Source organism: Prionailurus bengalensis, chromosome A3 (genome assembly GCF_016509475.1).
Source record: "Prionailurus bengalensis isolate Pbe53 chromosome A3, Fcat_Pben_1.1_paternal_pri, whole genome shotgun sequence".
Taxonomy (NCBI): Eukaryota; Metazoa; Chordata; class Mammalia; order Carnivora; family Felidae; genus Prionailurus; species Prionailurus bengalensis.
Window position 1 is genome coordinate 101383442 of NC_057354.1, and position 144179 is coordinate 101527620.

A 144179-nucleotide genomic window follows, 5' to 3' on the forward strand; every position below is an offset into this window, starting at 1 on the left:
GAGGGTTTATGGGGGGTGGGAAGGAGGGGTGGGTGAGTGATGGGTATTGAGGAGGGCACGTGTTAGGATGAGCACTGGGTGTTGTATGGAAACCAATTTGACGATAAATTTCATATTTAAAAAAATAATAATAAAATAAAACCAAAAAAACCCACCAAAGACTAACAAGAGACAGCGAAGAACTCCATATAATTATAAAGAGAACAATCTAACAAACAGATATAACAATTGAAAGTATTTATGCATCCAACATTGGAGCACCCAAATACATAAACAGCTAATAACAAACATAAAAGAACAAATTGATAGTAATACAATAATAGTAGGGGACTCTACCAGTCCACTTACATCAATGGATAGATCATCCAAACAGAAAATAAACAAGAAAACAGTGGCTTTGAATGACACAGTGGATCAGATGGATCTAACAGATATATTCTGAAAATTCCATCCTAAAACAACAGAATACACGTTCTTTTCAAGTGCACATGGAACTTTCTCCAGAATACATCACATATTAGGCCACAAAACACGTCTCAACAAATTCAAAAAGATTGAAAAACCCACAGGTAACCTCACACTCATTGGGGAAAAACTGAGAGTTTTCCCACTAAGATCAGGAACAAGACAAAGATGTTCACTCTCACAAATTTTATTCAACATAGTACTGGAGGTCCTAGCCACAACAAGACAACAAAAAGAAATAGAAGGCATCCAAATTGGTAAGGAAGAAGTCAAACTTTCACTATTTGCAGATGACATGATACTATATTCAGGAAATTCTAAAGACTCCACTAAAAAAATGCTAGAACTGATAAATGAATTCAGTAAGGTCCCAGGGTACAAAATCAAAATACAGAATCTGTTGCGTTTCTATACACAAATAATAAAGTAGCATAAAGAGAAATTAAGAAAATTATCCCATTTCCAGGGGCGCCTGGGTGGCTCAATTGGTTAAGTGTCTGACTACTGATTTCTGCTCAGGTCAGGCATGATCTCATGGTTCAGGGGATTGAGCCCCACATTGGGCTCTGTGCTGACAGTGTGGAGCCTGCTTGGGATTTTCTCTCTCCCTGTCCCTGCCCCAATTATACTCTCTCTCTCCTTCTCAAAATAAATAAATAAACATTTAGAAAGAGAGAGAGAACTATCCCATTTCCAACTGGTACCAAAGATAATAAAATACCTAGAAGACAAACTTAACCAAGGAGATGAAAGGCCTGTACTCTGAGAGCTATAAAACACTGATGAAAGAAATTGAAGACAATGAAAACAAATGGAAAGACATTCCATGCTCATGGATTGGAAGAAAAAATATTGTTAAAATGTCAATACTACCCAAAACAACTTACAAATTTAGTGCAATCCCTATCAAAATACATACATAGCATTTTTCACAGATCTAGACCAAATACTACTAAAATTTGTAGGGAATTACAAAAGACCCTGAATAGCCAAAGCAGTACTGAAAAAACAAAAAACAAACAAAAAAACCAACTGGAGGTGTTACAATCCCAAATTTCAAGATATACTACAGAGCTATAGTAATCATAACAGTTTGGTACTGGCACAAAAATAGACACATACATCAACAGAACAGAATAGAAAGCCCAAAAATAAACCCATGATTATATGGTCAATTAATCTTCAACAAAGTAGGCAAAAAAAAGCAATAGGGAAAAGTCAGTCTCTTCAACAAATGGTGTTGGGAAAACAGGACAGCTATATGCAAGAGAATGAAATGGGACAACTTTCTTACAGTATACACAAAAATAAACTCAAAATGGATTAAAGACCTAAATGTGAGGTCTGAAATTATAAAAATTCTAGAAGAGAGCACAGGCAGTGTTCTTTCTTTGACATTGACCATAGTAACTTTTTTCTAGATATGTTTTGAGGCAAGGGAAACAAAACCAAAAATACACTGCTGGGATTACATCCAAATAAAAACTTCTGCACAGCAAAGGAAACAATCAACAAAACTAAAAGATGATGTACTGAGTGAGAGATGGTATCTGCAAATGATGTATCTAATAAAGGGTTAGTATCCAAATACATAAAGAACTTCTAATACTCAATACCAAAAAACCCCCCAAATAAGCCAAAATTAAAAATGGGTAGAAGAAATTTTTCAAATAAGACATACAGATGGCCAACAGACACATGAAAAGATGCTCAATATCACTAATATGTCATAGAAATGTTAATCAAAAGCACAATGAGATAGTACCTCATACCTGTCAGAATGGCTAAAATAAAAAAACACAAGAAACAAATGTTGGCAAGGATGAGGAGAAAAAGGAACCCTCATGAAATGTTAGTGAGGATGCAAACTGGTGCAGCCAGCATGGAAAATGGTATGGAGGTTTCTCAAAAAATTAAAAATAGAGATACTACATAATCCAGTAATTACACTACTGGGTATTTACCCAAAGAAAATGAAAACACTAATTCAAAAAGACATATGCAGCCCTATATATATTGCAGCATTATTTACAATAGTCAAGATACGGAAGCAGCCCAAGTATCCATCGATAGATGAATGGATTATATATATGTAGTGGAATATTAATCAGTCATAAAAAACGAATGAAATTTTGCCATTTGCAACAGCATGAATGGATCTAGAAGGTATAATGCTAAGTGAAATAAGGGAGAAGAAGACAAACACCATGTGATTTCATTCATATGTGCAATTTCAGAAACAAAACAAAGACAAAAAAAGACAAACCGAAAAACAGACTCTTAATTATAGAGAACAAACTTATGGTTACCAAAGGGGAGGATGGGGGGGGGGGGATTGGGGAAATAGGTAAAGGGTATTAAGAGTACACTTATCATGATAAGCACTGAGTAACATATAGAATTGCTGAATCACTATATTGTACACCTGAAACTAATATAACAATGTAGGTTAACTATACTAGAATTAAAATTTAAAAAAGAAAAGAAAGAGTAAAGAGCATCAGTAAGCTGTGGGACAACTTCAGATATACATATCTGAACTTCAATACATATATCATTGGAGTCCTCAGGCAAGGTGGAAGGGGAACTAGGTGAATTGAAAAATATCTGAAGAAATAATGACCAAATTTTTTTCAAACTTGATGAAAACCATAAGCCCACAGATCCAAGGTACTCAATGGACCTCCAAAACAAGAAATATGAAGAAAATGATACCAGGAGACATAATCAAATTGATAAAAAACAACAACAACAACAACAACAACAACAACAACAACAAACAGTGATAAAGAGGAAATCTGAAAAGCAGCCAGAGTGGAAAACTACATCTCAGAGGAAAACATAAGAGGAAAATAATAGTTTTCTTGTCAAAAGTAATATGAGACAACAACAGAAAAATATATTTAAAGAACTATAAACACACACACACATACACACACACACACACACACACACACACACAACTCTCAACTTAGTATAGTTTATGTAGTAAAAAATATCTTTCAAAAATGAAGGACATGGAGACAGAAAGTAGATTAGTAGGTTTGTGTTTACCAGGGTCTGGGAGGAAGGAAGAATGAAGAGTGACTACTAATGGGTATGGGTATGGTTGGGGGCAGGGGTGTTAGTGATTAAATGTTCTGGAGTTAGATAGAGGTAATAATTTTTAAAAAGTGGTAATAATTTTGTGAACTTTGTTAATATATAACTTTGTGAATATACTAAAAGCCACTGATATACAAGAGATGAAAGAATTTATCATAAGCCAACATGAATTTTAAGAAATATTAAAGAGGGGGAGGAGCTAAGATGGAGGAGTAGGTGGAGGACCCTGGGCTTGCTTCCTTCCTCAAACACAGGTAAATAAATATCAAATAATTCTGAAGTGCCAGGCCCTGGACAGTATGTGACCCCTTCTTCATAAAGCCATTACTCCCAGGAGCAGGAAAGATAACAGGCTTTCCTAACATGGAGAAGACAGAGACCTAGACAAAATGCCAAGATGGAGGAATTCATCCCAAAGGAAAGAATAAGAAAATGCCATAGCCAGTAATCTAATCAAAAAAGATATTAGCAATATGCCTGATCCAAAATTTAAAGCAACAATAATAAGAATACTAGCTGGGTTTGAGAATAGCATAGAAGACACCAGTTTTTAGGTCTTTTATCTCTGAAGTTAGGGACTACAGAGATAAAAGACCTAAAAACTAGTTGGGCTGAAATGAAAATATAACTGAGACTTGAAACTGACTGTATGAAATGACCACAAGGATGGAAGAAGCAGAGGAATGAATAAGTGATATAGAAGATGAAATTATGGAAAATAATGAAGCTGAAAAGAAGAGGGAAAGAAAGATATTAGATCATGAATGTAGACATAGGAACTTAGTGATTCCATAAAGCATAATACCATTCACATCATAGGAGTCCCAGAAGGAGAGTGGGAAAAGGGAGCAGAAGGTTTTTTTGTGGAAATTATAGCTGAAAACATCCCTAATCTGGGGAAAGAAACAGACATCCACATCCAGGAGGTACAAAGAACTCCCATCAAAATCAACAAAAGCCAACACCAAGATATATAGTAGTTAAATTAGCAAACTGTAGAGATAAAGAAAAAAATCCTAAAAGCACCAAGACAAAAATAGTCCCTAACTTATAAGGGAAGACAAATAAAATTAGCCACAGATTTCTCCACAGAAACTAGGCAGGCATGAAGGGAGCAGCATGATATATTCAATGTGCTGAATGGGAAAATATGCAACCAAGAATACTCTATCCAGCAAGGCTATAGTTCAGAATAGAAGGAGAAATAGATTTTCCTGAACAAACAAAAACTAAAGGAGTTCATGACTTCTAAACCAGTCCTGCAAGAATTATTAATGGGGACTGTTTGAGGGAGAAAGAAAAACCAAAAGCAACAAAGACTAGAAAGGAACAGAGAAATTTCTCAGAAATAATGACAAAACACGTGATTAAATGGCACTAAATTCGTATCTATCAATAATTACTCTGAATGTAAATGGACTAAATGCTCCAATCAAAAGACATAGGGTGTCAATGGATAAAAAAAACAATACCCATCTATATGCTATAAGAGATTCATTTTAGATCTAAAGTCACCGGCAGATTGCAAGTGATGGGATGGAGAACCACTTATCATGCAAATTGATGGCAAAATAAAGACAGACTACCAATACTTAGATCAGACAAACTAGATTTTAAATCAAAGACTGTAACAAGAGATGAAGAAGGGCACTATATCATAATAAAGGGGTCTATCCGACAAGAAGATCTAACAATTGTAAATATTTATGTCCCCAACTTGAAAGAACCCAAATATACAAAACAATAACAAACAAAGAAACCCACTGAGGGGGTGGCTGGGTGGCTCAGTTGGTTAAGCATCTGACTTCAGCTCAGGTCATGATCTCATGGCTCATGAGTTCAAGCCCCACATCGGGCTCTGTGCTGACAGCTCAGAGCCTGGAGCCTACTTCAGATTCTGTGTCTCCCTCTTTCTCTGCCCCTCCCCTGCTCTAACTCTGTCTGTCTCCCTCTCTGTAAAAAATAAATAAACACTAAGAAGAAAATTAAAGAAAAGAAACCCACTGATAATAATACAGTAAAAGTAGGGGACTTTAACATCCCACTTAGATGAATGGACAGGTCATCTAAGCAGAAAATCAATAAGAAAACAATGGCTTTGAATGACAAACTGGACCAGATGAATTTAACAGATATTCAGAACATTCCATCCTAAAGCAGGAGAATATACATTCTTTTCTAGTGCATGTAGGACATTCTCCAGAATAGATTATATACTAGGTCACAAATCAGGCCTCAGCAAGTACAAAAAGACTGAGATCATACCATGCATATTTTCCAACCATAACACTATGAAACTTGGAGTCAACCACATGAAAAGATTTGGAAAGACCACAAATACATGGAGGTCAAAGAACATCCTACTAAAGAATGGGTCAACTGGGATATTAAAGAAGAAATTTAAAAAACACATGGAAACAAAAGAAAATGACACACTACCATCCAAAACTTTTGGGATGTAGCAAAAGCAGTCACAAGAGGGAAGTATATAGTAATACAGGCCTACCTCAAAAAGTAAGAAAAATCTCAAATATACAAGCTAACCTTACACCTAAAGGAGCTAGAAAAAGAACAACAAATGAAACCTAAGCCAGCAGAAGAAGGGAAATAATAAAGATTAGGGCAGAAATAAATGATACAGAAACTAAAACAAACAAACAAACAAACAAACAAACAAAAAAAACAGCAATAACAACAAAAAACCAGTAGAACTGATCAACGAAACCAGGAGCTAGTTCTTTGAAAAACTTAAAAAATTGATAAACCCTTAGCCAGACATCAGAAAGAGAAAAGGCCCAAATTAAAACATTGCCAGGGGCAGCTGGGTGGCTCAGTCAGTTGAGTGTCCAACTTTGGCTCAGGTCATGATCTCACAATTTGTGAATTCGAGCCCTGCATCAGGCTCTCTGCTTTCAGTGCAGAGCCTGCTTCGGATCCTCTGCCCCCTCTCTCTGCCCCTCCCCACTTGCTCTCTCTCTCAAAAATAAATATTTAAAAAATTGCTAGAATTGCTGCACAATTTCAGTAAAGTGGCAGGATACAAAATCAATGTACAGAGAAATCTGTGGCATTTCTATACATCAATAATGAAGCAGCAGAAAGAAATCAAGGAAATGATCTGATTTATAATTGCACCAAAACCCATAGATACCTAGGAATAAACCTAACCAAAGATGTAATAGATCTATACTCTGAAAACTTTAGAACACTTAGGAAAGAAATTGAAGAAGACACAAAGAGATAGAAAAACATTCCATGCCCATGGATTGGAAGAAAAATATTGTTAAAATAACTATACTACCAAAAGAAATCTACAGAGTTAATGCAATCCAGCACTTTTCACCAAGCTAGAACAAATAATCCTAAAATTTGTATGGAACCACAAAAGATCCCAAATAGCCAAAGCAATCTGGAAGAAGAAAAGCAAAGCTGGAGGCATCACAATTCCAGACTACAAGTTCTATTGCAAAGCTGTAGTGATGAAGACAGTGTGGTACTGGCACAAAAACAGACATATAGATAAATGGAACAGAATATAAAACTCAGCAATGGACCAGCAACTCATCTTCGACAAAGCAGGAAAGAATATCCAATGGAAAAAAGACAGTCTCTTCAACAAATGGGGCTGGGAAAACTGGAAAGCAACATGCAAAAGAATGAAACTGGACCACATTCTTATACTGTACACAAAAGAAATTCAAACTGAATGAAAGACCTGAATGTGAGACAGGATACCATTAAAATCCTGGAGGAGAACACAGGCAGTAACTTCTTTGACATTGACCATACCACCTTCTTATTAGACTTATTAGACTTATTATGTCTCCTGAGGCAAGGGAAACAAAAGCAAACATGAACTATTGGGATTTCATCAAGATAAGTCTTCTGCACAGCAAAGGAATCAATCAACAAAACTAGAAGTCAACCTTCAGAATGGGAGAAGATATTTGCAAATGACATATCTGATAAAGGGTTAGTATCCAAAATGTAAAAAGAACTTATTAAACTCAGCACCCCTAAAAAACAAAGAGTTTAGTTAAAAAATAGGCCAAACACATGAATAGACATTTTCCCCAAGAAGACATTCAGATAGCTAACAAACACATGAAAAGATGCTCAACATCACTCATCGGGGAAATACAAATAAAAACTACAATGTGATATCACTTCATACCTGTCAGATTGGCTAAAATTAACAACACAGGAAACAATAGATTTTGGCGAGGATGCAGAGAAAGGGGAACACTCCTCCACTATTGGTTGGAAAGCAAACTGGAGCAGGAAACCTGGCAAACAGTATGGAGGTTCTTCAAAAAGTTAAAAATAGAACTGCTCTACAATCCAGCAATGGCACCACTAAGTATTTACCCAAAGGATACCAAAATATTGATCCAAAGGGATATATGTAGCCCAATGTTTATAGCAGCCTAATCAACAATAGTCAAACTATGGAAAAAGCCTAAATGTTCACTGACTGATGAATGGATAAAGAAGTGCATATATATAATGGCATATTACTCAGCCATCAAAAAGAATGAAATCTTGCCATTTGCAATGTGGTGGGTGGAGCAAGAGTGTATTATGCTAAGTGAAAAAAGTCAGTCAGAGAAAGACAAATACCATATGATTTCATTCATATGTAGAACTTAAAAAGTTAATCCGATGAACATAGGGGAAAAAAGAAGAGAGAGGTAAACCATAAAACAGACTTTTAACAAGAGAGAACAAATTGAGGGTTGCTGGAAGGGAGGTGGGCAGGGAGATGGGTTAAATGGATGATGGGTATTAAGGAACACACTTGTTGTGATGAGCACTGGGTGTTCTATGTGAGTGATGAGTCACTAAATTCTACTCCTAAAACCAATTTTATTACACTATATGTTAACTAACTGGAATTTAAAGAAAAACTTGAAACTACAAAAAAAAAGAAAAGAAAAAGAAGAAAAAATAAAGTACATTGTGGATAAACTGAAAAAAAAAAAAAAAGAAAGTTAAAGAAAATCCTAAAAGCAGAAGGAAAATGATACCAGATGGAAATACAGATCTACACAAAGGAATGAAAAGCACTGGAAATGTCAACTATATGATAAATATATGACTTTTTTAAACTTAGATCTCTTTAAAAAAGAACTTACTTTTTAAATGCAAATAATGATGAAATAATAAAGATGTATTATAAGGTTTATACTACATGTATTAGTAAATGTAAAACAACAATAGCATAGGGGCGCCTGGGTGGCTCGGTTGGTTGAGTGGCTGGCCTCAGCTCAGGTTGTGATCTCACAGTTCATGAGTTTGGGCCCTGCGTCAGGTTCTCTGCTGTCAGTGCAGAGCCAGCTTTGGATCCTCCATCTCATTCTCTCTCTGCTCCCACTCTGATCATGCATGTGCACTTTCTCTCTCTCAGAAATAAATAAACTAAAATAGAGATAATAATAGCATAAAGAGGAGAAGGTGACATCACAACATATTTTGCAGATAATAAAAGGATAAGAAGGGATTATTATAAACATCTTTATGCGTGTAAATTCAACAACTTAGAGGAAATGGCCAAATTCCTTGAATGATACAAACTGCTAAAATTTATTCAGGAAGAAATAGATGGCCTGAGTAACCCTGTATCTGTCAAAGAAATTGAATCTATAGTTAAATACTTTCCCACAAAGAAAATTCTAGGTCCAAATTACTTCACTGGTGAATTCTACCAAATACTTAAGAAAGAAATTGTATTATATAAACTCTTCTCTAATATCAAAACCAAGCAAAATCTTTACAGCAGAAAACTATATAATAATAGCCCTTATAAACATGCATGCAAAATTCTAAACAAAATCTTAGTGATTCAAACCAACAAAGAATAAAAAAAGATAATACATCATGAGCAAGTGTGGTTTACCCCAGGAATGCCAGGTTGCTTAATATTTGAAAATCAGTCAATATAATTTTCCTTAATAAACTAAAAAAGAAAGTCATATAATTACCTAAATAGATGCAGGAGAAGCATTTGACAAAATCTAACGTTAATTCCTGATAAAAACTCTCAGAAAATGAGAAGTAGAAGTGAGCTTCCTCACCATGATGAAGAGCATCTACAAAAAACCCTATAATAGCATCACACTTAATGGTAAAAGACAAATGCTTTTCCACTCTATTTAACATCATGCTGGAGATTCTAGCCAGTGCAATAAGGCAAGAAAAAGAAAAAGGCATTCAGATTGGATAGGAAGAAGTAAAACTGTTTTTATTTGAAATAGCATGAGAGGCTATGTAGGAAATTCAATAGAATCTCCCAATTCCATTGTGGGTTTAGAATAAATGAGTTTTTCAAGGTTGTAGAACACAGGATCAATAGACAAAATCAATTGTTTTCTATATACTAGCAATAAACAAATAAAAATGAAATAAAAATTACCATTTATAATAACATAAAAAATATTGAATAGAGATAGCTCTGACAATGATATGAAAGACTTGTACACTGAAAATGACAGTATACTGCAGAGAAAAACTAAAGAAATCAATAAAATAGATATACTGTGTTCATAGGTCAGAAGACTTAATATTATGATGTCATTTCTTCCCAAATTGGTCTATGGATTTAATGAAATATTAATCAAAATCTTATCAGACTTTTTTATGGTAGAAATTGACAAACTGATTCTAAAATTCATATGAAAATGCAAAGGACCTGAAAAAAGTGAAAACATCATTGAAAAAGTAGAAGATTCAAAACTAACACTATCTGATTTCAAAAATTATAAGGGGTGCCTGAGTGGCTCAGTCAGTTGAGGGTCCAATCTTGATTTCAGCTCAGGTCACGATCCTAGAGTCATGGGATTGAGACCTGCATTAGGCTCTGCACTGAGTGTGGAGTCTGCTTGGGATTCTCTCCCTCTGCCCCCTTCTCCACTCATGTTCTCTCTCTCGCTCTCTCTCTCAAATAAGTAAAATAAATAAATAAATTAATTATTATAAAACTACAGTAATCAAGACAATGCAGTATTGGTACAAAATTAGAAATATATCCATGAAACAGAAAAAAGTTTAGCAATAAAACCTATACATATATAGACAACTGATTTTTCACAAAGGTGAAAAACAATTTAGTGGAGAAAGGATAGGTTTGTCATTAAATGGTGCTGGAAAAATTGGATATCCATCTGCAAAAAAACCCAAATAAACTATACTTCCATCCATTCCTGTGCCATATACAAAAATTTACTCAAAATAGATCTTAGATCTAAAATTATAAAAATTTTAAGAAAAAATATGATATAATCTTTGTGTTCTTGGGTTAAAGATTTCTTAGATATGCTACCAAAAGTACAATTAATTAAAAGAAATGAATAGATTTGGGGTGCCTGAGTAGCTCAGTCAGTTAAGCCTCCGAGTCTTGATTTCAGCTCAGGTCATGATCTCACAGTTCCTGAGTTCAAGCTCTGCATTGGGTTTCACACTGACAGCACAGAGCCTGCTTGGTATTTCTGTGTCCCTCTCTCTGCCCCTCCCCTGCGTGTGTATGCACTTTGTCTTTCTCAAAATAAATAAACTTAAAAAAAATTAAGGCCTCGGGGCGCCTGGGTGGCTCAGTCGGTTAAGCGTCCGACTTCAGCTCAGGTCATGATCTCGCCGTCTGTGATTTCAAGCCCCGCATGGGGCTCTGTGCTGACAGCTCAGAGTCTGGAGCCTGTTTCGGATTCTGTTTCTCCCTCTCTCTCTGACCCTCCTCCGTTCGTGCTCTGTCTCTCTCTGTCTCAAAAATAAATAAATGTGAAAAAAAAATTACTTAAAAAAAAATTAAGGCCTCTTATGCTCAGATTAAAAAATTCATTAAAAATTAATATATTTCTCTTAATCAAAATTAAGCATTTTGATTCTTCAAAAGACACTGCTAAGAGAATAAAAGGAGAACCCACAGACAGAGAAAATATTCTCAAATCATATATCTGATAGAAATCTTAGATCCAAAATATACAAAAATTTTAAAAATTCAATTATAAGCAAGCCCATAACTCATGAAAAGTTGGCAAAAGATTTGAATACACATTTAATTAAAAAAGATTTATACCTGGCAAATAAAACAAATAAAATGGTGCACAACATCATTAGCTACTAGGAAAATATAAATTAAAACCACAATGAGATATTACTACACACTTACTAGAATGGCTAAAATTTAAAACTCACTATTCCAAGTGTTGACAATGACATAAAGGAACTAGAACTCACGCATTGTTGATGAGAATGTAAAATGGTATGCCAACTTTGGAAAAATCACTTTTTTTAGTGATCAGATTTTTTTTTTAAGTTAAACATATGTTATATGAACCAGCTATTGTCCTCATTTATTTTCCCAAGAGAAAATCTGTATCCATACAAAGCCTTGAAAATGAACATGTATAGCAGCTTTATTTGTAATAGTTGTGTATTAACTTATCTAAAGCTCACAACCATCCTATGAATAGATACTCTTATCATCCCCTTTTTCCAGGGTATTGTGAGGAAATGGGGAAGAGAAATGCCTGGTTGTCCATTTATACTTGTCTACCACAAGGGCTAATAATAACCTGACTCAAATTACACACATATATACTGTTATATATATTACATACGGTAATAAAAGCATATGCTTTAAAGTGAGTTGGGAAGTTCAAATTAAATAGTACATATAATGTACATAGTGTGGTGCCTAGCATGTTGTATGTACTCAATAATGTGATTGATGACAATGATAATTGTATAGCAGGGCAATGTTATGTATAGCAGGGCATGTAAGCAGAGGCTATAATTGAGAGAATCTAGAATGTATAGAATGATTTGCCATATTTTGCTATGTATCTTAGAGAAGTTAAATATAAAAAGCTCTTTTTTGGGGCGCCTGGGTGGCGCAGTCGGTTAAGCGTCCGACTTCAGCCAGGTCACGATCTCGCGGTCTGGGAGTTCGAGCCCCGCGTCAGGCTCTGGGCTGATGGCTCAGAGCCTGGAGCCTGTTTCGGATTCTGTGTCTCCCTCTCTCTCTGCCCCTCCCCCATTCATGCTCTGTCTCTCTCTGTCCCAAAAATAAATAAACGTTGAAAAAAAAAATTTAAAAAGCTCTTTTTTTAAGGAAACAGTATCAGATTTTGATAAAATACTTAATTCTGGACATAGTGAGTGAGGTTTGAAGACTTCACTCATTTAGCAAGTAGGCAAGTCTGTTGAAATTTGGGCCAAATTGTCTGGGTCAGAGCCTCGATATGTGAAACCTGTAATTCCTGATAGTTCTGCAATTGCTTGAACAGAGATGATCAGGATGTGAAATTAGATGACTTTGTTTTGAAGACATCTTCCAGAGCAGGTGACAGCTTATTAGAAGAGGCAGGGTCATTAACTTTTCACATAACTTTTCTAGCAATCAAAACATTATTTATTGTTATCATTGATTACACAAGTAATTCCTGATCTTCAGAGAAAAAATAGAAAAACATGAGCAAGTAAGCAGAGAATATCATTACCATAGTCTCATAATTTCACCTATTTATTAATACCTTAGTGGAAATCTTCCCAGAACTTTTTCTATACATTCTTAAAAAAAACAAAAAAGGGACAATAGAACTACACATAATTTTTTATAAGTTGTTTTCTTCCCTTAGCAATATATTCTGAAATTTTTTTCATTTCATTTCATGCATTTCTACAACATCGTTCATCTTTGTATGGATATACAATTACCTATATAATCAATCCCCTAATTGTAGACATTTTTTTAATGTTTTATTTATTTACTTTGAGAGAGAGAGAGAGAGTGAGCAGGGGAGGGGCAGAGAGAGAGGGAGACAGAGAACTCCAAGCAGGCTCTGTGCTGTCAGCACAGAGTGGGATGTAGGGCTCAAACTCATGAACCATAAGCCCATGACCTGAGACAAAATCAAGACTTGGGCACTTAACTGACTGAGCCACCCAAGCACTCTTAGACATTTCTAACTATTTGAGATTCCAAGTAAGACTTTGATTCTAACACATGATGCTACAAATCAGCAGAAATTCCCTAAAAGAAGAATTGTCTTTTCAAAGGACATGAACATTTAAAAGATGCTTTGATATATTTTCTAAATTGCCTTTTAACAAAATTGTACCAATTTACAAATCTCACTCTTAGTGCGCATACTATCACTTTAAGACAGGCTCCATAAGAGAAGATTGTGATAAACTCATGTATTTTCTTTGGGTAGAAAAGGAAAACAATTCAAGCTGAGAAAAGTCTTAAATATTCACTTTTAGTATGTCCTTTTTTTTTTTTTTTAATCTGTGAACAACTAAATACAATGCAAATTGAGTTGCTTTCATTGGGATTAGAGTAGGCAGCTCACAGTAATCAGGGCCAGGCAGGCAGATGGATTTCTTCAGGGTTGGGGATCTTGAAACATTAAACGATGGATAAAAATAGAAGAAATAGGAAAAAGGAAAATCCTACTCAAGGAGAGTCAAAGCAATCAATACATATTTTTGCTGTTGATCTTAGAAAACTGCTTTTATCAATATATTTTTTACAAAAGAACAAAGGGGCTTCAGGGAGGTCTGCCTCCACCTTAATCTTGGACTTCTCAGCTTCCAAAACTGTGAGAAATAAATGCTTGTTATTTAAGATACCCAGTCTATGGTATTTTTGGACTGGACTAAGCAGCCTGAATGGACTAAGACACCAGCTATCTTTTACATGGAGGCAAATACAATTCTAACTTATATAAATGATGAAATATAAAATTCCTAAGGGTGGGTGTTGCAAGATTTTAAACGAAACTTAGGCAAACCCTGTTAGATAGAGTCAGAAAGAATCCAAGAGCACAGGAAATGCTGGTTTGGTGTGCTAATGATAGAGCAGTGGGCAATGCTAATTAACCCAGGGAGAATGTGCATAGTGAAGAAAAGGGCCAACATCTTGAAGGGGGTAAGGGCCAGGGAAGAAAGGCCAGAGGAGGAGAAAAGGAAGGAATGGCTAGATACCCAGGGGGAAACCAGCAGTGGGGTCACTGGCCTGAGAAGGGAAGAAACAAGGAGAACACACGTACTGTTAACATATTTGAAGGTTTTATGAAAAAGAGCTTAAACTTACTTTATGTAACAAGTATATAACACAAGAGGGTAGGTGGGGAAATCTTCTAATTCAACATGGAGCAGTATTTAGTGTTCTTATCTATTCAGGATGTCTTTGCCTTCTCACTTTCTTCTGTTAATAACCCGGTGCTTGGTTACAGCAGTGGGCAATAATATTATTCCATCCCTGTGGACACAATGACTAGTTCAGGGATAGGCATATGACCCCAGCCAGAACAATCAGAATCCTTGTCCAAACATATTCTAACTGGACTGGTCTTCTTTTCTTCTCGTTTGGTCACGGAATTCTTTGGCTGTGGGCCCAGAGATGTTTGAGGGCATACTCCCTGCTGGGGATGGAGAGTCTATCTGCAAGAACAGACCTTCAGCACAAGCTTTTCTAACATGAATTAGTTATGAGGTGATTGATTAATCAGAGAACATGATCTTTGACTACTGTTGTTATAACCTCTTTTAGAACTAGCAAGCAGAGCAGGAAAAACATTGTTGGAAACAATACCAGCTGCAATGTCTGAGTGATTTCATATTTGGCTTATCAAAGCAGTAGGATGTAAAGTTGATAAGAATGTGTACAGATTGTGCTAATGATACAACGGTGGAGGTAGTAAAATAAAATAAAGGTCACTTCTGTTGAGTAAAAGAGCCATGTGTAATATGGAAATAAAAGATAATTATAAACCTAGAAAGACTTAGATTCATACAGGATTAATATTGTTGATGGAAAGTATTGGAATAAAAGAATATAGGTCACTAAATGCTATGTTTGTCAGTAGGAAAAGAAAGAATCCTATAGGAAACTGAAGAGGTAGGGAAAAGTTTTATTTAAATTCAAATCTATCAGATTACCCATATGAAATGCCATTTTTAAGTCAAACATGTCACATAACAGCCATTCCAAATGATTTTTCCCTAATATATAGACTCTTTTGCTTTGTCAAATAAGACATCTTTTGTCTTTTGCTATGTCAGATAAGAACAAAGTACTTTCTGACATGTTAAACAGCTAATTACAGTTTAATTTTAAAGCGCCTGTTTAATTTCCCAGGAACATTATCTTTCATTGCAATTAGTGAGATTTCAGAAAGCTTCGGGGAGAGGTGTTTACAATGGGTGTCAAAGACTGCCTGACTTGGTGATGGAGATGGTATAGAAATATATCCCAGACCAGAGACAGTAGCATAAGTAAAAGAATGGATAGAACTTTGAGTCCACTATGTTTGCAACTTCTGTGTAAGAAAGGAAACAACGTACATATTATTTACTTGTATATATATTTAAGGTTTCTGCATACTCACAAGAAACTAGTATCAGTGGTTGACCATTTGGAGTCGGGTATGGAATCTGAGTGGAGCGGGAACAGGAGTGGGGGGAAGACTTGGTACTGGGGACTGGAGAGAGAATTTGGTGGACAGCAGGACTAGGGTAATGTTAGATCGCACAAAGCTTAAATTCTTTATGACAGGGTTTGTATTTGTATTTTAGCTTCCAGATAATGGAAAACCGCTACAGAATTTTAAACATAAGACTGATAAGATAAAATCTTCACAAAAGGGGTAAGAATTTGCTCTGTAACACCTGAAGGGCAAGAAATGTTGTTGGGCTCCAAAATAAAATCAAAGTTGCTTCATCCCCTATTTGCCAGAATTGGCAAAAACCCAGTTTCATTGGAGATGGAGAACTCTTCCCCACCAACTCTCATCATGTTAGTTCTGGGAGCTTGTGGATATCCTAAAGAGAAATCTATCAGCCTGTACTTGAATTTTGCTGTTTCTTCCCTCCCTGGAACAAGATCAGTTACATAATTTGCAAGACCCAGTGCAAAATGAAAATGCAGAGCCCCTTGTTTTCACATATTAATTATTCTATCATTTTATGTTTTATTAGGGTTTGTGTTTTTAAACATATGTGTTTTGTCCAACATGGTGACTTTTTTTTAAAGACAAGAGATGAGATAGAAGAGAACAGTTCTGTGCCTGGATCTGTGGACCCTTCTGATAAAGTTAATGATGAAGTGTTTCAATCTTTTGAGACACCTCATTGCACTCAGAGACAAGGGGGTCTGGTCTTCCAAGCTGCTCTATTCTTTTGTGCATTGTCTGTGCTAAACAACTTACACATTAAGCAATGTCTCCCCTCCAAACTGCAAAGACACTTAACTCCAAATTACAGTCATTTGACAAGTGTTTTAAATGGTACTGAAATCTCAAAACAGAGTAAAGCTCTTGTTTAAAAAAAAAAAACAGTCATAATCAGTGAAAAGTTTCGGGAAGCAAATTATTTAGTAGCATTTATTTAGTGTCCAGAAAGGAAAAGGCACCCAGTTGGTGAGAACCTAATAATATCAGTGTGTAAAAGTAGAGTGAGTAAAATATTAGGATAAGCTGCTGGTTCCTCTTCAGCATCCCAGTGAGTCAACATACTGATTACATACATACATACATACATACATACATACATACATACATATATACATGACATGTAACATTATGTCAAAGAAGTTTTGTGCAATAAGTTGAACAAATATTGCTTTTGTATCGAGGTTAATGAGTCAGCAGATTTTACCGTTAGACGTCTTATCATAACATTTGTTAAGATTTGTAAAAATAGTGAATACTGACAACTTTTCTTTTTCTTTTCTGCTGCAGAAAGACCAGTCCAAACAAGTTAAGACCAAGATAACATTTAGTGCTTAGTCTTCATATTTGGAATCAAAAGATCTGACCTGGAGGAGCTGTGTAGGCATCTGGACTGACAGGGCTCACCAGTGGTTGGTTCCAGGAAAGGCGAAAATCTGATTTTGATCACAACACACAGTTTTCTTCACGGAGAGGTGCTGGTATTGAAGCCTGTTAATGAAGAAATTTTGAAAGTCTGCATGATGTGACAAAAATGGTCAACTTTATTAAAGAAAGAACAATTCACCTGAGAAAAATTTTTTATACTGTGTGAACACCTAGATAAAGGGCACATAAATCTGCTACAGGCAGAAATCTGCTGGCTTAGTGGAGGAAGAATTCTCAACAGGAGTTTTGGGCGAAAAAAATGAATCACAAAGGCTCAGAGGAAATATTTTGACTACAACTGACCAGATTCTTGGATTTAAAAGAAATGGAATCTTTTGTCAATTATGCTGCAAAAGGAAATCTTGACATGTTTCCCCTATTGATTGGATTTGGAAGTGAGAAGGGCCTCTGCATCTTTCACATCTTCTTGAACACCACCTGGGAGAACCACAGAACCACAGCCTGGGTATGTTCCCTCCCTTGTCAACACAAGGGAGTGACTTAAATTACACTCACTGAATCTTCTGCCTGAAAATGTGACTTTGAGAAAAGGACTTTGTGAGCTGCAGGCTGATAAGTATACTCAAGATGAGATTTACTGATCTACCTCTAGACAAGTTCTGGATTTCTGTGCAAAAGTGGGATCCTGCTATTCAGGGGAAAACAACGGGCATTTTGTTGAAGCATTAAACTTTTTGAAATATGTAAATAAGCTTTTTTCTTATTTAACAAGTATCAGAAATTGTCTATTTCAGTTAAAAATGAAATCTTTGTGTTGAACCAACGAAAGAACAAACACAGGTTTCAACAGAAAGGTAAATTTCATTCTTCAGTGTTAGTTTCAAAAAGAATACTTTCAATGCGTTTATGTAGTCTGATAAAAGAGATAAAGAAGTAATACATGTCTATAATTTTGCAATTTTGCAATGGGAGCCTGATCATATCAGTGAGTAAGGAAATGCTTTTTTATACTGTTTTGAATAAAACTGTCTTAGGCCATACTTTTATTCATATTGCTTGGTTTATAGTTTTATCTATAACTTTTCTGTAGCGTTTCTTTTCAACCTTGTCAGTAAATTTCACATTGTAAATAACGTTAATTAAAATCAATTTACAGCCTTTATGTAAATTAAATCTACTCCCCTTACCTTTAAAAAAATTAAATTTCATTTTGTCTTAAGCCAGTTATTTAACAAAAATGTATTATATTTGTTTTGTGAGTTTCAAATACTTATGACACAGCAATAAGATAAATGTCAAGAAAGATAAGCTAATCTTAACTATCTGATTCTTTTTCAAGAACAGATGATTTAAAAATATGTTAATTTTAAATAAAGAAAATAACTACTCTTACATATATCATATGCCACATTCCAACCTCATTAGAATCTCATTTAGTTAGAATTTGCGTTAAGAATTTCAGATCTACAAAGACAAGGTAAAAAAGAAATCAAGTAGGTATTACGAGTCAATACCTTTTATCAGGAGGAAGAGTCACACAAAAATGGAAGGCTAATTAGTTAGCCAAAATAAACAGATCCACAAAAATACATATATTTGCTCAGAACATTGGATATTATTATTGTTATATCTATAATTTACTAGCCACGCTAATGTACTATGACCTGTAGGTAAAATAATTAACAAAATTTTTTTTGAATGTTTATTTATTTTTGAGAGAGAGAGAGACAGAGTGTGAGCAGGGGAGGGGCAGAGAGAGAGGGAGACACAGAATCCAAAGCAGGCTCCAGGCTCCGAGCTGTCAGCACAGAGCCCAACTCAGGACTATGAGATCTATGAGATCTATGATCTATTTCAGATCCTCTATCTCCATCTCTCTGCGCACCTCCCCCCCCCCCCACTTGCTCTCTCTGTCTCAAAAATAAATGAGTAAAAATATATAAAAAATAAAGAAGATGTGGTATACACACACACACAAACACACATATACACACACACCACACACAAGCACACAATGGAGTACTACTTGGTGATCAAAAAGAATGAAATCTTGACATTTGCAACATGTAAGGAACGAGAGGTATTCTGCTAAGTGAAACAAGTCAGTCAGAGAAAGACAAATATTGTATGATTTCACTCGTATGTGGAATTTAAGAAACAAAACTGATGAACACAAGGGAAGGGAAGTAAAAATAAGATACAAACAGAGAGGGAGGCAAACCATAAAAGATCCTTAAAGACAGAGAACAAACTGAGGGTTGTTCAAGGGGAGATGGGTAGGGGGATGGGCTACATGGATGATGAGCAATAAGGAGTGCACTGTATGTTAACTAACTTGAAATTAAATAAATGAATTTTAAAAATATAGGGGCGCCTGGGTGGCTTGGTCGGTTAAGCGTCCGATTTCGGCTCAGGTCACGATCTCACGGTCCGTGAGTTCGAGCCCCGCGTCGGGCTCTGTGCTGACAGCTCAGAGCCTGGAGCCCGTTTCCGATTCTGTGTCTCCCTCTCTCTCTGCTCCTCCCCTGTTCATGCTCTGTCTCTCTCTGTCTCAAAAATAAATAACCGTTAAAAAAAAAATTTTTTTTTTAAATAAAAAAAATAAAATAAAAATATATATTCCATTATCATTTCTGGACTTTCTCCTGAAGAGAATTCTTTTCAAGATAATTTTTACTATCTACTATTTCCTATTTTTACTGTTTCCTCACGTAAATTGGTACTCTAAAATAATGTAATTTTAAAATTACATAGAATTTTTGGTAAAATTTAGCTTCTTTAAGGTAATTGGGTAGTTTTTATAAAAGATTAATGGACTTGAGTTTTTGGCCAACATGGAGCAATGCGAAGTGGATTTATCCTCCCACCTGAAACAACACCAGAATCAGACAAAATATTTGAAACAATAGTTTTCAACACTGCACCTAGGGCAGTGAAGGAAGGTGATCCCTGGGAGGTAAGAAACAAATGAGATAGGCACTATAATTGCTAGTGACTTGGATCTAGGATACATAAATATTCTCAAAACTGTTAAAAATTTTAAAAATCTGACAATCTGTCATAGAAATGGGCAAAACAAGATGGTTCGTCACTAAAGATCCACAGATGGCAAATAAGCATATGAAGAGATGTTTAAAATCATTAGCTATTAGGGAAATGCAAATTAAAAACCAAAGTGAGACACTGCTATACCCCAATTGGAATGTCTTAAATTTAGAAGACTGTCCATATCAAGCATTGGCAAGGATATGAATAGAAGGATGTGCAGATAGGAATAAAAAGTGGTACAACCATTTTGAAAAACAGTTTGACACTTTCTTAAAATTTAAGCATAACCTTACCATATTCACCATAAACTTACCATCCGTTTTATTTCTAGATATTTACCTAAGAGAAATTAAAGTATATGTCCATACAGTAACTTGTGCACAAATATTCATATTGGCTTTATTCATAAAAGTGTCAAACTAGAAATGACCCAAATGTGCACCAGTGGGTGAATGAATAAACAAACTGTGGTATATCCATGTAATGCAATACTACTGAGAAAAAAAAAAAAAGGATGACTATTCATATATGCTATAACATAGATGAACCTTAAAATAATTATGCTGAGTAAGAGGCCAGGCACAAAAGAGTACATACTATGTAATTTTATCTACATAAAACTCTAGAATATGCAAAGAAATTTAGAATTACAAAAAGTAGATCATGTAGATGGGTAGAAGACAGGGCAGTACAGGAAAGAGATTATCAAGGGGCACAAGGAAGCTGGGGGTGATGACTGTGCTCATTGTGGATTGTGGCAACGGTTTCATGGGTATATACCTATGTCAAAACTTATCAAGGTGTACACTTTACATATGTGTAGTTTATTATATTTTAACTATACGTCAAAGCTAATTAAAAATTTCATTTTTATATTCTGTATTTCCTCTCTGAAGAGAATCTTTTTAAAAATAATGTTTTACCAGTTTCTTTATGGTTGGGTACTTAAAAAATTTATTTGAAATTATATGAAGTCATTTATACATTGAGGCTCTTTATGCTTATGTGTAGTTTTTATAAAAGATTCATTTGCATCTTTTCATTTGAAAAAATTTACAGATTTTATATCAGTTACATGTTATTCATTATATTGTTCAAATCTACTCTATCTTTATTAACTTCATTATCATAATCTTTTGAAAATGCAGATTTCATATATTTAATTACAATTATGTTTATTGTTTCATTTATGATGGATTATTCTCTCATATTTGCTTGACTAGTGATGGAGAGTGGTGGGAATCTCTCTTTGAGGATTATTCTTGGAGACAACTTAAATTTTACCTTTAAATTTTGTTTTTGCTTCAGAAAATTTTCTTCAATTTCCTTAAATTGTGAATTTTGCTGACTTTCCATTACTTTATTGTATACCACTATGTCTTGCCAACTAGAGCTTAGATGCATAGAACCACATCATTAAAAATTTTTTTTTTAATTCAGAACCACATCATATCAGAAAGAGATCTCAGATACCATGATTTTCCAACCTCCTTAATTTATAGATGAGGGAACAAAGTCACAGAGAAGTAAATGTCTTACCTAAAGCCAAACAATTGAGAGAACTGGGCTGGAACCCCAAACTTTTGATTCCCTGTTCTTTGCCCTTTGAAATCATCATCTTCTTCATTTTTCTACAATGGATTATCCATTTCTTTTTAATGGCTCTCTGCTTAATCTTTCCATGATTTGTGACTGATGTTTTAATTTTTTTCCCTTTATTATTTGCTATGTTGCTGCAGTATAAAATTAAGGAAACCTCATTTAGGTATACATGGGTGAAAGTTCCCCCTTCAGGGCTTCCTGACTCCATTATAAATGAAGTTTCCTTACACAAAACAAAAAGACAATCTAGTTAATGGATTAACCTAGTTAAGATATTTGTAAATGATATATCCAACAAGGGGTTAATATCAAAAAAATATAAAGAAGTTATAGGGGCGCCTGGGTGGCTCAGTTGGTTAAGCATCCAACTTCGGCTCAGGTCATGATCCTGCAGTTTGTGAGTTCAAGCCCCGCGTCAGGTTCTGTGCTGACAGCTCAGAGCCTGGAGCCTGTTTCAGATTGTGTCTCTCTCTCTCTCTGATCCTTCCCCATTCATGCTCTGTCTCTCTCTCTGCCTCAAAAATAAATAAACATTAAAAAAAAAGGAAGTTATATAACTCAACACCAACACCAAAACCCCCCAAACAATCTGATTAAAAAATGGACAAAGGACCTGAATAGACATTACTTCAAAGAAGACATACAGATGACTATATACAAAACAACATACACATGACACAATAAAAGATGCTCAACATCACTAATCATTATGGAAATGCAAATCAAAACCACAATGAGATATCACTTCACATCTGTCAGAATGACTAGTATCAAAAAGACAAGAAATAACAAGTGTTGATGAGGATGTGGAGAATAAGGAACTCTTGTGCACCATTGGTGGGAATGTAAATTGGTGTGACCATTGTGGAAAACAGTAGGTAGGATCCTCAAAAAATTAAAAATACAAATACTATATGATCCAGTAATTCTACCATTTGGGTATCTACCCCCTAAAATGAAAACACTAATTCAAGGGGTGCCCACTGGCTCAATTGGAAGAGCATACAACTCTTGATCTCAGGGTAATGAGTTCATGCCCCACATTGGGTGTAGAGATGACTTAAATAAGTAAAACTTAAAAAAATTTTTTTAAACCTACTAATTCAAAAGAATGCATGCACCCATATGATTATTGCAGCATTATTTACAACAGCCAAGGTATGGAAGCAGCCCAAGTGTCCATTGAGAGATGAACAGATAAAGAAGATATGGAATATATATACAATGTAATATTACTCAGCCATAAAAATTAATGAGATTTTGCCACTTGTGACAACATGGATAGATCTAGAGTGTATTATGCTAAGTGAAATAAGTCAGAGAAAGTCAAATTACATATGATTTCACTTATATGTGGATCTAAAAAACAAAACAGATGAACAAACAAACAGAAACACTCATTTAAATGCAGAGAACAAACTGATGGTTGCCAGAAGGAAAGTAGGCAGAGGGGTGGGTGAGATAGATAAAGGGGATTAAGAGGTACAATTTATAATTTATAAAATAAATAAGTCACAGAGATGAAAAGTACTGTATAGGGAGAATAGTTAATAATATTGTAATAATGTATAGTGACAGATGGTAACTACACTTGTCATGGTGAGCACTGAGTAATGTATAGAACTGGTGAATCAATGTTACATACCTGAAACTAATATAACATTGTATGCTAATTATACCTCAATTTAAAAAAAGATGAGAAATCAATTGACATGATAATGAAACACAGGATACATTCTGATTAAGTATAATTAACATTCATGTAAAATAAAATGTGCTCACTTGTTTGCACATTTGTATGTATATATTTAAAAGAATCCTCTGTTTTTCAGATGCTGAGCCAGAACCACCCAGGTAAGCCACTCTTGGATTTCTGAACCTCAGAAACTATGTGAGATAATTAATGTTTGCTGTTTTAAGCTGCTAAATTTGGGGATAATTTGCTATGTAGCGATAGAAAACTAATACAGCAACGCTATCATGACATTTCCTCTCAACTCATTCTGGGTCCAGAGAGCTGGATATTGAGACAGGAAGACCAGCCCAGGAAGAGTTTTTATTCTTGGGAGTTGTTGAATAAATGCTTTATCACTATAGTTTGTTGAGTCATGGATTTTAGGCACTCCATTAATTCTTTATTTTTAATTTATTATTATGACTTTTATTTTTAGGCACTTCATTAATTCTAAAGGGAAAACTAGGACTCAGATCACAGTAAGAACATGGGGTGTCTGAGAGAGAGCCCTTTTCTCGTGTGAGTGAAGGGCAATGTGTTAAGAAATTAAGCAGTTGCACTGTCTTAAACTCTCATCAGATATTTAAAATGTAATTTGTCAAATTGCTGATTATGCATTAGTCATAAAATTAAAAATTTCATTTCCAACAAATGAAATTTATAAGATTATGGTTAATATTAATGGTAATTAATATAAAAGGAAACACCTATAACTTTTTTGGGAAAGATTTTATTCTTTAAGTAATCTCTACACCCAATGTGGGGCTCGAACTTACAACCCTGAGATCGAGAGTCACATGCTCCACTGACTGAGGTAGTCAGGCACTCCTAGAACTTTTTGTAATAGTCAATACCTTAAATATTATAATTTTTGTATTATAAAGAGAATTTTAATTCAGTAGTACTATACTATTTAAACACTTATGCTAAGTTGGGAGAGGTGCAGGAAAGAGAAAATTAAAGAGAAACCTACAATTTAGACATGGAGTATGATGAAACCAGCTATTTTTCTCCTCTCCCCCCTCCCCTCCCTCCACCAACGAGTACTGTCACTTTAAATTTAATAAGAAGTCAAGTACTGAAACAAGACACACACACACACACACACACACACACACACACACTATAATTTGGCAGGGGAAACTGGTAAGAGTTGTTAAATTGGTAACTTAGGTCAGCAAATAAAAATTGCCAAACTGGCTCCCTCCCTGAGATGGTCATGAGAGTGGGTAAAATCAAGATAGATTTTCCTAAGTGGCTTAGTATTATCTTCTGTTTGGAGGAAAATATACAAGCAGTTTTGGCTGCTGACTATAAAATAGTGTTTCGTGTATTTTGTGTGGAGAAATGGCCAGAGAGCAAAGTAAGAGAGAGAATAGAAAATTATGTGAGTAGCTGCCCAGGGAGGGGTGAAAAAACCTGTGACTCTTAGTGCAATTTAGTTCAAAAGCACATAGATGTTTTACTTCTGAGCCTCAGGAGTAGCTGCACAAAACTCTTGCCAGAATAAGTAGCAAACTTGACAAACTGCCTGCAAAGTGACTTAGTTTAAGTAAATATTCAGGGAAATTTGAAAATTAAAGGGATTTAGAAATAATTAAGAAATCATGAGGGGGGAGCCTGGGTGACTCAGTTGGTTAAGTTTCTGACTTCAACTCAGGTCATCATCTTGCAGTCCGTGAGTTTGAGCCCCACATTGGGCTCTGTGCTGACAGCTCAGAGCCTGGACCTGCTTCAGATTCTGTGTCTCCTTCTCTCTCTGTTCCCTTCCCCGCTGGCACTCTGTCTTTCTGTCTCTCTCTCTCAAAGATGAATAAACGTTAAAAAGAAAACCACGAGGAAAGAAATCCACATATATCATAGAATACAAACACACAGGTGTACAGGCAAATGCACACACACATATTTTTTAGTAGGATGTGCTAAAGGTATATACACCTTTTACTGTAATTGCAAGTTGTTTTAGTTTACTTAGGTACTATGATTTGAAATTCTAAGTTTAATATAAAGTCATGCAGAAACCCACCATTTAATTCATGAAAAACACATTCTTCTGCTCCTGTACCCTTCAATCTCAAGAATATGCAGCACTATTTACCACCACTTGGTAGCATTGTACAGCATCTGTAGGAATATCTGGCACTTCATAATCCATTAATCTCTAAAATTACAAAACAAATATCCTGAGGCTATAGCTTTATGATAGAACTCACTCATTAAAATGTTATATGATAACTAAAAAGAGAGTATTAGGTTAGGGAAAAAAATTAAGCACTGAAAATTCTATCTATAAGAGAAATCCACAGAAGGGAGATCCAGGACAGCTCTCGTGATGTAGGGAGGCTTTGAGGAAAAATCAGCTGGGGTCTGAAGCATAGGATCAGACTTCAGGGGATTGGGAGAATTGTATTAGATTGGCAGACAGGTGGGGACAAGAGCAAGAACGGTGTGAGAAGAGAAAATGAGACTGATTTAGACCAGAACTGAAAGTTCATGCTAGGAAGTAGTTTAAAAACATTTTTTTAATGTTTATTTATTTTTGAGAGAGAGAGAGACAGAGTGTGAGCAGGAGAGGGGCAGAGGAGAGGGAGACACAGAATCTGAGGCAGGCTCTAGGCTCTGAGCTGTCAGCACAGAGCCCGAGGCAGGGCTCGAACTCATGAACCATGAGATCATGATTTGAGCTGATGTTGGACACTTAACTGACTGAGCCAACCAGGCACCCTTAAAATCCCAGAGTTTTTAAAGAGAAAAATATGTTTTTTGGCCCACTGGGCTGGTAAAATAAAAAAAAAACAAGAAAAATAGATTTTAATTATTTTGCCATTTAAATATACACCTCGTCCACCAGGTTCAATTCCTCTGGTTTTCCTCACGGGCATTGAACTCAGCTCTTTAAAAGGAAAAATACCCTCCCCCTGTCCCTTCTCCAAATGTCCTGCTTCAACAGACTGTTGAAGATCTAAGGAGAGGCTCCAGGGCAAAGCAGTTGGTTTTGTGGTTTTGCTTATGCCTCAGAAACATGTGCATGATGAGAAGAGAGATAGAGACAGAGTCACCTGGTATGGCATATACCTACTATGTTCCTTCCACTTCACAGATGAATGCACCTATAGTTAGAGATTGGAGGAATGCCCTAGATATGGCTGGATGAGAAAAGTTCTATCTCAATGCAATGATGCGTTTTAGTTAGTTGTACCTTATTGGACATCCATGATCAGGAGTTTATTTGGAAAAAAGAGTTTAAAATACCTACATCCCTTGCTATCATGAATCCAACTGTAAACAGAGAAGATAAGGAATATATGAATGAGCTCACATAAATTTAAGATGCAAGATTAGGTTTTACCTTCTGATCTCTTGAAATATCTTCACATTCAAACCAAACATGGAAATGAAATAAAATGATGAATCCTTAAAATATCTGTAGTTATTAAATTCTCCAAAAATTTCAGGGCATTCAAAATATCAGCTAAGAAAAATCTTGTTCTTTATTACATTTTTAATAGAATTTTATTTATTATTTTAAAAAATGTTTGCTTATTTATTTATTTATTTTATTTTGGCAGAAAGAGGGAGAGACAATCCTAAGCAGTCTCTGCACTGTAAGCAAAGAGCCTGATGTGGGGCTCAGTCTCACAGTTCTTGAGATCTGTGACCTAAGCCAAAACCAAGAGTTAAATGCTTAACTGACTGAGCCACCCATGCACCCCTATTTATAGAATTTTATTCATATAGCTTAAGTTCTAGTGACATGAGGTTCTCCACTTTTCTTTCATTCCCCAAAAGAATACCCTTTTTCTTTTGCTCAAATCAGTAAAAAAAAGGTGGCTGTAGTTACAAATATGAATAAAATATAGTCCCTGCCTATATTGGGATGAGACTTTTGGGAACATTGGGAGGCAATGAGTATATTTTGCACGTGGGAGGAATGGGAATAATTGGGAGGCAGCCTCTAAGTTGGATCCTAATGATTCCTGCCTCCTCTTAGCCTTGCTCTTGTGTAATCCCCTCACCTTGAATGTGGGCTAGACCTAGTGACTCACTTCTAAAAACAATGCAGGAAAGGTGAGGGATGTCACTTCTGAGGTCAGGTTATAAAAATAGGGTGACTTCTGTCTTGCTCACCTTCTCCAACTTGTTCATTTGATGGAAGCCACTGCCATGTTGTGAGCAGCCCCTATGGAGAGGCCCAGTGGCAAGAAACCAAAGGTGGCCTCTGAGGAACTGAGGCCTCAGTCCAACAATCTATGAGGAATTTAATCATGCTAGCAACCATGTGAGCCTTCCAATAACTACATTGCCAGCATAGCTGAGCCTTCAGATAACTACACTACCAGCATAGCTAACATCTTGATTACAGCCTTATAAGAAACCTTGAACCAGAGGACTCAACTAGCTGCTGCTGAATTCCTGACCCACAAAAACCATGAGATCATGTTTGTTGTTTTAGCCATTAACTTTTGGAATAATTTGAATATAGCAATAGATAACTTACACTGCCCTCAAGTAGATTATGGTCTAATTAAGTAAAATAAACATGAAAATGAAGACAACAGTTAACATTTATGTAGTGCTTATTATATGCCAGGTACTTTAGTAAGCATTTTACATATATTAATTTAATCCTTACAATAACTCTATGAGGTAAACTCCCATGCCGCTTTATAGATGAGGAAATTAAAGCAACAAGAGGTTAAATACCTTGCTCACCGTCACACAGCTAGTGGGGCTGGGATTCAAACCTGGTTTGGTTTGAGTGTTTTGTTTTTGCTTCAGAGTTCAAGTTCTTAATCACTGTACTGTACCTCTTTCCATCTTATATACATACTTATATAGAAGTAGGTACTCTTTATAGAAGAAGTACTGCATAAGGAATGATTGTATCTATAGGATAAAGGGGTCAGAAAGATTCACAGACACTTAAGCAAAATGCCTTCTGGAAAGAAGGCATTCCAGACAGATTGGAATGGCATAGGCTAAGGTAGGGGGGCAAAAACAACACTGTACTTGCCAAGGATATATGTTACTATTCCTTTCAAATGTTTGTAATCAGTTATGTGGTCTTCTTCATATTCTGACCTTTATTTCTATTGGTAAACACTACACTCTGAATTCTAGTAAGCCTTTACTCTTTTTAGAAAGAATAATGCCTGATTCTCAACCAAGGGCAAAGGCAGGAGCTCAGAATGAGTTGAGCAGAAAAATATCCCCATTGGTTTCAACATTCAAAGTGATTTAGAGAATTACTAATGGAGGCATTTGTCTTTTGTAGCAACAAAAGCACGCTTTTTACACACCTCCCATGTGCTATTGAAGAGTACCCAACAACCATAATGCTCTCCCTGCCTTTGGGATGATGAGGAAGATCAGTCATAGGTTTGAGAACCACAAGTCTTTATATTGAAATGTAACTCTAAATAATCTTGCATCAGATCCAAATGATGTATTAATTATTTGACAGGATAATGGACAGGAGAGAAAAAGGGGGATTAAACATAACTCATTACAAAAAATAAAAAATAAAAAATAATTAAAAAAATTAAAAAAAACATAACTCAGAATTAATCATTGGAAAAAATAAACCAAAGTAAAAGTAAAAACAAAGAGAAGTGGCTGTAGATATAATAATTACGGACACAGGGGATGCCTGGGTGGCTCAGTCGGTTGAGTGTCTGACTTCGGCTCAGGTCATGATCTTGTGGTTCTTGGGTTTGGGCCCCGACTCGGGCTCTGTGATGACAGCTCAGAGCCTGGAGCCTACTTCAGAATCTGTGTCTACCTCTCTCTCTCTAACCCTCCCTTGTTCACTCTGTCTCTCTCTGTCTCAAAAATAAATAATAAACATAAAAAAATTATGGACATAAAAGGAGTGGTGCCTTTCCCCCTTCATCATCATAATTACCTCAAAAGGCCAATTAAAAATTTTTTTGAGATACTGTAGATTCATATGCAGTTATAAGAAATAATGCAGAAAGATACTGCATAGTGCAATATCGCAACCAAAAATTAACACTGGTACAATCGATAGAATTATTCAGTTTTCACCAGTTTTTTTTTTTAAATATGAAATTTATTGTCAAATTGGTTTCCATACAACACCCAGTGCTCATCCCAACAGGTGCCCTCCTCAAGGCCCATCACCCACTTTCCCCTCCCCGCCGCCCCCCATGAACCCTCAGTTTATTCTCAGTATTTAAGAGTCTCTTATGGTTTGCCTCCTTCCCTCTCTGTAACTTTTTTTTCCCCTTCCCCTCCCCCATGGTCTTCTGTCAAGTTTCTCAGGATCCATATAAGAGTGAAAACATATGGAATCTGTCTTTCTCTGCCTGACTTATTTCAGAGAGTGCATAACTCTTCAGTTCCATTCATGTTGCTACAAAAGGCCATATTTCATTCTTTCTCATTGCTAAGTAGTGTTCCATTGTATATATAAACCACAACTTCTTTATTCGTCAGCTGATGGACATTTAGGCTCTTTCCATAATTTGGCTATTGTTGAGACTGCTGCTATAAATATTGGGGTACAAGTGCCCCTATGCATCAGCACTCCTGTATCCCTTGGATAAATTCCTAGCAGTGCTATTGCTGGGTCATAGGGTAGATCTATTTTTAATTTTTTGAGGAACCTCCACACTGTTTTCCAGAGTGGCCGCACCAGTTTGCATTCCCACCAACAGAACAAGAGGGTTTCTGTTTCTCCACATCCTCTCCAGCATCTATAGTCTCCTGATTTGTTCATTTTAGCCACTCTGACCAGGGTAAGGTGATATCTCAGTGTGGTCTTGATTTGTATTTCCCTGATGGGGAGTGATGTTGAGCATCTTTTCATGTGCCTATTGGCCATCTGGATGTCTTCTTTAGAAAAGTGTCTATTCATGTCTCCTGCCCATTTCTTCACTGGATTATTTGTTTTTCAAGTGTGGAGTTTGGTGAGTTCTTTATAGATTTTGATACTAGTCCTTTGTCTGATATGTCATTTGCAAATATCTTTTCCCATTCCGTTGGTTGCCTTTTAGTTTTGTTGATTGTTTCCTTTGCAGTGCAGAAGCTTTTTATCTTGATGAGGTCCCAATAGTTCATTTTTGCTTTTAATTCCCTTGCGTTTGGAGATGTGTCAAGTAAGAAATTGCTGCGGCTAAGGCCAGAGAGGTTTTTTTCCTGCTTTCTCCTCTAGTTTTCACCAGTTTTATATGCACTTGTGTGTGTGTGCACAGGCAACCTTCTATGCAGTTTTATTACATATGTAGAATTGTGTGGCTACCACAATCAAGAGACAGAAGAGTTCCACTGCAAAGATCCCTCATATTACTCTTTTGTAGCCACAGCCAGCCTGTCCCTCCTACTATCCCTAATCCCTGGCAACATTCAAAATCTGTTCTCCATCTCTAGAATTTCATTATTCAAGAATGTGATATAAAAGGAAACTTTGAGACTGGCTTCCCCACACTCCAGCATAATTCCCTTGAGATTCATTCAGGATGTTGCATGTTTAATAGTTCATTCCTTTTCATTGCTGAGGAGTATGCTATGGTATGACTGTACCACATTTTTTGTTTTTGTTTTTGTTTTTTAACCAGCCACCTGTTGAAGGACATTGGTGTTGTTTCCTGTTTGGGGCTAACACAAATAAAACTTCTGTGAGCATTTGTGTACAGGTTTTTGTGTGAACATAAGTTCACATTTCTCTGGGATAAATGCCCCAAAAGTGCAATTTCTGGGTTACGTGGCAAGTGCAGGTTTAGTTTTGTATGAAACTGCCAAACTCTGCTTCAGAAGAATGGTTGTATCTTTTTACATTCCCATCAGCAATGTATGAGTGATCCAGTTTCTCTGCATCTCTACTTGCATTTGGTATATCACTATATTTTATTTTAGCCATCCTAACAGGTGTGTAGTGGTATTATTGTTTAAATTCTTATTTTGCTAATTGTTAATGATTGTTGGACAGCTTTTTATGTGCTTATTTGTTGTCTGTATACCCTCTTCAGTGATAATTATGCTCATGTCCTTTGCTTTTTTCTGATTAGATTGTTTGGTTTTTTACTGTTGAGTTTTGAGAGTTCTTTATATACTCAGATACAAGTTCTTTGGCAGATAAGTGGTCTGCAAATATATTCTCTCAGTCTATAGTTGTCTTTTTCATTCTCTTTACAGGACGTTTCACAGAGCAAAAGTTATTAATTTTGATGAGATTCAACTTAATCAGTTTTTCATTTTATGTTTTGTGCTTTTGGTGTCAAATCTAAAAATTCTTTGCTTAGCCGTAAGTCCCGATGATTTTTGCCTATTTTTTTTAAGTTTTAAATTTTGTATTGTCTGACATTTAAGTCAGTGATCTGTTTTGGGATTTTTTTTTTTCCAACGTTTATTTATTTATTTATTTATTTATTTTTCTGAAATTTATTGACAAATTGGTTTCCATACAACACCCAGTGCTCATCCCAAAAGGTGCCCTCCTCAATACCCATCACCCACCCTCTCCTCCCTCCCACCCCCCATCAACCCTCAGTTTGTTCTCAGTTTTTAACAGTCTCTTATGCTTTGGCTCTCTCCCATTCTAACCTCTTTTTTTTTTTTTTTTCCTTCCCCTCCCCCATGGGTTCCTGTTAAGTTTCTCAAGATCCACATAAGAGTGAGACCATATGGTATCTGTCTTTCTCTGTATGGCTTATTTCACTTAGCATCACACTCTCCAGTTCCATCCACGTTGCTACAAAAGGCCATATTTCATTTTTTCTCATTGCCATGTAATATTCCATTGTGTATATAAACCACAATTTCTTTATCCATTCATCAGTTGATGGACGTTTAGACTCTTTCCATAATTTGGCTATTGTTGAGAGTGCTGCTATGAACATTGGGGTACAAGTGGCCCTATGCATCAGTACTCCTGTATCCCTTGGATAAATTCCTAGCAGTGCTATTGCTGGGTCATAGGGTAGGTCTATTTTTAATTTTCTGAGGAACCTCCACACTGCTTTCCAGAGCGGCTGCACCAATTTGCATTCCCACCAACAGTGCAAGAGGGTTCCCGTTTCTCCACATCCTCTCCAGCATCTATAGTCTCCTGATTTGTTCATTTTGGCCACTCTGACTGGCGTGAGGTGATACCTGAGTGTGGTTTTGATTTGTATTTCCCTGATAAGGAGCGACGCTGAACATCTTTTCATGTGCCTGTTGGCCATCCGGATGTCTTCTTTAGAGAAGTGTCTATTCATGTTTTCTGCCCATTTCTTCACTGGGTTATTTGTTTTTTGGGTGTGGAGTTTGGTGAGCTCTTTATAGATTTTGGATACTAGCCCTTTGTCCGATATGTCATTTGCGAATATCTTTTCCCATTCCGTTGGTTGCCTTTTAGTTTTGTTGGTTGTTTCCTTTGCTGTGCAGAAGCTTTTTATCTTCATAAGGTCCCAGGAATTCACTTTTGCTTTTAATTCCCTTGCCTTTGGGGATGTGTCGAGTAAGAGATTGCTACGGCTGAGGTCAGAGAGGTCCTTTCCTGCTTTCTCCTCTAAGGTTTTGATGGTTTCCTGTCTCACATTTAGGTCCTTTATCCATTTTGAGTTTATTTTTGTGAATGGTGTGAGAAAGTGGTCTAGTTTCAACCTTCTGCATGTTGCTGTCCAGTTCTCCCAGCACCATTTGTTAAAGAGGCTGTCTTTTTTCCATTGGATGTTCTTTCCTGCTTTGTCAAAGATGAGTTGGCCATACGTTTGTGGGTCTAGTTCTGGGGTTTCTATTCTATTCCATTGGTCTATGTGTCTGTTTTGGTGCCAATACCATGCTGTCTTGATGATGACAGCTTTGTAGTAGAGGCTAAAGTCTGGGATTGTGATGCCTCCTGCTTTGGTCTTCTTCTTCAAAATTCCTTTGGCTATTCGGGGCCTTTTGTGGTTCCATATGAATTTTAGGATTGCTTGTTCTAGTTTCGAGAAGAATGCTGGCGCAATTTTGATTGGGATTGCATTGAATGTGTAGATAGCTTTGGGTAGTATTGACATTTTGACAATATTTATTTTTCCAATCCATGAGCAGGGAATGTCTTTCCATTTCTTTAAATCTTCTTCAATTTCCTTCAGAAGCTTTCTATAGTTTTCAGCATACAGATCCTTTACATCTTTGGTTAGATTTATTCCTAGGTATTTTATGCTTCTTGGTGCAATTGTGAATGGGATCAGTTTCTTTATTTGTCTTTCTGTTGCTTCATTGTTAGTGTATAAGAATGCAACTGATTTCTGTACATTGATTTTGTATCCTGCAACTTTGCTGAATTCCTGTATCAGTTCTAGCAGACTTTTGGTGGAGTCTATCGGATTTTCCATGTATAATATCATGTCATCTGCAAAAAGCGAAAGCTTGACTTCATCTTTGCCAATTTTGATGCCTTTGATTTCCTTTTGTTGTCTGATTGCTGATGCTAGAACTTCCAGCACTATGTTAAACAGCAGCGGTGAGAGTGGGCATCCTTGTCGTGTTCCTGATCTCAGGGAAAAAGCTTTCAGTTTTTCCCCGTTGAGGATGATGTTAGCTGTGGGCTTTTCATAAATGGCTTTTATGATCTTTAAGTATGTTCCTTCTATCCCGACTTTCTCAAGGGTTTTTATTAAGAAAGGGTGCTGGATTTTGTCGAAGGCCTTTTCTGCATCGATTGACAGGATCATATGGTTCTTCTCTCTTTTTTTGTTAATGTGATGTATCACGTTGATTGATTTGCGAATGTTGAACCAGCCCTGCATCCCAGGAATGAATCCCACTTGATCATGGTGAATAATTCTTTTTATATGCCGTTGAATTCGATTTGCTAGTATCTTATTGAGAATTTTTGCATCCATATTCATCAGGGATATTGGCCTGTAGTTCTCTTTTTTTACTGGGTCTCTGTCTGGTTTAGGAATCAAAGTAATACTGGCTTCATAGAATGAGTCTGGAAGTTTTCCTTCCCTTTCTATTTCTTGGAATAGCTTGAGAAGGATAGGTATTATCTCTGCTTTAAACGTCTGGTAGAACTCCCCTGGGAAGCCATCTGGTCCTGGACTCTTATTTGTTGGGAGGTTTTTGATAACCGATTCAATTTCTTCGCTGGTTATGGGTCTGTTCAAGCTTTCTATTTCCTCCTGATTGAGTTTTGGAAGCGTGTGGGTGTTCAGGAATTTGTCCATTTCTTCCAGGTTGTCCAATTTGTTGGCATATAAGTTTTCATAGTATTCCCTGATAATTGTTTGTATCTCTGAGGGATTGGTTGTAATCATTCCATTTTCATTCATGATTTTATCTATTTGGGTCATCTCCCTTTTCTTTTTGAGAAGCCTGGCTAGAGGTTTGTCAATTTTGTTTATTTTTTCAAAAAACCAACTCTTGGTTTCGTTGATCTGCTCTACAGTTTTTTTAGTTTCTATATTGTTTATTTCTGCTCTGATCTTTATGATTTCTCTTCTTCTGCTGGGCTTAGGCTGCCTTTGCTGTTCTGCTTCTAGTTCCTTTAGGTGTGCTGTTAGATTTTGTATTTGGGATTTTTCTTGTTTCTTGAGATAGGCCTGGATTGCAATGTATTTTCCTCTCAGGACTGCCTTTGCTGCGTCCCAAAGCATTTGGATTGTTGTATTTTCATTTTCGTTTGTTTCCATATATTTTTTAATTTCTTCTCTAATTGCCTGGTTGACCCACTCATTCGTTAGTAGGGTGTTCTTTAACCTCCATGCTTTTGGAGGTTTTCCAGACTTTTTCCTGTGGTTGATTTCAAGCTTCATGGCATTGTGGTCTGAAAGTAAGCATGGTATAATTTCAATTCTTGTAAACTTATGAAGGGCTGTTTTGTGACCCAGTATATGATCTATCTTGGAGAATGTTCCATGTGCACTCGAGAAGAAAGTATATTCTGTTGCTTTGGGATGCAGAGTTCTAAATATATCTGTCAAGTCCATCTGGTCCAATGTCTCATTCAGGGCCCTTGTTTCTTTATTGACCGTGTGTCTAGATGATCTATCCATTTCTGTAAGTGGTGTATTAAAGTCCCCTGCAATTACCACATTCTTATCAATAAGGTTGCTTATGTTTATGAGTAATTGTTTTATATATTTGGGGGCTCCGGTATTCGGTGCATAGACATTGATAATTGTTAGCTCTTCCTGATGGATAGACCCTGTAACTATTATATAATGTCCTTCTTCATCTCTTGTTACAGCCTTTAATTTAAAGTCTAGTTTGTCTGATATAAGTATGGCTACTCCAGCTTTCTTTTGGCTTCCAGTCGCATGATAAATAGTTCTCCATCCCCTCACTCTCAATCTAAAGGTGTCCTCAGGTCTAAAATGAGTCTCTTGTAGACAGCAAATAGATGGGTCTTGTTTTTTTATCCATTCTGATACCCTATGTCTTTTGGTTGGCGCATTTAATCCATTTACATTCAGTGTTATTATAGAAAGATACGGGTTTAGAGTCATTGTGATGTCTGTATGTTTTATGCTTATAGTGATGTCTCTGGGACTTTGTCTCACAGGGTCCCCCTTAGGATCTCTTGTAGGGCTGGTTTAGTGGTGACAAATTCCTTCAGTTTTTGTTTGTTTGGGAAGACCTTTATCTCTCCTTCTATTCTAAATGACAGACTTGCTGGATAAAGGATTCTTGGCTGCATATTTTTTCTGTCTAGCACCCTGAAAATCTCTTGCCAATTCTTTCTGGCCTGCCAAGTTTCAAAAGAGAGATCAGTCACGAGTCTTATAGGTCTCCCTTTATATGTGAGGGCACGTTTACCCCTTGCTGCTTTCAGAATTTTCTCTTTATCCTTGTATTTTGCCAGTTTCACTATGATATGTCGTGCAGAAGATCGATTCAAGTTACGTCTGAAGGGAGTTCTCTGTGCCTCTTGGATTTCAATGCCTTTTTCCTTCCCCAGTTCAGGGAAGTTCTCAGCTATGATTTCTTCAAGTACCCCTTCAGCACCTTTCCCTCTCTCTTCCTCCTCTGGGATACCAATTATGCGTATATTATTTCTTTTTAGTGTATCACTTAATTCTCTAATTTTCCCCTCATACTCCTGGATTTTTTTATCTCTCTTTTTCTCAGCTTCCTCTTTTTCCATAACTTTATCTTCTAGTTCACCTATTCTCTCCTCTGCCTCTTCAAGCCGAGCTGTGGTGGTTTCCATTTTGTTATGCATTTCGTTTAAAGCGTTTTTCAGCTCCTCGTGACTGTTCCTTAGTCCCTTGATCTCTGTAGCAAGAGATTCTCTGCTGTCCTGTATACTGTTTTCAAGCCCAGCAATTAATTTTATGACTATTATTCTAAATTCACTTTCTGTTATATTATTTAAATCCTTTTTGATCAGCTCATTAGCTGTTGTTATTTCCTGGAGATTCTTCTGAGGGGAGTTCTTCCGCTTGGTCATTTTGGATAGTCCCTGGCGTGGTGAGGACCTGCAGGGCACTTCCCCTGTGCTGTGGTGTATACCTGGAGTTGGTGGGCGGGGCCGCAGTCAGACCTGATGTCTGCCCCCAGCCCACCGCTGGGGCCACAGTCAGACTGGTGTGTGCCTTCTCTTCCCCTCTCCTAGGGGCGGGATTCACTGTGGGGTGGTGTGGCTCGTCTGGGCTACTTGCACCCTGCCAGGCTTGTGATGCTGGGGATCTGGCGTATTAGCTGGGGTGGGTAGGCAAGGTGCTCGGGGGCAGGAGGGGCAGGCTTAGATCGCTTCTCCTTAGGTGATCCACTTCAGGAGGGGCCCTGTGGCAGCGGGAGGGAGTCAGATCCGCTGCCGGAGGTTTGGCTCCGCAGAAGCACAGAGTTGGGTGTTTGCGCGGAGCGAGCAAGTTCCCTGGCAGGAACTGGTTCCCTTTGGGATTTTGGCTGGGGGATGGGTGGGGGAAATGGCGCTGGCGAGCGCCTTTGTTCCCCACCAAACTGAGCTCTGTTGTCAGGGGGCTCAGCAGCTCTCCCTCCCTTTGTCCTCCAGCCTTCCCGCTTTCTGAGCAGAGCTGTTAACTTATGACCTCCCAGACGCTAAGTCGCGCTTGTTGTGGGAACACAGTCCGTCAGGCCCCTCCGCTTTTGCCAGCCAGACTCGGGGGCTCTGCTTGGCCGGCGAGCCGCCCCTCCGCCCCGGCTCCCTCCCGCCAGTCCGTGGAGCGCGCACCGCCTCGCCGCCCTTCCTACCCTCTTCCGTGGGCCTCTCGTCTGCGTTTGGCTCCGGCGACTCTGTTCTGCTAATCCTCTGGCGGTTTTCTGGGTTATTTAGGCAGGTGTAGATGAAATCTAAGTGATCAGCAGGACGTGCGGTGAGCCCAGCGTCCTCCTAAGCCGCCATCTTGCCGCAACTCCTCCTTTGGGATTTTTTTAAATGTTTATTTATTTTGAGAGAGAGAGAGAGAGAGAGAGAGAGAGAGGAGGGGCAAAGAGAAAGGGAGAGAGAATCCCAAGTAGGGTCTACACTGTCAGCGCAGAACCCAACAGAGGGTTGGATCATGAGATCATGACCTGAGCCAAAACCAGGAGTCAGATGCTCAACTGACTGAACCACCCAGGTGCCCTGATAACATTTTTGTAAAAACTGTGAGACTTATATCAAGGTTATTGGGGGGGAGGGGGTGGGGAGGCTATGAATGCTCAAAATACTTTACGACTCTATTTGCTGAAAGGCTATTCTTCCTCTATTGATTTCTTTTGCACCTTTGTTAAAAATCACTTGGGCATATTCGTGTCAGCCTATTTCTGGGTTCTTTATTCTATTCCATTGATCTTTGTGTCTATCCCTGTGCCAATACCATACAGTCTTGATTGCTGTCACTGTACACTGAGATTTAACATTGCACAGAGTGATTCCTGCCATTTTATTCTTCTTTTTCAAAGTTGTTTTAGCTATTACAGTTCCTACACCTTTACATATAAATTTTACAGCAAAATTGCCTGTTACAAAATACCTTGCTGAGATTTAAAAAAAAATTTTTTTTTTTCAACGTTTATTTATTTTTTGGGACAGAGAGAGACAGAGCATGAACGGGGGAGGGGCAGAGAGAGAGGGAGACACAGAATCGGAAACAGGCTCCAGGCTCTGAGCCGTCAGCCCAGAGCCTGACGCGGGGCTCGAACTCACGGACCTCGAGATCATGACCTGGCTGAAGTCGGACGCTTAACCGACTGCGCCACCCAGGTGCCCCTACCTTGCTGAGATTTTAATCAGAATTGCATTAAATCTATAGTAATCAATTTGGGAGTTGACATCTTTACTCTTTCAATTTATGAATACGGTATATTTATCCATTTATTTAGGTATTTTTCTTTCATCAGTATTTTATAATTTTCAGAATATAGACCCTGTATATGTTTCATAAGATTTACACCTAAGCATTTTTCTTTGGAAGCAATTATAAATGTCATTGTTTTTAATTTGTTTCCTCAACTAATGTTGTTAGTATATTGAAATATAATTGGGTTTTGTGTGTTAATCTTGCATCTTGTGACCTTGCTGAACTTAGTTATTAAGTTTTGGGACTGTGTATGTGTGTGTGTAGATTCCTTGGAATTTTCTACATAGACACTAATGTTATTGGCAAATAGGGACAGTATTATTTCCTCCTTTCCAATCTCTCTTTCTTGCTTTACTGAACTGGCTAGTGCCTCCTGTCGCTTCACTAGGTGGTGACAGTGGACATTCTAGGACATCTTAGGGAGAAGTATTCAGTCTTTTTAACCTTTCACCAGTAGTTTTGACATTAGCTGTAGGTTTTTATAGTCTTTCTTTAACAAGATGAGGAATTCCCCCGTTATGCTTAGCTTACTAAGGCTTTTAATCATGAATGGATGTTGGATGTTACCAAATGCCTTTTCTGCATCAATTGATATGATCATATGATTTTTCTTTTTTAACCTGTTGATATGGTTGATTACATTAGTTGATTTTTGAACATTCAACCCACCTTGTATTCCTAAAATAAACCCCTCTACATTATGATATATAAATCTTTTTATGTATTGCAGGAATCAATTTACTATTCTGTGAGCATTTTTGCAACTAAGCTCATGAGAGATATTGGTCTACAGTTTTCTTTTGGCTTACTATCTTTATCTGGTTTTGGTGTCCGGGTAATACTAGCTTCACAGAATGAATTGTGAAGTATTCATCATGTCATATTTTAAACTGGAAGGGATTGTATAGAATTGGCATTAGGGGCGCCTGGGTGGCGCAGTCAGTTAAGCGTCCGACTTCAGCCAGGTCACGATCTCGCGGTCCCTGAGCTCGAGCCCCGCGTCGGGCTCTGGGCTTATGGCTCAGAGCCTGGAGTCTGTTTCTGATTCTGTGTCTCCCTCTCTCTCTGCCCCTCCCCCATTCATGCTCTGTCTCTCTCTGTCCCAAAAATAAAATAAACGTTGAAAAAAAAAAAAGAATTGGCATTACTCTTTAAAGATTTGGCAGAATTCTCCAGTGAAACCACGTGAGTCTAGAGATTTCTTTTTTGAGAGTTTCAAAATTATGAATTCAATTTCCTTAATAGCCTTAGGACTACTCAAATAATATATTTCATATAGAGTGAGTTGCAGTAGTTGAGTGTTTTTTTGAGGAACTGTTTATATGTATACAGTTGTAGTAGTATTTCCTTGTTATCTTTTTAATGTCTACAGGGTCTGTAGTGATATTCTCTGTTTCATTCCTGGTATTTATAATTAGTGTCATGCCTCTTTTATTCTTTATCAATCTTGCTAGAGGTTAATTTTCTTTTATAGATTTTCTCTATTGTTCTCCTATTTTCACTTTTATTGCTGCCGGCTTTTATAGCTATTATTTCCTTCCTGTGCTTGCTTTAAGTTTGTTTTGCACTTCTTTTCCTAGTTCTTTGAGATGAGACTTTTTCTTTGACCCATGCATTATTTAGAAGTGTGCTTAGTTCCAAGTGTTTGGAGATTTTCCTGTTATCTTTCTGTTACTTATTTCTAGTTTGATTCCATTATGGTTGGACAACATAGTCGGTATGATTTCATCTTTTTGTTTTTAATTTCATTTCTTTTAAGTTGAGTGAGGATTGTTTCATGGCCCAGGAAATGATCTATTACGGTATGTGTTCCATGAGCACTTGATAAGAATATGTATGTAGCTATTATCGGGTGAAGTATTCTATAAATGTTGACCAGATCCTACTGGTTGTTGGTGTTGAGTTCTGTTATATCCCTGCTGATTTTGTCTAGTTGTTCTACCAGCTGTTGAGAGAAGGGTGTTGAAGTCTCCAACTATTATTGTGAATTTACCTATTTTAGTTCTATCAGTTTTTGTTTTACATTTTGTTTGCGGCTCTGTTGTCTGGTGCATGCATATTTTGAATTGCCATGTCTTCTTGGTGAACTGACCCTTTTATCACAATATGGCCATTTCTATCTCTGATAATTTTCTTTGTTCTTGAGTCTTCTATATGTGATATTAATATAGTCACTCATGTTTTCCTTTAACATTTGTATGAGGTATCTTTTTAAATCCTTTTCATTTAACTTGCCTCTATCATTGTACTTGAAATGACCTTATTGTAGACATCATATAGTTAGGCCATGTTCTTAAATCATTCTTCCAATTTTATCCTTTAATTGGTATACTAGACTATTAATATTTAATGTAATTATTGATATGATACAACTTAATTGTGCCATTTTATTTGTTTTCTGTGTGTACTGTTTTCCATTTCTGTAGTTTCTTTTTTCCTGCCATCATGTTAGTTACTTGAACATTTTTGAAAATTCTAATTTATCTATAGTCTTTTTCCCCAACTTTATTGAGATATAATTGACAAATAACATTGTGTAAGTTTAAGGTGTACAATGTGTGGATTTGATACACTGACATATTGCAAAATTGATTGCCACTTCTATAGTGTTTTTTAAATTTACCTATTTTTTTCCTTGTTGGTAAAATATGCATAACATAAAAATTACCATTTTTAAACATTTCTAGGTGTGTAATTCAGGAGCATTAAGTACATTCACAATGTTGTGCAACCATCACCACTACCCATTTATAGAATCTTTCATCTCATACAGAAACTCTGTACCATTTAAACAGTAACTCCCCACTTCCCCTTTGTCTATAGTATTTTTTATTTTATTTTTTTTAGTATTTTAAAAAATATTTATTTATTTATTTATTTATTTATTTATTTAGACAGAGATACAGAGAGAGCAGGGGAGGGCCAGAGAGAGAGGGAGACAGAGAATTCCAAGCAGGCTCCATGCTGTCAGTACAGATCCTGATGCAGGGCTCTAAATCACAAACTGTGAGATCATGACCTGAGCTGAAACCAAGAACCAAATGTTTAATCAACCGATCCACCCAAGTGCTCCTAAATGTATGTAGAGTAAATACTTAACACAATTATAAACAGGGAGGGCAGAGACATAAAGGGAGTTAAGGCTTCTATACTTGAGCTGGTAAAATGATGACACCAGTAGACTGTGATATGTATATATACTGTAATACCTAGAGCAATCACCAAAAAAACTATACAACAGGTAAAAAATACCCTCCCTGTTTATTATTGTGTTAAACATTTACTTTACATACATTTAAATAAATAAATATATATATGTATAGTTTGCTGTTTATTCATTTTTTGATAGAGACAGAGAGTGAGTGGGGGAGGGACAGAGAGAGAGGGAGACAGAATCTGAAGCAAGCTCCAGGCTCTGAACTAACAGCACAGAGCCTGACACGGGGCTTGAAGCCACCGACCATGAGATCATGACCTGAGGTGAAGTCGGACGCTTAACTGACTGAGCCACCCAAGCGCCCCTACTTTACATACATTTAGAACCACATAAAATAGTGTTATAATTTTTGCAACTGTCAACTTAGAAATTTATAAAATTCAAGCAGAGTCTATTGTATACAGCAATATTTTTGCTTATTGTGTTCTTTTTTTTTTTTTTTTTTTTTTTTTTTTTTAAATTTTTTTTCTCAACGTTTATTTATTTTGGGGACAGAGAGAGACAGAGCATGAACAGGGGAGGGGCAGAGAGAGAGGGAGACACAGAATGGGAAACAGGCTCCAGGCTCCGAGCCATCAGCCCAGAGCCTGACGCGGGGCTCGAACTCACAGACCGCGAGATCGTGACCTGGCTGAAGTTGGACGCTTAACCGACTGCGCCACCCAGGCGCCCCTTATTGTGTTCTTTCTTCCTGATGTTCTAAGTTTCCTTCTTTTATCATTGTCTTTCTGTTTAGAAAATATTCTTTTTGGGGTGCCTGGGTGGCTCAGTTGGTTAAGCCTCTGACTTCTGCTCAGGTCATGATTTCATGGTTATTGGGCTCACTGCTGTCAGTGCAGAGCCTGCTTGGGATCCTCTGTCCCTCTCTGTCTCTGCCCCTCCCCAGCTTGTGCTCTGTCTCTCAAAATAAATAAACTTTAAAAATAAAAATAAACTAAAAATTAATAAAATTGATTTCCCTTTCACTATTGAAGAATATTTCACTGGATATAGGATTCTGGGTTGACAGTCCTTTTAATATTTGAAAAATATTGTGCCACTTCCTTCTGGCCTCCACAGAACCTCAGGTAAGAAATCTGCTGTGTTTCATATTGGTCTTCCTCTATAAGTAAAGTTATTTCTTGCTGGCTGTTTTCAAAATATTTTCTCTGTGTTTAGTTTTCAGAAGTTTAATTGTATGTTTTGGAGTGGATTTCTTTGGGTTTGTCTTTTTTTGTGAAATAACTTCTTAAATTTGTAGGTTTATGTATTTTGCCAAGTTAGGAAAATTTTCAACTATTATTTCTTTGAATATTTTTTTAGTTCTTCTCTTTCTCCTCTGGTGCTAATGGTATGATTGCTACTTTTTTTTTTAATTATATATCTCAAAGTCCCTAAGATTCCATTAATTTTATTCCAGACTATTTTCTCCAATAGTTCAGCTTGAGTAAGTCCCACTGGTCTGTTCCTCAAGTTCACTGATTCTAAACTCTGTTATCCTCACTTTATTATTGAGCTCTTATGGTTTTGGTTTTTTTAATTTTACTCATGTATCTTTCAGTTCTATAATTTCTAATTAGTTTTTGCTGGTTTGTTTTGTTTTGTTTTTTGTTTTTAAGTAGGCTTCATGCCGTGTAGCCCAATGTGGACCTTGAATTCACAACCCTGAGATCAAGACCTGAGCTGAGATCAAGAGTCAAGGGATGCCTGGGTGGCTCAGTCAGTTAAGTGTCCAACTCCAGCTCAGGTCATGATCTCACAGTTTGGGAGTTTGAGCCCATGTCTGGCTCAGTGCTGACAGCTCAACGCCTGGAGCCTGCTTTGGATTCTGTGTCTCCCCCTCTCTCTGCCCCTCCCCCATTTTTGCTCTATTTCTCTCAAAAATAAATAAACAAACAGGGGCGCCTGGGTGGCTCCGTCGGTTAAGCGTCCGACTTTGTCTCAGGTCATGATCTCACGGTCGGTGGGTTCGAGCCCCGCATCGGGCTCTGTGCTGACCGCTCAGAGCCTGGAAGCCTGTTTTAGATTCTGTGTCGCCCTCTCTCTGTGACCCTCCCCTGTTCATGCTCTGCCTCTCTCTGTCTCAAAAATAAATAAACGTTAAAAAAAATTAAAAAAAATAAACAAAAGAATCAGATACTCAACTGACTGAGCCACCCAGGTGTCCCTCATTTAGTTTTTTTATACTTTCTATTTCTTTGCTGTAATATTTATTTTCAATTTGTTTCAAGAGTATTTGTAAATGATTGATGAAGCATTTTTATGATAGCTGCTTTAACATAATTATCAGACAATTCCAACATTTGATTTATCTCATTATTAGCATCTATTGATTGTCTTTTCTCATTCATTCATGTTGTGATTTTCTTCATTCTTGGATGAGTGATTTTTTTTCTTTTTTTTTAATCTTGGACATTTTGGATATAGTAAAACCTTGGTTTGCAAGCATAATTCGTTCTAGAAACATGCTTGTAATCCAAAGCACTTGTATATCAAAGCTAATTTCCCCATAAGAAATGGAAACTCAGATGATTCATTCTACAACCCAAAAATATTCATATAAAAATTATATGATTCAATATAATATAAAATAATAGCAAAAATATAAAATATAAAGAAAAATAAACAAATTAATCTGCACTTACCTTTGAAAACCTTTGTGGCTGGTGTGAGGGAGACAAGAGAGAGGAGGGTTATTGTGTAGAACAACTTTCACTATCACTAAAGGAATTATTGCTATCTATTGGCTGAATACAATTTTTTCTTTTTGTGTAAATTTAACAATGAATGTATCCAATGAGGATTTTTGCCTCTTCTTGAGGATTTCGCAGAAATGTGACATTTCATTAGCAATCACCCACAATCCCACAGTGAGAGAGAGAGAGAGAGAGAGAGAGAGAGAGAGAGAAAGAGGAAACCTGCTCAGTTGTGATCATGTGATGTTTGGCATCACGTACTACTCGTATTGCAAGACATTGCTCGTTTATCAAGTTAAAAATTATTAGAAATATTTGTTTATCTTGCGGGAACACTTGCAGAACAAGTTACTTTCAATCTAAGATTTTACTGTATTACATTATAAAGCTCTAGATCCTTTTTAATCAATTATTTATGAATTTATTTTTAAAGCAGGAAGTCCCCTGTTGAGATTTAGCACATGGGCTGCTGGGTGTGTATGTTTAGCTTCTCTCTGAGCCCTGCCAACCCCACTTTGGCAAAAGTGGAGCACTGACTCACACTGCCTTGTTGCAAATGGGAGGGGTAGGAGTTCAGCTCTCCCCTTACTCCATTGACAACTTCCCAGTGAAAGTGGGGCACCAACCCCCACTGTCTTGTTGCATCTGAGTGGGGGCATAAACTCAGCTCCCCTATCAATCTGCTGATACCACCTGCTGGGGAAAATGGAGCACCACCTGCATTTGCCAGGCAGGAGGTGGAAGGTCAGCTCCCCACTCCAGCTATGCCAAAACCATCCTGCAGGGGAACTGGAATGCTGCCTCTCATGTCCATGTATTATGAAAGGTCGAATGGAAAATTAACTCCTTGTTTGCTCAGCTCTGCTGAAAACCATGTAGCTTTTCTGTCTTTGGCTTAAGTAGGACAAAATTGCCAATAAGGCTTTCCTTTGTTAGGCCACTCTTTTTTCTATCCTTTGGCTAGGGAGAACAGGCTGAGCTTTTATTGCCTGTGCTCATTCATAGTGTTGGGTTGGAGGATTTTATAGTGCTCTGAGATATGAGAGGAAATAAGGAAACTGGGAAACTTACCATTGTGTCATTCCTCAAGTCTCCAGATTCCTATGCAGCCCAACTTCTCCTTACCTTCTTACCTTCCTAAATATTACTGTGCTTAGTTTTTGTGCCATGTCTAGGGTTTTTTAGGGAAACCCAGAGGAATGGGATTACTTCATGTCAGTTGAACTGGAAGTCTCCTTAAAAGGACATTTTTATTTTTATTTTTTTTAAATATTTCTTTATTTCTGAGAGAGAGAGAGAGAGAGACAGAGCATGAGTGGGGGGGGGGGGAGAGAGAGAGAGAGAGAGACAGAATCCAAAGCAGGCTCCAGGCTCCGAGCTGTCAGCACAGAGCCCGACGTGGGGCTTGAACTTGTGAACTGCAAGATCATGACCTGAGCCGGAGTTGGACGCTTAACCAACTGAGCCACCCAGGTGCCCCAAAGGCCATTTTTAAATATTTGCTTAGTTTACTACCTAGAATCTCCCCAGGTTGTCAAAAGTCATGAATCTTGTATTGTAGCATTTTACAGCCTAGACTCTGCACTGAACAGATGCACAGGAAGATACCTAAATAGATGAATCAAATGCATACATAAAACGAAGAAATAACAATACTCTTGGCACAAAAACAGACACATAGACCAATGGAATAGAATAGAAACCCCAGAACTAGACCCACAAACATATGGCCAACTCATCTTTGACAAAGCAGGAAAGAACATCCAATGGAAAAAAGACAGCCTCTTTAACAAATGGTGCTGGGAGAACTGGACAGCAACATGCAGAAGGTTGAAACTAGACCACTTTCTCACACCATTCACAAAAATAAACTCAAAATGGATAAAGGACCTAAATGTGAGACAGGAAACCATCAAAACCTTAGAGGAGAAAGCAGGAAAAGACCTCTCGACCTCAGCCGTAGCAATCTCTTACTCGACACATCCCCAAAGGCAAGGGAATTAAAAGCAAAAGTGAATTCCTGGGACCTTATGAAGATAAAAAGCTTCTGCACAGCAAAGGAAACAACCAACAAAACTAAAAGGCAACCAACGGAATGGGAAAAGATATTCGCAAATGACATATCGGACAAAGGGCTAGTATCCAAAATCTATAAAGAGCTCACCAAACTCCACACCCGAAAAACAAATAACCCAGTGAAGAAATGGGCAGAAAACATGAATAGACACTTCTCTAAAGAAGACATCCGGATGGCCAACAGGCACATGAAAAGATGTTCAGCGTCGCTCCTTATCAGGGAAATACAAATCAAAACCACACTCAGGTATCACCTCACGCCAGTCAGAGTGGCCAAAATGAACAAATCAGGAGACTATAGATGCTGGAGAGGATGTAGAGAAACGGGAACCCTCTTGCACTGTTGGTGGGAATGCAAATTGGTGCAGCCACTCTGGAAAGCAGTGTGGAGGTTCCTCAGAAAATTAAAAATAGACCTACCCTATGACCCAGCAATAGCACTGCTAGGAATTTATCCAAGGGATACAGGAGTACTGATGCATAGGGGCACTTGTACCCCAATATTTATAGCAGCAGTCTCAACAATAGCCAAATTATGGAAAGAGCCTAAATGTCCATCAACTGATGAATGGATAAAGAAATTGTGGTTTATATACACAATGGAATATTACGTGGTAATGAGAAAAAATGAAATATGGCTTTTTGTAGCAACATGGATGGAACTGGAGAGTGTGACGCTAAGTGAAATAAGCCATACAGAGAAAGATAGATACCATATGGTTTCACTCTTATGTGGATCCTGAGAAACTTAACAGGAACCCATGGGGGAGGGGAAGGAAAAAAAAAAAAAGAGGTTAGAACGGGAGAGAGCCAAAGCATAAGAGACTGTTAAAAACTGAGAACAAACTGAGGGTTGATGGGGGGTGGGAGGGAGGAGAGGGTGGGTGATGGGTATTGAGGAGGGCACCTTTTGGGATGAGCACTGGGTGTTGTATGGAAACCAATTTGTCAATAAATTTCATAAAAAAAAAAAAGTCAATGTTTAAAATACCTCAAAAAAAAAAAAAAGAAATAACAATACCTTAAGTTTTTATGGGGCTTAATAGTTTACAGAATGCTTTGTATACATATATATTGTATACATATATACATATGTATACAATATGTATACATATATATATATATAGTATACATATATACATATATACTTAACCAGTAAATATGAGTGTGTGTATACATATATATGTATATACACGTATATATGTATACACACTCATATTTACTGGTTAAGTGTATATTTACTACATATTCATATCACTTCATAAATATAAATATTACTCTCAACAATATTACAAGGTAGGTAGAGCAGATATTGGTATTAAAAAAAATAAAGGCTGTTTGGTTAAGGTTCTTGCCTAAGGTTGGTAAGTAGAAGTGTTACAATTTTTGTGACTCTTAGTCCTGAGCTCCTGATACCAAACCACACTACCTAGGGTAAATGACCCTTTGTTGTAGTAGAAATCCTGTGCTTAACAAATAATCACAAAGCATAACTTTGCTTTTTGGGGGCATGGTGGCTTGTGGGCTATGGAGTCAGACAGATTTGAATTCAAATTCCAGTTCCACCATGTCTTATTTGTGTAATCTCGGAGAAATTACTTAACCCCTCTATACCTCAGTTTCTTCATCTGTAAAATGGGGATAACTGTAATAATATTTACTTCAAAAGGTTGCTTTGGATAATCACATATTTAAAGCAAAGTGCCTGGCATATGGTAAGTACTCAATAAATGGTAGCTATTATTATAATTAGGGCTAAATAAAGCAAAAAAAAAAAAACCCACTGCATTTCCATAATGAGGAAATAATGATTCAGACTCAACGCTTTCAAAAGCAGAGAGGGTGCATCTGTTCATTCCTGTTTGGTTGTGTCACACACCTCACATGTTGCTTAATAAACATCGGCATCTCTGTAATTTTAAAGCTGGAAGGACCTAAAAGGTCATCTATTTCAAGCTTCTCATTTTATAGATAAGGAAACTTAGGTTGGGAGGGGTTGAATGAATTACTTCAGAGTTACAGTGTTAGCACCCTTCCTGCTACACCTGGTAAAGCATACAAAAGAGCAAGCAGGAAATAAAGTACAGAAAGACACCCCAGATTCCAGAAAGAAAAAGATTTGGGCCAATAACATCTGGGGAGGTGGGGACAGGTACAGAAGGTATAAATACTTCCCTAAAGGTTGGTCCCCATGAATGAGGGCAATGCCTGCACACCATCCTCACAGAGATCTATAAGGGGGGTAGCTTACTTGGTGGACAACAAATTACAAGTGTCCTGGCTCCCGGAAGCAATGAAGGCTACACTGGAGAAGTTTTGCTGGTGAGAGAGGCAGTCTGTTACAAACATTAGTGGGGTTGAAAGAAGGGGGCGGTGGATACAGAAGACAAGTCATTGTCAACACTGCCCATCCAATTCCTAACAGTAGGTCATAATGGCAGGCAAGTATCATCTAACCAGCCAGCAGACAGGCATTTAAGTGGCAATGTGCCCCAAACCACAAAGGAGACCTAAAAGAAGTGGAAAACATTCACAAGGATATTTTTTGCTTGTCGTGGTACTTTTACCTACTTATTAAAGTGGTCTTAGTAACAATTTCCAGCAATGTGTGGAGAGTTTTTTTAGCTTGAAAATGATGAACATTGACTTTTTTTAAGTGATGAGAAGGAATATTTTTTGTAATTCAGTATTTCATTATCCATTTTGTCAGTTTACTCTTACTTTTATATTAACCATGAGCTACAACAGTCAGTAAATTAGCAAGATCTTTTCTACAAGGTCTTTATGATTATGATTAGAAACAATCTTTCTTAAGTGTATTTTTCATGAAAGCACATTTTTAAAGCAGTTTTTAAAAATAGTCTCAAATCTGAAAGATGAAATTTTGACTTTTTCTCATATTGTTTTAAGTTTATTTATTTATTTTGAGAGACAGAGCCTGAGCAGGGGAGGGGCAGAGAGAGGAGAGAGAGAATCCCTAGCAGGTTCCGCGCTGTCAGCGCAGAGCCCAATGTGTGGCTTGATCCCATGACTGTGAGATCATGCCTTGAGCCAAAATCAAGAGTCAGATGCTTATCTAACTGAGCCACCCATGTGCCCCTTGACTTTCTCTATCTTGCCTTTGTGTAATTTCAGGTTTTTAAGTATAAATGAGAATGAAAAAAATATATATGAGATATATTGAGTAAGGGTGAGTGCTAAGCTCTAGTTATGTGCAACAGCTATTAAACATTTCAAAGGATGTCAAAAGCAGTTCTGGGGCACCTGGCTGGGTCAGTCAGAAGAGTGTATGACTCTTGATCTTGGGGTCATGAGTTCAAGCCCTATGTTGGGTGTAGAGATTACTCAAAAAACCAAAAGCAGTTCTAAGAACTTTTTTTTTCTTAGAGAAATGTTAAGTGTACAACAAAAGCAGTTTACAAAATATATATAAAAAGAGCTATCTTTTATGAGAATGCACATATGGGTATATGTACACACACAGGAAAAATTCTGGAAATTCACCCCAAATGTTAAAACATTTTTTTCTGGCTTCTGTGATTTCATGAGATCACAAAATATTTATGTATTTTTTTTCTTATTTCTTTACAATGAATATGTGTTTTGGTCAGAAGACAAAGGGTATACATTTTCCCTTTCTTTTCACTCATGTTTACTTAAATGTTACAGAGAATCCAATTTAAAGTGAAGGGAAAGACCAAAGTCCAGAATGATTGTAAATGAGAGGTTCTCCAGATTGAACAGAATAAGTGGGGCAGGAGTCCATTTGATACTAGAGTGGGGTTTTTGTCTGTGTTTGTATGTGAATTTTTTTTTAATGTTTCTTTATCTTTGAGAGAGAGTGTACACAAGTGGGGGAGGGACAGAAAGAGAGGGAGGCAGAGAATCCAAAGCAGGCTCTGTGCTGTCAGTGCAAAGCCTGACATGGGGCTCAAACTCACGAACCCTGAGATCATGACCTGAGCTGAAGTCGGATGCTCAATGGACTAAGCCACCCAGGTGCCTTGTGTGTGAATTCTTTTTTGTTGTGTGGTAAAAATGCAACCATAGATAAATAATTTGCAGTTGTTCTGAAAACTGATTTTTTTCCCCTCTTGCTTCTAGAGATCCTACTCTGAGAAATCAAGGTATAGGCTTAAAGCAATTATGCACTGGGTAGGAAGGGCCAATACAAACTAAAGAGGGAACATAAAGATCTCTGCCCTTACAAGTACTATTTTTCTCTCCTTGGTTAAATTTGAAGCCTCTTCTCTTATTTATGCTCTTTCCTTTAACACCTAAAACACCTTTTCTATTCTGATTAAATAAAAAAGAAACATCAGCCCCGACCTAGGAGCTAACAATCTAATTGAGTAAACAAGGAACATATTGGAAAAGCTAACCAAGAAAAGAGCACTATGCACTTAGGAATTAAATGACTTAACACAGAGAAGTCCTATAGCAGTCCTGAAGCAGGCTGGTAACTCCACTGTGGTCATGGTCTAGATCAGCACTGTTCAATATAACTTTCTACAGTGATGATAGTGTTCACTCTATACTGATTAGAACAGAAGCCCTTAGCCACATGTAGTTACTGAGTACTTGAAATGCTGCCTGTACAACCGAGGAACTGAATTTTCAGTTTTATTTAATTTAAAAAGTTTACATAGAGTTGGTGACTTACCATATTGAAGAGTGCAAGCCAAGATCTAGAAGGTACCAATAAAGTAGGGCTTGTCTTGTTACTTGAAGAAAGGGGGAAGATTTGAATGGCTGAGGACAAAGAAAGGCATTCCGGGAGAAGAAAAAAACATGAACTGTGCTTACTTCACATTGAAAATGTGAAAACGTCCAGTGTTTGGATGGGGGGATTGTGATGGGTTACTACACCAGGCAGACCAGTGTAGATGCAGCTTAGAGTTAGGACTTGGAGCTGCAGGAAATGGGGAGCAATTGGTTATTTCTTTTTAAATTGAGGTATAATTGATATGTAACATTATATTAGTTTCAGGTGTACAACATGATTTGGTATTTGCATGATTATATCTGATCAGTGTATAATAATAGCTCTTACTGTGGGTCAGGCATTATGTTGAGTGCGATAGATGGATTGTATCTCACTTACTTATTATAACAACCTTTTTAGGGGAATGAAGATTTATTTGATGTCACCGTAGGGGTAAAAGAAGCAATTATAATCTTGGAAATATCTCTGAGGTACTGATGATGAGAATGTGGAAGTTAAAAAGCCTCATTAGGACATTAGGAAGTTAGATTCAATAGAACGTGACATCTGACTACATGTAGAGGGTGAATTGAAAAAGGGAGGAGACAATCTGTATCCCTAGAGATACTGATGAGGACAAAATCCTGGGGAACACCAAGGATTCTGGGGTGAATGAAGGCAGTTGACTTAGCAAAGCGATCTTGGCAAGATAGGTGGCAATGGAAACACATTAGTGGAGTTGAGGAATCTGATAAAGAAAAGATTTTTGGGGCGCCTGGGTGGCGCAGTCGGTTAAGCGTCCGACTTCAGCCAGGTCATGATCTCGAGGTCCGTGAGTTCGAGCCCCGCGTCAGGCTCTGGGCTGATGGCTCAGAGCCTGGAGCCTGTTTCCGATTCTGTGTCTCCCTCTCTCTCTGCCCCTCCCCCGTTCATGCTCTGTCTCTCTCTGTCCCAAAAATGAATAAACGTTGAAAAAGAAAAATTTAAAAAAAAAAAAAAAGAAAGAAAAGATTTTTGAGAGTCCTATAGGTGAATTAAAGATGAGGATGGAAAAGTGGCAGTCGTACCTGGGAGGCAAGGTAATGCGGACAAAAACTGAGTAAAAGGGAGACAAGTTGATTTTGAAGGGAAGTATCAATATTTTTTGACATGCTGACTAGAGGTAATGAGTCCTCTGGACGATGATGTCTTACTGGTTGGAGGGAATGTGAAGTTAGAGTTTATGAAGCAGATCAAGGCTGGAGATGGGCAATTGTAATATGTTGTCCCAGGACAACAGGTAAAGAGAAACAAGAAGGTTGAGAATAGAACCTGGGGCAAATGCCCACCCACCCAGAGGGCTAAATGAGAAACAAGAGCCAGCAAGGAAGAAAGGGTAACTGAACCACACTAGGGCAATGTCAAGGGAGAATTTTACAAGTGGAAGTGAGTCATAATTTTCTTGCATTGCAGTGAGGTCAAGGGGAAAAAAAAACACTGTGAAAAAGGTGACTGAGCTTATCAAGGAGATCCTTGGAGAAAAGGGAGGAACAAGTGTGAAGGATTTGTCTGGGCATTTTGGCTGTGAAAGGAATGAGAGAAAAAGGGAAACAGCTTGGAAAGGGATAAATAAAGATTACCTCCACCCTCACCGCTCCCCCCACCCCCACCCCAACTCCCTAGATAGGCGAGTTCCATTCAGTCTGAAAGCAGAAAGGAGGAACCCAGTGCAAAGCAGGGGAAGAATATCTGAACGGAGGTGAGATGAAGCCAGCAGGCCAAGGGCTGGCAACTTAGAAGGGAAAAGAGGCTCCTGTTCCTCCAGGTACTTGACAACAGTTCACAAAATTGATGGTGCAAACAGAAATACTTTGAGAAGAGTGGCAGAGGATGCTGGAGCTGAATGTTTTTTTATCTTCTCAGTGATACTGCAATCAGGGCCATCTGTCAAGAAAGAGAAAGTTAAATGGCTTAGGTGGGGAGGAGAAAGGAGATATATAACAGCAGTCTGGGGCTGCCCTTGAGAATCACCAAGAAATGAATGGAAGGATTGGGGACTACACCAACCTGATTGCATTTTAGGTTGCCATCCCAGATTTACACCTGGGAACTGACAATAGTAACAACCACCACGAGCATTTATCATGTGGCTATTGCGTGCTTACTACAAGTGTTTTGATCTATTATCTCAATTTCCCAAGAATCCAATTAAGTATTAATTCCAATTATTTGCAAGTTATAAAAAAAGGAAATTGAAACACAAAAATATTTCACCTTAATTAAAAAAAAAAAAATCCCTACTACGTTGCCAGGCACTGTTCCTGGGCCAGGAAAAAGACAGGCAAGCCTTGCCTTTATAGAGATTTACTGGAGAGGTGCAGGAGAAAAGTAAACGGATAAATGAACCAGATCATTTAAACTTTTAATAAATGGGGTGCAAATACGAAAACTGGGGATACACTTGATAGCATAATAAATATGATTAAGATGATACAGCCACGGAGGAGTGTGGGAAGGTAGAGGCTTTATTAGTGGTCAGGGAGAGGGCCCTCCTCAGGGGACAAGTGAGCTGAGAACTTCAGGATGAGAAAGGTGTATGGTCAAAGTAAAGGGTAAATGCAGAGGCTCTGAAGCAATTTACTAACATGGCTTTTGGAGGAAAGGTAACGTTCGCGCCACTGAAGCTTAGTGAACAAGGGGATACAGGCCAAGGTTGGAGGCACCACGGCAAGTCCGGGGAAGAATGTACGCAGAGGAGGTAACTCAATTTGTATCGAAGGAATAAGGCGCCCGACAGCGGGAGCCAGGCTGTGGAGCCACTCTCCCACGAGAGTTTCCACCGCGGGAAGCTGCCTGTCCGCGCGGTGGGGAGGTTACCGGTCCGGAGAGGTCCCAGGCCTTGGGGCCATGGGGTTGAGGCCCGCGGGGGGTGGGGAGTGTGACCTCCCCGCGGCGCCAGCGTCCGGGCTTCACCGTTGGTCGCGCCGGGCCCTTCCCGGCGCCTGCCCGCGCGGCTAGCAAGCAGCTCTCCTCCCCCGCCCTCCAGCATCACCTCCGCCTGGAATTGTCGTCAGTGACTCCCGCCCGCAGCACCACCCGCCCCGCCCGGCTCGGTTTTTCGTCCGGGGCGGCGAGTCCAGCCTTCAAAACTTCAGAATGACAGTGCTCCCAGGAGTAATGGGGAGATGACATAAATTATGACCTGGGCGAACTCCTACAGGAAACAGACCTTTTCATCTCTGTCTTATTTTCCCTCATGGCTTTCCAGAAACAACTTGGTTCCAGTATGTACTCCAAAGTCACCCCCTCCAACAGCGAGACTATTGGTTTGGCCCCTAGACCCGGATTGGCTGAAGATTTACGCCTCGGTCAGGGATTGGAGGACGTTTGTTCCTTAGGTATACTCCGCGCCCATTGGTTCTTTTTCCCCGTTTCTGGGCGGAGTGGTTAGGGACGGTTTCCACCCTCTTGTTTACGGAGAGCGTAGTTGTAGCGCTCTGCAAGCTCCGGGGCTGTCTCCAAAGTTCCTTATTTAGCTCCTTGGACCAATTGGGTTCTTGCTCCACCCTCGCCCTCTCCCTTGCACGCTTACCCGCGTGGTACTGCCCACACCTTTAGAGCGGCGGCGCGAGCGGACGCCCGTCGCGTTCCTCCGCCCGCGCTCTCCAGGCTGCCCCCTCTCTAGTGTGCGCTTGGTACGGCCCGCGCCGCCTCTCTCCCTTGCTGGGGTGGCTGCCCCCCCCCCCGGGTCGGCGGCGCTTGGTGCCGCCCGGGAGAACCAGGTCATCGGTCGGTTTCCGTGAAAACAAAAACAATCGGCGGTGCCGTTGCGGGCAGCCGAACGCGGCGAGTGAGGACCAGGGTCGCGGGGCCGGGTGGGGAGAGCAAGCGGGAGCGGCGGCGACGCTCCCGGGGGCCGTGGGGGGGGGGGCATGGGGCAGGCGGGCACTGGCTGCGCGGGGCTCCCCCGGCGCCGCGGCTAGCGCGCCCGCTGCCTCGGCCGCTTCAGCCGCCCGCGCCGCCCGCCTGGGGGACGAGGAGCAGGACGCGGCCTCGGCCGGGCCCGGGCCGAACGGCTGCGGATACCCGGGCGCCGGGGAGCCTGGCGCCGCCGCCGCCTCCGGGATGGATCAGTGCGTGACGGTGGAGCGCGAGCTGGAGAAGGTGCTGCACAAGTTCTCGGGCTATGGGCAGCTGTGCGAGCGCGGCCTGGAGGAGCTCATCGACTACACCGGCGGCCTCAAGCACGAGATCCTGCAGAGCCACGGTAGGGCGGCCCGGGTGGGCGCGCGGGGCAGGGCCCGGCCCCTCGGGCCCCGGCGGGCCAGCAGGGGTGCCCTCTGGAGGGCCGGGTCCCCGCCTCCCCCCGAAGCGCGGAGACCCCCTCCTCCTCAGCCCTCTTGTGACTTTTCCTCCTGTTTCCCTCGAACCTGCCCCGACCTCGTTGTCAATTGAGAGTGAGCGCGATCCACCCGGAAACCCATCCCCGAACCGCGAGTTCCAGCCGGGTTAAACGCGTGGGTGGCCAGTCCGTGGCACCTGCAAACTGCCGCCCTCTCGAGGTGGGCGCCCCTCACCCCGCCCGGCGCTCTCGGGTTGTCCCCGCGGGCTGAAGGTACGCTAATTGCGTTGGACCCAAGGGTCTGGGTGATAAGAGGGTCAGTGCAGGAAGCCCCTTCTTCCTCTTCCCGTGCCCCAGATCCTTGACCCAGGGACTTACTTTGCAAGTCTTTTTTTTTTTTTTTTGTCTTTCTTTTCTTTCTTTCTTTTAAAATTAGAAAGTCGAGTGTTATTCTTAGCTGCGGGTTAACAGAACAGCCGCTGCTGCAACTTCATGATTTGACTGCTGTGTGGAAGGAAGCAGCTCTTCAACTCCGCAGCAGCACAGACCTGATTCCTAGGAAGCTAGCTGAATCGAGCTGTTCAGCTCTCCTAGTGTAGCATGAGGAAGAACAGGCAACTTTGCTGAAGAAAATTGTGGCACGCGTTGTTAGTTACTTGCCTTACCTGGTCAGATTTTTACTTGTTTTCCCTTTAGAAAACAGATTTTCTATAGAAGGTGTTTTACCTAGATTATTTTGTTATTGCTCTAGGACCTGGGGGCAGATACTTGGCCGAAGTTAGCTTTGGCAGCTGATTGGGAAGGGTTTTTGGTTTTGTTTTTTTTTAATAACATTGAAGGTCTGGTACCTTTAATTGCAGTATTCATAGAGGTGATTTCTTCTGATCAAAAAAGTATTTTATTTAATGGACTTATTCAAGAGTTTGGGGCAGTGTTCTCAGCTAGGTTGAACAGAAATTTATGGAACGGAAAGTTTGGTATTTGGGGTGAAATGCAGGACTTTGGCAGGTGACGTGAAGGCAGGGGCACCACCTGAGCTGCTTCTTCCTTCTGTGCCCTTCTTTCATGACTCCTTTCAGTTGAGAGCAAGTGCTAGCCCATGGGAAGGGAGTCGATAACATCCCATTCTGGACATGGCAGTCACTTTGGAACTCTGGGGAAGGAGCAAGCCTGCAACCATAGTGGGAATAGCAGTTAAAATATTAATACGGAAACATAAGCAGACCTAGATGGCTGCCTGTAAAGGGGGAAGTGGAGGTGGGAGTTGAGTGCGAATCCTGGGAAGGCTCTGGTGAATTTGGTTGTGGGACAAAGCGGAAGGGCTAAGGAGGATGGAGGCAAGGGCTTAATGTTTACTGGTGGCTAAAGATGCATAGTTAGAATCTGAGGGGAAAGTGAGGTCCAATATAGATCCCTGGTGTAACATTGCTACAGAGGAGAGTGAAGGAAGTCATGTAGACTGGAGGGAGGAAAGACTCCAGGGTCTAGCCACACCTTGAACTCTTGGAGAGTGGAGGGCCATGGAGGAGCCAGCAGAAACAGAAAAGGGTAGGAGCTTGGAAAAAGAGAAGTTGGTCAGCTGGTATTGGGCTGTTGGGAGTCAGTGACCCTCTGTGCTTGGAGCTTCATAGAGTTAAAATAAACTAGATTAGTGGGAGTTAAGAAAACTGTGTAAACTGAAGTGTAGGGAAGCCTAAAGCTGTTTAAGTAAAGCGGTGGGAGGTGTGTGTGTGTGTGTGTGTGTGTGTGTGTGTGTGTGTGTGCGCGCGCGCGCGAGCCCTTGTGTGTCCACCTGCTTGTCCATCCGTTCCAGGGAATCTATGTCTTGTTAAAGGCTGAAAGGAAGAGAAGGAGTCAAGGGTCTAGACTTGAAGAGGTGGAAGGAGCATTTCCTTTTTAGGGACCAGGTCAGGATTGAGGGGATGGATAGGCAGAATTTGAGAGAGAAGATGAAAAGTGAAATACTTTCCTGTAAGAGAGGGGAGGATATTAATTGAAGGGGATGTGGTCGCAAGCCTCATTTTAGGGAATTTGGGACCCATCCTGGACGGATAAGATAATTGCCAGAAATTGCTGGAGCAGGAGTTTGTTTTAGACAAATTGTTTTTGCTTGGTATCAGCTAACTTTGCAAGGAATATATGTGGTCTGAGGGTATTAGCCACAGATTGTGCCATACTATTCAAACAGTCTGACTTGGTGAATTGCCTGTGTTCCACTTTCAACCTATTTTTTACTGTCTTGTCTACCAAATTGCAGTTTGATAGTGCAATTCTTTAATTTTCTTGAATTCTTTATTAATAGGAACAAGTGACTAAAGGCAGTTATGAAACATAAAAGAAAAAATAAATACTGCAAGTGCCAGGTCTAGTTTCCAAAACAGAATGGTTTTTCTTATGGTGTTCTTAGGTGTGAAGGCAAACATCATGCTTTGGTATCTGGGTTATGGTAATTTTCAAAGCAGATAATTTCTAATGTTCTTTGCTCAGGATGTGGGTATTACATTTGTATCCTAAATATACCCTTTCTAAAGTTAGGTCTACTGAAATCTGAATTTAGAACTGCATTTTCAAGTGAATGTGCTTGTCTAGGGAATTGATCTTGTGGGCTCCTGTGACATGAGAGAGGGTCTCCAATTGGGACCATCTGTCAGGGCTTTGGATCTCACTCTCTGGGGTTATTGTGATAATATTCTTGTAAGAATGTAATGTGCATAAAGTAGAATCTTGGGAACCATATGGATTCCCCAACATGGCATCATACTGATGGAGAGTAACTGTCTGATTTGGAAGTATCTTTTTGGCTACAGTCAGGGAATCAGTATAGTTTTTGAGGGTGATTTACATTTTCTTGGGTTTAGATGTCTTTTTTCTAAAGTGAGCAAACCATACTAAATGAGGACAGTTAGGATAGTTTGCGGTGGGAACTGATCATGCATAAATGAAGTTTAGTTAGGAAGCCCATTGACAACTCTTGTCCACCCTCATCACTCTTATTCCAGATTGTGAGACTGCCCAGAGGGGGCTTGCCTGGCAGATGGCCTGGCAGTAGTCCTGCAGTGAGCCCTACAATCTCTTTTCATCTGCTCTAAATTGCCTCTATATAGCCTAGAATTCTTTCATATAAACTTTCTTTAATTAACTGCTTCTTTTAAAATGCACTTTTCTTAATTCAGATACCTTTGGGAGAATAAGGTGAGGTGGATGGTCACTCACATCTGGAGGATTAGTTTGTGCTCTGCCATTTAATCCACTCCTCACCAAGTCCGGCCTGGGAGAAGGAAATTTTTTTTTTTTTAATTAATTTTTTAATGGGAATGTGAGGCCTGAGACCGAGGAGTAATTTCAGAGTATAAGGCTCTGACAGATAAGTGCAGGCTTCGACTGGGTCGTGGCCAGTGTTTTGGTGGTTGAGGGGCAACATAGCAGTAACAGAAGTGCGAAGAGGCAGTAAAGAATCACAGAGAATACTAAACAGAAGTTCTGCCGGAGCCTGATTCATTCCTCTTCCTGGAGACTGATCGACTGTAAAGGCTTTCTTCAGGCCCTAGAACTGCCTTGGAAACCTTAGGGTGGTAGATTGCAGGATGGGAGAGTGAGCCAGAGCCTGCAGAGTGAGGTATCTGAGGTAAAAGGGATTAGAGATGACTGTTGACAGCACATGAAAGGTCTGTGGAAAGGAATACCATTTTTTAGCGTCATTAGCCAGAAGTTCAAGGATTGTACCAAGCTCTGAGTCTTACCCTTACTTTATTTAAACTTCAGGTTTGCTTAATTTCCGTAACTCTTAAGAAAGAGGAGAGCACTGGTGTCATTTAGTTGTACCAGCTTTTCAGTGAGTTCCCCCGTATTGCATGAAGTTTGAGCTAATTTAGGATTCAGTATGGTTGATTCTGTTTGGTGATCATTCCTGGTGAGCCCTTGATCTTTGGGTAATGCTCAAGTGGTTCTCAAACTTTACTCACACATACGCACTCTTTTTTTTTCCCAGATAGATTCATGATTTCACTTAAATAGATTTAGTCTCATTGTAGGCACTAGTATTTGTGAAGTCATTGATTTGGTGTACTAGGTATAATAAACTATTAAAAGCAAATTCATAACTATTAAAATATTGTTTCACATACAGTTAAAGTCACCATTTGCATCAATGGTATGGAAACCATACTTTGGACAACCCTTAATTAACAGTATGGATAAATGTTGGTGATTTGACTTGTGATTATTTGTATGCTTTTTAGCAATTTTTTTCTTTTGGAAAATACATTTTGTTTCCCACTAGCACTTCTGTTCTGGAAGGGAGAGCAAAAAAGAACTATATATCATGTTTTGCTGGTATTCTGATTTCACATTTGGTGAGTAGAGAATGGACTGAAACAATAGAGTAGCATTTATGATGTGTCTGAAGTATATTTTGGAAAATTACTATCTTTGTAAGAGTCAAAAGTGTGTAGTATTTTAAAAAATTATTTCTAGGCTATTACAGAGAGTTATAATGTAGTTTCTGAAAATGAGTCTCAGTGAATTTTCTAAATTTTAATTTTATTTGAGTAGGTAGTATGTTCAAATGGTATAAATTCAAATAATAAAAAAGGATACTCACTAAGAAATCTCCTTCCTACTCTTTCTTATTTCTGGACCACCTAGTCTTCTACCTCATACAAAGATGCTAGCTTGCTTCCAGGAAAATTTTTAAGAAAATTCAGGGAAATGGTAATTTGTCACTATTCCTTTTTACTTTGAGGTACGGAACATGTAGTTCTACTTACTGTGATTTAAGCTTAGTATTATTGCAGTTTGCAAGCTGGTAAAGACAACTTAATTTGTAGGAGTGATCAATACATGTATTTGTTAGCTTCTAAAACTTGTGTGTGTGAGAGAGAGAGAGACAGAGAGACAGAGAGAGAGAAAGAGGGAGAGGAATAGGGAGAGGGAGGGAGGGAGAGAGGTATGACTCCTAGTAGTAAAACTCATTTAAACCATAATCGTCCATCTTTCTCTCTTTGGTGATTCAAAGAATATTTAGTTACTAGTTGCAGAACTGCTTCCAGTTTTTAAAATTTGAAGGTAATAAATGAGAAGGTAAGTAGGCAATTAAGCATGAAAGAAAAAGCAAATTATGGTGGTCATGTTTTTCACTAATTTCTATGGTATGGTTTGTATCAGTAGACAGAACACAGATTCAGGGCCACATGGTAGGTATAACTTTTCATTCTAGAATTTGAGTTGTATATATTGAAAAGTATGCTTATTTATGCACGTAAATTCTCTGTGCTTTTTAGAGCCTCCCAGGGTCGAATGTGTGATGTTGAATGAATTGTTAAAGGATCAGAGTTTGGTAGAGGAATAGTTTACTTATTCAGTCTCACTCTTTGGTGTACTTGGAGTAAGCTACGGTATTTGGTCTCTCATTTGTCAACTGAACTTTTTGCTAAATATTAACAAGATTGAGAGAATAAGGACTTTAAATTTTGAATTGAATAAAATTTGATATCTACATTTAACATCTAGTATGGAAAGTAGCAGATAAGTAGGTCAGAAAAGTTAGGGTGGATAACAGTAGTCATTGTTCAAATACTCTAAGAGAAGAATAGAGCAGTTAAGGCGCTACTTGGGCTGTTTTAGATGGTGAGAAGAATAGGTTCGTGTGGGCATTTCCAGTTAGGTTTAGAAGCAGATTTAACTTTGTCAGCCATTCCTTTCCAGGCTCTTTTAGGAGATAATTCTTTGTTATTTGGCTCATTATTCATTCATTCAATACACCAGGAGACTAGTATATTACTCAGGATTCTTTTGATTGCAAGTGGCAATCAAATAGTTTTAATTAAAGTGGGCTTTGTTGACTCATGACTAAATAGGCTGAGGTAAGGCCAGCTGGCTCCAGGACTAGAGAAGGTACCATAAGGACTGGTCTTTTTCTCTTCCTCACTCACCTGTGCTTTCCATGGTTGACTTCATTCTCAGAGGAGCTTTCTCTACATGGAAGTTAAAGGAGGCCAATGGAGTTCATGTCATCATTATCCTGCTAGTGATCCTAAAAACAGGAACATGCCTTTTTTCCCCTTGTGTTTTCAAAAACAAAATTACCAGAGAGTGTCCGTATTGCCTTGGTAAGGGTCATAAACCTTTTCTTGAATCAGTAACAGGGGCCAGGGCATGGAGTCCATTGGCCACCTTGGGCTGTCTTTGCTTACCCTGTGTACGGAGATGTACCGCCGTGTGATCATACAGAGGAGAGAGTTCTAAGAAGGAAAACTTGTATCCAGACAAAAGTGATAGATGGCTATTATAGTTGAGCAGCTGCAAGTTAGACTAATAGCAATGTTCTTTGCAATGTTTTCTTGACTAGCCAAACCTTTATTTCTCAGCTTTTGTCTTGCCTCCTAACTGTAATGTTCAAACAGTTCAAATACTGAGTTGTTAGGACAACTTAATCTATAGATTAAAAAATATAATTTGGTTCATGTTACCTTTGGGAACTTACATGAAATTGCCTGTATGCTTGGCATAATAAAATCATTTTCCTAAGGTTATTTTATATCTTAAGTAGTTTCTAACCCTGGATAATAATATTTGTGAAGGAGAAGCTTGCTAATACTTCTGTGATACTATCATACTAGAGTATATAGAGAAATCTCCATTGTTTCCATGTCTTAGTCTCTTAGTTGTTAGGAAAGTGAAAATGCTGTTTTAGTAAACTATTCACTTAGGGCATTGAAACTGACTTGTTTTTATTTGGGGCCCTGCTTCTTCATCTGTAAAATCTTTGAAAATGACCCTAAAATGCAGTATAGGGGAGAATTCTAGAGGGTCCTGGCCCTGCGCTGTGTATTGGAGCCCCATGGTACTCTGTGTAACCCCCAGAAGTTGATAGATACCAGGGACATGATGCTCTCTAGACTGGCATTTTTTGGAAAGCTCCAAGAGTTTGTAGAAGAGTGGCATAAACATCTGTCCTTTCTCTTGGATTAGATGCTCGTCTAATGCCACAAAGAACAGAGACTAGAATCTCCAGCAAGACCTGAAGCTTTTAGAAATAATAGTTTCGCCTTATTTGGGTTTGGTGATAGTATGGCTGAGCTCAGAGTGGTTCTTAGGTAGCCTTGTCCTGGGAGTCCATAGACTGTATTGCAAAGTCTTTTAACACCTAACATTGAGCCTGAATGGTAATTTCTTCTCATTTTGGGGCACAGTGTCTGGCTGTGTGTTATCTTTGAAGAGTTTGCTCTATCTGTGGGATCTATATAGATTCAGTATCTTCTTATTTTTTTTTTAACTTTTAAATTTCATTTAAATCCAGGTTAGCTAACACATGGTATAATAATGAACTTATTAGTGATTATATGAAGGTATTCAAGAGGAGATAAGGAGTTATTTAAAAGAAGGATTATACATGGCTTTAGCCCTCTAGGAACTTGGAGGCTAGTTAGGGAGATAGAAGATGAGAAGATGAATCTGCCACTTGGAGAGTAGACCATGAAATATTGTCCTTGAGCTAGGGAGATCTGGGTTTGAGTCTTTGCCACTTTGCTGAGTGGTTTTATAATCTTAACCTATTTCCTCTTCAGTAAACTGTAAGTTACATTGCAAGAGTTATGGGAATTAAATAGTCAATAGGTATAAACTGGCTTTAAAATCTGTGAAACAAGGTGTATTTGTTATTTTTAAGATCAGTGCCCCACCCCCCTTTTTTTTTAGGTCTGTGCCTTTAAGTAGTGTTAAGCACTGTCTTATTAAGACATTTTGACTATTAGGTATCTTTTTTAACTGGTGTATGTTAGCTACCATTCTGTGCCCAGTGGTCTGCCTGTAACACCATAAGGAATATTCAAAAGGTATAAGAAACAATCTTCAGGGAACTTTGGTTGGCTAATGAGACCAGACATGTACATTTGAGAGGGGAAAAGAAAGTCATGGTCTTGGCACAGTATAACAGTGATTCTGGTTGGTATAAATACTAGCAGTTCAGAGAAATGGGAGGAGAAGAAACCTTTAGAAAGAATGGCTGGGGGTGGGGGGTTGTTATTTCACTTGAGTTTCAGAGCACCTGGTCAATAGTTACTAATCGCCAATTATATATATATGTGGGACTAGGCTAACTCTTGTGGGGGTTAACAAAGGACAAGGAATCGTTCTCGTGCTCTAAGAACTTTCTGTCTAGTTAGGGAGATGACATTGGTGGGTTTTTAACAAACAGTGCCCTATAATGCAAGGCCATGTATATTGGCCAATGTTGATTGAGTGGTACTGGCAAGAAGGGGTGGGATTTGAAACCAAGTCTTCTAACCTGTCAAGTTTCAGTAACAGAGATTGAATGTGGATGGTAGGAAGGTAGGACAAAGTGCCAGGAGTGGAGGTTGGCAAGAAAAAAGATGCAGAAGAATGAGAATGCAAGAGGCATTCTGGGAACAAGGAAGGACCAGGGTGGGGAGAAATAGAATAAAGAATTAAAATTGGAATCAGGGTTTACAGACTCTTAGATGCCAGGGAAAGTAGTGTAGTAGACTGAGAAGACCTTGAATGACTTGGGTGGGTGGTACATTTCGAACAGGGACTGGGCAGGGACTTGATCGGAGACTAATTAGCAGCATTTAGGTTGACTGGAGTTGGGAGTGCAGTTTGGCTACAGGCAAGATGACTAGTTAAGTGCCAACTTAGATCTGAGGAAAGAGGGACCTGTCTTTGGGTAGTGGTGGTAGAGATTGTAAAGGGACCCATGCATGGGATCTCCTGAGGGAAAGAATTGCCAGGACTCTGTGCATGGATGCAGTCTGGCAGAATGGGAGAGAAGGGTTGGAAAAATCAAAGGTTAATCTAAGGTTTGAGCATGAGTGAGAGGTAGACAGTTATGGAACTAAGAAGAAAATAGGAAGTTTATGAGAGAGAAAGGTGGAAATTTGAGTTTGATTTTTTAAGTATGAAGTTTCACATTTAAAGACTAAAAGAAACTTGATCTGGTTCAGTCATTCATTTCAGAGATAAATAAGGAGATGGTTAGAGATTAATTCTATTTTGAATTAGAAGGGAGTGAACAGGCTCTATAAAGTGGGACTGTCTCACAGACATTTCAGACCTGGTGCTTTGTGTCCTCTTTTTTTTTCGGTCATCTCTCTCAGTCTTGCCTCATTGTGTATTTTTGAAATCTTCCCTTTCTTCCCTATGCCACTCATTTTGATCTAGCTCTCTGCTCTAAGAGCACTATTAGTCTGTACCATGTAATTTCATTTTTAAATATAAAATCCCCCCCTCCCCCCATGGTTGGTTTTGCAGCACACTAGGCCGCGATTTGCTGCACTGGATCAGAACACACCTGTCTGAACCTTTATTTTGTTCTGAGAGGTCAGGGTTGACCCCCAAAATACTGTACTTTGTAGATTTACCACCAATTAATATACTGAAAATTGTTTTCAGTGTATACTGCCCCTAGAAACAAAAAAGGGTGTGTTCTATTTGTGCCTTCCCCTTCCTCCTTTGAGTGAATCTCTGTGAGCAGCTGCTGGGCCTTAGGTGCTGAGGTAGCTCTTAAGAAGCCCCAAACTCCAATAGGCCACAATTTAGTTTGCTACTCACAGTATGAAACCGTCCTTTTGTTGTTTTTTAAATACAAACCTTACCTTTTCAGGATTCCAGTTTTTCTATTTTAATATTTTACAAGTAGATTCATGTTCACCTTGCCAGTGACTTTTTTTGTTGTTGTTTTTAAATGTTTTATTTACTTATTTGGAGAGAGGGAGAGAGGGAGAGAGAGAATCCCAAGCAGGCTCTGTACTGTCAACACAGAGCCTGGCTCTGGGCTCCATCCCACAAACCGTGAGATCATGACTTGAGCTGAAATCAAAGAGGCCTTTAACCAACTGAGCCACCCAGATGGCCCTTTTCAGTGACTTCTTTAGAATCAATCTTAGACCATTTTACTCTTTCTCTTTTTATTCCCATCCTAAATTTCTTATCTGTCTAAAATACTTGATCTGTACCTTGAACACTACTGACATGGGTATTCTGCACTCAGTAAATTGACTCTGAATGTCATGGTTCTCCCTTTTGACTTTAGTGTTTTGTTGTTGTTGTTGTTGCTGTTGTTTTCTGTTTTGTCTTTGTCTAGTCTCATTTTGTTTATTTTAAGGTATTAATACTTTTAAAAATAAGAGTGGTATATATAATGTAATGGGATAATGTAGCATTTTTTGCCCCCTTACAGCCTTCTTTTGACTTTTTTTATTTTAATATTTTTTAAGGAACTAAACTAGAATGAATTCTGGGGTATAGCTCTATGAGGTCTGGGTTTTCATTTAGACACAGTTATGTTGACTAAATGAATTATGTTTACTAAGTGGATTTCTTTGTATTTATATAAAAACTTGTGTGCCATTTTGCTTTCCAGTTAATTCCAAATTTAAGATCTCTGTCCATTTTATGAAGTGAAATTAACTTTTAATAATGCAAAGGAGCTCAAATGCAATATATATAATATTTATAAACTTGGATATTTAAATTTTTTTCTGCCTCCATGATATTCATAAGATTGTAAAGTCAAGTCTTCGTGATTTCTGGGGAATGCTACTATTTGCTTCTATCAAAATATTGTAGTCCTAGGTGGTAAGGTTTTCAGCCGTTTTGGACATCTGAGTAATCATCATAGTAGTCACCTTCCTGTGTTGTGCCTCACCACTTTTTTATAGAATGCTCTTAATTATAGTCTCATGTGTTGGACTCTTAGGCAGCATGCACTGCATAGTGTAATTGACACCTTTAAGCAGACCAAATTAGAACTTTTAATTATCTGTCCATGAGCAGACATATCAAGCCACACCATTATAGTGCTGCCTACCAACAAGCTGTTTATCTTTCTTTAACAGTATGTGCAATTATTTGAGGGTTTTTTTTTCCTCCTGATACCATAAAAATAAATGGCAAACAAATTGAAAATGTAAACACTGAGTAGGGATGAGAACATAGCTTTCAATCATCTTTGTCTTGATTGTATTAGATTAGCCAAAGTGATGAGTAAATCTTGTCACATAGTTGGACCTATGGTTGTCTTAAGCCATGTGATTAGTACTGAAGGGAAATAATTGAACAAATAAATGTAAAAAATGATAGACTGCATTGAAAAGTTATTTATAAAAACCAAGGTATAAATAGGAATTTTATAATTTTTCCCTTTGTGGGAACAGGGCACTCTTAATTGTGTAAGTTGGTCCTGCCTTCCTACATTTTGACTTGGGGTGTACTTTTATAGGAACATGTATCTACTAAAGTTGAAATGTGTTTCATTTTTTCGACACACCGTGGCATGATTTTGTTTTACAAACACAAACTGGCTCAGACACAAGCCTGTTAATTTTTTTCCAAGTCTTTACGTACTTATTTAAGGTTTTTGAGGGGAGGGATTGGTCATTATCTGGAAAGGGGAAGGTGCTTACAACTGTGGGGACTTTATTCTATGAATGTGTTTTGTTTGGAAATTTGTGGGGTGTGTGTGTGTGTGTGTGTGTGTGTGTGTGTGTGTGTGTGTGTTTATTTATGTGGTATTTGGAAAATTTAAGCCGTAATGCTATTGTGTAGTATGCACTAAATATCCTGGAAGGAAGTGGAAGGTGAGTGAGCTGCTGAGTGTGACACTGCCTGCAGTTTCAGAGGGAGTTAGTTCAGAGTATGTCATAGTGCCAGGAGTCTCCAGTGCTGGGCTTGAAAATTAGAATATGTAATACATAATTTTTAGGGGCCCTTGGCTGGCTCGGTCAGTAGAGCATGTGACTTTCGATCTTGGGGTCGTAAGATAGAGCCCCACGTTGGGCATGGAGCCTTCTTAAATAAAAAAAAATTATTATTTTTCTATTCCTTTGGTAAATAGTTATTGGATGCCTAATATATGTCAGTTACCATGCTAAACACTGGAGATTAAGCAATCGAGTTTCCGGTCTTCAAGTAATTTCATGGGGTTGATAGACAAATATTTACAATTAAGTCTGAAACTCTGATAGGGAAGTACAGGATGCTATGGAAACAAACATTTTTCTAGTTTATTTCTGTGAAACTAATGGACATAAATCTTGAAATCGCTAGGCAGTAAATGAAGCCCAAGGCAGAGCTTGAAGTCATAGCTGTGCTCTATTAAAAAAAATGGTTTAGGAGTTCACTCAGATATGTTTAGTTTGTCTGATTTTGGAAGAGACTATGATTATTCTAGTTTCTGAGAGTATCATTCTATTGTATTGAAAGACCAACCATGTGTGTTGGTTCTTTGCTTGGATTTAAAATCTCTTATGGATGTACCAATTATTTTATCTGTTGAATTAAATAATGATAAAAGTAATTTTAGGGGTGCTTTGGTGGCTCAGTCAGTTGAGCATTTGACTCTTGATTTTGGCTCAGGTCCTGATTCTAGGATTGTGGTATTGAGCCCTGAGTTGGACTCCACACTGAGCATGGAACCTGCTTAAGATTCTTTCTCTCCCCTGCTTTCTCTTGCTCTAAAATTAAAAAAAAAAAAAAAAAAAAAATTGTAAAAAGTACTTTTGTGGTACAGCCACTTTGGAAGACAGCTTGGCAATTTCTTACAAAAGTAAACACTACTCTTACTATGAAATGCAGCGATCGTGCACCTTGGTATTTACCCAAAGGAGTTGAAAACATGTCCATACAAAAACCTTCACAGACTGTTTATAGTAGCTTTTAATTTATAACTGCCAAAACTTGGAAGCAACCAAGATGTTCTTTAGTTAGGTGAATGGCTAAAGTGCAGTACATGCAGATAATGTAATATTATTCATTGCTGAAAAGAAAGGATCAAGCCATGAAAAGACATGGAGGAACCTTAAAAATGGGTATTACCAGATGAAAAGCCAATCTGAAAATGCTACATGCTATGTGATTCCAACTATCTAACCTTCTGAGGAAGGGAAACCTATGGAAGGAGACAAAAGAATTAGTGCTTGCCAGGGGTGGGGTGGAGGAGAGAGATGAAGAGGCAGAGCACAGAGGATTTTTAGGGCAGTAAAAATACTCTGCATGATACCATAGTGAGGGATATATGCTCTTACACATTTGTCAAAACCCATAGGTGCAACACCAAGGGTGAACTCTACAGTAACTGTGGACTTTGGGTGATAATGATGTGTCGGTGTACGTTCATCCTTGGTTTAAAAATAAAGTACGTTTCCGGGCGCCTGGGTGGCTCAGTCGGTTAAGCAGCCGACTTCGGCTCAGGTCATGATCTCGCGGTCCATGAGTTCGAGCCCCGCGTCGGGCTCTGTGCTGACAGCTCAGAGCCTGGAGCCTGTTTCAGATTCTGTGTCTCCCTCTTGCTGACCCTCCCCTGTTCATGCTCTGTCTCTCTCTGTCTCAAAAATAAATAAAACGTTAAAAAAAAATTAAAAAAAAATAAAGTACGTTTCAGGTGGGGGATGTTGATAATGGAAGAGGCTGTGCATGCATAGGGGCAAGGTGAAAAGGGGCAAGGGAATCTCTGTATCTCCTCAATTTTGTTGTAAACCTAAAACTGCTCTAAAAAAACAGTCTTAAAAAAATACTTTTGGTCACTGTAAGTAATGAGCACTGCCTCAGAACTATTTCTTTTATGCTTGTGCATGGGGCTTGAGTCCAAGAGGTTTACTGCATGGAAAGACAGTTGGCACAGGACGTCATTCTGGGTAAAAAGTGACCCTTGCAGTGGCCAGTCGGGGTTCTAACATATACTTTCACATCCAGTTTAGTTATGGTAAAGATGGTTGTCACAGTAATCCTCCCACTTTATTTCTAGGAACTAAATCCAATTAGATTTCTTTCACAGAAAGGTTCTCCTAGAAGCAGGTTTCGTTTTAAGACAGAGAAATCAGAAGAACATTAGAACTCTCCCTTTAGGACTTAGAGGTTTGGTCTCAGTCAATTTGATTATTATAGTGATTTCTAAACCTGTTTTTACCTTTGGCTGCTTTCCACTAAATCCATTTGAAAATGCATTAGTGGAATCTTTCTCTTTGAACAGGGCTTTCCCAGGGTTCTCTTTCAGATTATTCCATTGTACTTTTCCTACACTTCCAAATACATTGTAGAAATTATTTTTCCTTGGGGCATACTGAAAACTCTGTGTTTATTAATTGACCTTATGCTACTAGTGTCTGTCATTTATAAACTTGAAAAACAAAAAATGGAGGGTCTTGTAGATGGTAAAGGAAAAAAAGAGATGACAAAGGCACCAAACTTCAGACATTTAAGTTGCTGAGATTGGAAAATGATGGATTTCAAGATTGGGGCTTGGAAGTTCAATTGGTAAATTCCAGATGACCTCTATCCTCTGCTTTGGTCTTTGCCGTTTTGTTCTTTAACCTTTTGTTTACTTTGCTGTCTACTGAGTGTAGGAAAAAAAAATATGATAGAATGGATAGGACTTACAGCTTGCATTTTTAAGATTTTTAAAATTGAAAAATAGTTCACATACCATAAAAGTCACCCTTTTAAAGGGTATGATTCACTCACTGCCTTTCAGTATGTTCAGAGATGTGCACCCATTACCGTTATCTAATCCCAGAACATTTTCATCACTCCGAAAAGAAACCTCATACTTATTAACAGTCATTCCTCATTCTACTCTTCCCCAGCCTCTGGCCCCCATGAATCTACTTCTGTCCATGGATTTGGAGATTTCATATAAATAGGACCACACAATGTATGGCCTTTTGTGTCTGGCTTATTTCAGTTAACACAGTGTTTTTGAAGTTCATCCGTGTTGTAGTATGTATTAGTGCTCCATTCCTTATGGCTAAATAATATTCCATTTTATGGATATGCCCCACTTATCTATTCATCATTTGGACATTTGGATTGATTCCACTTCTTGGTTAGTATGAATAATGCTGCTGTGAACATTCATGTACAAACTTATGTGTGGACCTCTGTGTTCATTTCTCTTGGGTATGTACCTCAGAGTGGAATTCCTGGATCATACAGTAACTCTTTAACTTTCTGAGGAACTGTCAAACTGTTTTTTTCAGTGCTACACCATTTTACAGCCACCAGCAATATATGAGGGTTCTAAATTTTCCGCATCCTCCCCAACGCTTCTTGTTGTCCATCTTTTTCATCATAGCTATCTCAGTGGGAGTGAAGTAGTTTCTCATTGTAGTTTTGATTTGCATTTTTCTTTTGACTAATGATGTTGAGCATCTTTTCCTGTTTTTATGGTGTTTTGTCTTATTCTCTCTGGGAAGAAAATGTCTATTAAAATTCTTTGCCCACTTTTAAATTGGGTTGTCTTGTAAGGTTCTAACAGTTCTTTATATATTCTGGATACTAGGCCCGTATCTGACATATGACTTGTAAATGTTGTTTCCCATTCTGTGGGTTATCTTTTCACTTTCTTGGTAGTATTTGGAGCACAAGAGTTTTTAGTTTTGGTAAAGGCCAACTGAACAAATGAAGGAATTAAGTAATTAATTTATCTGTCTAGTTTTTTTTGTTGTTGTTGCTTGTGCTTTTGGTATAATGTCTAGGAAGCCATTGCTCAATCCAAGGTCGAGAATGCTCTTATTCTCTTCTAGGTATTTGATCGTTTTGGCATTTATATTTAGACCTTCATTCAATTTTGAGTTAATTTTTGTATATAGTATGATTCTTTTGCATGTCTGGTTATTCCAGCACCATTTGTTGAATATGGCATTCTTTTTAACTGTTTTTTTCTCTCTGCCATTAATCCAAATACTTACATTAATAGTGCATGAAACTGCAAGACAATAGGATAAGACTGGAATACACAGTTAACAATAAGAATCTGTCTTCCCTTCAGGACTTGTATCTAATTGAGATGGATGATGGGATTATACATAAAATTGTTGAGTGGGATATGATTCAGTGCCAGAGGAATGGTGGAGAGAACAGAATTCATTAGGAATTGAGAAGACTGAGTGAATCGGTGAACAGAGAGATTTATAGAGGAGATGAAGCTATTGACGTTAGGTAAGGTTTAGATACAGAAATGGCCACAGTAGAGCTACTGAAGCAGTTAGATTCTTTAGGCTCAAGGTATGTATGGAATACCTTTTAGACAGATTGTGAAATTTTCCTGAATTTCCAGGTCTTCTCTTAGCTTAAATTATGTTATTAGATGTTGGAAGCACCTGATACATACTTCGTATAATTGTAAATAGAGATCAGGGCAATTTATTTTGGCCACATCATACTGGATTGCTTACCTTATGGACACTATTTTCTGTCTGCTTATCGTTTTTACTTCTCTCAGTGGTTGTCACTGAACCAAACATATTCCCTTCTTCATAGTGCGTAGAAGTCCCTAGGTTTGGTTTCTTCCCTCCCTCCCTCTTTCCCCTTCCCTTTCCTTTCCTTTCCCCCTTCCTTTCCCCCTTCCTTCTTCCCCCTTCCCCCTTATCCTTTCCCCCTTCCCCCTTATCCCTTTCCTTTAATTTTGAGAGAGACAGGAACAGAGAGAATCCCAACCAGGCTCTGAACCGTCAGCATAGGATCATGACCTGAGCCAAAATCAAGAGTCAGACATTCAACCGACTAAGCCATGCAGATGCCCCTTCTAGATTTCTTTTCTTGAAACTTGAGAGAAACTGTTCTTGTCATGGTCACTCTTAACTTCCACATTATAAATCCAGTGGTCAGCTCTTAGTCCACATCTTACTTAACATAGCAGAGCATTTAATACACTTGGTTACTTCTTCCTCCTTGACACATTTTCTTTACTTGGCTTCCCCAGCACCATACTTGATTTTTCTCCTACATCACAGTGTTTCAGTTAGTCTCCTTTTCCAGTTTGACTTTATCGTGGTTCTTATAAACTTGGAGTTTCCAGGACTCTCGTCTTTTACTACTTCTTTGTGTCTGTACTAATTCTTTTGATGATTTCATTGATTTAGCCTCATGGCTTTAAGTATCATCTACATGCCAGTGACTCACAAGTTTATATATCCAGCCCTGTTTTTGCTCTTGAACTCCAAGTTTGTATGTCTAACTCCTCCTCATGTGCACTGAAGTGACTACTCACATACGAAATTTAACATGCTGAAACTGAACTCTATCTCTTCTTCCTCTCATACCTGCTCAGCTTTTCATCTATATTCTTCTAATTGAAGACAACTCCATCTTTCCAGTTGACTTAAGCTAAAAAGTTTAGAGTCATCTGTAAGTCCTTTTCTTTCCTCATACTTAAGTCAGGAAATCCTGTTGGCTTTATCATCAAAATATATCCAGAATCCAGCCACTTCTCACCACCTCCACGTCTAACACCCTGGGCTGAGCCACTGTCCTCTCATCTAGATTGCTGCCACAGCCTCCTAACTACTCTTCCTGCTTCTGTTCTTCTACTCCTGTCTTGAGCCAGAATGGCCATACTAAAATGTGTCAGTTTTTGTACCTGCTCTGTTCAAAACCTTGCAGTGGATATCCCTTTCACTCAAAATAAAGTCTAAGAAGCCTTTTATAATGCCAAAAAGGCCCTGCAAGATCAGGACCCCATAATCTTTTAAACATTTTCTCCTCTTTTTCTTTGCCAGACATCTACTTTAGCCACACTGGCTTCTTTGCTGTTCCTTGAATAATCTCGGATATTTCTGTACGGGCTTTTGCTCCCTCTGCCTGGAATGCTTTCTCCTGAAGGAGAGGAAAAAGAATTGTTCCTCTAACCTTGTGAGTTCTTGGCTGAGACCCCTGTAATAAAAGGCAGATTAGCAAGAGAAAAACAGTTTATTAACATATATACCTCATGTACACATGGGAGGTTCCTGGAGAAAAATGAGCAAGTCAAAAAGGTGGCTTAGAGTTCAGGAAAGGTGTGGGGAGACCAGTTTATCAGGAAAAGCACAGTAAGAGTAAAGTTTGTTACTCAGATATAAATCTGAGCCTTCTTCATTGATAGGTTTCTTATGATTTAGTGCCATTTCTTCTTTTCGAGGTATAGAGAGGGAGACATTCTTACTGATGGAGATTTCTAAATGTAAATTTCCCTTACAAAAGGGTAACTTTTACTGTTTTCAGAGTTTTTCCTGCATCTGCTGTTTCTCACAATAATACGCTCAAAATAATCCTTATGCCAAAGAAGCTAATTTTAGGGTGGCAGATATGCTGCCCTTCAACCCCCACAGTAGCCCCAAGGCTGGTTCCCTCATTTCTTTCAAGTATTTACTCAGATACCACTTTCTCAGTGAGGCCTATAATGTCCACTCTGTTTAAGATTGTGATTGTTCAGCTCAAATGCACTCCCCATCTCTTCTACACAACTTTTTCTCCCCCAGTAGCATATATCATCTTTTGTCATACTGTATATAGTTGATACTTTGTGTTGTTTATCTTGCTCACCAGAAGGTACGTTTTAAGGCAGCCTAGGTACTTGATGGTGGTACTTGATGGTTTTGCGTCACTGCTATACCTGTCACATAATGAGTTCTCTATAAATATTTGTTGAATAAATGAACATTCTAGGACTACTGTAGTTTTGGGGTTGTTCTTGTTCGGATTCTTGGGCCCCATCCCAGAGCTCTTGAATTAGAAACTGGGGATGGGGGGGGGGGGTGTCAACTCTTTTGTTTTAACTAGACCTTCAGGTGATTCTGATGTAAATTACAGTTTAAGAATCACTGTTATAGTGAGTAGGGGTTTAGAAGCCAGGCCTGTTACTCACAGGTGGGGATATGTAGATAGATGAGGTAATTGACAACATGACTCAGTTTGTTCTCTCTCTTCCTCCCATCTTCTTTTCCTCCCCTTTTCCTGAGGAGGTAGCACTGGGAAAGAGGATTTAAATTCTAGTAACTTTCTGTTGATTTGTCATGTGTATCAAGGTCCCCAAGACCACCTTTAGATTCCAGTGATCACTAGGAAGACACATAGGACTCAGCATGTAGTCACACTCATGGCTAAGGTTTATTATATAGCAAGAGGGTACAAAGCAAAATCAACCAAGGGAAAAGGCTGATGGGGCAAAGTCCAGAGGAAACCAGGAGAAAATTTCCAAGAGTCCTCTCTCAGTGTAGTGTCACACAGGCAGGGCACATTTAATTCCTCTGACATCAAATTGTAGCAAGTTTGAAGTGTTGTCTACCAGGGAAGCTCTCTAGAAAGGTAGTGCTCGGGGTGTTTATTGGGGACTGGTCATATAGGCACTCTCTGCCTTAGCGGATAGCGTAATTCTAGACTCCCATAAGGAAAGCAGGAATTCATCATAAACCACATTGTATACACTTTAGGGCATAGTAAGCCTCTGTTATCAGGTAGGGTGGTGGGAACCCTTATAAGAATGGCTCACTGTGCCTTATACATGGGGATATGATAACTTTTTCTGCTGTGTTCATGCTTTTCAACATGGTATCCAAAGAAGTTTGTTGGGTTTTTTTCTATCTTTCATATAGAATATAAAGCATTTGGACTAAACAGTCTCTTCAGGAAATTTAGTAATGATGAAACTGTTTTGAGAATAATTTGAACAGTTTACTTTAAGTGGATTGAATAACTGAGTTTATTCACTTAGACATATTTTTTGAAAAATGCCTTGGCAGTATTATTCACAGTCTGTGCTATTTTGGTAATTACAAAAGTGGTTTATTTCCTAGTAAAGTTTTCTTATTTATTCCAAAAAATAAATTAAGATAGCTTTCTTAGCATTCACTTGAAAAATGTTATCTGTGAGTGTGACCATCTGCTTCAAAGCAGATATTTGTTTTTCTTCACTTTTCTTCCAACTCTCATGTTCTAAAGGGCCTATTTGAAATTTGCTGTCTTTTGGGTTTGCCTTCGTGAGTAACCAATCTTCCTTCTTTCTTTTCTTTCTTTCTTTCATTTTTATAGGCCAAGATGCTGAATTATCAGGGACACTTTCACTTGTTTTGACACAGTGCTGTAAAAGAATAAAGGATACTGTTCAAAAATTGGCCTCAGACCACAAAGACATCCACAGCAGTGTTTCTCGGGTTGGAAAAGCCATTGATAAGGTATGGTGTTGAAGGAAGTGTTTGAGATTTTTAAAAAGCATCCTTCATCTCCTGTCACTGCTTTGATAACATTTGCTTTCTCCAATTATTTTATGCTTGCTTTTAACAACTTCTGCAGATTTGGTTTTATTATGTTATTCTTAAAGTTTTCTGTTGATATTTAAAAAAAGAAAAAGAAAAATACAGCAAACCTTGTTACAGCCTTGTTGTTTATCCATTTGCTTGTATGATTGCGGTTCCTAGTATCATGATGAGTAAATTTACAAAGAAATTTTAGCTACTATGAGGGAGTGTGTTTACAGGGGTAACTTTTCCTACTTCCTGAGCAGTTCCTTGGCTGTGTCTCTCTTATGGGGCAGTTAGAATAACACCCTTGCATCCGTCTCCCCTGCATCATCCTAACTGTTGTCTTCCTGTGGACATGCTAGCTGCTTTTCTCCAGTGTTGTGTTCTGTGTGAGTGAGTGGGTTGGTTGCTAGCCGGCAGGGCCAGTCATTTCTGTTGGGTGATTGTTCCAGTGACATCTCTTGAATCTTCCTCATAAGCAGTTATTTTTAGCACTGGACCACTTTTGCCTTTGGAGTTCATAGTCCTAGTGGGGCCTAAGAGAAGAGGTATAAGGTTACTATGTGATACCCCTGACTACATCAGCCATTGGGGAGTTTGTAACCGGTTATGGACGTTTTTGTTGACCCATTGTAAACTTCTGGGAAGGTAGGAAGAACTTTTGGGAAGAGCTTTTTGTAGCAAAAACAGTCCTATGAGTTGCTTAGTTTGTATATAAGAGAGCTAATAGCTATGATGTAGATGGAAACTCATGGAATCCGGAGAGTGGCTTTGTCTAACTCATGGGTAAACCTAGCTGTTAGAAATTACCCTATAAAGCAGTAGTATTGAAGGGCTAGACAAGGCAGCCTAAGGCAGAACTATATGCTTCTAAGGAGATAGATCTCTTTAACTGGTAGGTACAGTGTGGCAGGACTGTGTGTGGCAGAGGCTCTCGGGATTGTTTGGGTAGCTGTGGTTTACAGAAGTGTTAGCGACCTTTCAGAGAGCTTTTGCCACTATCGTAGTGCTGAGGGCTTCAACTCGGCAAACGAGGCCAGAGAAGTAGTGTTGGCAGCAGCAGCCCCATTTTGGGTTAGTGATGGCATTTGCTAGCAAAGGCTGGGAAGGCAGTGAGTATTCTCTGAAATAGCTTTGAGGTTGTGATGCCTATTTGGTGACTCCAAGTGAGTGAACACAGCATTGGAAGTGGCTTTGGCATTAGACTTTTTGGGGGCTATGGGATTGGAAGTCTTCAGTTGGCCTGTACTGGCTTAAGTCCTTACTGGAATGGTGATGGGGCCTTTAGAGAGAATCTTAAACCACTGTGGGTGAGGAACCATCAGTTTCTCTAGGTAGAGTAACTACTGGTGGTATTTAGGAAGCTTCAGGTTTTGGTGGCTGACAGTGGTCAAGGCAATCTAATGGTTCTGATGGTTCAAACCTAGAGGTTGGAGGTTCCTAGACGTTCCAGGAGGCATCTGCTTGACCATCAGGCTGCCTGTAGTTATGACAGAGTGGGGGGAGAGTAAGACCAGAAGATGGCCATGACAGTGACAAGAGCTGAAGTTTTCACAGCCAATCAGAGAAAGAATCTGAGAAGAGATCTGAGAATCGGGAGAGGTGAGGATGGCCTCAGCAGCCATAGCTCAAGTACTTGGACTGCTGGCCACTAGGATCTAGAGCATTTGGGCCAGTAATTCACTAGCTCTGTATTCTACCACTGACAGGGTGACCACCTGTCCTCATTTCCTAGATTGTGCCTGTTGTCCTGTCATGATTATCAGAATCCTCTTCTTAATTCTTGTTCCTCAGCTATCAGTGAATTGGGAAGTGTGTCTTCCTTCTGATCCACCAGGTCTTTACAAATATTCATAATGCTTGTCAGATATTTTGGCTAATCTTTGAGACAAAACATTTAAGTGTATTTGGTACTAGAAACAAAAGTGTCCCTTTTTGTTTGGGACAAACAAACATGGATACCCAGGGAATGCATGAGGAGTAATCTACGTTCTGGCTTTTTTGGTGGGGATGTGTTTGAGGTGGATATTCCTAGTTATATATTTTAATTTACTCATTTCTCTTTTGAGGCCTTTTTTTTTTCATGTATGTGGAAGTTATAAGGGCTTTTTCAAGTAAAAAAAAAAATTTATTTATTTATTTATTATTTTTTTTTTTTGTAGCTTTATGTTGCTGTGAAAGTAGTTTAGGTTCTAGGTGACGGATTCCAGATTCTTCTGATCCGTCCTATGAAACTACATTGTTAGGTTGATATTGATAACTGTTTGTTGAATTATAGTCCTGGGGCACAGAAGAAAGCCTGGATCTTTTAGCCCGCTTCTCTAACATGTTTCACTGCATTTTCTCCTTCCCTCCCCCTTTTTCGGGGTGGGAGTATCTGCTTGGCCTCAGCTGTAGGAAGCTGTTACCCCACTAGAACGAACCAGACATTGTGCTTCCCGCATACAAAAGGAATTCTGTGTAGGCTGTTGTAGAAGATTCCACTGACTTGTAAAGTCTTCCTTTTCTTTTAGCTTAGATCTGGTAAATAAATCTGTACAAGCTTCCAGGGCCACCTGTTGTAACAGGGCAGGGTGGACTCCTTTGGGCTGGCGGTGAGCAAACAGGATGAAGCTGAAGCCATTGCGGCACAAGCCTTTAAGTACCACAAACAGACTTGAGTAATGAACTGGAATGCTGTGAAGCAGCCTGTGAGCACCATGTTATGGACACATTTTTCCACCCTGCCAAGAGGAGGACAGAGAAGCTGGTGACTCCTTTATGAGCAGGCTGGTTTTGAGTGAGGAACATGAGTAAATTTTTGACATGCTTGATGGTTTTTCTTCCTTTAATGTTTTAATGCTTGTTTTAAAGTTCTTTAGTCATCACTTAAAGTAAGCAGAAAAGAAGTTTGTGGCATTAGCTAAGGCACTTTCTGGCTTTTAATTATTGTGAACATAAAAAATTATTGAAGATTTCTGCCTTAATGTGTTGACTCTTTTCAGATGCCCACAGTATGATCACTATTTAAAATAAATAGTATCAGCCATTGGGTTCTGTGGCAAATTATTTTTAGTAAAAACAATGTGTTGGGCTATTTCTTATTTCCTTTCCCATTTTAAGAACATCTAGAGTTCTCTCCTGCTTAGGGCATTTACTTTAGTGTTTTACTTAGTCTTTTGGCTTTTTTTTTTTTTTTTTTTTTTAGTTTACTTCCTAAGTAAGAAAAGTCAATAAAACCATTACTGCTTTAGATATGTGATTACTGCTTTAGGGTGTGTGTGTGTGTGTGTGTGTGTGTGTGTGTGTGTGTTAAAATAAATAGTGTTAAGATTTGAAATTGTCTGAAATTTGCTGTGGGGTAATTGAAAGCAAAATACATAGTCCATGTTCTTTAGAAGATTATGGTCTAGTTGGTCACATAAGAGTGCTGCTTGTACACGTGAAAGAACTGGAAAACTTCTGAGGCAATGTAAAATAAATTTGCATGGGATGGGCTTTGCTTACTGTAAATGGAAGATCATCGTGCCCTTGTTTAAGTTTTGTGGAGTTGGTATCTTAAATTTGACTTGGAAGAACAGGTAAGATTTCAAAACAGCAGAGTGAGGTGTGGTTTTCTGCAAGGCTGAGAAGGAGGCTGAACAACAGTGAAATAAATGCTGGACTGTGAAAGACTCTCAGGGACTGACTCAATTGGAGTGGCTGCCTTATCAGGAAAAAGCAGGATCAGGTTGATGGAAAGCCTAATGATTTGAGATTAGGGGAAAAGGGAGTGAATGATTTAAGCAGTTGAGGATTTGCTTGCCCTCATTAAATAGGGTGAAATTAGACTAAGGAGAAGTCAGGAGTAGGAAGATAATAGCTGTCACTTACTGAATTTTGACAATGTTCCAGCTACTGGGCTGAGTGCTGTACATATATCTATATTCTATGATGCTGGTACTTTTTTCCCATTTTAAGACTCAGATATTAAGTAACATACCCCAGGTGTGCAGCTTGGAAGTGCTGAATCAGGTTTTGGAAAAAGATCTCACTCATGAGTCTATGCTTAAACACTGTGCTAGGAAATCAGTTAGGCCTTTGCCAGGGCAGTAGTGTTTTAAGGGCGGAAAATAAGGGTTAAAAAGTAGTTTTAAAAACTATTGGCCTAGGTGCGCCTGGCCTGGCTTGCTCAGTTAACTGTCCAACTTCAGCTCTGCTTATGATCTCACGGTCCGTGGGTTCAAGCCCTGCGTTGGGGGCTCTGTACTGACAGCTTGGAACCTGTTCAGATTCTGTATCTCTGTCTCTTTCTCCCTCTCCCCTGCTCGTGCTCTCTCTTTCTCTGTCTCTCAAAAATGAATAAACATTAAAAAAAAAAATGATAAAATAAAAACCATAAGCCGAAGCTGATATTCTACCAGTAGATGGAGCATCTGCATGGGTGAGGCAAAATGCTGACTATGTTAAAAAATGGCATAAAGCTATAAAAAGTGAAATGTAGAATATTTAAGATAGTTCTGTGTGAACCATCTGGAACTGCCTTTTATGTAGGTTTGACTGTGGCATGAGAGGAGAAAAAGATACCAATGGGAGAAAAGGTGTTGGATTTAGCCATATAGATACAGAGTGGGTGAAGTCAGATATGTACTAGCTCTAAAGTTTTGTTATGTAATGGATAAATCCTTATGTAGTAGAGAGATGTTACTGGTAATGAAGGAAAAAGGAAATTAAAATGACTAGAAATGGAAATTTAACTCTGAGAAGAAAAAGACCTAAGTTGAATTCTGAAATATAGACAGATAATTTGATAATATATTTTGAGTAGAATTTTTAGAATTACTGAAAAGGAATGGTTAACAAAATTATGAAAAAGGCAACAATAATAAAAAGCCAGGAATATAGTCCCCTAGAAATAAAATAAAACATGTCAAACTAACTCCTCTCCCCAAATTACTACTTAGTAATGCAAGGAAATGGAGTAGACTGTGTGTTTAAATAAAAATCTCATACCTTTGTGGTCAAGATGGAAGATGTTTGTTTTTAAATTATGTGATTTGACTGGGAGCAGCTGCATTCTCAATACCTCGTTGGGTTTGGCCACAGTGCATGGTCTGAGGATGGATCTGACCCCCCAGGCTTGGCCACAATTGTTTGCTCCAGGGTGAGTACCTCAAAGTCCTCTTGTAGGACCTTTTTCATTAGAGCTCTTAATGGAAGGAAGGGCTGGGAATATGTGAGCCTAGAAGTGATTAGTAGTCCTTGAAAGAGTCTGGTGTGTTGTGGAAAACAAAATGCTTTCGCAGAGAGAAATAGAGGCAAAAGGTGGGGAGGGAACGAATATTTTTTGAGGTTCAGTTACCCTCTTACCTACCCCTGATTACCTGGGCATCCTTCATATCCAACTTGTGTGGGCAAAAGAGACTTCTGTTTATAAGAACGAAGAGTCCTGACTCATATAAACAGCTAGATGCTCTCTGGGTCTCTTCACTTGTGTTGGGCTCCATTTTCTCTGAAACAATACTGGTTTTGCCTTTTTCAGTCTGAAGATCATTCTCAAAAGCGAAGATGAGTTAAGTTCTGTTTTCTTTGCCATCTGTTACATTACGTCATTAGCTGTAAGCTCTGGGCCTGTATTGTTCTTACCCTGTTTCAAGCGGAATGAAACTATATTCTTTAGTTGGTAATGATAATTATTTGCATTAAAGTATAGTCCACAGAGGAAAGCCTACACCTTTGCAATCACGTCTCCTATTAGGATACAGGATCAGATAATCCCACTGAACCTGGAGGTGGTACAGACCCACTTTGGCCTGAGGCCAGAAGATGAAATAGCTAGCTTGTTCTAGAGTCCTGGTCAGGTTGGGTTGAGAGGGAAAAGGGATCTTACACCCAGTAAGTTGTGCCAACTAATCCAGTGTGTAATTGTATTCAAGTGATTTTTAAATTAATGAATTTGTTATTAATGCTTCTGTTAATGTGTTTTTTGTTTTTATTTATGTTTCCTAAAATGAAGACTCTCTTAAATGTAGAATCAGGATTTGGTGGCAAGGCCTGGTTTTTGATTCAGCTACTGTGTATTGAAGGCTTATTGTGGGATAGGTCCCGATAGATATTTTAGGATAAGTTTTTATCAACACTTTGTAAGATAGGGATGATTGTCCACAGATACAGATGGGAAAACTTTGATCAAAGAACTAGAAAACAAATGGAGGAACTGGGTAAATACTCAGATTTTATGACTTTGAAGAAACTTCCTCATTTGGAGTTCCTTGAGAGAATTAACTCCTGGTGTCCTTGGGTAGCCACTGTATGTATGAATTTCTCTCGTGTGCATCTAGAGTGGAAAGAGGTATGTGACAAATTTGGGAGAATTAGTAAAATAGTCCCTCAGATTTCTGTAATCTGTTCAGATAAGGAGGCAGTCAGACCAGAGCAGGAAGGTATGTAAAATAATTGTGAGGGATAAGGATGCAAATGTGACAGATGGTTACATTGTGGAGCATTTTAAGGATTTTAAAAAGCCCAGCGCAGAAGTCTGGCATATCTCTGACCACACCACATTACTCTCTCCTTCGTTTACAAGGTAAGAAGTTACTAGTGTGACTTTCCCCTCCTCCTTCCTTGATTTGGCACAACCTACCTCTCTATTTTGAAAATAAAAATAGAGGTATGCGTATCCTACAGAGGACAGAATGGAATGTCTAAGAAGGTAGTATCTACATCTAAAAATTCATCTACAAATGCTGATTATGACACACTACTGAGTTTATTTTCCAGCCATAGTTTGCAAGGCACTGCTGGCTGGTATATGCCCAAATGTGGGTTATTTTCATCTGAGGCCTTGTGCCTCATCATCAGCTTTACTAGGTTTGCTGCATTTTTCCCTGAAAAGCTTATACCAAATTCCAGTCCTACCAAACATGTACGGTAGCAGCCCTGTTTTCTCACTTCTCACCTATACTTGGTATTATCAGATTTAAGATTTCTTAAATTAATCAGATGTGAAATATTATCTAGTTGTATCAATTTGCATTTCCATCACCATCTTCAGGGTTGAACATCGATTCCTGTGTTTGACTATCAGAATGTCTCTCTTTTGTGAATTTCTTATTCATTATTTGTCCATTTTTTTCAGTTAGGTTGTCTTTATTTATTTATTTATTTATTTATTTAATTTTTTTTTCAACGTTTATTTATTTTTGGGACAGAGAGAGACAGAGCATGAACAGGGGAGGGGCAGAAAGAGAGGGAGACACAGAATCGGAAATAGGCTCCAGGTTCTGAGCCATCAGCCCAGAGCCTGACGCGGGGCTCGAACTCACGGACCGCGAGATCGTGACCTGGCTGAAGTCGGACGCTTAACCGACTGAGCCACCCAGGTGCCCCTATTTATTTATTTTTTTCAACGTTTATTTATTTTTGGGACAGAGAGAGACAGAGCATGAACGGGGGAGGGGCAGAGAGAGAGGGAGACACAGAATCGGAAACAGGCTCCAGGCTCTGAGCCATCAGCCCAGAGCCTGACGTGGGGCTCGAACTCACGGACCGCGAGATCGTGACCTGGCTGAAGTCGGACGCTTAACCGACTGCGCCACCCAGGCGCCCCAATTGTTTGTCTTTATTATTGATGGGGGGATTTTGATTGTTCTCATTTTGGGAGGAATTTAAAAAAAACACCTCTTTTGGATGTATGTAAAATATGTACATATGTTAAGTAGATTTCTTTCTCTAGACTGTGTGTAACCAGAATTCAGGTCTTTTTATTCCCTATTAAGCATTTTTTGCAGTTTATCTCTTTCTCTCACTGCTAAACCAGATTGACTGGATGCTTAGAAGGGAAATTGATTCCTGGTATGTGCAACAATAGCACATTGTTAGGTTTATAACACCAATTTTTCTTCAAAAGTAGGTAGTTTTTAAAAATATTATTAATAGTATTAAAGAATTTGTACTTAAGAATTGAAACATATACTGAGTTTTATCATGTATTGTTACCACTTTCTCAATAATTATAATCTCATGAACTGTATTTCGGAAGTGTATTGGTTTTGGATGGTGAACAGTCAAAAACAGTCCTTAAAGTTTAACCAGTGTGTAAGCATGTTCGTGATGTGGCCAAAGAGGATGATCTGTTTAGATTTCATAGTTTTGTAATTTTTTTTTTTTTAATTTTTTTTTCAACGTTTATTTATTTTTGGGACAGAGAGAGACAGAGCATGAACGGGGGAGGGGCAGAGAGAGAGGGAGACACAGAATCGGAAACAGGCTCCAGGCCCCGAGCCACCAGCCCAGAGCCCGACGCGGGGCTCGAACTCACGGACTGCGAGATCGTGACCTGGCTGAAGTCGGACGCTTAACCGACTGCGCCACCCAGGCGCCCCTGTAATTTTTTTTTTAAGTTTATTCACCTATTTTGAAGTAGAGAGAGGGAGCACAAGTTGGGGAAGAGCAGAGAGAGAAAAAGAGAGAATCCCAAGCAGGCTCCTCACTGTCAGTTCAGAGCCCGATGAGGGGCTCAAACTTAAGAACCTGAGATCATGACCTGACCTGGAATCAAGAGTCGACTGCCTAACCGACTGAGCCACCCAGGCACCCTTCATAATGTTTTATTAAAGCTATTTATTCCTTCTCTGTCTCAGCTTCCAGATTTTAAAACTTAAATTCATCAAAAATATGAATGACACGAAGTACATATATGAGGTAGTATATGAATTCGTGTATCCTTGAGTTTCTTTCTAAGCTATAACATCCTCTTCAGACAGACACACCCTTGAATGTGTGCTCTTTTGCTTTTGATTCATGTTTGAATCCTGCTTTCACCTTTTAAGAACCTCTTCTCACGTCCTTTTTTCTTTAAAAATATGAAAGGGAAAAGTACAGTAAAACAGAAGTACTAATAATAGATATTTCTTTTTATTAGCCACTTCTTGGCTTCTGTGCAATGCTACTGATTTCCTGTAGCCATGCAAACGAATTTGGTCACCTAGCAACAGAAGCTGGAACTGATCCTAGCACTGATGCAACAGTAAGAACGTGCAGTTATAACAAAAGGAGTTCTAACACTGTGTTGCATTTCCTCAACCTCTTTTTATAATTTTAGCTGTAATTTTTACTATAGGTGAACAGAAAATAAGCTATGAAAGTATTTTATTTTCTTAGTAGTCTATACTGGAAAGTCAGAATGGCAGAAGGAAGCTCAGAACATTTCATCTAGTGCATTGCTTATTCATGCTTAGTTATATTTTCCGAACCTATCAAATAAGTTATAGAACTTGAATGTAGTAAAAAGACATCCTGAGCATGAGTGTTTGATTTTTTTCTTACCCATATAACAGGGACCATGGCATACCTTATGGAAACAAAGGTATGTGAGGGGCATAGTAAAATTGTTCAAATTTGTTTAAATATTAAATTTTAACATTTCCAAATGGTCGAATTTTACTTTTTTATGTATATTAAGAGAAGATTTGAAGGATTTTTTTTTTTTTTTAATGTTTATTTTGAGAGAGAGTTGGGGAGGGAGGGAGAGAATCCCACCAGACTCATTGTGGATCCCGACTCGGGTCTTGATACCATGAACTATGAGATCATGACCTGAGCTGAAATCAAGAGTTAGAGGCCTGACTCAGCCACCCAGGTGCCACAAAGGAATTCTTGAGCAGTTACTATCTGATGGTAGCTATTAAAATTTGGACTTAATATATACTACCAAATGAAATAGTTTCTTTTAACATGTCCTGTCCTTTGAGCTGATGAGTATGTCTTCCAAAGTTGTTTCATTTCTTTCCTACAGAACAGATACCTTATAAATTTGTTGGAGATTGATGGGATTGGAGAATAATTATTAAATGAATATTTGGAAGTCTGAAGACTATGTTTGGATTGAATGAGGTTGACAGATCAGTGAGGAATCTTTCTTATGTAGTCTCAATAATTCTTGCTTATAGGTTACACTTAGACATTTAGAGAAATACTGGCAGATTCCTGAGTTTGTTATAAATGAAATATATAAATATATAATATAAATGAATATATAAATATGTATGAAATATATAAATAAATGAAATATCTATAAATGAATATGTAAATATATATAAATCAAATATATAAATGAAATCATCTTCAGATACCCATTCCTTTATTCATTTGAATGACCATTTGCCTGGGGCTTTGTGTACTCACAGATACTGGACAGTATTAGAAGAGGAACAGAATTAGCACCATCTCTACTTCTAGCATTCTAGTGGTCATAGACGGCATAAAGCTACAATAATCTACTCAAAAGCATTGGTGAACTGTTATGAAGGCATCTCTCAACAGGCAGAATCTCATAAGCTGATTTGAAATTAGAGAGCCTTATCCAAGCATTTGTGGCCTTTTCTTCAGTGCTAGGGGCAACCTAGATTTAGTACGCGTGTGGAAGCTATTGCTTTAGCATCTCGGTGCTTTGTATTATTAGTATTCTTTATGTTAAGTACTAGACCAAGAAAGATGTTTATAAAAAACAAGTAAATAAAAATTTAGACTCTGACAGTAATTTTGGATTGTTCATTTTGGTTTTTGTCTGAATAAGTCTTAGTCTTAATATATGTGTTGACATCTAAAAATAGGGTAGATAGCTCTTTAAAGAAAGAGATGCTCAGTTTGGGAGAGGACAACTCCTTCATTGTGGTAATTGTAAATGGTAGGTGATTAGTAGTTCCTGCCTGTTGTTGTATGTGCTATAAAATAATCCTGTGTTTCTTGGTCTGATTTAAGCAGTGATTTCCTAGGATTATAATTTCAGTTAAATCTAAATGATCTTATCTAATTAAATTTATGTACTTAAAAAATGCAAGAAGGTTATTAGGGGGTAATGCCTATGAAAGATTTAGGGAATGGAAATAAAATTGGTCAGGGAAAGCTTTTAGACCACAAAGTAGACTTTTCTTCCTTTACTCTTGATGTTCAGAGTTTTTTTGTTTTTTTTTTTTTTTAAATCTTTTTTTTTTTTTAATCTTTTTTTTTTCAACATTTATTTTTAGGACAGAGAGAGACAGAGCATGAGCGGGGGAGGGGCAGAGAGAGAGGGAGACACAGAATCGGAAACAGGCTCCAGGCTCTGAGCCATCAGCCCAGAGCCCGACGCGGGGCTCGAACTCACAGACCGTGAGATCGTGACCTGGCTGAAGTCGGACGCTTAACCGACTGCGCCACCCAGGTGCCCCAATGTTCAGAGTTTTCTTACGGTATCATTTTCTATCTAGAGAACCTATTATAACAGTTGTTTCAGAGCAGGTCTTCTGGCAACAAATTCAGCTTTCCTTTATCTGGGAATGTTTTTATTTTCATCTTCATTTGTAGAGGATATTTTTACTTGACATAAAATTCTGGGATGACTGTTCTTTTCTTTCAGTACTTGAAAAACATGCCACTTCTTTCTAGTCTCCATGGTTTCTGTGGAGAATTCTATAAGCAGTGCATCACTTTTCTCTAGCAACTTTCAAGATTTTTTCTTTGTCTTCAGTTTTCAGCAGTTTGATTGTGAGGTGTCTGGGTTTGAATTTCTTTTAGTGTATCCTTTTACAAGTTTGCTGAGCTTCTTGAGTCTGTAGGTTTATGTCTTTTGCTAAGACTGGGGAATATTTTTTTCTACATTACACTCTTCTCTCCTTCTGATACTCTGATGAAGTGCATGTCAGGTTTTTTTGTCCCACAGGTCTCTGACGCTCTCTTCATGTTTTCCAGGTTTTTTTTTTTTGTTTATTTTCATTATTTTCTTAATGTTTATTTATTTTTGAGAGAGAGAGCACGAGCAGAGGAGGAGCAAAGAGAGAGGGAGACACAGAATCTGAAGCAGGCTCCAGGCTGCAAGATCATGACCTGAGCCGAAGTCAGACACTGACTGACTAAACCACCCAGGCACCCCTTTTTATTGTTGTTTAGATCGTTTGTATTGATTTTCACTGACTTTTTGTGTTATCACCTCCATTCTATTATTGAGTCCATCCAATGAGTTTATTTTGATTACCGTATCTTCTGTTTTCTTTGCTAAGACCTTCTGTCTTTTGTTTGAAAGTGTTTGTTCTTCCTTATTAGAGCAGTTTTATAACTTGATATCTAAAGTCTTTGATGATTTCAGTGTCTTTGTTCTCTTGGCATTGATGTCTGCTGAACATTTATTCCCATGTGAGTTTAGATTTTCTTAGTTCTTTGTATGCCAAGTAATTTTGGATTGTATCCTGGACATTTTTAAAACAGTTGACCCTAGGGGCGCCTGGGTGGCTCAGTCGGTTAAGCGGCCGACTTCGGCCCAGGTCATTATCTCGCGGTCCGTGAGTTCGAGCCCCGCGTCAGGCTCTGTGCTGACAACTCAGAGCCTGGAGCCTGTTTCGGATTCTGTGTCTCCCTCTCTCTGACCCTCCCCCGTTCATGTTTTGTCTCTCTCTGTCTCAAAAATAAATAAACGTTAAAAAAAAAAAATTAAATACAGTTGACCCTTAAACAATATCCTGCACAATTGAAATTCTGCATATAACTTTTACTCCCCCGAAACTGATAACTTACTGTGACCAGAAGCCATACTGATAACATAAACAGTTAACACACATTTTTAAAAATGTTTTTATTTTATTTTTGAGAGAGAGAGAGAGAGAGAGAGAGAGAGAGAGCGAGCAGGGGAGGGGCAGAGAGAGAGAGGGAGACACAGAATCTGAAGTGGGCTCCAGGCTCCAAGCTGTCAGCACAGAGCCTGCCTGACACGGGGCTCGAACCCACACACTGTGAGATCATGTCCTGAGCCGAAGTAGGACGCTTAACCGACTGAGCCACCCAGGTGCCCTAACACACATTTTGTATGTTGCATGTGTTATATACTATATTCTTACAGTAAAGTAAGCCAGAGAAAAGAAAATGTTACTGAGAAAATCGTAAGGAAGAGAACATACATTTATCTTACTGTATTTATCAGAAAAAGAATTCACATATAAGTGGATCTTTGTAGTTCAAACCCATGTTGTTCAAGGGTCACCCATATTATGTTACGAGATTCTGGGTCTTGTGTAAATTCTATGGAGAATGTTAATGTTTTTGTTTTAGCAGACAGTCAACCTGGTTGGGTTCAGGCTGTAAGTTCTGATCAGTCTTCTCTGAGTTGTAATTTCAGTGTCTGAGCTATTTTAATGTGTTCTGTTTGTATGCCAACCAGCAGCCATTCTGGGACCTGGAATCTAGTTCTGTCCCCTAGTTTAGTTTTCAAAGTCTGGCATATTCCTTAGGGTCAGACCCATGCACGTGAAACTTGAGAGTGAACCTAAGGGTTCAGAAACAACTTTAAAGGGTCATGTTGTTTAATTCTTCCCTCTCTGGGATCTCCCTATGACTTTATGGTTCTCTGGGGCTGCTGTTTTGGTCATTCAGCCTGAAACCCTTACTCCATTTATGGAGATTATGCCTGTACCTGGGGATGGGTGGTAGAAGGACAGAGAGCAGATGCAGTAGAGGTTTTTGCCCCTCCTTCTTGGGACTACAGCTCCTCTGATTAGAGAGAAAGGACCCCCCCCCCCCTCAGAGTTTTAGGTTTCTCGCTGTAGAGGTAGATTTCTAAAGATATCCTCCCAAGGTTCTTGTCCCCTGGTTATTCAGACATTAATCTAGTTACCGCTGTGAAGGGACTTTACAGGTATAATTAAGGTTACTAAGCAGTCGACCTTAAAATAGGGAGATTATCTAGGTGAGCCTGGTATAATTCACATGAGTTCTTAAAGGCAGTAGAGGTTGGTAGAAAGAAATTCAAAGTGTGAGGGATGTCACCTCTGTTGTTGGCTTTGAAGATAGAGGGGGCCATGAGCTAGGGAATGTGAGTGGCTTCTATAAGCTGAAAACACTCCCTATGCCAGTTAGGAAACAAGGACCCTGGTCTTAAAACTGCATGGAACTGCATTCTGCAAGAACCTGAATGAATCTGGAAGCAGATTCGTCCCATATTCTCAAAACAAGAGCCTAGGTCACTGACACCTTGATTTCAGCTTCGTGGGGCCTGGAACAGAGAAACTGCTGGAGCCTGTTGGACTTCTGATCTATCAAGCTGTGAGATAATAAAATTGATTTAAATTAACAAAAACTAGTGCACCTACAGACTGCCTTGAGCTAGAGTTGCAAGAAAATGGAGGGGAAAAACATGTGATTTCCCTTCCTGTCTTTCTGAACGGTAGGAGAAACCCATTCCTGTTTCTCATGCCAGAACTAGAGGGCTTCTCCTGGAGTTCTGTGTCCATATTCTGGGTGCCTCGTTCTGTGTTTTGGCTGTATTGCATCCAGGCTGAGAGGTAGTGGTGGGAGAAAAATAGTAAAGTCACTACTAGTTCTGTGACCCTCTTCTCAATCCACTTACTACTGTTAATGGTCCCTGACTTGCGATGATTTGACTTAAAATTTTTTGACTTTATGATGGTGTGAAAGTGATAGGCATTCAGTAGAAACTGTACTTGGAATTTTGAATTTTGATCTTTTCCTGGGCTAGTGATACTTTGCAGTATGATCTGCATTACAGTATTCAATAAATTACATGAGATATTCTATAGTTTATTATAAAATAGGCTTTGTGTTACATGATTTTGCCCAACTATAGGCTAACGGAAGCATTCTAAGCATGTTTAAGATAGGCTAGGCCAAGTTATGATGTTTAGTAACTTAGGTGTATTAAATGCATTTTCAATTTACCTTATTTTCAACTTATGAGTTTATCAGGATGTAATCATAAGTGGAGGAACATATGTAATTACTTTTTAAAAAATTAATTAATTAATTGAGGGAACAAGCAGGAGAGGGGCAGAGAGAGTGGGGGACAGATGATCCAAAGCAGGCTCTGTGCTGACAGCAGCGAGCCTGATCCGGGGCTTGAACTCACAAACTGTGAGATCATGACCTGAGCTGAAGTCGGAAGCCTAACTGACTGAGCCACCCAAGTGCCCTTGTAGTTACTTTTTAATGTCCTTAAATGGCTGCTGCGTTCATTCTGTCCTGATTTTATAACTGTATTCAGTGGGATAGAGTGGAATGTGTTTACATGATCTTACCCAGAACTGGAACTCTTAACATGTGTTTTGAAAAAATCCTTTATTTTCTTATAAAAGGAACATTTGTTCTTTGTGTGGAGAGTGGTAATCTCCAGTGATAATCTCTGCTAAAACCTTAATGTATATTCTTTCAGGCTTTTTCCTAAGCTTTTACAAGAATTTCTTTCTTTCTTTTTTTTTTTAAACAAAAATGGGGTCATAATTTTGTAAAACTTGCTTTTTTTCCCCTTAAGGTGTCCTGGGCATTTTTCTGTGTTAGTAGATGTAGAGTAATTAACCTCACTTTTTCATTGTGAATGGTAATACTAGAATAATAGCAACTACCATTTCATTTAACCAATAAGGGAGTGTATTAATTTGCCAGGGCTGCTGTAACAAAATGCCACAGACTGGGTGGCTTAAACAGACCTCTATTTTTCCACAGCTCTGGAGATTGGAAGTTCAAGATCAAGATGCTGGCAGGGTTGGTTTCTTCTGAGACCGGTCTTCGTGGCTGGTAGATAGCCATCTTCTCCCGGTGTCTTCACATGATGTCTTAGTCCATTTGAACTGCCAAAACAAAATACCATAGACTAGGTTATTTAAACAACAGAAATTTGTTTGTTTCTGGCTTATAGATGATTTGTCCTTCCTGGCTTAATAGATGATTGCCTTCTCACACTGTCCTCACAGGGTAGAGAGACAGAGAACACTCTGGTGTTTCTCCTGTTGTCTGATAAGAGCCCTAGCCCTATCAGATTAAGGCCCCACCCTTGTGGCATCATTTAACTATTATCACTTCCTCACAGATGTCTCTAAATACAGTTTCGTTGGTGGTTGGGGCTTCAATGTAGGAATTCGGGAGGGGTGGAGATGGGGACATCTAGATATTCAGTTAATAACACATGGCTTTTCCTCTGTACCTGTCTGTGTCCTAATTCCCTCTTTTTATAAGGATACCAGTCCTGTTGGATTAGGGCTCACTGTAATGACCTCATTTTAATTTAGTGAGGTACTGAGAATTAGGACTTCAACATGGGAATTTTGAGAAGATGAAGTTCAGCCCATAATAGGAAGGTACTTTTATTTTCTCCACTTAAGGAAGCTGAGGCTCAAAGACTTTGACTAATTTGGCGAAGATCACACAGCTAGTAAGAGAGAGAATGAGGATTCAAACCCAGGTAGATTAGCCTCAGAGTCTGCTCTCTTAATTACTTGGCCATTTTCCCTCCCCCCAACCCCTACCTTGGCACGGCAGTTGTTGGGCCTTGCCATGATTATTTAATCCTGTGTTGGACGTATGGGTTTTCTCTCTTTTCCAGTTAGACAGTGCTGTATTGAACATGTTTGTATAGTTAGCACTGTATACCTGAAAATATTGCTGTATTCACTAGAAATCAGTTTATCCACAGAAATGACTAAATGTATGTATTTTCCCAAATCCCCTCTGAAAATGTACCCATTTACTCTTCCAGCAATAATCAGTGAGGGTGACAAGTTTTGGAAAGCAGTGGAAAAACTACTTCTTGTGGTAGGCTGCAGATAATTTGAATTGGGTACTTACTGTGGATATCTGAGTGAAACGAAGGGTACTCTTTCTGTTAGGTAGGGTGAAGATCATATAAAATGGTATATCCTAGTCAACTCATGATTTGTTTTCTTTTTTTCAGAATTTTGATTCTGACATTAGCAGTGTGGGAATAGATGGCTGCTGGCAGGCAGACAGTCAGAGGCTTCTCAATGAGGTGATGGTGGAGCACTTCTTTCGACAAGGGATGCTGGATGTGGCTGAGGAGCTCTGCCAGGTAACGGTGTGCCTGCTAACAGTGTGCCGGTGGGTGAGAACATGATGCAAAATGAGGGAACTCAGGGGAGTTTTGAGTTTTCTTTTGGCCACAGACAGATTTTTAATATTTTAAGTGCCAGGGCTGACCTCATCTTACTAGGAAGTCCTTTTTTCTTTTCTTTTCTTTTCTTTTTTTTTTTTGAAGAATTTTTTTGTTTTTATTTTTGAGAGAGAGCGCGTGAGAGTGCGAGCAGGGGGAGGGGCTGAAAGAGAGGGATACAGAGGATCCGAAGCAGGCTCTGCACTGTCAGTGTAGAGTTCAGTGTGGGACTGGAACTCATGAACTGTGAGATCATGACCTGAGCTGAAGGCAGATGCTTAACTGACTGAGCCACCCACATGCCCCACAGTTCTAGAACTTCTTATTTGAGTTGTTTTTTTTCCTTATCCCTGCCTCATCACAGCGGTCCCAGGTAATCAACCAAGGGGTCAAAAGTGATACTACTTTCTCCATTTCCTCTTTTGTTAGGGAAGGTAGTATAGCAGAGAAGAAGAGGATAAAGAAGTTTACGTATGTTCTGCTGATCTGGCCCAACTTGCAGCATTTTGTTTATCAAATAAGTTTCAAGCTAAAATTTACTTCAGTGAGCAGCTTTGCCTTTTATTGCTAGTAGATATGAGCTTAAGGATCTCAGAATAATTCATGCATTCTACCTAGTTGTAATAATGGCAGCTGCCATGAATTTAGAGCCACAGGCCAAGCCCTGCCTTTATTCCTTACTGCAATCCTGTGAGGTAGAAATTGCTTCCATTCTACAGATAAGGAAACCGAGGTCTGGAGAAGTAGCTTGCCCAAGGCCATATGGGTTCTTCGTGAGGAAACTAGGATTCAGTCCCAAATTCATGTGTCTTCAAACTCCCTTTTAGTCCACCATATGTTACTGTATTTTCTGTTTAGAAAAGTGAAGGACTATAAAAATTAAATAGTTTAATGTCAGTGTGTAAGCTAGACTTCTAATCTAAGCCTTTTCTTTTTTCTTTTTTCTTTTTTAAGATTTTATTGTTAAGTAATCTCTGCACCCAGCATGGGGCTTGAACTTACGCCAGGATCAAGAGTTGCATGCTCTACTGACTTAGCCAGCCAGGCACCCCTTCTATTTTAAATAATTCGGAAAGCCAATAATTCAAGTCTTTCTCTGTACCTTTATGGGAATTTTGTGTGTGTCCATGTAAATTTCCTAAAGTGAATTGTGTCTTTTAGCGTTAAGCTTATTTATAAGTAACAAAGACCCAGAATACCACTGGCTTAAAAATAATGGATTCTATTTCTCTTGCACAGAAATAGGAAGTAGTAAGCCATCCACAGCATCTATAGTAGCTATGCTCCATGAGGCTTTTGGGGACCTAGCCTCCGTGTAGCTCTGCTGTTACTAAGGTGTCCCCTGTGCTTATGGTCCAGGATAGCAACCAGAACTCTAGGTACACCTTTTGGTATTCCAAGAAAGGGAAAAGAGTACATGTTTGTATTTCACCGGCCAGAACTTCCATCTCGCAAAGTCCTACTCCATACAGTTATGGAGTACAGCTTTATTCCATACAGTTATGTACTCGGCTAAAATCTGGGGGCTCTGCTACTTTGGGAAAGAAGAAGGAATGTTAGTAGGACTCAGTCATCAGTCTGTACCATAGAAACACATGTTAAAAATTATTTTTTAATGGCTTGCCTCATATTTTATCATTTAGAATATGCTTTTAATATATTTCTTTGTCTGATTACTGCTAACAAAAGTTCTTTCTGTTTTTTCAGGAATCTGGTCTTTCTGTAGACCCAAGTCAGAAAGAACCGTTTGTGGAGTTAAATAGAATTTTAGAAGCATTAAAAGTCAGAGTTCTGAGACCTGCTCTGGAGTGAGTTCCTATGTTTGTTTTCTTTTGAATACTTGGGGAGAACTCTCTGTAAGGAAACTTAATTAGAAAACACATTAGAGATTTTGACATATATCTGTACCCCTCTATATATCTCACCTGGGGTAGACTTCAGAGAAAGTGAGGAAGAATTATTTTCTTTCTTTTAGCAAAGTGAGAATGGGGGATGGACAAATATGAGAAAATGGTTAGAGCCTTCTTATCAGTTGATCTGAATTCCCAGAAGAGAAAAAGGGTTTCCTATATCCAGGCTATTCTACTGCTTTAGACTAGCATTATAACTGAAGTACTATTGTTCAAGTGGTCTCAGTTTGATATTTGAACCTCCATAATGTGTGGGGTTCTGTGCTAGCATTCTAAAAAAAACAACTTAATTGGCTATTGGAACTAAGTGGTATGCAGGAAGACTGCAGATATTGTTATGAAGGAGTTCTGTGCTGATTACTACATTATAAAATGTAGTGATTCACTGTGAACTTGTCATTGATATGAATTATCTTAAATTACTGAGTAAGCCATGATAAGTAATACCCTAGAGCAGGATCAAGAAAGGTTTTTTGTCAAAGGCAAGACAGTAAATATTTTAAGTTTTGCAAGCCACATAAGGTCTCTGTCACATATTCTTCTTTGCTGTATTTTACAACCCTTTAAAAATGTAAAAAAACAAAACAAAAAAACCCACAAAACCATCTTGGGCATCTGGTATATAAAATGGGCAGCAAGCCATATTTGAACCTTAGCCATAATTTGCTGACCCCTGTCCTAGAATTTTTTAATGTGAGGATTACCAGGTGGTTTAAAAAAAAACAAAAACTCATAAAATAAAAGGAAGAAACTGGATGATAGAAACAGTGATACTGTTACGGGGTTCTAGGCATAGAATTCTGGTATTTTAAAATTGGAAGTATTTGAGATTATGGTTTTCAGAAAAAAAAGTAGGTGGGGAGATTCTTGATTTTTTTTTTTTTTTTTGTAAAATTCCACTAACCTATTTAATTCTGCATATTTAGTTTTCTGTTTCTGATCATTTATCAATTCTTAAAAGATTTGCAAAGTTTTGAAACCAGATCAGATGAACATGTAGAGATAGATTCCTGTGTACATTTATAAATGATAAATTCCTGTATACATTATAAATATGAGGCAGGTAGGTCCTGTATCTTTATTTATTTTAAAAAAAAATTTTTTTTTTTAACATTTATTTATTTTTGAGACAGAAAGAGAGCATGAACAGGGGAGGGTCAGAGAAAGATGGAGACACAGAATCTGAAACAGGCTCCAGGCTCTGAGCTGTCAGCACAGAGCCCAACACGGGGCTCGAACCCACGGACCGCAAGATCATGACCTGAGCCGAAGTCGGATGCTCAACCGACTGAGCCACCCAGGCGCCCCTAGGTCCTGTATCTTTAAAGATAGACATCAAATTGTACCACTGTGTATGGCATACATTACCTTTACAGTTTTTTTGGGTTTTGTTTTTTAGCAGATATTAGATTTTTTTTTTTTTTGGGACAGAGAGAGACAGAGCATGAACGGGGGAGGGGCAGAGAGAGAGGGAGACACAGAATCGGAAACAGGCTCCAGGCTCCGAGCCATCAGCCCAGAGCCCGATGCGGGGCTCGAACTCACGGACCGCGAGATCGCGACCTGGCTGAAGTCGGACGCTTAACCGACTGCACCACCCAAGCGCCCCAGATATTAGATTTTGACACACCTGGGAGATTAAATTCTGTCAAGTACCAGTCATAACTCTTAAATAGCCACTCTCCCATCTACTTTCATGTTTTACCCATATGATTAAACATCTATAGAGAAGAGTGAGGGAGCCTAAATATAGAAATGTATGGGTTTTCCAGTTGTTTCATAACGATTTGGAAATAATATTTGGGTTATTCAACTGATAGTCATTTATCCGTTAATTTCTCAGGATTTTTTTCATCAAATTTTTGTTGAGTGCTTACCATGTGCCACAGACTGCTGAGTATTTAGACGACCTCAGCTCTCAAAGTACTCAAGGCGTTTCCCTTTTGGAGTGAAGAAAATTGATAACACCCTTTTAACTTTGTGCTTTTTCTGTAAGATCTAAGATTCTTACTGATAACTATATCATATGTATCAATTATTTCTATCAATGTTTTCTGTTAACTGGTAGCCTCAAGCAGTGCCTCTCAGGCAAAGGCAGGGTTCATTCTATCCCCTTGGTTGTAATAGTGGAAATTACTACACAGTAAAAATTTTGTTACTTTACTTTTCTGGGAAGGTTGCCATATTGAATATTATCAGTATAGGGGGATGTGGCAGCAATTATAGTTAACTTTTCTTGAGTGCTTATATACCGAGCATTGTTCTAAGCATTTTACGTGTATTAACTTATTATATTCTCATCATAACCCTATGAAATAAATACTTATTTTATAGAGGACGAATTGAGGCCTGGCAGGTGCTTTGTGGAAGAACAGGATATGGAATCAAAAGGTCACATGAAAAGCACTTCACATGATGTCCTGTGAATACTCTTCTCTAAGAGACTTATTACTTTAGCACATTACAGGGGCCATCAGCAGTCCTAAAGAAACATTTAATGTTGCCAAATTCCATGTTCCCCATGCATATCTGACCACAGAATCCTTGTTCTTGTCCCCAACCCCCCCCCCCCCCCGCAAAACGCTAAAACCCACAAAATTGGAGACCTACTGAACAGAAGCTTTGAAAATGATAGTTTAATAGAAATGTCTGTTACAACAACTCCGACTTTTCCAATTCTTGCCTGTTACTGGTGGCTACAAAGCCCTTATTTCCCCAGCATCTTTAATGTCCAAGGTACAGAGAATTTACTTTATTCAGCTCATAGCAAAAGTTGACGAATATGGGACATCAGTTTGAAGAATTCTGGTTCAGGTACAAGACAGTATCTTTCAGTCATTGTGGCACTTTCTATTTGTCCACGCTGGGAGAGGCAGCAGCATGGAACCATCCACGAGGGGCTGCAGCACTTCCTCCAGGCAGTCTAGACATTTGGGGAGGCAGAAGCCAACCAAACAGATTACTGTGGATAGAGGCGATGAAAGGAACTTTGGAGAGCATTAGCTATCAGTTGCAAATGATAAGACACAATGGAAAGAAGGAAGAAAAGAATGTTGATATGGCAGAAGTGGCAGAACAACAGCTAATTATATACACAGAGCTGGTTAGGACACTGCCTACTCTTTTGTTCCTGCCCCCTTATATTTCTGACTTTGTATATGGATTTTTCTTCTCCTCCAGATTGCCTTATCTATTTTTTAAGTTCTTCTTGGCACCTGGCATGGTGCTTTACTTCATAAGCGTATGGCATACTTCAGTAAATGATGGAATAGTTAGAAGGAGAACTTTGAGCAAACGTGAGACCTCTTCCTTCATGGGGGAGATAGAGGTCAAGCCAAAAGTAACTCGTGTCAACAAGAGAGTAATAGCAACTTAACACAAGGGGATGGAGAAATACTAGAGAAACAGAAACTGTTGTTATAGGTATGAGCCAGTTACTGACATTTTAAGTGCTGTCTTCAGGGGAAGCCTGTCTTCAGGTTGCTTGCCTTAAAGGTGTTTCAAAGAGTAATACCACCTTCTTGAATTTGCCACAGTCTATGGTCTGGCTTACAACCTTGCAGACTTCTTGGAAACCTGGTTTTTCAACACCGAGGAGTAGGCCCAGGGGCCCCCAGCACTTGTTTAGAAGAATTTGCAGTTTAAAAGAGTTTGCAAAGCCTCAGTAGAACACTGTGAGGGAACAGAAAATAACTGAATGGTTATGAGAAGGAGACAGAGAGAGAGAAATTAAAAGAATTTTTCACAGAAGAGAGAAAAATATTCTGTTAGTTTAGACCACAGAAGAATTTTAGATTGGACAGGCCATGAACAGTCTGAGGCAGCCTGTTGAAAAATGAAAGGACTCCATCTCTAAGCCTAGTGATTAGGTGGGGCTAGAAATAAAAACCACAGAGGGATTATGATGAGCTTAACCATTGTAGTTTCTTTGTGGTATGAACAGTGGATCTAAGGAGAAGGAAGTGTTTGCCAGACTTAGAGAAATTGTAGTATCTGTGAATAAAACACCATTTATAAGCAGAGAAAGTTTTTAGAAAATGAAAATGAAGGCAGCAAGCTGAAGTACCTGATCACAAAGCCTTGACTACCACTGGCAATGAGGGTGACAATGATTAGGCAGTTTCTGGTATTTGTTTTCTTGTTTTTAGTTTTGGCTTCCTGTAGGTGGGCAGTCTTGCTGACTTAGACATTTTTTAATAGCCACATAGAACCACAGAAGAAAGAAGGCTCTGATAGATATACCATTGGAGAAAAGGAATTCAAGTTGGATTTTTTTTTTTTTTCCAGAGCTTGAGTTTTTTGTTTTTATTTTTGTTCTTTTTGGGTTTTTTGTTGTTGTTGTTGTTCAGGATGGTTCTTAATTCTGAAAAGGCAGAAAAGGTGAGTTAAGGGATACATTTTTAACTCACTGTGCCCATGTGCTAAGTCTGGTGGAGACGGAGCTATTCTATTAAAAAGAAACCAATTGAGGTGCGCCTGGGTGGCTCAGTGGGCTGAGTGTCTGGCTTCGGCTCAGGTCACGATTTCATGGTTTGTGGGTTTATTTATTAGCAGTAAATAAAAAGCATGTCATATTTAAGAACTTTATTTAAAAAAAATCGCCAATTGGTAGAACTGTGTCGTCCAGCATGGTGGCCACTTGCCTCACATTGCTTTTGGGACTCTTACCAGGCACTGCATTATGGAGAGGCTCAGATTAAAAGTGTGCGTGTTGTTTGTTTTGTTTTGTTTTGTTTGAAGTAAATCAAATGCGTAACACTATAGTTTGTATTTAAAAAAAAATTTTTGTTTTTAATGTTTATTTATTATTGCGAGACAGAGACAGAACATGAGCATGGGAAGGGCAGAGAAGGGGGAGACACAGAATCCAAAGCAGGGTCCAGGCTCTGAGCTGTCAGCACAGAACCCGACCCAGGGCTCAAACTCACAAACCAGGAGATAATGACCTGAGCTGAAGTCGGATGCTTAACCGAGCCACCCAGGCGCCCCTGTATTATTTTTTAAAATAGCATGTAAGAAGGACAAAGATTCACACCAGTCTGAGATGAGTAAAATGTTAGTAGTTCCAGTGATGAACTCAGTCCATATCTGAGAAACTGCCATTTGCAAATATTTCAGAAAAGAAATGTTAAGCTATTCTTTTTGGTCTCTAAAGCAAAGTTATAGGATTCTTAACCTTTTTTGGCTGAACTTTGATTTTTGTCATTTTTGCCATTCTCTGAATTTTTTAAGCACTTGATTTGGTCACCAATAACATTGAGCCAAGTCCACGTCTGTGGAGTAAATAAACGTCATTCATTTCACTGAACTTAAGCTTATACACCATCCCCCCCTCCCGCCCAAGAATATAGCCCTAGAGGAGAACAGAAAAATAATATATTTGTAAGCCTTTTAAAAATGTTCTGAAAGGTTGTAGTGGAGTGTCTGTGGGAATTGGCAAGAGATATTTTTCATTATTACCAGAAATAGACACCAACCCAGATTGGCAAAATTATAAGAGGAGTGAGGTAAATAGATGAGGCTGTCAGTTAGGTTCCTGGGGGACAGCAGCTAACTGTGAAGGTGGGATCTTGTTTTAATTATTTTTGGAATAACATGGAAATTCTAAATATGGAGCTAACAATGTGCCAAGTCTTTTCAGAGGCCTGACAGTTAGGATAATTAATGCTTAATGCTTTGTGGGATAATTGTGTGGAGTGGGTTGCTTCTAACTTAGTCACCTAAGTCAGTAGTATTGTTTTGGGGTCTTTTTATGGAAGAGGCACAAAAGGTCTCTTTATTAGGGAATGGAGTGGCAGTGAACAGAGATAATTGTGATATCAGTGACCTTACTGGGTGCCTTTTAGCCCTTTTGGGGGGGGTTGTCTACAGTGTCTTTTTTAAAAAATTTTTTTAAATGTTTATTTTTGGGGGGCGGGGGAGGGCAGAACAGGAGACACAGAATCCAAAGTAGGCTCCAGGCTCTGAGCTGTCAGCACAGAGCCTGACGTGGGAGTCGAACCCACAAGCCGTGAGATCATGACCTGAGCCAAAGTCAGACGCTTAACTGACTGAGCCACCCAGGTGCCCCTACAGTGTCTCTTTAAATGAGGAATAGTTCTAAAGCTTATGGTGCTCTCAATAACCCACATAGGAGATTTGGGATCAGAATTTTTTTTTAACAAATCACAGTGACGTTATAATTGAATGTTTAGTTGGCTTTTTGGTTGTGTATCGTACTAGTTGTTTTCTTTTAAAAATTAAAAATCAAAAGTTTTCTGCTGGAAATGCCATTATCTAGAAAATAGCATTCTATTTCTTAACATCTCAACTATTTTTTTGTATGTGTCTTGTATTGCTTTATAGGCAGTGGGTTAAGTTTTGGGGGCCAATTATATTTCATGCTTTTGTAGTTTCCTGTGCTTTGGATTTGGTTATTACCAGGTTAATTAAGGCTCTGACGGTCTTCTACCTCTTATTCCTGCTCAGAGAAGCAAATACCCAAGTGAATATTCAGTGTGAACTTCTAGCTACAAAAACTTGAATGTTTTGAAGAGGATTAACTGATACATGGATATCATCATATTCCGACATAGTTGAGACTATAAAAACCAAAGCAGCACTGAGTATTACATGGAAGCGCCCGAATAATTCTTGTCTTTTAAGTATAATTTTCTTATTAAAAATAATGACTTTGAAGAACCATTAGAGTTCATCCGTTCAGTAAATACAAATTAAGTTGCTTATTATTGAATATCTATTTGTGCCCATCTCTGTGCTCAGCGCTTTAACTAGCCCCCTTGTTTGATGCCCACAACCCTTTGAGGTACCCCCATTTTACAGTAAGGAAACAGATTGTAGAGAATTGAGTAACAGTTGCCCAAATTCACACTGCAGAGCTAAGATTAAAGTCCACACGTAGTTGACTCTACTAACCTGTATTCTTTATCAGTATACCCCGTTCAGAGTAGGCAGGGTGTGCCAAGATGAGCAAGACAGAGTCCCTGCCTTATAAAAGACCAGAAACTGTCCTACAAATGTGAGATGAGCCATGTGAGAGGTTCATATACAAGGGACATCAAGAGTTCTGTGGCTGCAGAGATTATTTAGGAAAGTTGTAGAAAATGTGGCAATTGAGCCTGGCCCTTGAGTTTTTCTGCTCTATTCTCAGCTACTCACTTTGTGTTTGATTGTTCGTTTGCAAAAAATTAACCAGCACCTCCACTGGGAGGTAGGATCATGGCTTCTCACTGCACAAAGCAAACAGGTCTTCCATCTAGACCAGCTTTCATTCACTTGGACACATCACTCTTGATGGTAATGAAGTTTGCTAGATCAGGTTATCTGAATGTGTTAGGTTCAGATGTCAGGTTCTTGGCCTGAACCTGTGTCTCCTTTCTAGTCTCATTATTTTCCTCCTTTAATTTGTCACACCACATGACAAACACCTCTAATTTCTCCTATTGGCCAACCACTTCTTGCTCCTGCCGACACCTACCCCTGTGCTGCTTAAGAAAAGTGGAGGGGCAGGGATCTTGGTGAGAAAAAGAAAACTAACCTAATTTTCTTTCTTTAAGAGTTGTGCTGTAGTGAGGGCGCCTGGCTGGCTCAGTTGGTGGAGCATGCATGCGGCTCTTGATCTCTGGGTCGTGAGTTCAAGCCCCACATTGGGCATGAAGCCTACCTTAAAAAGAGTTGTGCCATAGACACGTGGACTTGCTTATTAGTTCTTCAAACATTGCATCTTTCTCCTTTGTGCCACTCTGGGCCTTCTTGGCTTTTATAAAGTTGGGGTGCCTCGGTGGCTCAGTCGGTTAACCTTCTGACTGCAGCTCAGGTCATGACTTGCCGTTGTGAGTTCGAGCCCTGCATCAGGCTCTGTGCTGACCGCTCAGAGCCTGGATCCTGCTTCAAGTTCTGTGTAAACTGTAAGTAATTGCATAAGCTACAAACCTTACTCCCAAATCACCACATAAATAACAAATCACCACATAAATAACAGATGTGCATCTTGATCACAGCCAACCACATCACTTCTTCCAAGTCTGTCAGTGACTGGTCACCGCACATTCGTTACCCCTCAGCAAGCGTGTAGTTGTCTTGCCTCCTCATCCCCCAGAGATAAACAACGTGCAACATATTACAGAAATGGATTTTTGAAAGAGGAGCTTGGTCAACAAAGGTGAATTGCTAGAAGTGAAATTGCATGTGATTAGAAAGAGTTGAGGGGCGCCTGGGTGTCTCAGTCGGTTAAGAGTTCAACTTTGGTTCAAGTCATGATCTCACAGTTCGTGAGTTTGAGCCCCACATCAGGCTCTGTGCTGATGGTTCAGAGCCTGGAGCCTGCTTCGGATTCTGTGTCTCCCTCTCTCTCTCCCCACTGCCCCCTGCCCCCCACTCACACACACACTCTCTCTCTCTCTCAAAAATAAATAAACATTAAAAAACAAAAAAAAAAGTTGAAAATGCCATCGACAGAGTGGAGCCAGGATGAGATGCAGGCCTGAACAAAGTCATGATAGAAGCCGTACTGAAAAAGCACTATGAATGTGAAAAATCAAGGTAGAGCCACTTTGACATTCTTTAATTTAAATTGCACTAGGAACGGAAAGCTGCTTATGGTTTAAAAGGAATGTTTACTTCTACTTTGGGTTGCAATTTTTTTTTTTTTTTAAAAAGGTTAGTTTGGCCATGTGGCAGTTGGCCGTATTGAAAGAAAACAGTAATTATAAGGAGATTGAAGAAGAACTTTACTGCCAAAGATGGTTTCATCAATTCAGAAGTCATCATGAACTGGCTAACGTTTAGCTCTCTGGGGAGGCTGCTAGTGTAGATAAAAATGCTGCTGTGAAATTTGTACCCAGATTCCAGAGATTAGTTAAGGCAGATGTTCTGATTGTCAAGGAAGGCAATCATTAAGAACTTCAAGCACAAAAGATACAGGATCATGAAGTGATCATGAAGGAGATAAGGGATAGATGAATTCATTTATATGAGACACCACAAGAGTGTGACTTTAAAACCCATGTTTATTTGGCCAGTCAACTGTGGCCAAGGAATTGGGGTCAGGACAATACAAATGTGGATGCCTGGAGGTATGAGGGAGAGGTGCTATAAGGCAAGGTTTTCACCTTAATGCTTACTTACATATGTTTACACGTTTGAGAGCAGAGATCCTTAGTGTAGAAAATGACATTTTGCCAGGAAGGGAGAAGCTTAGAAATGGTTAATCTAATGCTTTGTGAGATTTAGGCTTAATATAATATTCAAAAGTTAAGTGAAGATAACGCATTGTTTCAAGACAGAAGGTCAAGAAATGTAATTTAAGAAATGCATGACAACTTGTATTCTGTGAATTTGGAGTTTGCATTTTCCCCACATTTCTCCAGCTCCTTTTTGTAATGAAATAGCTATTTACTTTTCCTGAAAATTTCTTGGTGGGCGTGGGGGTTAGGAACTAGCAATGTTAGCTTTTTTCTGATTATTTTGTAGCCTTGTTTATAGCTAAATTTGAAAGTGAGTAAAAATAAGTGATAAATTAGGAACTACATTGTCCAGTATTTAAATACCTCTCCAAGTTAAATGGTTATTTATATATATATATATATATATATATATATATATATATATATATATATATATAGTTTGCAGAGCTTAAAATCATAATTCATGGCTTGGATTACTTTTAGGAAATGTAATTTGCAATTACTGTTAGCTTTTTTGATTAAAAAAGAAGTTAAGAATTTCGTTTACTTTTGCATTTGCTTAAAAAGTTACTGCCTTCTTAACTGAAAGTAATTTTGTAAAACGTAGGACAGCATAGACTATGTTAGTCACTGTCCTCTGGACCACCGTTATGTCCTCCCATTATTTCTGTCCTCCTGGTGCTGCTCTGAGAGTTGATGCCCTGGTCTGGGTTGTTGTAGCCCATGCACCATAACAGTTGGTGAACAATGGATGCAGTCCAGCTTCCCTGGAATCATTACCATTAAAGATTGTAACTGGGAGTTATTTTTTCCTAGACAGGACAGTTTTCCCCACCTTTAATATTATATCCTGAAAATCTGCCTGTGAAAATGAAATAGATTTTTTCCTTTGTGAATTGCCTACGTAAGGACTTTGCCCTCTCTGTTGACTTTCATTGTTTATTAAAATTTGTAGTTACTCTCTGTTAGTTCCCTTCTTGGACTCTGTAGACTCTTACACATGTACCTCATATCAGAAACAGAAAACAAGTAGCTTGCTGCCTCTCCTTCCTTGTTAGTAGGAAAACACACTCATGATTTTATGAGTGAGGGGTGTAGGATAAACTTTTGGTAAGCAACATGATTTAAATGTACTGCTTGGCCAAGTGTCTGTAGATAGATGGATAAAGAAGATGTGGTGTATACACATAATGAGATATTACTCAGCCATAAAAAAGAATGAAATCTTGCCATTAGCAACCATGTGGATGGAGCTGCAAAGCCAAATAGACAAATACCATGCGATTTCACTCATGTGGAATTTAAGAAAACAGACAAGCAAAGGAAAAAAGAGAGAAGCAAACCCAGAAACAGACTTTTAACTGTAGAGGACAAACTGATGGTTTCCAGAGGGGAGGTGGGTAGGGGGATATGTGAAATAGGTGAGGGGGTTAAGGAGGGTAGTTGTTATGTTGATCACTGGGTCATGTATGGAAGTGTGGAATCATTAGATTGTATACCTGAAACTGATACAACACTGTATATTAACTATACTGGAATAAAAATAAAAATAAATGTACTCCTTGGAACTGGAAATCATGAAGGTCCCCGACAAGCTAGATATTGCCAGACGCTCAATACTTTTGGTACTGGCGGTTGGCGTTGGGCATTCATGAAAGATCGCTGCCAAAAGTACGTTGCTGGTGTCAGCAGGATTTATCTCAGACTTGGTGTTGCGACCAGGCAAGGTTTCAAAGCTTACTTAAATTTAAGTAAATATTGCCAAAGTCTAAGTGATGAATATAGTTTTAAAATATTTTTAGCAATAACCTTGATTTTGAAGTCACAGAAGCTTCATGTTTGGACTCTAAGATGTGGATGCATCAACAGGTTGATTAGAATACCCATGTGCATGTGGAACCCTTAGGGTAGGATCCTGTAACAGTAGAGTTCTGTGAAGTCTAATCCCATTCAACTGATCATTATGAGGAACCTGTAACATTTTACTTTTGTAGTTTGCAGAGCTGCTCCGGGTTTATAATAATACCCAGTTCATGTTCCATTGGTCCTTGGTGAAATGGGTTAGAATATTTGTCCAACTGAAAGTCAGATGAAAAATATGATATGGCTCCTACATCTTAATCTGTTTAAAGAGAGAAAGTAATGCTTCCTTACCATTTGATTGCAAAATTGATTTTAACAGCTGGTTGGTACACTTTTCTGCCTAGTGCCCACCTGGAGTGGTAGACCCAGCTCAACAGTGGTTATCCCAACTGTGTGTACTGGAGAGTCCTGAGTCCCTGTACTTTGGATCTTTCAGAATTGGATATTCTTTCCTTCATTAGCAGTATGTTTGTACAAATCATTATGGCACAGTGTGATATAAATGTGATATGTATGTAGTTTTATCTGCCGGATTAGACTGAAAACACCTTGAGGCACAAATAACCTTGTTTGCTGTTTTTAATCTCAAAGTATGCAGCACAAAATCTTGTGCCCCCAAAAAGTCTAAAAATAGATGGTTCCCATTCAGAATCTTATGATTCATTTATAAATATGCCATGCCAGGTTAACAGGAAAAGAGTAGTGGATACGGGCAATTGAGTAGTGAATCTCATGGCTGACACCTGCTTCAAAGTGGGCCTTGTACAATTTCCAAATATATCCTGTGACTCATCAGAGTCCATCTTGTCTTGGTATAAAACCTTACTAAATATTTAATTGTCATCTGACTTACTATTTTTATCTTACTTTCACTAGCTGAAGTGTCTCTTTGGGTGTAGTTATGTTTATTTTCTTTACAAAAGTCTCTGGGCCAAGGGATTGATGTTACCACTGATTTCCACAAGATGGCAGACCAGACCCTTTTTTGTGTGTTGTTAGGTTTCAAAGAATTTTTGACACTCTTTGCCGGCTCTTAATTACTGTTAAAATCTTTTCTGCTTTTCCTTTAGATGGGCAGTATCAAACCGAGAAATGCTCATAGCCCAAAACAGTTCCTTGGAATTTAAACTACACAGACTGTATTTTATTAGCTTGTTAATGGGCGGAACTACGAATCAGCGAGAAGCATTACAATATGCTAAAAATTTTCAGCCATTTGCCCTAAATCATCAAAAAGGTGAGTCTAGAGTCAAATGTTTTTAATTGGAACAGACCTATAGCCACCACTGGGATTTAGGTTTATCTTAAGGAGATCTAACACCAATTTGCTAAGGAACTAAAATAATTGTAGATGCTAATCGCTTAGATTATTATTAGATCACTGAGTGGACCTAGAACAAAAGTAAAACATTGAAGCCTCTTGGATTCAAAGTCAGAAAGAGACATTGCATTTTGGGGATTCTGTATGTAAGAGATAGGAGAAAGAGCAGGCAGGCATGCCACCACAAAGTGTCCAAGGTGGCAGCAGTGACATCGAATGTCAGTGTGGGAGTCCTGGCCAGTTCTACAGCTAGAAATGTTTGGTGGCCCCATTTACGACGTTATCATTACTCATCTAGATAATGGTAGTTACACTATGCTGTGTATAAGAGTAAAGTAACTTGAAGTTTGTATTCAGTGTTTTCCTTTTCTTCCCCTTTCTCTCAATGCTGTTTCTTTGATTTACAGTGAAGGGATAAACCAAGCTTAAGGACCAGAATTTTAAAAGACATTGTTAATAACTTAGGCTATGTCAGTTGGGGGAATTTTGCCTTTCTCAGCTTCCCACCCCCACGTCAGCCCCTGTTTCAGGAGTGCTCATTCATACCTCCAAATTGTCACTGGTTTTGTTTAGACATTCAGGTTTTGATGGGAAGCCTTGTGTACCTGAGACAAGGGATTGAGAACTCACCATACGTTCACCTACTTGATGCAAACCAGTGGGCTGACATCTGTGACATCTTTACTCGGGACGCCTGTGCCCTCCTGGGGCTCTCGGTGGAGTCCCCTCTCAGCGTCAGGTATGGAAATGGGTCCTGCTATTGAAATATGCACTGCTTGCTTTAGTTTTTCTTAATTTCCTGTCTCGCTTTTGAAGAGAACGTTTGTCTTTCTGAAGAAGAGTACGGTTGGTATTTCAGGAGATCATCACAATTGGTGATGAAACAGTCTTAGAGCAGTGTCATCTGTGAACCTCTGGGGGTCCCCCAGAGCCTTTTTCACTGTGCCGATATTTCCACAGATGGTGCAGCAACAGTGGTGTATTAAACTGCTTGAGCCTTAGCTCGCAGATCAGCAGAGCGGTCCCAGACTCCTAAAGGACTTGGCATATTCCCCACACATCATATTTCACCACACACTTGCAGTTTAAGACACACTAGTTTTACTTAAGACTGTTCTTAAAAAAAAAAAAAAAAAGATTGCTCTTGACAAAACATTTAAAATTATTAGTTTTATTACATTTTCACCTTTGAGTACACACCTTTTTAATATTCTGTGTGACAAAGTGGGAAGTTCTCATAAAGCACTTCAACTTCAAGCCAAAGTATCCTCTTGTCTCAGAAAACACCTGTGTATGTTGCTTGATTTTTATGAGCCAATACACTAGTTGTTGTTGTTTTTTAATTTTTTTAACTGTTTATTTTTGAGAGAGAGAGAGTGTGTGTGTGTGTGTGTGTGTGTGTGCGCGCGTGCGCGTGCGTGCGTGCGTGCAAGTGGGGGAGGGTCAGAGAGAGGGAGACACAGAATCTGAAGCAGGCTCCAGGCTCTGAGCTGTCAGCACAGAGCCTGATGCGGGTCTTGAACTCACGGGACCATGAGATCATGAGCTGAGCCAAAGTCGGGACGTTCAACCAACTGAGCCATCCAAGTGCCCCCACTAGTTGTTTTTTTTCATGAAATAGTTCTTACTTGAAAAAAATCACTACAGCTGGGGCTCCTGGGTGGCTCAGTTGGTTAAGTGTCTGACTTTGGCTCAGTTCCTAATCTCACAGCTCGTGGATTCAAGCCCTGCATCGGGCTCTGTGCTGATGGTTCAGAGCCTGGAACCTGCTTAGGATTCTGTGTCTCCCTCTCTCTCTGCCCCTCCCCTGCTTGTGCTCTGTCTCTCTCACTCTCAAAAATAAATAAACATTAAAAAAAAAAATTAGAATCACTACAGTTAATTACACTTAGGTTTTTGGCAGCTGTTTTTTCACATGTATGAAGTGAGCCTGTCATGTCAAGGAAAGCAACTGACTATATCTTTTTGTATCTTTTAAATTCATGAGTTTAAGCTAAGATAGCAGTTTTGGAAAACTTGTATCTGCCACTGTGGGCATGCAGCTTCCCAATACTGTTTTTTCTCCCTGCCTCCTTCTTTTCCTTCCTTCCCTTATTTATCTGAGAGAGAGCATGCAAGCAAGTGCACAGGTGAGTGAGGGGCAGAGAGAGAGAATCCCATGCAGGGTTTGTGCTGACAGTGCTCCTGCAGTGGGGCTTGAGCTCACCCAGTGTAGATTTGGAACTCATGAACCGGGTTTGTGCTGACAGTGCTCCTGCAGTGGGGCTTGAGCTCACCCAGTGTAGATTTGGAACTCATGAACCGTGAGATCATGACCTGAGTTGAGCCAAAGTCAGATGCTTAACTGACTGAACTGCCCAGGGGTCCCTTCCCAATACTTTTCTGATGAGATTGGTGATATTAATGAATTTGATTTTTTTGAGATTGTGTAATGAAATGTGTTAACACTTAGAAGATCTTAATTCACTGTGATCTTATAAAATCGTGCATGAGTAAAAGATTCATTCACAGTGTGAGACAGACAATTGGATTTTAATGTAGCAGGAAACAAAAAAATTCAGTGGCAAGGATTCACTCCACTCTGCAACTAACCTTTAAGAATCTACTACTTGTTGAGTTTTGGTGTGGCATTAAAGGAATATCACAATTATCTGAAAAGGCAATTAAATTACTGCCTATCTGTTTAAAGCCAGATTTTTTCCCCATTTATTTAAATCAAAAGAACACATTGCAACAAATTGAATGCAGCAGAAGATATAAGAATCTGTCTTCCATAAAGCTAGGCATAAAGAGATTTGTAAAAATGTAAAACAGTGCCAGTCTTGTCACAATTTTTGGATTGGAAAATACGGAGTTTTTGTTTTGTTTTTTTTTTTGGTAAGAATGTTATTTATAACGTGATATATTTATTATTTTAAACAAATTGATATTTTTTAAATGTGTCAGTTTTAATTTCTAGTACAATAATATAACCCACAGAAACAAATGCCTTTGAGATTCTTAATATCTAAGCATGTAAGTGGGTCTTGAAAACAAGAAGTCGATGAACCTGTTTAAGAAAATAACTTCTTTAGCTCTCCTATTTATTTAATGCCTCAAGTGTTTTAGATCCCTGCTATGTGCCAGGCATTGTATGAGCTACAAAGGTGAACAAGGTACCTTCTGCCTTCCGTGGGGTGTTCCAGCTGAGCATAGGAGACACTGAGGCAGTTTGTTATAATGCATGAGCAGGCTGCAGGTCAGGTTCTCTGGGGGAACAGAGTGTGAAATGGTGGAGATGACACGAGGGAGGTTTGTTAGGATGAGCCCCCGTGGCAGAATGAAAGCAGCAGGATTAGGGTAAGTTGGACTGCAGAGTAGTCTTATCAGAGGCCTCAGCACATCCCCGAGGAGCTCTGGCGCCATGGTGGGCCTGTGAAGCTGTTCCAAATTAGGGTGACAAGCTGGGCTTCTGTATCCTCACCCAGAGCAGTCATCAGATGTGACCCTGGTCAGGTGACTTGCTTCAACTGAGGGCAGTCCTGAAGAGGGACTCGGCTGAGAGACGACTGTGAGCATTTCTGGGTCTGAGAAATGAGCACTTCTGCCCTGGACAGGGGCATCCTGGTCTAGGGTCTAGAAGGAGGCTGAGCAAGAAACTGTTTCAGGATATCGTTAATGACTGATAAGCAGAGCCCATTGAATCTGGTGGTTTTGTAAAATGTGAAGGTTTGTTTTTTTTTTTTTTTTTTCTTGGCACTGATTTAACAAAGCAGAGGGCACTGTGCCCTGTCCAATGGCCAGGACCCTGTGCACACGGAGTCTGGAGGGATTGATGTTTCCTGGGACCAAGCTGTCTGACACCTGGCCTGGCACTGACATTTCCTCTTCTCTCCCAGTTTCTCAGCAGGTTGTGTGGCACTGCCAGCGTTAATTAATATCAAAGCCGTGATAGAACAGAGGCAGTGCACAGGAGTTTGGAACCAGAAAGATGAATTACCTGTGAGTTCCACTTTCTACCGTTCTCTGTTTTTTCCTGCCATGAGAAGAACATGGATGCTAAGAGTTTAAAATGCCTGTTTTTTGCCTTTTAACGAGAGAACACCGTTGTAGCCGTTCAGCCAGGATTCTTGTATGTCATGTGTAGACATGATTAAAAACAATAGAAATGGGGAGCTAGTACATTTTGGAGGCGCTGGAGTTTCTGGTTTTTAATTTTGACGTAGAAAAAAACGAATACAATTTTGACGTAGAGAGCTAGTGAAGGAAGACATCACAGGTGTGCGTGGCATCTGTACTGTGGCACGCAGTATGTTCTGCAGGGCCCTGGAGAAACCACTCGGACTACGGTTTTTTAAAATAGAAGAGCGGTGAGTCAACTGGTTGAATTTAGTTTTGTGTTAAGCATCGATATTTATGAAATCATGGGTTTGTGCTTAATCAAAATAAGCACAGAGCTGCTAAAATAAAGGTTGTCCCTGGTACACGTGCAGTCCTCAGCGGCCCTCCAGTGCTGCGTGTCCACTGCTCTCCTGGCCATGATTTTAAACATCACCTCTAGTCACTTGCCAACCCTATTACTTCTCTAAGCAGTAGTTTGTGGTACCTTCCTTCCCTTTCTGGGGCTGTTAAAGACTAGAGATAACATTGGTATGCTTAGAATAACATGGGACACATAGTAGGGACTCCAGCTTTGCTGCCATAGGAGTTATGACATGGAGTGGCAAAGGTCATTGTATGTGACCTTTGACAGTAAGCACTAAAACTTGGACTGCAGTTATCATGCCTGTCACGGTTGTGTCACGGACCCTAAAAGGCTAAATACGCATTTGGCTTTTGCTTTTTGTCTGCCATGCCTGTGCACAGGTTTATCCACAGTCACCTTCCAGCTGGTAACTGTCGGTTGGCTGCCCCAGCTCCTCCTCAGAGATCTGTTTTGATTAAAGACACAGGTGCATTCCCAGTCTGAGTGTGGTCAGGACACAGGCAGCACCCCTCCTTGACTGCTGCTTATTTGAACAAGTGAAAAGAACTTGAGTCTTCACTTGCTTTGCTGAGGAAGGTGCCTGCAAGAATCTGGCAGCTTCCCAGCTGTGCTACGTGCATCTCTGACATTTGTGCATGAGCACAGAGCACGCTGAAGTCTGAATTCACCTGACATCTGTGTGTTAGGGTAGTAAAGCAATGGGAGGTGATGATCGGACCATTATTTCTCAGGATTGTTCTGTTACACTTGGTCAACATTCTTGAAAGAGTCTGGGTAATAGACTTTATATTGATAACCATTTTGGAAGGAAAGAAAACAGAAAGAACTGACCTTTGTGGAGCCCGCTGTCGTGTGCCAACCATTGTGCTAGGTGATTTCATAGCTTCTGTTTGTTTTGTTCCCTGTGAAGAGAAATGACTGGTACACCTACCATGGCTCTGATGTACAGATTGTGAGAGGTCTTGCTGAACTTGAGCTTAAAGTCCTTGTTTCAGGTAGTTTCTCTGGACCATTATACACAGAACATGGGAAACTCAGATCTGAACCTTGCATAGAAGTAAGCCTTGTTTATTCTGTCTTTAAAGGAATTATTACACTGAATTTTACCACCTACCTGAGTGTGCTGCAAAACAGGGTTTCTGGTGGGCTTTGCTCTTAGGGTATATCTATTCTGACAGATTTTCAGGAGTGTTCGACATCTAGAGCATTGCCTTCCTTTGACTCCTCAGACATCAGAATTTAGTTTGAAAAGTAGTGTTATAAATAATCTTGAAGGTTAATTAGAATTATGAAGTAAGGCTTGAATCCCTAAGACTGCCTGTCTTTGAGGTAAGAGTGCTGTAAAAAGATACATTTGGATGAGTAGACTGATAAATGTTTTTGCTTCCCAGTGCATATTGACATGTAGATGGTTTTCCGAGACGTAACTTGAGCCTTTTTACTGTTTTTTGAAGATTGAAGTGGACCTTGGTAAAAAGTGCTGGTATCACTCTATATTTGCCTGTCCCATTCTTCGTCAGCAAACAACAGATAACAATCCACCCATGAAATTGGTCTGTGGTCATATTATATCAAGAGATGCCCTGAATAAAATGTTTAATGGTAGCAAGTAAGTGATTTTTTAAGTGTTGGTAAAAAAATTTTCTTTTGAAACTTAGTGGGAAGGTGGTATCTGATGTTTTTTCTTTTCTTGTCTTGTCTTTTCTTTTCTTTTCTTGTCAGTCTTTTTATTTGTTCATGAATTTGATGATTAGATTTATAAGCATGATCTTTAACTCTTAACTTTTGGGTAGGCAGTACATTGTCATTTCCCCCCTGCCTTTACACAAATGGTAACATACCCTGTATGGTACTCAAGTTTGCTTTTTTTACTTAATGATGTATTTTGAAGGTCTTTTATATGCTACAGAAAGAGCCCTCATTCTTTTTTTAGAGCTGCAGAGTATTCTACCATATGGAAATGTGACAATTTATTTAACCAATTCCCTATCAATGAACATTTAAACGTTTTGTTGTTGTAAAGAGAATTACTTTATCTACATGTGATATATAAATTGTAGACTTGGAATTGCTAATTCGCAGGGTATATACATTTATAATTTTTATACTCATACTGGGCCCAACTTATAATAAAAAGAAAAAAGGCACAAAAGCCTATTTCTAGCTTAGGCAGTTAGAACATTTTTCATTGGAGTTCACTTGAGACCTGTTATGGTAAAGTCTTTCTTTTAAAAGAAAGTCTTCGCATGTAATGAAGCTATCTGTGCCCTTCCCAGACCATGCAGCAACCCTGGTGGTGCCGGTGGGTGGTGACTAGACCGTGCTGGTTCTGGGCGTCGTTCTTGGTAGGCAGCAAGCCTTCTAGACTCAGCCGCTGGCATCAGATTTGCTGCACTTGAGTGGATTGTGTGACCAGTCCATTTGAAGCTTGTTCAAAGACAGGCACAGCCTAAACTTCGGAGGAGGAAAATTGGGCTTACTTTTGAAACTGCAAGAGCAATTTTCAAAACCGTTGTCTTTGTTTTGTTTACAAAACAGTTTTCACTCATTTCCACTGAAGGAAAGCCTTCAGTTTAGCATCTGGCTTGATTGGTATTTATTTGTGACCCTTCAGAGCTTGGCTGGTATAATAAGGGAAAGCACAGTTAACCCTCAAAACAAAATACAGACGTGAGTGTGTGGAGAGTGTGTGACTGTTAAAGACATTGACATTCCGTAGAGGAAAATTGAATGCTCAGTACTGATCCTGTTCCTTGATTCAATGTTTTCTTTCTTGTCTTTAGATTAAAATGTCCATATTGTCCAATGGAACAAAGTCCAGGAGATGCCAAACAGATATTTTTCTGAAGAGATAACTTTAATTTGCGATTTGTAAGTGAAACTGAATCGTGGCGCATTTCAGAAGAGAACGTTCCATTTAATGCAGCTAACTGAGGACTCCCGTGTTTATATAAGCTAATGCTCCAGAAACTTTGCCAACATTTTAGTGTACACACACTGAGGGGAGTGCTCCAGACGAATATTATCATAGGGCTTTATTATATTCTTGGTCTTCATTTTTGATCAAGTAAATACACCAGCAGTTGTCATTCAATGCAGGTTTTTGTACTTAATTATATGGTGATTTTTTTACTTTTTAAGAGCAGAAACAGAAATCAACCTCCCTGCCATGTGTTTAATATTTCTCCTGCTTTTACTTTAGTCATTTCTTGATAATTGTAAGGTTTGAGAATGTTTGTGAAAAAGTTTTACTTCCTGTTATGTATACAAAATTAAATGAAAATTCTTCAGAAAAAGTTTGAAAAACTGAATTGTGGTTATAAAACTAATTTGCATTTGTTTTGCTTAAGGAAGAAAGCTGTGATAGATGCCCAGTTTGCTTTTTGGTGTTTTCCTCTGCTCCAGCTCTCCCCGAGAAGTTAGCAGACCTGCATTTGAGCTCTGCTTGTAGCCCCAGTGGGCTGCCTGTTTCTGATTCCATCATGAATTCAGCAGGTTGGTGTGAGAAGTCTTCCACTAGAACAGAGTGGAAGGAGTACTCGTGTTTCTTTGCTTTTATTGCCAAGAGGTGCTTGTTTTAAAAGGTGTGTTCAATAAAATGAAATTCTGAAGTTAGAGGTGTTCTTAAGTTAATATTTGCTCTCTTGGTCTTGGTAGCCCTATTCTCTGAAATCTGCCTTCAGGACTCGGCTGTCTGTCTCTTTGCATATCATTGCAGACACAGTGTTGTGTGTGTGTGTGTGTGTGTGTATATATATATATGTGCACCGGCATCAAACATTGTGTCCCTGGAAGGGAAGAAGCATGTTCCAGTCCTAAAATGCAGTTACCAGACTCATTACTTTAAATCCTTAAAGTTAGAAGTTAGCATATTTTCTGTAGTGCAGAATATGTTTATTGCTGTTTTTGTATTTGAATAGTATACCGTTCAATGCCTCTCTTCTGCAAAGTGTATCATCTCATTGACTATGAATCTGTGTATTATTCTAATGGATACAGATAATGATCTTTTCTCTTGTGAGGTATCTTCGTTTAATGCACTGTCCCGAAATAGCCATGTGTAAGAGTCTTTCTCTATATGATGAACGAACTACATGGAAAGGACTTCTTTGGACATACTTCTGACTTAAGCGCGTTAAGTCAGTTTGACTTAAGCACGTTAAGTCAGTTCATTACGAGAAGAATGTTCTGTGGAAATCACCAAATATTTTGCAACTTTATTTCATCTGACGTGGAACTGAACGTCAATATAGGAAAACTTTGATGAGAAAATGGAGAAAGAAGAAAACACAGAAGTAAAGAGGACTGGGACACTTTGTGTTTTAAACTGCAGATTGGTTTCTTCCGCAGGGAGGGAGAAAACACGTTTGGTGCTGAGTTCACTGGAAAGTGTCAGCATTTGCAGTAGCGTACCAGCCCATACCAGACCAGGTGGTTTGTCCTGAAATGTTTGTCTGGGAGAGCGGGGGTACGTCTAAAGGAAAGGAGTACCTGCAGGAGAACGCTGCTTGACTGCTGTGTGTGGTCAGGCTTCCGGGTGACCGCTTTGGGCAGCGTTAGGCTATCCAGGCACGACGCTTGCTCTGTCCGACCTCAGTCTTGGCCCCACCGGGACTTTAGCCATGTTTCTGCTTTCCTGTTGGAAGCCTCCCTAAAGTTTCCCCTCTATCCGGTTAAGCAGTGAAGGAAGAGAGCAGAGAGAAGCTCGTTGGACTCCATAACAGAAGGTAGAGAATTCCAGGCAACTCTGGCTGAGGATGTAAAACAGGTTTATGACCTATATTTTCCTTTGAATTAAAATCCAGAGGTTGTTTGTTTGTTTGTTTGTTTGTTTACTTCTTTTTTCTCACTAGGCCAGATTTAGCTTTACTCACAACTCTTATTCTCACCTTTCCACCTGAAAAACGTATAAAACATTTAGGCTTCACATAAGATTTGTACAATATAGATGTTGCTCTAGAGGCTGGTGGTAAATATTTTGGGGGGCCACACACTTCATATAGTTGGCTCAGGCCACTTTTAAGGACAAAGTGCTCTGTCCCTCTCCCAGTGTTGGGAATCCTGTTGACAGTTTTCTATGCAGCTCATGAAACTTTAAAAAGAGTATGCTTTTCACTGAAGCATTGGATTTTACAGTTTCCTGTGTAAGGTCCTGACAGTCCTACTGGGCAGGGTAGGGCCAAAAATTTGAAACTCTTGATTTGACATGAAAACTATGTCTTGTGACCTTTAACTAAAGGCATGGGCTTAAAACATTGGTGACTAAATGGGAAGGAGAGGTGGATTTGACAAGGCCAGACCTTAACCAAAGATGCTGAAATACAATATGTGGTCCTTTCTGCTCTGGAACCCCCTTCACCAGTGGCGTCAGGACCTTATCGCCGAGGCCGTATAGTCAACACTGCACTGTTGCTCTTCGCCATGCTCTTCCTCTGTTTGCAGAAGGCCATGACAGAGCCAAGGGTTTTTTTTCTAGGCAGACTAATTATAATAATATACATCGAAAACAGAATTGCAGAGTGGTTTCCTCAATTACCTTAGGAACCATTCCACTTATCAGTCACGGACAAAGGCCATGGGACTATGCGAAACCAAGAAAACCTTATTAGAACCTTAGATTCTAATTTAGCCAGAGCGTCTGTGCTTTCAAGTACAGTCTGAAATACGGTGGCTAAGTTTGTCTTTCGATCTTTTTCTCCTTTGTGTGATCATCACAAATGCCATTTCTGTCGTTTTGGTGGTGATTCTGTGAGACTTCTAATACATAAATGAACGGGTATTGGTGCCTCTTGATTTTAAAAATGTTGAAGAGAAGAGCCACCTCATATTCATAGGGTGTGTGACTATTTTGTGAGTGTATGAGCATTTAATTGAAAATAAGAAAGTTATGGAGTTAATCTTTTTTTTTTTCTTTCTGTAGCAGCTGATGTACACAGAGACACTAAAACCCACAGCACATCCTGTGGGGAATGAGGATCCTCTTTTCTCTCCAGGCAGTCCCACAGGCTGTGTAGTTCGTTCAGTATTCTTGATGCTGTGAGTTCTTTCCACCTCAGTGGTTCAGCCTTTGGGACAATAGATACTGCAAAAACCAAGAACTCTTGGTTATCCGCACAAGACAAGCTGCTGGTAGACATTAGCCCTCTGGTTTTCCAGCTCAACCTCTGATTAGTGGACTGACAGTCGAGCTGGTCAGTTTGCGTAGTCAGCAGACTCAGGTTATTTTCAGGGAAGGCATGGTTTGGTTAATTTCATCACCAGGATGTGTAAGGTGAAGACACAAACCAAATACCTTTCGTTACTTAACTCTACGTACATTATCCTTGGTAACACTAGGATGCTGTGGTCTTGAGCGAATGTTAGCAAGGAACACACACGTAGAAGGTTTGGTGCTTCATAAGCCTGTCCAGCCGTGGTGGGTTTTATGTGGTACAGTAGTGTTTACTATAAGCAGGTACAAACTTCATGAACTGTTCTTACTGAACTATGATTGAATAGATACCAAAAATAGAATGACAAATGTATTTTAATAGCAGATGAGGCAATTAGTTTTAGGGTGAGTTTTCCGCTGTTGATTTTACTTCAGGGGATAGGGAGGGAAAACAGTTTTGTTTTCAAGACCTTTCCCTCTACAGTTGTAAACTGTAGTGAGCATATGCTTCGTTTACTTCCAAAGAGGCAAAAGCAGCTGGAATTGGCTTACGGCACATGCTTTGTTTCATGTTGTGGGTGAGGATTTCTACTCTTATTTTAGCAGTCCCTTCACGTTCTCCGGCAAGGCAGATGTGGGGTTCACTAGGATTTAGTGCCTGATCTTTTCTTTGGGGAAGGGGTGGGAGTGAATGTATTGGGGATGGGAGGGAAGCAGGAGTAGATGGGAGTGTGAGTGCGTGTGCATGTGTCTGAAATTCACCATAGTCCCCCACCTGTGTCTAGCAAGGAACAGGTATTTAATGTATTTTGCTCATGACTGCAGTGTGCATGTATCTTTTTTTTTCCTCCTCCGTGTTTTCTAAACTTACACTAAAAGGATTCATTAAATCATCTTGTTCAGATGGCTCAGGATTGTATTTCTTTTGCTTACGCTGTGCTCTTGGGTTCTATAGTATTTCTATAATTATGTAACAAAAATAGTGTTGCACTGTAATCTATCATATAGAGCTATATGTATGGAAAATTTTGATCAGTTTTTTAAGAAATGTATCCTGTTTGCAAAGGCACAATAAAGTTGCATCTTATAGACTATAGGCAATAAAGCTAACAATAAACCTTATTTAACACAAACCATATTCATACTCTCTGTTCATTTGATTTTGGAAAAAAGTCCACTGCATCCAGTAGTTTCAGGGATTTCATTTTGACTTTAAAAGTTCTGCTATACTTAATTTATAAATTTCAGACTGATATAATAGAATTTTGGAAAACTATAACAAATGCTTTGTTAATGTGTGTATTCCTATGTAAAACACATGGCTTCTCCTGTGTATATTTTTAAAAATTAAAGAAATGCACATTTAAAAAGTGTTTTGTGGAACCCATCTGTATAAACGTGACAGCTGACAGAGGTACGAGGGCAGGGGAGCATGGAGGCGTCAGTTGTAAGAAGAGGACACTGCTGCCTGTGTTTGTGAAGGGCCTGCATGCCAAGAATTTAAGAGAATCTCTTTGTCTCCATCCCATCCTGTTCTGTGCCACAGCAGTGTAAGAAGAGGAGGTGGCCGGTCACCATCCCAATTCCTAGGGCAGGCTCACATCAGTGTTTGCAGGCTCCTGTACCCTGTGCATAGCCAGGACCCTTTGACGGGAGTGATCGATTGCGTGTCACCTGGAAGAGGAGCCCTGAGACAGCTGTACTCAGGCTGTCGGTAGAGTGGGGCACGCACAGTCGGCATTGCCAGGGAGAAGAAGCAGGCTCAGTTGTCTATCCTGTTCAGTGATGAGCTAAGGTGGTAGAGACCAAGGATCCTTGTGTGCTGCTTTTGTGTATTTTTTAAGACTCATTCTTACGGGAGATTTCAGAATGTTTCCTACTTGGGAACAAGTGGGTCCTCGCTTGGGTCCCACCCCGTTGCATTTGGAGCTAGTGGCTCAGGTGGTATATAGGTGAGGTCTGGCCAGCCCGGCCAGAGAGCTCGCCACCTATCCCTGCAACGTGTGCGGCTCTCTAGGACTCAAAAGTGGAGTTTCCAGCAGCGTCGGCATCACCCGAGAGCTTGTGAGAAAGGCAGAATCTCAGGCCTCAACCCAGATCTGAATCAGAATCTGCACGCTTGTGAGAGAACTGGCTTCCCTTACAAGGAGCCTCTCGGATGCTCCCTATTTTCTGAGGTAAGGATCACGCCCACTGGGCAAAATTTACCCTTTTCTTGATGATTAAGACTTGAATCCTCAAGAAAAGTTAAATTTAGTGTGCTTTGAATTCAGTTTGAGTACAGTTACTTTAAAAATGAGTGTATTTCTTTAAGCACCCAGGCAGTTGAAAGGAGTGTTGTATTTGCAGCATGGCAAAATGCATTTCCCATCCCCTGCCCACTAAAATGGGCAATGATCACCAAAGATGGAAAACTGGATTTTTTGTAATGGCAAGATAAAGCCTGGAAACGCACCCTTAGACCAAACTAAACAGTAGCTTGGTACCCCTCACCCTCTCACAGAGGACACACTGTTTTGTGGCAGTCAGTAAGAAAATCTCATAACCCTGTGTACACATAAAGTTTATAGTTCTGAGACAAGTTTTACAAAATGAATGCTTCTAAAGTGTGATAACACTGATACTTTAGATTTATTTGTTAATGTTCACCAAGTCTCTAAGTTGATTTTATGACCTGCTAATGGGTCGAGATCCAGTTTTAAAAACTTTGCATTAAAGGACAAGAGAATGATCCATTCACAAAGCTACTTTGAAATCTCTGTCAGTATATGTATGACAGAAAGTATTATACTCATTTTTTTTTAATTTTTTTTCCAAAACTTTTCCTTGTAGTGGGGTGTTCTTAACACTCCTATGAATCTTCTATGCTAACGTAACATACCTCAACATTGTAAGTAGTGCCTAGGAAAGCACTATGTGACAGAATTTTGAGTTTCCTTGGAAAAGCAAGTGTTTCATTCTAAATACTGGCTTGTGCATTAGAATCCTTTCGTTTAATAACAGACAGATGTGTGTATGGTTTTTTTTGCTTTTTTTTAAAAGTCATGAAAAAATTTTTTTAACATTTTTATTTTTGAGAGACAGAGCACAAGTGGGGGAGGGGCAGAGAGTGAGGGAGACACAGAATCCGAAGCAGGCTCCAGGCTCCGAGCTGTCAGCACAGAGCCCAATGCAGGGCTTGAGCCCACAAACCATGAGATCATGACCTGAGCCAAAGGCGGATGCTTAACTGACTGAGCCACCCAGGCGCCCCAGATGTGTGTATGTTAAATGCAGAAAACATCTTACATACAATGATATGGCACCTTCAGTCATTTGACATGGGTTTTTTTTAAGGCATTGAGAGAGAACAGGGCCCTGGGCCTCCTGCAGCTTAGGACTGCTGGGAGGTAGAGAAAAGTAGAGCACGGAGACCCTTCTGGTGAGGTTAATTCCCACCAGTGACCTAACTGCTGGAGGACAATGGGAGGGATGAGAAGGGAGAGATGTAATAAGTTGTGTATTTTTTTAATGTTAACTTATTTTGAAAGAGTGTGCACACGTGGGGGAGGGGCAGAGAGGGAGAGAATCCCAAGCAGGCTCTGCGTTCAGCATGGAGCCTTATGAGGGGCTCGATCTCAGACCATGAGATCATGACCTGAGCTGGATTCAAGAGTTGGATGCTTAATCGACAGCCATCCGTGCACCCCATAAGTTGTGTATTTTTAAGGCCCACTCTGGCTACAGTAGGATGAAAGATGGTTGGGGAGGGGATGAGGTTAGAGCATGGGAGGCCAGTACAGTAAGCGGTTAAAGTGAGTATTGAGCATTGTATGTCCTGAGAATAGAATGGTGAACAAGACAAACTTGGTGTCTACTCAGTGGAGACCCAGATACTGTGAGAGTGAGAAATCCAATGAAGAAAACCCAGCAAGATGTTTTATCATAAAATGTCAGTGCTCTGAACGTTTTTATAATTTCAGAGAACCAATTTATGGTGAGGTCTCTTAAATGATGGGCTTCCTTGCCCTGGTGTTCTAAAATACACTCTCCATTCTTTCTGTCGTCTACATTTTCTAGAAGGGTCAATTTCTCACTTCAGACTCTATATGTTGGTCTCTACACTACATGGGTTGTATGATTTTCTGCCAATTTCTAGTCAGGAGGGATCTTTTTAACTCCGTTTGAAGGCTGCATTCAGCCACTGTGCAAGGGCCGCCGTTCAAGGAAAGGACTTTGATGTCGTTTCCCCTCTAGAAGAAAAGTGTTCTTTAAAAGGAACTGTTATTTGTCAGTGTTCAAGACTAATCATTTTGGGAGTTTCTGAACGTGCATTTTAGGTTTCCTTTCATTCTTAAGACCCTGTTGCTTCTAGTGATTTTAGATTAGTGAGCTCATCAATTAGTCCTAAAGAGGAATTGTACAGGACATTATTAAATTGTCATGAAAGCTTTGAGAAGTAGTACAGGAAATTTGGGCAAATAGCCTTTGACTTGACTAGTGTGTACCAGTGGCATGTGAGGAGTAGGCAGTTTAGGGTTTTTGCCGTCAGGGGCCCAGGCTCCTGTTCTCCACAACCTTAAGGTGTGGCTTCAGTTTCACCTCTTTGTTAGACATATAACTGTGTTAGGCAAAAAGAGGAGGAAAGGGGTGGGAAAAGGAGCTTGCAGTTGAATTAGCCCCTTTGAAGAGTCTCCTGGAAGCTCCAGCCAGTGACTTATTAGCCACACTTGGCTGGGGGCAAGTCTGGGAAATGTCTGGGCACATCACCCCCTGTAATACAACAAGGGTTCTGCTGGTAAGGGAAAAGGGGAGAATGGTTGGTAGGCAAGCAACCTGCGAATTCTACCCCCCTGCACTGTGCATCTCAGCCAGGAAACAGGTGACATTTCGTTCACAACCAGCGGTCAGTGCAGCCTTCCACCTGCCCTGAGATATTAGACAAATGAGTTCGCTATCCCTGAACCATCTCCATGAGCTGCATTTCTTGGCCCCTCTTGGTATTTGTTTTAGAAGCAGAGCCCTCACCCTAACTTCAGACAGGATCCCTACTCTACTCTTGTTCTAGAACATACTCTTTCCCATTTGTTTGATTTCAGAGCAGGTGGTAACCTTCGTTTTCTACCTTGGGCAGCATAGGTGAAAAAAAAAATACTTTTGGTTTGAGGTGCTTACAGAGAGTTTAGAGAACTTCTAAATTTTAAAATTAAAAACAATGTAGGGAATATAGTCAATGGTATTATTAAAACATTATATGGTGACAGATGGTAGCTACACTTGTGGTGGCATAGCATAGTGTATAGAGTTGTTGAATCACTATGTTGTACACCTGAAACTAACATCGTGTCTTAACTATACTTCAATTAAAAAAAGGTTGGGGGGGGGGCGCCTGGGTGGCTCAGTCGGTTAAGCATCTGACTTCGGCTCAGGTCATGATCTCACAGCTCATGAGTTTGAGCCCCGCGTCGGACTCTGTGCAGACTGCTCAGAGCCTGGAGCCTGCTTTGGATTCTGTGTCTCCCTCCCTCTCCCTCCCCAGCTCATGCACTCGCTTGCTCTGTCTCTCAAAAATAAATATTAAAAAAAAAAAAAAGGCAGATAAGATACTCAGTAATAGCGTAGCAGCTGAGAGTTTGGGCTACAGGATTGGACCTGAGTTCAAACCTTGATCCCACCAGGTTCTAGTGTGATCTTGGGCAAATGACCAAAACTTCCTATGCCTTAGTTTTCTCATCTGTAAGAAGAATGGTACTAGTTCCTACTTCATCGTTCTGATGAGGCCCGAATGAGAGAGCGGGCCCATGCCGAGTGCTAAATAACTGGTAGCTATTATTTTATTTCAGTCGCTAAAACATAAGAACAAATGACATCTGCAGATCACAACCACCTAAAGGAGAGCAGAAAAGGGGAATTAGTAACTGGCCTGCAAAAGTGAGGTTTCCCAAAGTGGTGGGGGCTTCAGTAGGTGGTGAGGTGACAAAATGGTAGAACACACAGGCTTTTTCTGCTCTGCCAACTTTATTCGACGGCTGTAAGCATGGTGGAGCTCTCTTGCAGCAGAGCGGTGGGGGGCGTAAGGGGTGGCACTCAGAAGGTGAGGCTGAGGGGAGCTTCAATGACAGTGTGAAGGCTGTGTGCATCTGGGAGTGAGCTCTCCTGAGGTGAGCTGCGCAGGAAGGGCTGTCCTCCCTAGCACTGGGATGCTGAGATCCCTGGGTACATACATAAATGTGTATCTGTTGGAAATGGTTACTGTGTGCCCATTTCTGAGAATAGGAATTGGGAGAATCAGGTGACTGCATTCAGAGTGTAATAGGTACTACACCAGTTTTGAAAAATTCAGTACTTTTTTCGTATACATCTTGTTACTATGTTCCAGGAGCTGTTCCAGGAGCTTAAAAATACATTTGAACTCATATCCTTCCCAACAACCTTTGAGGTAGGGACTATCATTACTCCCATTTTACAAGTGGGGAGACAGAAGTTTTGAGGCCTTAAGCGCTTGCTAGAGAACACACAAAGTAGCAGAGCCAGGAAGCTACGTTCACAGCCTCTGCATTTAACTTAATCTAAGGCAATCGTGGCCTCCTTCAGTTCCCTTTGGTGGAGAAACATAACTCAAGCCGCTTTTAGGAGCAGGTTAGGTGGTACCTAACCCTGGTGGTCACAAAACTGTGTGCGGGGAAGAATCTGCCCCCGGGGCTGGAGGAAGGGGTGGCTTCTTGCTGGTGAAAAAGAGAGACTTCTCCCCGTCTCAGTGGTTGTGGAGTCATGCGGGATGTTCAAGTGTAGGGTGGGGATCTTTGAAGAGCAGTGTCACAACTGGAGAAAGAAACGACAAAGTTCTCTGACTTTTTTTCTTCCGCCAATGGGGTATGTTTTGTTGAATGAATGAATGTTAAGTGAACTGCCTTGGAGCTGTTTCCAGCCAACTGTGACCAAGTTAACTGCATAATGGAGAACTCATTTCTCTACTTCCTGTTTTTCATGGCCCAAAGAATGTGTTGTCGGCATCATCCCCCAGGGGGAGTTTGTAGAACCAATGCTTCAGGCTAGAACTTGCAAGTGAACCATGACCTGGACCTGAGGCTGCCGACTTTGAACCATGAGGTGCTCCTTGTGCCTGTGCAGGATGAATGGCGAGGTGCTTGTGGTCGCCAGCAAGCCCTGAGCCTAAATTCACAGCCCACCTTGAACATGCTTTAGGCCTCAGCCTGCACATTGTTTTTCTATTTTCTCCCTGGTCCTGAGCGCCAACTCTAATGCATACCTTTTCCTATGTTGATACTTTGAATCCCCAAAGTAGTGTTTACCATCTTAGTTGTGGTAAGTATGGTGTGGTAAGTTAGGGCGCATGAAAAAATCAGTAAGTCTTGAACCCTCTCCAGAGCCTCCCCAGTGCGGCTTCCCCGCTGCTCATCACCTGAGCTGAAAGCGGAGGAAAGGAAGGCCCTTTTCCTGCCTTCACCCTGGCCCTGGTTCTTTGACATTGGCCCTCCACAGCCAGCGCCATGAGGAGGCCGGATGCTCCTTGTCACCCTTTTCAGGGACCCAGGGACAGCTTCCACAGGCAGCTCGGAGCCTGGAGCCAGCTCTGAGCTGAGTCTCAGTCCCTGGACTGGCGTCTGGTTCTGGTCAGCTGATTATGTTCGGGGAGGAGGGGGGCAGGGGCAAGACTTTGTCTTACGGGAAGTTTCTTAGCTTTCACAACTGCCTTTTCACATCTGTGACACTTTTGCCTCTTGATTTCTGTTCCTTAAAACTGTTTTGGTTTTTGAAAATTAAGGTTGCAGAAGGCAGTTTTAGGAAGGCAGGGAAAGTTCTCTGTGGACCTGGTGCTGGCTATGTTGAGTGTTTTCACGTAATGATGTCTTGGAGCTGCCGTATACTCAGGATTTGGGCACTTTTCAGTATGTATATTTGACCTCAACCACAGCTGAAGATTTTATGCTTCCTTATTAGAGGTATCAGCTCATCTGTTACCACGAAAGAACAAAAGACAAGATGTTGCGAGAAGACGCTGATCAGTTTTTCTTTTTAAGTTTATTTATCGATTTTTGAGAGAAAAAGCACAAGCAGGGGAGGGGCAGAGAGAGGGAGGGAGACACAGAATCCAAAACAGGATCCAGGCTCTGCCCGAGCTGTCAGCACAGAACCCAATTCGGGGCCCAAACCCACAAACCGTGAGATTATGACCCGAACCAAAGCCAGATGCTCAACCGGCTGAGCCACTCAGGGGCCCCAAGGCTAACCAGTTTTAACTGATGTGAAAATAGGGGAGTGCACAGTGAAACTAGGGACCGACCTAGTCATTTTACTTTTAGGTTTTTACCCTAAAAAACAAAGCTGTGTGCAAAGTTTTGTCAGCGTTATTACAGTAGTGAAAAACTGGAAACTTCAATCCTGAGTAATAGTTAAATAGATAAAAGATGCCACAATCAAAAACGGAGTGCTATCTTGTCCTTAAAAAGCATGCCATAAGTGTTTGTTTTTTAAGGCCATTTATAAACACACAGTGCAATCCCACTTTTAAAAAACGGAAGTATGTACTTCACATACATGCATAGAAAATAGAGAATGTACACCGTAATATTAACAATGGACTATACCCGAGACAAAGAATTACAGGTGATTCTTATTTCCTTGTCTATGTTTTTTTTCTTCCAAGCAGCACTCACTGCTTCCACAAGTCCATAAGAGAGGAAGTGTGCTTGTAGGGCAGCACACTTGGCTCTCAGCTTCCTTACCAGACTGACACGCAAATCACACTCGGAAAGGAGCGGTCTCCCCTCCTTCAGGGGCCCCTCTGCAATGCAAGGGCTGGGCGAGCAGTTTTGTCCCCCTCCCCTGCAGATTTCACAGAGATTTTCTTCATGTGCCAGGATTCAGTTAACCCTTTCCATTTTGAGGCATTCCTACTCCATACAGTTTCACACTTCATAATTTAAAAAGTCTGATACTATTCAACTACATTATCGAACTCTGAAAGGCAGAAGTTCTCTTATTCCCTTACCTCTTTGGGGCTATGGCTCTATCACTGGTGCTCAAGAAATAATTTGTGCCCTAGAGGTTTGAGACACAACACCCCACGCTGAAACAGAGGTCTCCAGAAGAAAGATCTGAATGGCTGGAGGAAGAGCCCTGAACCTTGCTGTGACTCTGATCAAGCTGCCCCCCATCCCTGGATGTCCACTGAAGAGGTTTGGGCTAAGCTATGTCAAGGCTCCCTCCTCCCCCACCAGCTCTAACCGCCAGATTCCGAGAACATGGCTCACAGTAGCTCTGGCCTGCCCACCCTTTACCCCAGTGCGTGCACACAATGGTCTCGTAACCCTTGTGGTGTACTGTAGATATACAGTCTTGTTTTGTGTCAACTGAGGAAAACACGTAAAGAAAAAGTCACTTCCCCACCCCACCCCCATGAAAATAATAATGAGAACAGATACATTAAGAAGGAAGCTGGAAAAACTGAAAGGGAAGGACTGTTACTGTCCTCATAAAGAGAGTTTTATTTGGTCTTGTAGTGGCTGGTGCATGGGGCCCATCTCCATGTTAGACGTATCTCTCTGACGGGCTAGGCTTGCCTCCTGCTCTGACCACGGGCCTGAAAGAGAGACAGGCGACCAACTGTTACTGCAGCAAGAGCCCCCACGGTGTGATGCAACATCCATGCATGTCTCCCCACCCTCTCCAGCCTCCCGGCCCCTACAGGGCCTGAGGACTTGTCCCTGGAACACCAGCATGGGGCTGGGTGAGTGATGTTAGCAACCCTGTCAAGCATCACGTGTCTGTCGTCTCGCGGTCACAGCTACCTGAAGAGTGAGGGGCAGTGGGAATGAGAGACTGGAGAACTTGCCCAAGGTCACATATCTAGGAGGTGGTGGAGCCAGGGTCTGAACCCAGTTTGTCTAGCTTCTTGGAGCCTTTGTCAGGGTACCCATGGAGGTGACAAAAAGAGGCTGATAACCAACATCATCAGTTGACCTGATTCTCAGCCCCTGGGAGGATCACAGGGATAGGGGAGGATGTGAGCAAACCACCACCATCAGCCACGAAGAGCTACTTTATCTCACACAAACAAATGTCACACTAAAAATGTGTGTTAATTCAGTACTGGGCTAGTGCCTCCTAAACGGGCTAATGCATCATGAGTGTCATGTCTATGCACACCATCCTCCCAAACGTCTCTGTGGAAGCTGAGCTGCCCTCAGTCATCACTAGATAGTTAACTCATGCATGTGGATCCCTGAGATATGCTTACTCAGTATAGCTTTGCATTCTAGGGCAGAGTTGTGTTCTCACCTCCTTTTTTTTTTTTTTAAGTTTATTTATTTTGAGAGAAAGAGTGCATGGGAGAGGCAGAGAGAGAGAGAGAGAGAGAGAGAGAATCCCAAGTAGGGTCTGCACTGTCAGTGCACAGCCTGATGTGGGGCTCAGACTCACAAACCGTGAGATCATGACCTGAGCCAAGATCAAGAGTCAGACATTGAAACAACTGAGCCATCCAGGTGCCCCTCTCAGTTCATTTCAAAATGAGAATTTTCAGAAAAGATACAGATAAGGGATGATCCTCCTCCAAAAGCTCCCAACTGCACCCCAAGTACTTGAAAATGCTAAAAATCTTTCTCTGTTTTGAAAGGGTCTTTATCCCCTTGTTATAGCATTTAAAACAGGCATTGGAAATTCATTACATTTCCATTGTTACATTTATATATATATAAATATATATTATATATATATATAAATATTATATATATATATATATATATATATATATATATATATATATAAAAAGATATATGAGATAGTGAAGTTGGCTTCCTGCAGGGAAATATCAAGGAGTGGGAAATGCAAACCCTAGGAATGAAACTTGAAATAATTTGGGGGCGCCTCAAAAATTAATGACTCAGTTAAGTGTCAGAGTCTTGATCTTAGCTTAGGTCATAATCTCACAGTTGGTGAGTTCAAGCCCCACATCAGGCTCTGCACTGATGGTGCAAAGCCTGCTTGGGATTCTGTCTCTCCCTTCTCTCTGCCCCTCCCCTGCTTGTGTGTATGTGTGTGTGTGTGCGCACGCCCATGCTATCTCTCTCTCAAACTTAAAAAACAAACCTTGAAATATTTTTATCTACTGAAAGAAACCAGTGAATATAATTCTTATATGTTATCCTTAAACAACCCCATCCCCCAACCCCCCAATCGTAGGAAGCAGCCTGAGTTTTGGATAGAAGTCGCAGCTCTGCTACCTGCTGATTGTATGGCCTTGGACAAGTCACTAAATGTCCTACCCATTAGTTTCCTCATCTGAAAAATGGTGGTCATGGTAACTACTTGTAAAATTGTTATGAAACTTGAAATTAATATATATATGTATATATATGGCTAGTAGTTGGGACTCTGCAGGCTTTTATCAAGTGGTTTATTATTATCAATAATCTGGGTGTCATCATGTCTCTGCCGTCTTTGGTGGGTTTCTTGAGCTGAGCTGCTAATCTGTGAGATGGGACTGTGGTATCTCTCACATGGGGTTGCTGTGTGGATAAGAGAGATCCTGAGTGTAGCCCCACCACAGTGCAGGGCTCCAGTGGTGCCCGTGAGATGTTAGGGCAGGGCTGCCTCAGCCTAAGTTCAAAGGACTGTGGAGACGGAGACCTCTCTTCCAGACACTGGTTTTTGTTTTTGTTTTTTTCCTGATCATTTCAGAATGATCACAGCCTGGAATTGGATCAGGGAGTCACTGGAGCTGCCAGATAGTTAACTGCCCCTGCCTCTGGTTCCCTTTTCTTCCAGTCCACTCCTTGGTCATAAATCCAGGCCCTGCACTGACACAGGGAAATTAGGAACCTAGACCATTGTTTATTTGGTTCCCTGATAGAAGATTGGCTCTCTCTCAAAACACTAGACTCTCAAAAATCTAGAACAAGCAAGTGGGAAGGAAAAGTTTTCTTAAGAAAACAATAAAAGCCAGCTGGAATCATCCAGATGAAGAGACCTCAGGTCTTTGAGGAGCTAGGATTCTTTGGGCAAATGCTTCAGATGGGATTTTTGGTGCTAAGCCAAATAAGAGGGAGATTTACTATAGTCACACTGCTCTTCCCGTTAGCCCAACCTGTGCCCCCATTTCCCCCACAGTGCCTGCGTTGTGCCTCTCTTTGCTCAAGAACTATGCTGATTACCTGCTCCCAGAATTCCACTGCTGTGGCCTCTCTCTGGGAAGGGTTCCCACCGACTGCTGTGTGGGAAGCCCCGCCTCTGCCCAGGGCTGCCCAGTGTTAGGCCCAGGGATTACAAAACACTCACCTCGGACATTTGCAAACACGTCTTCGGTTCCCTGGATAAGAAAAAGAAGGGGTAAAGTGACTGACTCCCCCCTCCACCAATAGTCCCCAGTTAGAGTTTCTCCCTCCCTTTTCCTATTTCTTTAGGATTTTAACTTTTGAGAGCCAGGTAAGGGAGTTTTCCTTCCCTCTTCTCATCAATTTTAAAAAGCATTGAAAATACAGATGTGGGTTAAGATGGGTTAGTACAGTCACCCACGGTGGGACCCAAAGTAGTAGGGGATTTGCGAGGAGGCGGCTAAGGGTCAGTCTCAACTCGTCATGGTTTTGACCAGCCTTTCTGGGCACTGGTCCCAGGGCCACAGCGGCAGCCTCCCCCGCGGCCGTTTGTGATAAGCCAGGATCTGTGCGCTGCCTTGTCCTTAGCCAATGGACTCACCACAGCTACGGCCCCTGGGATAAGGGCTCTGTCGTCGGGAAAATGTCCCGGAGAGTGGAAAGCAGAGGGACAAGGGACTTTCTCGAGTTCTGTCTCCAGGAAAAAAAAATGGGCTCTGCCTTACCCTACAGTGCAGCTTGGAGTCCCAGAAATCTCCATCCTGTCTGCGGGCAAGGGCTGCCTGGAGCAAGCCGCGGAATCGGAGCCAGTGGAGCAGAACGCTTCCCGTAACTCCGCCCTTCCCTAGGACTTACTGTGGTTGCAGATGACGGTGATGACCAGCGACAGGAGAAGGAAGGCGCAGGTCCCAGCTAGGGGTGCCCAGATGTAGATGTCACAGGACAAGTCCAGCCCACTTGCTTCCACTGAAGACACCGAAAACGCAGGCATTTAGGAGCCGGCCGGCGATCCTCCCACCCCACACCACCAGCTTGGGCTTGTCTCTCTCGGGTCCGGGTCTGTTTTCCCACCACGTGGACAGCTTTCGCCTCTACCTCCAGGATCAGGGCTGGCCCTAGCAGGGGCTCTCCCTGCGGTCCGCACGGCCCCTGGCCGGTTCCCGCCCCGGGACCTTGTGCCTGTCTCACCTGTGCTGCCCGCTGAAGGCTGGCAGGTCCCCGGGCGCAGAGACACCCGCTGCGACGTGGTGATGGGCGCCTGCGTGGGCGGTCGCGGCGCGGGCGTAGTGGTGGGCTTGACTGCGGGAAAAACACAGCCTAGTTGGAGTCGGACCGGGGACATCTACCTTAACCCTCCCCACTGCCCCACGCGCCTCTGCCCCAGGGGGCGCCTCCTCCGCGCTCGCGGATCTCTGCACTCAAGGCGGGGAGACGGATTAGGGACTTCGAGGATTCGCGCTCACCCCTTTGCGGCGCGCGCGGTACCCTGCCGAGTCCCCGGCTCCGCCAAGCGCACCCGGCGCCTCGGGACCGGAACGCAGGAGCCCGCTCCCTGTCACCCAGCCTCTCTCCATGGCTCAACCCGCAAGCTTGCGGGCTTGGGTTGATATCCGCCGGTCACTGACGAGCAAACGCTGGCTCACAGAATTTAAGTAACTGCCCAGGAGTAGACGAGCACCCGAACTCGAGCCCAAATTGGCCGGACCTAAGAAGCTATCTTCAGCCTCGACCCAGCCGCACCTTAGCCTCAGCTTCCTCGTCTGTGAAATGGGAGTATTAAGGACCCCCCCCCCCCCCACACACACACAAGGTCTCTAAGAGGCTCGAAAGCGGGGGGTTCGTGTGAACACGGGTTCAGAGAGGAGTCCTAAACCGCACACCGAGAGGTGCCGCGCCCTGGGCGCTCGGACCTGGCAGGAAGACCGGGACGAAGGCGCTGAAGTACAGAACGGAGTTGCTCACGACCGAGCAGAAATAGTAGCCTTCTTCCTCCTTGCGGAATCTGTGCAGGGTGAGACTGTAGAGGGTGTCCTGAACCCTCTGGCCCGAGATCTGTTTGGGGTCCAGCTCCTCGGCCAACTTGGTCCGGCTTCTGGAGAGGTACGCCAGGAAGATGGGGCGGGCGGCAGGTTCGTTCTTCTGGAAGAGCCAGGTGCAGCCCGGCGCCGCGCTGGACAGCAGCACCTCGCACTGCAGCTCCACCCGCTGGCCGAGCCTGCCCTCCACCTTCCCGGGCGATAAGCGGAACGGGCTCGGCCCGGCGGCTGCGGCGGCATCTGCGGGTGGCAGGTGTCCAGACTGAGCCGGGAGCCCGGCGCCCCGCGTCTGCCCCGCCCCCGCCCTCCCCGAGGGTCGCCAACTCACGAAGCAGCAAGGCCAGCGGCAGGAGCTGGGCAGTCACCGGAGAGGCCATGGCGCACTCGGCGCTGAGCGACACGAGCGGACGCGCGCAGGAGCTGGTGGGACCCCAAGGGGGGAAGTTGCGCCCTTCGCCGGCCGGCCGAGGAGCCAGATTTCGCGTTCGGAGGATGTGATGTCACCCGAAGCCCCGTCGAGGAGAGTGGCCCTGTTTTTCCGCGGTTGCCACCTTCCAGCCCGGTGAGAGGGCTGGGAGGGGGGAGTGGTGGTCCATGATCTAGATGGGCCGTCGAAGTAGGCTTTACAGGACAGCTGGGGTCAGTGGAGAACTGCGGGTTTGTGGATGAAGAAAAAGGCTTGCAAATGACCCTTGGGAAAGGCTCTCTTGTGGGGGCGACGGAGACAGAGGTTTACAAGAGGTGAGGGTGAGGGTGAGCAGGAAAGCAGAGCACACACGTCCCCTTCCTCTGTAGTCACTCAGAGTGTCTCTAGCAAGATGGGCACTGAGGGTTGAGGACGGAGAGGCGTTGATGATTTGCAAGCTTCTCTGGCCAGGGGACTCTGGGTGTTCCGCCGGAAGGAGACTACCATGGGGCAGGGGCCACTCACGCCTTGTGTGGTACTGGCGGTCAACTGCTGACCACACCCGTGGAGATTTCTCCCTGCTGCTAAACTTCACCTCACAGGTTTTTTTTTTTTTTCCTTGTGTGGTGTAGCCACTGCAAACAGTGGGGCCTCTACACCAGTGCCTCTCTTGGCTAGACCCTCAGTCACCCTGCCATAGATCATTATTCTCATAAAGGGGATCTGAGAGTGTCACTCCTGGAGGCGCCTACGAAATCTGGGACTGAATGGAAACTGAAACAAGGGTTGGCTGCTCCCAACCTCTGCCCAGTCCCCTGGCCCTGAATTCTCACGGGGACTTGAGGTCGTCGAAACTCCTCTTGCCTTCGTTGTTCCCTTTGTGGGAAATACCATTCTGTTTAAGCCCTGGGGCCGGCTCCAGTGCTGTGGGATTTAGACCTCATTCCTCTGTGTACCTGACTTTAGGTGCTTGGCAGGGACATGTGTGTAGCCTGGGTGAATGCCTGGGGGGAGACAGTTTTCTTCCCAGGCTCCTGCACACCGTGTCCCCTTCCTTTTTGCAGATTGCGGTCCTGAAAGCTTCTGGCTCCAGTGGATGCCCCTCCTCCCTTTTCTTACGCTTGCCTGAGCCTTTCTGCTTTGAATCCCATAATGAATGTACCTCACACTGTTGCTACTTCATTCTAGAGTTGAGCCACGTGGCATTATCTGTGCCATGTGTCTGCCCCACCTGTGAGTTTTGCCTGGCGAAGACTGTGTCTCAGACACCCCTCCCCACCATGTCACATCATAGCTTGGGGTGAGCTGTGCTTGCAAAACTTTAAGTGTTGAATGGGCTATAAAAAAAAATTTTTTTTTTAATGTTTATCTCAGAGAGAGAGAGACAGAGCATGAGCAGGGGAAGGGCAGAGGGAGAGGGAGACACAGAATCCAAAGCAGGCTCCAGGCTCTGATGCGGGGCTCGAACTCATGGACCATGAGATCATGATCTGAGCCAAAATCGAGATGCTCAACTGATTGAGCCACCCAGGCGCCCCTACCTGTTACATTTTCAAATGGAAGATGAGGGAGGCTGGGGAAGGAAAACCTTTTGTAATGATGGATATGACTGTGGCTCACAGTAGGGCATCATCCCCTGGCATATAGATGTATACATGTGTGCGTGTGTCCCTGGCTGTGTATACACAGTGCTGTGCCTTAACTCACATGAATGAGGGTGATGGAGAAAGAGCCAAGACCAGACAGGCCATGTCTGTCTCCTGAAAGAGAGCTGCAGCTGGTTTGGAGGCCTTCCAGCCTTGCAGCTAAGAAAAGTGTCAGCCACGAGGGTGGCAGCCCCTTTGTACAGAGCACTACAGAGGGTTGAGGGGAGGGGGATGCCAAGGCAACGTGTGAAACAAAGGAGGCTTTGTGATATTTTTTTTACAGAATGTGGCGGATTCTCGATGCAACCACGAGGACATCCGCTCCGCAGCAAGCAGGAGAGCAGATGCAATCCGCGCGCAAATTCGGGGGATACTTGCATGCAATAGGGCCAGGTGTGCAGAGGGCTGAGCGGGGCCTGCCCTCCCCTGCCAGGTGCGTCCCCTACCCCAAGCCACGGCACTCCAGCGGGGTGGCGTGAAGACACGAGAACTACACTCCGCCAGGCGAGCCCCTTCTTTTTAAAAACATCCAGAGAGAGACAAGGTAGGAGAGTCACCAGTTTCTGTGCTGAATTGAAGCAAGTCTTTGTTTTTCTGGAGGTGTTCGTTCTTAAAACGTGGAGATAAAATCATCTTAACTGACATGACACGAAGACACTCAGAAGGCATACACGGGCAGGGCAGGGGTACGAAATTAATCAGGGCTCTGTGCCACAGCTCCTAAGACACTGACTACACGGACAACTTGAAATCAGTGGCCCTGCTGCCTCCTCTTGCCAATCCAGCTCTGTGGGGACAATACTGTCTCCTTGGAAGGAGTTAGCTTGTTTGGGCCTAGAAAGGCCTTTGGGTTCTAGAGTTGACAGGGCTTTGCTTTATCTCAGTGACAAATACCTGTCAACGTCACTCCCACTTTTTCTGGAGAATGTTTCAATCTACAGACACATTGTCATATTGTATGTCTTTGAGTTTGCATTGTGTTGTTACATATATTTAGTTCATTCATTTAAAATGGTGTATAGTAACATTATCTTGTGAATACACGACAGTTCGGGGGTCCTCAAACCAGAGTATTCATACCCCTGGGGGACAAGGAGGCTGTCTGCGGGGATGCACGATATTTGAAGGGGCTCATTTTCCAGATCCTCAACTGCCATTGGTTCTCTTTCCTAAGACAGATCTGCCCAGGAGCAGATGTCTGTGTCTTGTCTTCGTGTTGATTCTCTTTCCCTGCCTTCTTTTTCATGATTGCCGTTTGCTTGCTTTAAAACAAAAAGGCAGACCTGCTACCATCCCGTACGTTACTGTGGGGCAATGCCCAGGAGGTTCGAAACCCTCTGTGGGCAACAAGGGGAAACACCCAGATATTTTTCATTCCATGCCCATTCCTTTAGGAATAAGCATTTTTCCTGAGGAGAGTCCCTGAGATCCTAGCAAAGAGGGTGTCTGGGAGAAATGCTGGAAGCAGAGCACTTTATGGCCAACTCCTTGGCCCCATCACTTTACTCACCTCTCTTTTGGAGAGCTGCAGTGCAGAAGCCACACAGTTACTATGGGAGGTGCGTTCATTCCTAACGTGTTCATTAGCATTGCATTGCAAAGGGAACCAGGCTTCCTTTTCTTTCTTTCTTTCTTTTTTTTTTTTTTAAGTTTATTTCTTTTGAAAGAGAGAGAGAGCAGGGGAGGAGCAGAGAGAGATGGATAGAGAGAGAATCCCAAGCAGGCCCGCTCTGTCAGCGCGAAACCCAATGTGGGGCTCGAACTCCCAAACCGTGAGATCATGACCTGAGCCAAAGTTGTATACTTGACCGACAGAGCCACCCAGGTGCCCCCAGACTTCCTTTTCAACACACAGTCGGATTTGCTACTTGGTTTGACATTGAAGACTGGCTTTGCCAATGACATTAGTTGGCAGCATTTTTATTTGCAGCGAATCAAATGAGGTAAAAATCCTCAGCTCCAAAGTTTTGATGACAACAAAGTTTAAAGTCTATGATAAAATAAAAACATTTAATTAAAATATAGTTTTGTCAAATCTGTATTGAAATTAAAAATATTTATATTTCCCCAACCCCTTCTAAGTCCATCAGTGAGGGCAGTTGCTTCTAGGTGAGATAAGAATGGTACAGTTCAGGGGCACCTGGGTGGCGCAGTCGGTTGGGCGTCCGACTTCCGCTCAGATCACGATCTCGCAGTCCGTGAGTTCGAGCCCCGCGTCGGGCTCTGGGCTGATGGCTCAGAGCCTGGAGCCTGCTTCCGATTCTGTGTCTCCCTCTCTCTCTGCCCCTCCCCCGTTCATGCTCTGTCTCTCTCTGTCCCAAAAATAAATAAACGTTAAAAAAAAAATTAAAGAAAAAAAAAAGAAAGAATGGTACAGTTCATAGGTATGAGTAAATAGGTCTTGGTAAAGCCTGTCTTAGTCGGCTTCCAGAAACTGAGAAGTGAGTAACTCTAAAGATAGTAATCAAGCCACTTGCAGTTCAGTGGTTCCCAAGTCTTTTCTTTCAACACAATTGAAAGAAGACCTACTAGATTTGCCAACTGTTAGGGGCTGAAGTGTGTATGTCCCCTGAAAATCCTATTTTGAAATCCTAACCCCCAGTACCTCAGAATATAACCTTATTGGAGATAGGGTTTTATTAAAGGTAAAGTCAAATTAAAATGAGGTCATTAGGGTGGGTCCTAATCCAATATAACTGGTGTCGTTCTAAAGAGGGTACATTTGGATACAGACACATACCCTGGGAGAATGTCATATGAAAATAAAGGCAGAGATCACGGTGATGATTCTACAAGCCAAGAAACCCAAAGATGGTGGGGAACGCACCAGAAAGTAGGGGAGAGGGAAAGCAGATCTTTCTCACAGCCCTGAAAGGGAACAAACTCACCCCTGATCTTGGACTTGTAGCTTCCCGAAACTGTGAGACTATACATTGCTGTTGTGGAGCCGCCTGGTTTGTGGTACTTTGTTTACAGCAGCCCTTGCAAAGTAACAGAGTAACAACTAGATCATTAAAATGGCTTTTTGTTGGCAGCTCACTATTGTGGGTTTTTTTTTTTTTTTAATTTTTTTTAATGCTTTATTTTTTGAGAGAGACAGAGTGTGAACAGGGGAGGGGCAGAGAGAAGGAGAGAGGGAGACACAGAATCCGAAGCAGGCTCCAGGCTCTGAACTGTCAGCACGGAGCCCAATGTGGAACTCGAACCCACCCATGAACTGCAAGATCATGACCTGAGCTGAAGGTGGATGCTTAACTGACTGAGCCACCCAGGCGCCCTGTGGTGTTCTTTTTTTTTTTTTTTTTTTTTTGAAAAAGTTAAAAGATTTAGCGTCTCTGCTACAACCAAACCATTTATAAGAACAAAATTTCTCAGTGCTTACACTGGATGAAAAGAAGGTAGGAAAATAATTGATGTTGAACCCTGTCTCATTTTAGCAATAGGTAATAACTTCTTATGGGTTCATTAACTAATTGGGCCTGTCCATCTCTTTAAGAGCTGAATTTCCCCTAAAAGTTATTTTGTTATAAAAATTCTTATTTTGACACTGCATTATAAAAAACAATACAGAGCTCTCATATACTCTTTACCCAGTGTCTCCCAATGGTAACATTTTGTAACTATAGTACAGTATTACCAAAGGCTACTTTTTATGTTTAACATTTCATTTTCAATATAACTTCTGTTGTTTTTGAGCAGTCTGCACTGCCAATAGCTGTAATGATGGCATAATCTAAATAAATTTTTAATACTTGGAAATGCATGGTTATAGGAAATTAAAATTTCATTTTATATGCTTTTCTGGCAGAGAAGTCTGATCAATAAAAGCTCTTCAAGCATAAAAACATACTACATTAGGATAAACTTCTATGCAGGAAGATGGGTAGAATTCATAAATTAGACGGAAAAAAGGAATGATGAAAAATTTTCAAAAGTTAAAGAACATGTTCTTGCTTTTAAAAACAGGTGAGGGTTGGGGCGCCTGGGTGACTCAGTTGGTTAAGCCTCCGTCTCAGGTCATGATCTCACGGTTAGTGAGTTTGAGCCCCGCATCGAGCTCTATGCTGACAGCTCAGAACCTGGAGTCTGCTTCGGATTCTGTGTCTCCCTCTCTTTCTGCTCCTTCCCCTGCTCATGCTGTGTCTCTCTCTGTCTCTCTCAAAAATAAATAAACATTAAAACAAAACAAAACAAAACAGTGAGGGTGGAAATAAAATTGATACATTATTTATTCATATTCTATCAGAAAAAGTTAAAAAGTGATGTAAAGGTTTTATCTTAAAACATTAATATTTACAACACATTGGAATTATATATTTTACATCTATTTATGATGAAAAATGCTTGATGTCAAGTTAAAATGGAGTGAAGGAATATACCTACATTCATAGCAGCATCATTCACAAGAGCTACGACGTGGAGGCAACCCAGGTGTCCCCCGATAGATGAAAGATAAGCAAATGTGGGATGTCCCCACAATGGAATATTATTCAACTTTTAAAAAGGAAGGAAATTTTGACACACACTACAACATGGCTAAACCCTGAGAACCTTATGACGAGTGAAATAAGCCAGTCACAAAGGGACAAATACTGTGCTCAGAACCATAGGGACAGAAAGTAGATTGGCAGTTGCCATGAGCTGGGGGGCAGAAGGTTGGGGAGTTATTATTTGATGAGTACAAATAGGAGTTCTGGAGATGGATGGAGATGGATGGTAGTGATGTCTGTACCATAATGTGAATGTACTTAATACCACTGAACTCGACACTGAGAAATGGTTAAGATGGTAAATATTATACGTATTTTACCACAACAAAAACTTCAAAAAAAAAAAAACAAAAACCAGGTAAAGGAGCACAGAGTCTTTCGTCTTTGGGGTGGGATACAAGAGCAGTAAAATCTGATAACAACCGCCACTCTTTATTTACCCATTCCTTTGTGTTTTTTTTATTTAAAAAAATTTTATGTTTATTCATTTTTGAAAAACAGAGAGAAACATAGCACAAGCAGGGGTGGGGCGGAGAGAGAGGGGGACACAGAATCCGAAGCAGGCTCCAGGATGTCAGCACAGAGCCCAACGCGGGGCTTGAACTCACGAACGCAAGATCAAGACCTGAGCCACAGTCAGATGCTCAACCAACTGAGCCACCCAGGCACCCCTCTCTGTTCCTTTCTTAATGGATCTTCAGGCTGTTTCTAGTTTTTGCCGTTATAAACAATGCTACAGTGAGTATCCTTGTGAATATTTCCTACAGTCTATGTACAAGATTTTCTCTAGGGTGTCAGCTTGGGAGAGGAAGGGCTTCAAGAGGATGCCAACTGACCTGGAACATGGGCTTCTCTTCAACCTCCCTAGCTATTGGCAAGTTTCTCTCCAAAGTGATGATACCAGTTTATCCTCACACCAGCTGTGGATGAGTTTCCATTTACCCACGCGCTTTATAATTCTTAGTTTGGTCAGTCTTTTCAATTCTGTCACTCTGATAGATGAGTTGGTATCTTGTTGTTTAAACTTGCATCTCCCTGACTAAGGTTGAGAGACAGTGTGTCCTTCCCATGCGGCCATTCAGCTGACCTCTTCCGCCAAATGCCTGTCTGCATTCTTTGCCTACAGGTCTGTTGAACATTTAAAAGACAAATTTTGTTGGTGCTTAGAGAACCTGATTCCACAATAAATGAGGCTTCAGCTCTCCTTTTTCTTTCTGGCTGTGCTGAGTCTTGCTGTACTCATGGTTAAGGCTCTGGCAAAAACAAACAAACAAACAAACAAACAAACAACAACCCAGGTGCAAAATAAACTTACAAAAAAGGCTCACTTTCTTCCTTTCTTCCCTCCTTCCTTTCCTCCTTCTTTCCTTCCTTTTTCTTCCTTTCTTCCTTTGTTTTTTCTTTCTCCTTCCCTTTCCTTTCCTGTCCTAGCCTTTCCTTTCCTTTTCTTTTCTTTCTCTTTCTCTTTCTTGAGACAATTTGTTGTCTTGACCCAGTGTATCCAAGATAGAAACTTGAAAAGTCAGTGGAAATGTTTCTTTGTACACAAGATGGTTACTTCTTTACTTGGGCGCTGGTGGAGGATCCATGAAGTAAGCTCAACGCAACCATGAAGCTTTCACTCTCATGTTTTATAAACTGTGACCTTGCCCGTGGGAAGCCCCCGTGCTACTTTCTGAGGGCATCTTCGCGGTTCTCTTCAGATACCTGCTGGGTGAGCTGTGGAAGCTGGAGGGCGCAGCAATGGAAAATTGCAAGGGCGGGGGTGGGAGGCGATTGTTTCCACAGCTAACCACCCTCGCCTGGGGCAGGCGGAAAAGGTTCCAACTCCAACAGCCCACTGACCCATTAATTACAGTTTCCTCCTCTGCGAACGGGAAGACTGGAGAGTGAAGAGGAAGGTAGAAGGCGAAGCTTGAGAAGGAGAGAAAAGACCTGGAAACCCGAGGGCTCTCCCCATCCTCCCTCCCTCCTCCTGTAGTCCTCCAGCTCCTCCCTCCTCTTTCCGTTTTTCTGGGAGCGGGGTGAAAGGGGTGAGAGGGTTTCCCAGGAAGGTTTGCAATTTCTCAGGTTAGCAGGAATGGGAGAAATGAGCCTCCTCTCCGCACCTGACATTGAGGCGAACTGTCCATCAGGAACATTCCTAACGCAGAGCGGTGCAAGTGGACTCCCTAGGCCCCACAGTCAGCTTCTAACTTGGACTGTGGAGAGAATGTGTTCCCAGCCCCCCCCCCCCCAGGCGGGTGTGCAGTGGAGGGGAGCTACGTGGAGCCGGGGTGCGGGTGGGGCCTGCAGCTGGTGTCCTGCTTCACCGCACCGCTTCCAGTGCTGCAGGTCCCCAAGCCAAAGGGGACAGGCAAGGAAACACGTGATACCAGATGGGGGGTGCCAGGATGTGGTGGGTGCAGCGAGGACAGGAGCCCAGCCAAAGTCGCCACCCTTAGCAGGGGGGCGGAGGGAGGCTGGGGGAAGGCGACCAGGGCGACCAGCGCAGCTGCACCTGAACCCAGTCTTCACCGAGGCGGCGACGTGCCGCGCTGGGGAGCCAGGCTGAAGGCGCACGCAGCTGCACAGGCACGGCAGCCTAGGCGGAGCGGAGGGTTTAGGGAACCCGCACCAGCCAGGTCACTTGAGGCAGAGTTGATGGACAGGAGGTGGGGCCATTGCAAAGGGTTTGCACCCCCTTCCCTTCTCAGTTGCTCATTCTGCACCATTCTCTGGGCCAGCCTGGGCAGATGTCTAAGATATCCACCCTGCTTGATCCAGGGCCGGGATCCCTCCCACCACTTCGCACAGAATTTATTTTTCTGTGCGTAGCAAGCTCCCGAACAGAAGCAGCCAGCACATTTCCCACTCTTACCCCAGGAGACAGTGGCCCCTAAAGAAAGTCAGGGCTTGGCCTTCTGCCCCTGCCCCCCCCCCCCCCCAGAGAGGAAGAAAACATTACATTACATTACAAACATTACATTATAGAGGAAGAAAAACGGAGTCCCAGGAGGGTGAGCATTTTACTACAAATAACTCAGGAGGGCCTCCCTAAACTGGGTCTAGCAGCCCAGGACGCTCCCCACCACGCCCGCCCGGTGCCCACCGTGGATGAAAGCTAACGCGCCGCTCCGTCCAGCAGGGGGCGATGTTGCTCTGGTTTTTACCCCCCTCTAGTGGGGAGTGGGGATGAGGGGTGAGGGGTGAGGGGTGGCGGGGGGTGGGTAATCCGATTCAGTCCGCGCTTGACCACAAGCAAAACGGAAGCAGGTGCTAGTTCCCACCGAGTGCCCAGCCTCGTTCAACCTCCCCACATTGCCTCAGTCTTCCCCGGCTGTAGCTCCCCCTCCCCCCCACCTGCCTTTCTCAAGATCCCCACTGACTCCCTAGTCCTTTTCCAGGCTCCTTAAAGCCCTATTTTTCTTTGGCAACGGGGATTAGTATTGGGAGGGGGGTGGGGTGGGTGGAGGGTGGGTTTGCATTTTAACAGGGGATCAAATGACGAGTTAAAGATGGAATTTCTGGCCCAGTATTAGGGGTGGGGGAGAGATTTCAGGTAACTCTTAATTGCCCCCAATGTCTGAATAGCTACCATTAGTCTTAAGCCATCTGTGCAATGCCTTGTCCCTAGAAATAGCTAGAATGTCAACGCTTTAATGGTAGGTAGGAATCCCCACTTTGAGAACCCCTCTTGTTTGGGCCAGGCTGCGATTTCTCCCAATTCAACATCCCGAAGAGGGACCGACTGGAGATCGGAGATCCCGCGCCGTCCCGGGAGCCGGGAGGCCCGGCTGGGGCGTGACCTGGTCGCTGTCTGGGGCTCCCCAGGTGGGGACGGCTCGGCTGAGGTACGGAGGGAACGCGGGCAGAGGTCCCCAGGCTTGGTCCTCCGGACCCGGAGCCCCGAGAGGGGGCCCTAGGCCAGGGGCGGGGGCGGGGCCGTAGGAGAAGGGGAGTGTCGGGCAGGAAGCGGTTGGGGTCGGTCGGGGGCGGGAGGGGGTGGGGGGGAAGGGGCTCTGGGTTGTCCTTGGGGCAGGCGGAGCATCCGGTCTCCGGCCTCCCACCCACTCGGGGCTTGGAGGTAGCTGTTCTGGGATGGGTCCGGGCGGCGGGTGCAGGCTCGCGCGCCCCGGACTCGGGTTGGGTCTGCGAGAGGGGGGAGGTCTTGGAGCGCTAAGGTGGGTGCTGACAGGAGCCGTGCCTCTCTGAGGCTCCCAGGACCTGTTTACCGATTTCATTCCGCGTTTGGTTTCAGTCTACTGGAGGGCCCGGCCCTGAGCTGGCCCTGGCGGTGCTTGGAGCCAGGGCCCCTCGGTCAAAATGCGTCATGCTGTCAGCCACTGACAAGTCTTTAGGCCCCGTCAGTTTCTTCTGCTGGCGTGAATCCTCGGTTTTGGTTATTCACGTGGATCCTGAGCTGATTAGACCCAGCAATGGGGGGGGGGGGGGGAGCAGGGGTAAGGGGTGGACAGTGCTTCGCTCAGACCTCTAAATCCCTCCCTGCCTCAGATGTACACAATCGGTATTTACCCTAAAAAAGTTTTGCCTTCTTTCTTAGACTAAAAATATTTTGGAAAATATAAAATGGAAAAGAAAGAGAAAAATAATCACTCATGGTGTCAACAGTTGTTTTGGTATCATTTTTTGTCCTTTTTTGTTCTGATCCTATACTGATGTATTTTTTATTTTTTTTTCCATCATTGTCATCATATTTCCTCTTCAGGTTTCCAGCCTGCTTTTTAAAATTCCTATATCATACACATTTCTTTGATAACAGGTGCGTCATGAATCTCACCTGATATCAGCATAATATTCTGCTCATATTTTGCCCAGCCAGTCCCCAGTTAGCTGGACATGTAGGTCATGCCTACTTTTTCATTATGACATAGTGATTTCTAAATAGTATGTAATTTTTAATATTTTTTCTTTTTTTTCTAAATAGTATACAATTTCAATTTTTACTTAATTACCTCAAGAGTTCTTAAAAGGTGTTAACAATTTTCTAAGTGGGTAGATTTTCCCCATTTGTTTTGCATTTTATTGCCCTCTAGTCTGAGAATGTGGTCCATGTTGAAGCTTTCTGAAATTTTTTCAGCTTTTGATTGATGGTTGATTTTGTCAATAACTTTAGGCATACTGTTGAATGAATGATTGAGCACGAAATTCTGTATATTAGATCAAGCTTAGTAAAATACATTATCCATTCCTACTCTGTCCTTTATTTTTATCTACTTGATCTGCTAATTTCTGAAAGAACTGTAAGTTTTCAAACTATGTTTGTGCATTTACCATTTCCTTTTTATAGTTCTTTCTAACAGTTTGTGCCTTACATATTTTATTTATTAAGATGTTTTCCAGCTTCATTGAAGTGCAGTTGACATGTAACATTGTGTAAGTTCAAGGTGTACAATATAATGATTTAATATATGTATATATTGTGAAAATGATTACCACAATAAGGTCAGTTAACACATCCATCACCTCACATAATTACATTTTTTCCCATGTGTGTGTGAGTTGAGAACATTTAAGATTTACTCTTAGCAACTTTCAAAGATACGATACAGTATTGTTAATTGTAGTCATCATGCTGTACATTACATCCCGAAAATGTATTCATCTTATAACTGGACTTTGTACCCTTTGGCCATTTTATTTCCATGTTATGATGATAAACAAATTGGGACCATCTGAGTGCCTTAGTGGGTT

General features: G+C 40.5%; 2 protein-coding genes and 1 long non-coding RNA gene across 7 annotated transcripts; 2 read left to right on the top strand and 1 right to left on the bottom strand.

Annotated features, from left to right (window-relative positions):
• The first annotated feature begins 55650 nt into the window (after window positions 1–55650).
• Window positions 55651–118950, top strand: RMND5A (required for meiotic nuclear division 5 homolog A). Of its 5 annotated transcripts, none has more exons than XM_043603921.1 (11): window positions 55651–55954; window positions 75827–75969; window positions 84917–85021; window positions 92702–92836; window positions 94625–94725; window positions 106946–107112; window positions 107770–107935; window positions 111075–111177; window positions 113116–113270; window positions 114445–114532; window positions 115012–118950. In XM_043603921.1, exons 1-10 carry the CDS (start codon window positions 55813–55815, stop codon window positions 114506–114508), a joined length of 1281 nt encoding a protein of 426 aa, XP_043459856.1. In that variant the 5' UTR covers window positions 55651–55812; the 3' UTR covers window positions 114509–114532; window positions 115012–118950. The 5 variants fall into 5 exon arrangements, with proteins under 5 accessions (XP_043459856.1, XP_043459855.1, XP_043459857.1 ...); XM_043603920.1 differs by having other exon boundaries at window positions 115016–118950; XM_043603922.1 differs by having other exon boundaries at window positions 55652–55954; window positions 114445–118950.
• Window positions 118951–127276: 8326 nt separating this feature from the next.
• Window positions 127277–132381, bottom strand: CD8A (CD8a molecule). Its single transcript, XM_043603926.1, has 6 exons — window positions 132272–132381; window positions 131818–132183; window positions 131096–131206; window positions 130763–130873; window positions 130092–130122; window positions 127277–127395 (listed from the first exon to the last, which is right to left on the bottom strand). Exons 1-6 carry the CDS (start codon window positions 132318–132320, stop codon window positions 127344–127346), a joined length of 720 nt encoding a protein of 239 aa, XP_043459861.1. The 5' UTR covers window positions 132321–132381; the 3' UTR covers window positions 127277–127343.
• Window positions 132382–132399: 18 nt separating this feature from the next.
• LOC122497143 lies at window positions 132400–135012 on the top strand. The gene is made up of 2 exons (XR_006301036.1): window positions 132400–132505; window positions 134279–135012. It is a non-coding gene; the product is annotated as an uncharacterized LOC122497143 (long non-coding RNA).
• The last annotated feature ends 9167 nt before the right edge of the window (window positions 135013–144179 follow it).

Excerpts from the sequence above, each read along its gene's own strand:
- RMND5A (XM_043603921.1), top strand. The coding sequence starts at position 55,813 with ATGGATCAGTGCGTGACGGTGGAGCGCGAGCTGGAGAAGGTGCTGCAC. Across the intron at positions 94,726-106,945 it reads GTTCTGAGACCTGCTCTGGA|ATGGGCAGTATCAAACCGAG; the intron begins GTGAGTTCCTAT and ends CTTTTCCTTTAG. Across the intron at positions 111,178-113,115 it reads ACCAGAAAGATGAATTACCT|ATTGAAGTGGACCTTGGTAA; the intron begins GTGAGTTCCACT and ends TGTTTTTTGAAG.
- CD8A (XM_043603926.1), bottom strand. The coding sequence starts at position 132,320 with ATGGCCTCTCCGGTGACTGCCCAGCTCCTGCCGCTGGCCTTGCTGCTT. Across the intron at positions 130,874-131,095 it reads GCCTTCAGCGGGCAGCACAG|TGGAAGCAAGTGGGCTGGAC; the intron begins GTGAGACAGGCA and ends CGGTGTCTTCAG. Across the intron at positions 130,123-130,762 it reads CACCGTCATCTGCAACCACA|GGAACCGAAGACGTGTTTGC; the intron begins GTAAGTCCTAGG and ends TTTCTTATCCAG.